General features: G+C 42.0%; 9 protein-coding genes and 1 long non-coding RNA gene across 12 annotated transcripts; 5 read left to right on the top strand and 5 right to left on the bottom strand.

The window, feature by feature from the left end:
• Window positions 1-6,166: 6,166 nt before the first annotated feature.
• On the top strand, window positions 6,167-9,646 carry LOC145440459 (uncharacterized). Its single transcript, XM_080318070.1, has 4 exons — window positions 6,167-7,598; window positions 8,012-8,213; window positions 9,016-9,140; window positions 9,198-9,646. Exons 1-4 carry the CDS (start codon window positions 7,362-7,364, stop codon window positions 9,417-9,419), a joined length of 786 nt encoding a protein of 261 aa, XP_080174196.1. The 5' UTR covers window positions 6,167-7,361; the 3' UTR covers window positions 9,420-9,646.
• A 2,530-nt stretch (window positions 9,647-12,176) lies between these two features.
• On the top strand, window positions 12,177-21,872 carry LOC145440452 (actin-histidine N-methyltransferase-like). Its single transcript, XM_080318060.1, has 12 exons — window positions 12,177-12,427; window positions 12,487-12,582; window positions 13,158-13,300; window positions 14,385-14,457; window positions 14,513-14,623; window positions 15,241-15,321; window positions 15,970-16,162; window positions 16,389-16,485; window positions 16,551-16,725; window positions 17,599-17,757; window positions 17,824-17,981; window positions 21,238-21,872. Exons 1-12 carry the CDS (start codon window positions 12,325-12,327, stop codon window positions 21,592-21,594), a joined length of 1,746 nt encoding a protein of 581 aa, XP_080174186.1. The 5' UTR covers window positions 12,177-12,324; the 3' UTR covers window positions 21,595-21,872.
• A 1,887-nt stretch (window positions 21,873-23,759) lies between these two features.
• On the bottom strand, window positions 23,760-56,791 carry LOC145440466 (peptidyl-prolyl cis-trans isomerase FKBP2-like). Its single transcript, XM_080318077.1, has 6 exons — window positions 56,779-56,791; window positions 26,074-26,235; window positions 25,175-25,287; window positions 24,479-24,525; window positions 24,385-24,420; window positions 23,760-23,927 (listed from the first exon to the last, which is right to left on the bottom strand). The coding sequence occupies exons 2-6, from the start codon at window positions 26,218-26,220 to the stop codon at window positions 23,866-23,868; spliced, it is 405 nt and encodes a 134-aa protein (XP_080174203.1). The 5' UTR covers window positions 26,221-26,235; window positions 56,779-56,791; the 3' UTR covers window positions 23,760-23,865.
• On the bottom strand, window positions 26,236-31,544 carry LOC145440465 (uncharacterized). Its single transcript, XM_080318076.1, has one exon. It carries the CDS (start codon window positions 31,437-31,439, stop codon window positions 27,705-27,707), a length of 3,735 nt encoding a protein of 1,244 aa, XP_080174202.1. The 5' UTR covers window positions 31,440-31,544; the 3' UTR covers window positions 26,236-27,704.
• LOC145440467 (uncharacterized) lies at window positions 53,915-55,284 on the bottom strand. Its single transcript, XM_080318079.1, has 4 exons — window positions 55,164-55,284; window positions 54,844-55,071; window positions 54,091-54,157; window positions 53,915-54,022 (listed from the first exon to the last, which is right to left on the bottom strand). Exons 1-3 carry the CDS (start codon window positions 55,225-55,227, stop codon window positions 54,099-54,101), a joined length of 351 nt encoding a protein of 116 aa, XP_080174205.1. The 5' UTR covers window positions 55,228-55,284; the 3' UTR covers window positions 53,915-54,022; window positions 54,091-54,098.
• On the top strand, window positions 55,283-61,479 carry LOC145440468 (uncharacterized). 2 transcript variants are annotated; one of them, XR_013915546.1, is made up of 4 exons: window positions 55,283-55,297; window positions 60,274-60,546; window positions 61,237-61,303; window positions 61,372-61,479. XR_013915546.1 is itself a non-coding variant. In XM_080318080.1 (4 exons), exons 1-3 carry the CDS (start codon window positions 60,163-60,165, stop codon window positions 61,293-61,295), a joined length of 351 nt encoding a protein of 116 aa, XP_080174206.1. In that variant the 5' UTR covers window positions 60,102-60,162; the 3' UTR covers window positions 61,296-61,303; window positions 61,372-61,479. The 2 variants fall into 2 exon arrangements, 1 of the variants encoding a protein (XP_080174206.1); XM_080318080.1 differs by lacking the exon at window positions 55,283-55,297 and adding an exon at window positions 60,102-60,226 and having other exon boundaries at window positions 60,319-60,546.
• Window positions 61,480-68,573: 7,094 nt separating this feature from the next.
• On the bottom strand, window positions 68,574-69,934 carry LOC145440754 (uncharacterized). Its single transcript, XM_080318494.1, has 4 exons — window positions 69,814-69,934; window positions 69,492-69,719; window positions 68,750-68,816; window positions 68,574-68,681 (listed from the first exon to the last, which is right to left on the bottom strand). Exons 1-3 carry the CDS (start codon window positions 69,875-69,877, stop codon window positions 68,758-68,760), a joined length of 351 nt encoding a protein of 116 aa, XP_080174620.1. The 5' UTR covers window positions 69,878-69,934; the 3' UTR covers window positions 68,574-68,681; window positions 68,750-68,757.
• Window positions 69,935-74,522: 4,588 nt separating this feature from the next.
• Window positions 74,523-75,900, top strand: LOC145440752 (uncharacterized). The gene is made up of 4 exons (XM_080318492.1): window positions 74,523-74,647; window positions 74,740-74,967; window positions 75,658-75,724; window positions 75,793-75,900. Exons 1-3 carry the CDS (start codon window positions 74,584-74,586, stop codon window positions 75,714-75,716), a joined length of 351 nt encoding a protein of 116 aa, XP_080174618.1. The 5' UTR covers window positions 74,523-74,583; the 3' UTR covers window positions 75,717-75,724; window positions 75,793-75,900.
• Window positions 75,901-84,688: 8,788 nt separating this feature from the next.
• Window positions 84,689-86,105, bottom strand: LOC145440753 (uncharacterized). Its single transcript, XM_080318493.1, has 4 exons — window positions 85,944-86,105; window positions 85,622-85,849; window positions 84,865-84,931; window positions 84,689-84,796 (listed from the first exon to the last, which is right to left on the bottom strand). The coding sequence occupies exons 1-3, from the start codon at window positions 86,005-86,007 to the stop codon at window positions 84,873-84,875; spliced, it is 351 nt and encodes a 116-aa protein (XP_080174619.1). The 5' UTR covers window positions 86,008-86,105; the 3' UTR covers window positions 84,689-84,796; window positions 84,865-84,872.
• Window positions 86,106-106,577: 20,472 nt separating this feature from the next.
• On the top strand, window positions 106,578-112,767 carry LOC145440529 (uncharacterized). 2 transcript variants are annotated; one of them, XR_013915552.1, is made up of 4 exons: window positions 106,578-110,055; window positions 110,276-110,369; window positions 111,127-111,208; window positions 112,165-112,767. It is a non-coding gene; the product is annotated as an uncharacterized LOC145440529 (long non-coding RNA). The 2 variants fall into 2 exon arrangements; XR_013915551.1 differs by lacking the exon at window positions 111,127-111,208 and having other exon boundaries at window positions 106,622-110,055.
• Window positions 112,768-113,132: the final 365 nt, after the last annotated feature.

Consider the following 113,132-nt stretch of genomic DNA (forward strand, 5'->3'; position numbering starts at 1 on the left):
ACTTATCAGAAGTATACGCGAATCCTGGATTGGAATTACAATGCTCAACTTTAAAATGTTTTGATATCAGATCAGTCTCTATTATCAGTCTGTTGGATTCAAAATATTCATAGTAGCTGAAAATTATAACCTGATGGCATCATACATTTGTCCGCCCATATGGTGTCTATATCTTATAGTTAATATATATATCAAGTACAACAACAATTCTATTCAAATAGTTATAAATGTGATGATTCTTTTCGTGCCAGGCCTAAATTGATGCAAACGTAAATCACACTTTGACGATGTGTGTTTACTGTCAGTCTGCTGGATCGGCTCACTTTCAATAGGAAAATTCATTCCCGCCAAATAAGGCCTACTTTGGAAAGACATAGAATACCCCTATAAATGCTGCGGCCCGCGGCGTCGTCAAAACTGGAAAAATGGCCCGCAAGCACATTTGAGTTTGAGACCTCTGATGTAGCATCACTAATAGTAGACCCGTTCCTAATATCAGTATGTAGCCTAACCGCTTTGTACAATTGTACGACTGTACGAGTGTACGTTCAATGTACAATGTACATCGCAGAAGTAGCCGTACAAGCGTCAATTTACTTTATTCGCGGTGATAACGATGGATTATTGCTGCGTGCTTTCACTAAGGATAGAATAATAGCACAATAGAATATTAATGTAATATTGCCTAGCGTAGAATGTAATAGTAGCCTACTTATCCAATAACAACATAACATAATATTACCTAGCATAGGATGAGATAATGTAATAACACTATAAATATCGAATCGCGTAGGCAACACCGGGGCCTATACAATATCGTAGGCCCGCGGCAACACTTACTCTTGTTGACTTGACCATCAAAAAGACCAGAAATTTTCTACAATATAGAATACGGTGAAATTAGGTAATAGTCGGTAATTCTCCTATCACGGATGAGATGTATGGTTTTGATTTAGGGCGGAGATCATAAAGTTGGATTGATTAAAGAGTTGATTAGCTCATTCATCAGGATTTAACAACCCATGATGATGGAACCTGGTTCATCGCTGCACATAAAGTTGATTTTTTATTCTCATGATTTAGCAAACCTATAGTAACTGCACAGTGCACACGGCGTAAAATTCATACGCAAAGACGTTTCATATAATAATCATAGGCAATGGCTTCCCTCAACAATCGGACAATCAACGAAATAGGCACGCTATAAGGTTCTGGTTTAAATCATTCTGCCCTTGATTAAAATCGATTTCAATCAATTAAATAATTCAAATCATGATGTTTTAGTCATTTTACTCATAATAATAACAACAACACGAATAATGGAAAATGGGATAAATTACGACATGTCAATCAAGGTGATGAAGGATGACGCTTGAACTTTAATAATGTGGGGCCGTGAATCATCATCCAGATAGCTGAAAACGTTCTACCTATGTGGTATAATGATAGCTGACAACGTTTAACCTATGTGATAATGATGGGTCACCAGAATTATTACTGATCTGTTCTAGTAGTGAGGAAACATGTTGTGTCAAATTGGGACCATCCATAATAGTTGCATCTTCATCATGATCGATGGAGTGGTTTCTGCCAGCACACTGGATCAGAGCTGAGGGAATCCGGATCGTGCTTCGTTTGCGGTATCCCACTAGTGCCTTAAAAATAGCAGCAGCATGTCGCAGACAACAACTAGTATCCACAGCAAAACGCTAACATAGTGATTGACTATCGCTCTTTGCTCTTTTCCCGACTGTCTGTCAAATAGTTGAACTATACCGGTGCCGGTGACGAGATGCTATCTCCGGTTTACATAAAATGCACATGATTGTCCGATAATAAACCACAGTCACGCATCTCGTCCGAAAATTTGAAAAACCAAAATAATCAATAAAATCAAAATAATAAAATGAAAATGAAAATCAACGAAAAAAAAACTGATTTAAACCAGAACTCTAGGCACGCACCATTGCAGATCTAAATAGATCGACTTTTGACAAAATAAAAATGACAAAAGAAAACAGGAAACAGCAGAACATCAAGAGATTCAGTTTTGCGTTCGTGTTATGCGCCTCCAGAGTAATGCCTCCAGAGTAGGCGGCCGTGGGCGTCTCAAGCTATACAGCCCGCGTTGTGCTATATCCGTCTCCATTGTAGAGCGCATTGCAGGGCAATATAGCTTATCGATATATTCTATAATCGTTGCGTCGCTCTACCGTACTAATTGGACACGACTTTCATTTCGCGATGATGATAATTCTACTTGCTACAATAGCCGCACTGTCTTTTATCAGCAGTCGGCCGTTTCATTCAATAACATGACAACTGCCAGCTAATAACGCGTTTTCGCACTATGCTGCAGCAGATAACGTCCACACACCATCTTATTTGATTGACAACTCGGAACTCCTCGGGTAATCATCGCTCGCAACCTTATCCGACTTTATGGGTCCTGATTAGCAGTTTTTAATCAGACGTGGCGCATCCTGTCGGATTAGCTAACTAACCATATGATCTCCGCCCAAAATGCGCCACGATTAGCGGTATTTAAGCACGCGATTAGCATTCTCCTGGATCAGCTCAGTTTATGATCTCCGCCCTAAAAGTACCAAATCTACGATTTATAACTACTAGCTTGACTAATTGCCCGATTTGCTCGGTAAAGCAGACGACTATAGTCTTTGGGAATCGGTTACTATGCCGCGGACAATAAATTAAGATTACAATCACTTGTATAAACATCCTATGTATAGTTGGCTACTATTTGCATATGACGAAGTTTGCGATGGTGGGTGCTGAAATTTAAGACTTGAGGAGACTAACGAGGGTACATAGTGTATGAAAATCATGGTTGCGGTTCACGATATCGGATGAGTTGAAACTTATTTATTAAGGGACCGACTGATTGAAAATAGCACACTGGTACATCGGGCATTAACACTCATAAAACCAGTAGGCCAAAGCGGATATTGGATTGTTGGACTACTTCGTCGTAGTCTGGCCTAGTTATCCAGTACTGGTAATTGTAACATCTGATTTCTACACCAATTTACGCAGACATGGGGTTAATGGCAAGGATCTCAAACCGTTTTGTTAATTTCATGAGCTCGAATGGTGAAATTTCAATCCGATCTGGTTCCTAAATACAATTAGGGTTTCCATTGCAACACTATAGCCAGCTGTAACTGCCAGCGAAATGAAATCGCCGCAACTGCACCACGATCAGAACTGAATGGTACTTTATATTGCTAACACATATTTACCAGGCATAAACGCAAATGAACCTGAACAGCGATACCCAAAAAATAGTCCACATGCTCACTTTATGTCAAGGTAGTTTACATACACATAGCGAGCCATATGGTCGTATCATTTTACCGACAGTGAACAAATAGACATGAGTATGCCTGCTAACACCTCTTTTTAAATATTATTGATATGTGATGTCACTAATCAGTATCGCTCGTCGGAGCACCCATATGGTCTGACACTGTGAAGTCAGTGTCGCAGTGAGTTAGTGTCGTTAGGCAATGATTCGGAGCGGTATCGACATAGTTGTTATTGTATGAATGCAATTGTAGTGTGACGAGATAGCGCAGTGGTATAATCCGCGGCTGCGACACCAATAGGTTGCGGGTTCGAGTCCGAGCGAGGTCGATTCGGTTCCAAACCTAGGTTTGGGAGGTTTGTCTAGGCTCCTCCTCACTATCTCATCCGCGTAAGCGGTGTCTTACAAAAAGCCTAGAAGGGGGACGTGCTATAAGTCGGCAGTTGCGGAATGAAAATGATGAATATCGGCTTAGTGTAAATGACCATAGTGGTCGACAAACACCATAAATACCACAAAACAAACAAACGCAAAAATAATGACAGTCGGGTAGTAATATGAATTCAAGGTCATCACTTTCGACGCAGCCCATAATCAATGTCTCGTTGTCAGATGAGATTGCTGTTATTGCGTAGTTGTTTGGTAATCATAATTAGACATATGTAGCTGTTTCACACTTGGCCGTTAATCGTTTTGGTTATTTATGAGCTACCGGATTTATGCACACCCCACTTTCGTGACAGCCTTTCATAATACACCTCTAATGCGGATCGGATGGCTATGAGAGACATGGATAAGCAATTAAACATCCAACACATTAAAAGGAATAATGAAGTCGGCCTTTGCCGGACTCGGAACCGCATCATATGGATGTTGAAAGGTGAAACATACCAGTAAGCTATTGGCACAGCAGTCAGTTGAAATGTGTGATTATGATGTTCATATCATCCATGTAGCATTGTAGCTACACTGATCTATTATGAAAATTGATGATGCATTGGACATACACGTCAAAATTATGGACTAGACTATGGAAAAATATCCTGTTCCGTTGAGAGTCTCGTCTGATGTATACATTAGGCCTACCACATTTTCAGAACGCAAGCAGAAGGCAATTTATCCCGCAAGTAAAACGAAAATAGAATTGCGACAGCGCCAGCACGTATCACCGATCTGCATCCAGGTAGGGTGCATGGATAGGAACGTCGATACTCATGTTTCTGGGTTCGTGGGAGCGAAGTTGACCATAACTTTTCCAGCCCTAAATATCTACAGTGTCATGCTCGATAACTCTTGAAGATCCTGATCAATTAAACCCCAACACAATCCAAGTAATCACAATTATGCTCGCCCAATACAATGTGTCATGCAAGGTCCGATATGTGAAATATATACGCCCGTGCCGGACTAATATAGGGTCCATATTTGATAAATGAAAAAATAATCGATTACGTCGCGGACTTTTGTGACTAACACAAAATGTAACAACACTCTAACTGTCCAACTAAGAATATTTGAATATCCCTACACAAACAAAACAAAAAATGAAATCCCGAATGCGCGCTGCCGTATAACAAAAGAACATTCTTTAGCAGACTTTTGACGATAACTTTTTACGCACCAAGCGTCATTGAGTATCAACGTGCTACTTATGTGGACAAATGTTATATATAACAATTGATATAAATTTCATCAAAATTTTGTCAAAATTGTAGCGTTAGGTCAAAAAATGTCAAAATTGTTGACAAACTAAAAAAAAATTTGCAAACTGCATTTCGTTTTTATTGTAGATTTTACATTGTCGGTGAACTTATCATTTAACATTTTGCAGCTTATAGTCTACTTTATAGGCCTACCGTTATATACGGCCCATTGTCTAACCATTGCGAATCATAAACATTCAAATGAAACAAATAGGCTGATATGGTGTTATGCTCAACGTACCGCAATATCGCAACCGAAGCAAGACTGCGTGGGCATTGCATGGTTCTTATATCAAGAAGCGCATGATGAAAAATTGTGATGTAGACACCATTTTCAGAATGAAGCAACACGGTGTGTCATCAGCAGTTTACGCCAACAACTGCTGCTGTTGAACGTTCTTTCTCCATTCTTGGCAAGCTACTTAGTACGGACAGGCACTTTCTACGCGAAAATGTAGGAAAGTATTTTTCGTTGTTGTCCTACAACAACAAATTTTCATTATTTCTACTACTGGAATTCTTCATAGGGCCAGAACTCGTTTAAATAAAGTTTTTTCATGTAAAAATTTGTCCGTTTTTGAGTCAAAGAAGTTTTTATCATGCCAAGCAACTTCGTAAGGAGAGACAGTTCCAACCAGAAATGAAGATAAGTAGTATAATTCTAACAAAATGTGGGGAAACACCTAATTTTCATGCGTTAGGTCAAAATCTCGTCAAAATTAAGTTTTTTGAGGTAAAAAATGTCAACATTATGATTTATTTAGGTCAAAATCTTCCGTGTTTAGGTCAAAACAAATCGCCCCAATAATACGGTAATTAAAAATATGGCAGATCGTAAAAATGCCATATATAGTGTACAGCTTATTTTCGGAAAATATAAGGCATTACTACAATTGCTTTTATACTTCAACATGTATATCCTTAAGACAAAAGAACTGAAACTATAATTAGAACTCAACGTATAATACTAGGAATTGAAATAAAAATACAAATGGTACTTCTAAATAGCGGAAGATATATTTCATGTCTTTTGTCCAGAAAGATTCAACGGCGGTCTGCTAAAACAGGTCTAACGTATAAAAAAAAATGTCAAATTTCACTTTTACAGATTAGGACACGTCATGGGCTGCTAGGTATAATAGGTGATTGCTGGAGTGCGAAACGGTATTTTCAAACGCTATGGGGGGCCATACTTACTGTGATAAAATACTTGATATAGGCGACAATGCGGTGTGAACGGAACCACGCAACCCAGTATCTAAATTATATCCAGCGATACTTTCGTTAAAAGATATTTGTCACTCCATATCTACGAAAATTCTGGGTATTACATGACTTTTATGAAAATTAAATGTTGGTACTACGTGAAAACAGCCCTGAAATTCCTTATGCGATCTTTCTTATTGGGGTATTAAGCTACTTCTACTTGACAAACTGAAAATAGCGAAAAGTGAGTAAGTAGTTCACAAAATATTACGAAGTAGAAGTAGGAGTAGCGAAGAAAAAAGATCTACTCGAGTAAGTACTAGAAGTAGAGGGAAACTTCTAGAGTACTTCGAAAAAGTAGAAGTACTTCGTTACTGACCACCTCTGGTGATATGTTCTTGGCGGGTTGGCCCTCCTATTATTTTCAAAGTGCACATCGCTACTTATAGTGGTCAGCAAAACCGGTGCAAGTCATGTCGTGTTCCACACAGTTAGGGGAGGCCTTTCCAGAATTATCGGCAGGTCGCATCACGTATTTGCGGACGCAGCGAATATGGCACTTGCGGTATATCTCAAATGTGTCTCACCTCAAATTTCATTTCAGTGGCATTTCGTGTCACGACAAAATATAATGAGTGGTTATTATGACTACAAACCTGGCCCCCGAGAACGATCATTGCGCAGAGCAATCTGTTTAGTTAAAATGTACGGCACGTCTTGTCTTGCTTTGAAATGAATGACATGACTCCTGCGTATTATGAACGAGAAATATGATAATTGCCACTTAAAATATAGCTGACAAGAATGTATAGATATTCTGGTTCAATTGAACAATTTTAGGAATTAATGCAGGTTTAGCGACTTTTTCAGCGTTTTTTGTTTCAAGATTTAGCAACATGTAGCGATTTTCAATACCAGTTTTAGCGATTTTGGACGATCCGGAGTTGGCAACACTGCTCATAAGAAATCTATTTCAGTCGCACGCATCAAGTCCACATATTCATCGCAAGATAGTAATCTACTGGGAAGATGCTACAGAGTCTTTCTGCGTCCTTTCGCTACATTTTCATACACTCAAGCACATGTAACATCCATACTTATACCGCGCAGATTCAGATAACGCAAACATGACTAAAATAGCAATTGTTCTGGGTGGCACCGGCACTGTCGGGTCAGCGACCGCGACGGCTTTCTTGAAGGAATCCAGCGTCTCCAAGGTAGTCGTGACGTCACGTTCTCAAGAGAAATTGGACGAACTCGCGAAAGAATTGAAGAGCGGCTTGGGCGACGATGTTGCGATCAGGGTAATTGGAATTGTTGGGAATCCGCATTGTGAAAATGGCGCAAAAGACATGCAGGCAAAAGTATGTTCGACTAATTCAGAGATTCTAGAAATCCCAGTAATCTAATTCTAATCTAATTTTTGATGTTTATGTTATGCTATAATTATAATTATAATGTAATTTGTAAAATGTTCCTACGTTCTTATCTTATTCTAATGTAATTTCTGGTTCGCCTGAAAATGCTACAGGAAAATTGTATAGTGCGATACGAGGCAAGTTTGATGAACAGACATTTGCAATTTGATATGAACTAACTTCATTAAATTTCCAGGTTTTCGAGGAATTTAGATTATATGATTGTAATCTAATTTGGGAAAAAAAAACTGTAGCTACTGTACCATAGGTAAAATTTTTGGATCAGTCCCGTCGTCTAGACCTCTGGATCCTTGTAAACTATACAAGCAACCAATAATACAACCTTATTGTTGCTTTAGGTAATTGCGGCTGTGGGGGATAAAATAGACTTTGCTGTTTCCGCCATGGGATTCGGTTGGTTTAGTCACGATCCATTGGCAACAACCAGCGCAGCAAAGATCGATGAAGCATTGAAGATGCAGCTGTACCCTGCTTTTGAATGTTGGAAAGTAATAATGCCCCTTGTCAGAAATGCTAGTGGATCATACGTGTTTGTCACTGGTAAGGCGATTGATGCAGAGATTATTTAAACTGGGCATGCACTCTTTACTAAATACAAGATTTATCAGCGTATGATATGTTATCGTATGGTAGGTTTGCAGCGGAGCAGTTGTTCCCCAGCTATATGGGTCTTCTGCACTCAGACTGGACGGGTACAGAAATATCGTAGAAAAATTCAACCAGCAATACTTAAAATAAAAAATAAAATTAAAGAAAATGCTCTCTTCGTTCTCACATCGGCCATACTTGCTTTTCTGGTAAGGGGACTGCGTCAACTGCCCGCCATATAGTCGTCACGTGGCGTCAAAATAATAGAAATTCTTTGGGACAGCAGGATCCTTCCAAATTAATTATTTCTTTCCAGTTTTGGGTTAAAAAGTTTAGGACCTACTGGGGCAAGCTACATTTGTCAAGAGCCTATCGTGCGAATTTAATTGCATGTTGCTACGTAGACGATATATTTCAATTAGTGACAAAATATTAACACCTTCATTTGTGTGCCTTGGAGTCGACTTCTCTCAAAATACACCAACCTATAGTTTGTGCCAAAAGAAGGAGTTCGTGTACCATATAAAAAAGTGCATTTAGCTGAAGCGATCTCTTCGCTTCGATTATTCGAAATTTTATGTCACTTTGACGTCGTATTTGGTTATACGATTGTTGATATACAATGTTCTTTCCAATTCTATAGCTGAGGATATTATCCCTGAAGAGTGTCAGTCGAAAATATTCGGGTTTATTTTAATATGAATATACTCTTCAATACCCTCAAAAAAGCTCTTCTAACGAAATATCATCGCAGGTGGTGGACCAGACATGTTTCTGGGGCCAGGAACAGGTGGTTTAACGATTGCTGGTTCAACCTCTACGGCATTCGCTAAAGTAGCCATGAAAGAAACGGCAGGTGACGGATTTACATGTACTGAGGTAATTGATTGATTTCGCAAATTTTCACCAGAAATCAGATTTAATATCCGCGTACAGGTCTCGTTTCAAGCACGTATCTGTCGTGATCCCAGTGTCAAGCCTCCCGGCCCGATTACCTGGTTGGTGTCCACGGATGCGGGAAGTGCATTAGTAAGTGTAGCGCTGAAAAGAAAAGCCCACGTCCAGACCATAGTTATCAGTACTATAGAAGAGATGAATGAAGTAATTGCGAATGGGATAACTATACCACTTGTTCCGGCGATTATTCACTATCTATAGAAGATGAACACTCATGGGAACTAAGGATATCTGCAGTGAATAACGATTCCAATCATATCGACATTCAACCATGTGGTTCTACCACTGACAATATTTTATGAATATTACATTATCCTTCATATTGACAATAATTGACTGGATACGTGACTATTTAGTATGACCCGTTTGCAGATACCTGTTTTAATTTCATCTTTAATTTTAATACATATTTACAGAATTTTTGAAAACGGCGTCATTGTTGATTAGAAACATCAATTTACCATCACGGGAAATGTCCACATGATTGTAGCATCACTATAATATTGGAACCGATCCTAAAATAGATAGAAAACGAGGAGAGCGCGACCGATATTGGATTTTTTGGCCGATACGATACAACCGATATCTATAACACCTTCACCGGTAACACCGATATCTTCAGCCCATATTCAAATTTGGTGGAATCTACCTCAATAGGCGCATTTTCAAAACTTCGGAGTATTTATTTCAACAGCTTTACACTCATGTTCAATTGTTCATACTTGAAATAAGGGGAAGCGAGTGGCGCAATGATCTAAACGACACCGTCACGACACCAATGGTTCTTGGTTCGAGTCTCGGCTCCACCATGTTTCTATGTGTCGGAGGTTATCTGGGCTCCTCGTCGCCGATCCCGCTGTACTAACAGTGTGTTGAAAAGCCCAGCAACAGAGTAAGCCACGCTCTCATGATGTCGGCAGCAGAGACCCGAAGACGGATGCATGCAAGTGAAAGAGGAATATGCGTGAATGCGCGTGAATGAAAGTCGTCCAATCAGATACTGAACCGCCAGTCAATGAAACCGTTCTGTACAAATATCTGTGTCGTGACGCACAAGGCCTAAACGGCGATAAGCGTCACTGTTAATACCTGTGTGTAATAATAATAATATTAATAATGCTAGCAATGGACACCTGACACCTGGACAACTTGAAAGTATAGCCTATATATGAAATAAAGCAATTTTCCCAGTCTAGCGGTCAAGGATTATAGTTTTCTAAGTTCCTGTCATCATGTTGTGACGTCACGAAAATTGCCGATATTTTGTCACCTCCAATGGCCCATTCCGATAATTCTTTCAAAGAGTAATATCGACTCAATGTTATCGACGAACCGATAAATAATCAGTCGGGCTATACTAACGAAACGACGGTAAATATTGTGAAAATTGTGGTCGCGGCATCGCGAATACCGGGTGTGCTGGAACTTTATTAATGGTCCCATAAATGCCACAATAAAAAATAGTTGAAACAATAAACAGTACAGTTATTCGGCAGCTGGAGTGTCAGCCACAGTAGGCTCCGGTTCGAAGTGTCAAGCGTTTTGTATAGGGATCCGACGAAAAATACGTCGAAGACAATAAAAGAGTGAGAAAAGCGTAAAAAGAAACATTGTCGAAATCGAAAATCAAGATTGAAATAGAACGCTCTTACATCGGACATTAACACTCATAAAACCAGCAAGCCCAAAGCGGATGTCAGATTGATAGGCTATACTAGCACGTCATCGGTCTTTCGACATCCTCTTGTCTGTTCATTGCATCGCATTGTATACCTTATGTATCTCGAACGGATGAAAATAATAGAACCGCTGAGATTTGTTTCCCGATTCATATATCATCTGCACGCCGTTTCAAACGGCGGGCATACTGAATGAAAAAGAAATAACATAAAATGGACAAACAATGAAAGTGAAGTAGCCTAGCCTGTTTCGGTTGACGAAATCAATATGACACCTTGTGAACCGCATTTCAAGGAGCAGATCAGCAGACATATGTACAGTTGTACACAGTTCAGCATGTCGCTCTGTAAAGCAAATTCTAAAATTTGGAGCTGCGAATCCATACCGATGACAGACTAGTAGGTTATTGATTAAGTAGATATGGCTTGTATTTCGATTTGAATGTGAACTGGACAGTGGACATGCTCGACGACTGTCCGATAGCTGTCTTCGTCGACCCCTTTTGGACCGCCACGGACCCTCGCGGACCCTCGAAGTTTTAGTTCAACTATAGTGCAATCGTCATCTGTCTTGTGCAAATGATATCTGTAGGCTAGTGAAACAGCAACAAAATGACTTTTCTTGAAAATAACATCACACTATTTATCAGGGATATGTAGAACTGTCTAGTTCTAAATATCCCTGCTATTTATGTAGAAATTGGGTTGACTTTTATTATTTGAAAGTGAACTTCGCAACTGCATTTCTTGAAATACGTGTTCATGTCTTGAAATTCCACGCCATCGACTTGATAGAAAATCCATTTCCACAGAGATAGGTGTTGGCTAATGTAATAATAACGCGTAACGTTGCGACGACACATTTGGGTATGATCGCAACAAATATGGCACTAAAATTGGCAAACATATTACGTCAAGCCTGGTCATTTCTATTGAGCAGCTCATCTTGAAGTTATTGCGGAAAATGGTTATGAATATCACAGAAAGAAACAGATCTTTGTAAACATTTCGAAGTCACCGTGATTACTAATCCAACTTTTTATTCTTTCCACAACCCCCAAGTTCGGGAGTTTTACTATAGTAAGGAAGCGAAACCACCTCGTGATGATCCCAATTAAAAATAAATACGATTTAGGTTATCCGCTATTTTGTAAATTTAGAGGCTTCGCGGACCCCCGGTTGAGAACCACTGCCCTAATTTAATCATTTAGTGCAAAATCCGGATCTTGCATCCTTCTACTAGATGACGCTGTGGCGTGATCGATACGTAAGGGGAATCACCGGATAGCTCTCTCCAGCTTATTTTCAGCGTGCAGCTGTCTTGGTTGTTTTACCATTATTTATTTCTAAATATTGTTTAGTACAGAAGGTGAGGTGGTCACGTCTTGCTCATCTAATGAAGAGCATAGAAAATAAATAAATTCACAATGGGTAGAAAAAGCAGGTCAAAGCAGTCCACGAAACCTTTGAATATTCCCGCATACTCGAATAAGAAAGAGGTTGACCGGCTTGTGCAAAAACTCATCCACGGTAAGGTACAAATTCATTATGTAATGCGTATGTTGAACATGTTTTACAATACTCAACAGTTTGCATGGTCCCCACTTCCAGGAAAGATGAATGGGACACTTATCTCCAAGTGGACTTTTTGGTGCAAAGAATTCGGCAATGTCAGACCACTCCAAGTAGGTTGATCCATAATTCCATATCTTTATTGCACGCATATTTCGGGCGAGGTACCTCTCTCATTTATACATCTACATTGTGCAATTTTACATAACCTTATTAACCTATGTTCCAGTGTTTTCTCTAAGAACTGTAGATTATTTATTGCTAGGTGTATAAGGTCAGTGTTGGCGTATTGCCTCTTGTTTCTAAGAATTTAGAAACCACCACTTTTTTAGATGCACCACTAGAACCATAACTAGAACTGCTCACTTTTAAAAATCTGAAACTAGAACTACTTGCTTTTAAAAATCCTAAACTAGAACTACTTGATAAACCAGTATAGTTACTAAACCCATTAACCGTCAACATGAATATAGATCGATAGTTTTCTCAAGTTTGCTCACATGACCAAGTTGCTAATTTTCAATCCAAGATGTTTACAGACTAGTTACTTGAACTTTGGAGTAGGAGCAGTAAATTTTTCACTAAATGCTGTTACTGTATTTTTCTTGCTATTGGGTCATCCTACATTGTCTTGTGTTGAATTCATCCACCAATTGGCAATTTGAAATTTGTTTGATCTTTGCTACAGCTACCAGCCACAAGGAGAGGGTAGACAATGTGGGTAAGTTCAAGGAATGGATGCAAGAAAACGGTGTGTGTTTGGAAAAGTTGCAATTGGAAGATTACGGAGTTGAATTGGGGATCGGTTTGAAGGCTGTCACAGATATCAAAGTAATTTGTATGTAATTATCACAAAGTGTTTGGGTATGAGTGTGACAATGTACAATTCTGATTCAACCTGAACAGTACAAAACTATCACTGTTAGTCCCCCGCATACAGTTGGCTATATCTAATAAGATGCCGAATGCACTTTGAAATACCATCTATCTACTGCAGTGATGGTCAACCCGTGACCCGAGAGAAGGCTTTGAGTAGCCCGTGATGTAATTATCAAAATGAGGTATAATATAAAAAAAATCAATTACCCAGGTAATTTATTGTGAACTTGCAAGACCAACCGAAAATTTGGTTAGCCTGACTGCGAACTTTGGGATGTTGATGATTAAAATATCAGTTTCGACGCATTGGCGTAGCCGGGGGCCAACCACATTTTCGTAGATCTTCATAATGACCACACAGTGTAATATTTCGTTGCAGATTTATTTGACTTGACATTTTTCTCAGCCCTTCGCGCGATTTATTGTCACTAGGTTTCTCGCTTTTAGTATCACTTCCCCTCCTGAAAATTAAAAATACGCCTTATTTACGGAATTGAGTCCGACTATATCAGCAATGATGAGAGAACTTGTCGTCGAACATGCGACTTCGCGTCTGCACTCGCAGAAGGATCGTCGGCGACGAAACCTTTGCACAAAATGATGGACGCGTGTTCACTGAAATCTTCGATATTGATATGTCCAAGCGCCGATTAATCACGTCCTGGCCAAAAGAGCCTAGCGGTATCCAGAGGCAACCTACAATATGTGCAACTAATTGACCGAATTCATTCATTAACTTCAATGTAAAAAGTTTCATATGCACATGTTCAGGTAATCAAAACATGTACACAGAGTTTACGTGGCATAATTATTATCGATTTTGATGCATAGTAATATAACTCTTACTTCTAACATTACCAAATCCAGTTCGCTGCTATCGGAAGTCTAAAATCGGACATCAACGTTTAAGTGGCCAATCTCGTGTGGCCCTTTGACGGAAAAGGTTGGCCACCCCTGATCTACTGTATGTTACTGTTGTGAGAACAAACCGCTATTTGTTGCGAGATATTACTGTAATCTATATACTTTCCCACAGAGAGCCGACACCCTCATCGAGATTCCGTACAGGATGATGATGACGGCGGAAAAATCGAAGAAGACCTACCTCGGTAAAAAGGTAGCGAATCGACGCGTGGAAGTGTATAATCGGTCCTCCTATTCCAGCGGATTTTATCGAATCGAAAAGGTTACTGCAGGAGATGCCGAATATATCGCTCGCTCTGTTCTTGCATTGTGAGAAATTCAACCCGGATTCGTTCTACAAGCCTTATATCGGTATGCGGTGGTGTTTTGTGGTCGATAGGCTGGATGTGTGGATTTTCGTTGGTAGTTTAACGATGTACCAGGCCAATAGTTTGTTTTCTATGAATATGTGTCACTATAAGGCAGACTTGGACAGCTAGATAATTCTAGTTGTTTACATCAAGGGAAACACCGGTTATTTAATCCCAATCTAGCTTGTTAGATGTTTATTTGCTCTAATTTTAATTTATCTTCTGGTTTTCTTCAAAATGCCACAGGAAAACTGTACAGTGCAAAACGAACCGAGTTTGCTGTGGAGACATTCATCATTCTCATACTTGTAAGAACGGACTCTAATTCAAGATGATTTGAACTTTATATATTTTCCAAGATTTTGAAAATTCAGTAATTCCGGACTTATTTGGAGAAATTGTGTAGATATAATTCTAATCTGATCTGGGATAGCATAAGTCTTGGTCAAAATAGGCATCACTGTACCTCATTTGCAATACGTCTATCAGCAATTACTCAATGTTATAATGACTAATTGAGTAAATAACGCAAATAGAGAGTAGGCCTACTCTTCGGTGGTGGCAAATGCGTAAAATGATTCGGTTAGAATCCTAGCACGCGGTCTATTGATTTTCTAGATGCCCTGCCTGGCGAATACAACACGGCCTTGTATTTCACACCGACAGAGATGGAGCTGCTGAAGGGAACGCAAGCCTTCTGTAAGTAATCGTAGATATTTATAGTTACATCTGCTCCGGACACACAGTGTAAAATGTGGTGCTCCTGTCACGATATGATGGAATGAACATTGATCGAATAAGACGATGCCAAAACGACGGAGCATGGTCTGACGACCTGGCAGCCTCCTCGATCCTGGCTATTTGAGTAGTTCTGTTTCTAGCTGCGAATTTTGAAACGGGCGTAGCTCTAGTTCTAGTTTTGGATATTAAAAAGTGTGTAGTTCTAATTCCCAGTTGCGGATTTTCGAGTGAGTAATTCTAGTTACGCATTTACCAAAAATTAAGTTGCCGTGAAACTAGAAAACGCATGTCGTGTTCTGTTGTGCGATGTTCTTGCAGCCATTGCTAGTTCATAATCATCTCGCTAACGGCGCAGTAGTCATGGGCTGGGTTGTGCGGGGCGAAACCCCTCTCCTTTCAGCCTAGCCGATTCTGATTGAATAAAAAGTAACAAGCTCCTTCGAAATAGAATCTACTTGGCTGTGATTTGGCTAGTCGATAATTTTATTTTAGTTGCAAATTTTGAATAGTACTAGCTGTAGTTGTAGTTGGAGCATTTTGAAAATCCAGTAGTTTGAGTGATGAGTCTACCGCGACGCAATACGATTTTAAGGCATTCTCCTTCAGTTCACGCGATCACGCAATGCAAGAGCATCGCCCGGCAGTACGGGATATTCTATAACATGATGCACGGAGACAAGATGACAGCTGACGTTAAGAAAATACCCGAGTCTGCTCGCAATCACTTTACCTTCGACGCTTATCGATGGGCCGTGTCTACGGTTTCGACTCGGCTTAACAAAGTGGCCATCAAAGCAAAGTAAGTGCAATGTTTTGATGTTGGAGATACGCGTCCCTTCTGTTTCAAGCGATTTACAGCAGTGGCGCGGATCTTTCCTGTAGGGTGGGAAAACGTTGTTCCATCGCCTCACCAATCCCATACATGGCAAAGTCACTGTTTTCGATTCGTTTTAAAATTTATCTAGTTGGCTCTTCTTTTGTCCAACTCTTTTCATCTTCAAAGTCATCAAACCTTTCTCTTCCAGGGAGGACCCGTGTTCCTGCTGCCACCATGACGAAATGAGCAACTCGACCTTCGCTCTGATACCGTTGTGGGACATGATGAATCACAGCGCCGGCGAGGTGAGCTTCACAATCTCGTGTTTTAAAACCGAAATGAAACGTTACCATTGATTTTTTTATGTTAGCTGGGCACGAATTGCGATCCGGAAACCGAGACGTGCGTCTGCTATTCGATGAAGGACTTTCAGGCTGGCGAGCAAGTCACGATATTTTACGGCGCCAGGGACAACACGGCGTTTCTCATTTACAACGGCTTCGTGGCGGAGAACAACAGATACGACAAAGTCGAAATTCAGCTTGGTTAGTTTTTTTTTGCCTTTTCCGATTTTTAGAATTTCCTTTCAGGTGAAATCTATTTGGTGGTACGATTGTCGAGATGCGATGTTACAATAGTTGCTGTACAGAACCTCATAATAAATTCGAATTCATATTTATTCCCGAAGCTTGTCGAGCCGACGCTCATCAGAGGCTACCGTCAGCTGTAATGCGAGCATTCATACAACAAACATAGTTTTTTGAACGCTCGCGTTATATCTCGCAGCAGGGTTGTAATGGCTCGACTTGGTCATTTTTTCAAATGCGTAAAATGGCTCGACTAGAGTCAATTTGTGTATTGACTCGAGTTGCACTGGAGTCATTGTGCACGACTTGAACCAAGTCGTAGAACTCGAGACTAGGACGACCAAGACAGACTCTCATTGTAACTTTGAAGTATAGTAAGGTCAACACATTATTAATATTCTGTCTATCAGTATCATGAATTCGAGTCATTCTATATCACCCACGCAGACTTGAAAAAAGTGGGTTGAACCGGATTGAACTCAAAACTGAACACTGAACACAACACAATGACTTGGACTCGGACTCGAGTCACGATAATATGACTCGGACTCGGCCCTGTACTCACTGACTTGGAATCTACCCTTTACTCGGTGACTTGGACTCGGACTTGACTCGGTGGTGTATTGAAAATGGCTCGACTTGACTCGAGTCAATACTATAAAAGTGAGATTCACTGGTGACTCGGTTACAACCCCGGCTCACAGTGACTCCTGATGAGTGTCAGCTCAAAGCATCGGGAATAAATATGAATATATTATTCAATTGTGTACCGAAGTTCTGTACCTCCAAGTTCCTCTTGTTATGCTTAGTGATAAGGTCCTTGAAACCTAGGCGTGAGCACCAATGACAAGCTATACGCGAAGAAAGTCCAACTGTTGGAGAAGCTTAAAATTAAGCCGAGCGGATCGTTTCAAATTTACGTGATCGCCGAGAACTTGCCGATTACTCCGGAACTGCAAGCGTTCCTGAGGGTTTTCCATATGAACGAAGGTAAATTGAGGCTACACGTCGAACGATACTAGTCGCTGCAGCCTTTCATTTTCTTGGTGCGTGCAGAGGACCTCGATGCGTGGAACGGCAGAGAGTACTTTGGCCGCGATAGCCTGCGCGAGATCTTCCTGCCCGTCAATAGCAACTTGGAGACGGAAAAGAAGATTTGGAAATTTTTGGAGAATCGCGTTAACTTGCTGCTGACGGCATTCAAAAGCGATGAAGTAAGTGTTGGGAATGTCGCAACGTGGGTGATTGGGTGGCTCTCATTAAGATTTGTACAAACTGCTGAATTTTCCGAATGTGCAATTATGACTGGAATTACCGTACTCACTTTTCGCGGGGTGTCGAGTTGGTAATGGGAGAGGTGTCGACCCCGACGATCCACTCTCTGGCTACGCCATCGTTAGTTGTGAAGACTGAGTTGGCAATGGCTGTCATATCACACCGGCGTCATGACCAATGTTCCCTCTAAGCTGCGCACGTGCGCAAATGCGCAGTGCTGAAACGGTCTCTGCGCACAGAAAATCTAGGCTGCGCACAAAAAATCCGAAGTGATGACTTTTTTTTAATCGTTGCGCACTCTTGTCCAAGGCACCGCGCAGGCGCTCTGACTCGAGAAAAATGAGAGGGAACATTGCCAGGGGTAAATACTGCTATCGCTGAAGTCTGAAACCGAGGTAGGCCTACAAGTGCGGATCGAAAAGGCAAATATTGCGCTCCGCGAAGCAATGAGAATTTGCAATCGTGTGCGACTCATGAAAGAGATTTTTCTTTTACTATGGTATCGTACGCGTGAGCGATACTGATATCATATCAATAGCGCAATCCTTTGTGGGAATAGCAAAATAACGTGGTTTAACAAAATTATAAATAACAATGGGCTAGCTAGAAGTTAACTGCGAGAAACTAACGAATAGTCTTCTCCGCGTGTCATGAATATTGTGTAAGATTTACTGTACAATTACATGCCGCGAATTTTCGAAGTCATCACTTCCATCAGGCGAATCTGATCACGTATGGTGATATAGGATAATATGCAGAATGGCCTGTGCAAGTACAAGCACCAATATTGTTGAAAAAATCCATCCCTTTGCAAACGTTGATCGGGAAATGTAGCAACTATATGCACTGTAGGGTGTTGCATTAGATCAGCTTCTCAGCACCACAAATTTGTGATTTCATTCTATTCGTTTGAACGGATATCTTCTGTCGGTAAGGTCACACGCTGATCTTGTTCTTGCTTCAATCAGACTTGATTATTCGTATCAGTATATCTGACTGTATGTCTTGATAGTAATGAGTGCATTGCCGGTATTAAGACGTCACATCAGTGTTTTAACGCGATAGGCCTACATCGATCGCATGTATTGATTTCAAGTGCGTTCTCGTGCGTGTATATGTCTGTCTTCTAGTAATCCATATTATGTTACCATATCGTCGAAGTGGAATCAAAGTGACTAATGTCCAGATTTCAATATCTTTTGGCATAGCAGATAGGAGGTCACGAAATAGCGTGATGTAAGGAAGTCATTATACCAACGGGTACGCCCGAAGATGTTTGATTATATTTAGGGGTCCTACCTTTTCCAACACATCTCACTCGATCAGCTTTACCTGTTAATGTGATTACGTGAGCAGAGACAGGATTAAAATTGATAGCAATATATGCAATTCCCGATGATATTGACCGATTTAATCATGAATTATGGACAATTTTCGCGCCTCGCACGTTTTGGCGAAACGCCCACTAAACAAAGACCAGACATAGATGATTAGTAGCGGTGAAAAGCGTGTAGCCTGAGGGGGGTCTGGGGGGCGAAGCCCCCCAGAAGTTCGGTTTATCACCCTATGGGGGGCCTGGTTGCGCACTGTTGTCCAAGGGCCTGCGCAGTGAGTTGGCGTATTTGCGCAGACTCGTGAAGAATTAGAGGGAACATTGGTCATGACTCATACCTAGTTGTACTACAACTAAATTTTGTAAAATGCGCAACTAAAACTACTCGCTTCTCAACATCCGCAACTAGAAATAGAACTGGAACTACTCGCTTTTTAAAGCCCAGAACTAGAACGAGTCAAAAAAAAGTAGTAGTGGTTTGTACAAGACTATTAAGTACATTCGGGTACTCGTAAAATTTCCATGCCGAGCCATAATTTCCATGTATGTATCAGTTGGCTACTTTGTTTTTGCCCGTAACAATGAACGTGCAACGTATTATATATTATTAATCACAATGATCCAGGAAGATGCAGTTGTTTAATTCTGCTTGTTCATAGCCAAGAAAAATAATTTTACTCCTGGCAAATTCCCTATAAACGAGCCAACTTGTTGCTGCAGTAGTGCAAGTATTTAAAAGCCACTTGACTACTACTAGGGTTGTAATGAATCGAGTCTTGCCTAGACTCTAGTCACTTTATATATTGATTCGATAGACTCTGTTCCTGTAATAGATTTAATAACGTTTCTTGGATGTAGGGTCTTCTACCTGTTTGAATAAACATGTTGAAAATGCAAAAAATATGTATATTACGAATGTGAGCCGTTCGATATCACCCAAAAGTTCTAAAGTGAGTTGAACTAGAGACCGAACAGCGAACGCTATTATTTGGACTCGGACTGGACTCAAAACCATAAAAGTGAAATTGACTTGTGACTCGGGAGTCGGAACCGAGTGACCTGATTATAACCCTGAGACGGGAGTGTCGTGAAAAAGAAGCACTTTGCACTGACGAACTCTAGGCAGCAGTATCTGCAAACGCTTGTCATAACTTCATTTGAATGATTGTGGCAATGTGGGGAGAACGTCACAACGTTTGACCCTAGATTTATTGGATCGCGCTCGGAGAAAAGTTCACCCTCGACTGATCCCTTGAAGCTTGATTCTGAACCGCCGAAAGGCTGAGTTCTGCCATTGGCCAACATTTGATGGATAATTCTGTTATTCAGCTTCTTGGAGGTACAGAACTTCAATATACAATTGAATAGTAAATTTATATTGAAATGAACCCAAATATTTTCGGCTGACACTCGTCAGGGGTAATCGTCAGCAACTAGTAGAGAATTCAAAAGAACAGCGATTGTTACGATTGTTGATATACGATGTTCTTTTGAATTCTCTACTACTTGCTGACGATTACCCCTGACGAGTGTCAGCCGAAAACATTCGGGTTCATTTCAATATGAATATACTATACAATTCTTTTGGTACGAAACCTTACCGAGACGACGGATCTCGCGTCACCTTGGAGTCGATTTTCATCAAAATACGCCAACTTGAAAAATTTCATGCCGGTGACGTCATATTTGCTGATACGATTGTCGATATACAATTTTCTTTCCAATTGTCTACTTATCCGAATGTGACGATTACCCCTGACGAGTATTACCAAAAACATTCGGGTTCGTTTCGATATGATCTCAATAGTATATTGACGTTGTGTGCCTCCAAGAAGCTCGTCGTGATTTGTGAAATATTTCAGGAGCTGGAAAAAATGCTGTCCGATGCCGACAGCTCGCCCCGAGCGAAACTAGCGATCAAACTACAGATCGAGTCGAAAAAGATCTTGTCTTCCTGCCGCGATTTCTGCGTCGACTCTTACACCCGGGCGGAAGAGTACGTATGGCAGATCGCCCAGCAAATGGTGGGCGAAGCCGCGTCTGAGAGTCCGGCTCCGGACGTCGAAGGCGGGGAAGCTCTGCCGGTGCTGTCCGAGTCCGAAACTCTGCAGACTTTGTCCGAGTTATCTGTCGCCGATCATGGAAGACACGAGCACGCCGGAAATGGTTGTTGCGGAGAGAATAAAACACTTGCTGCCCCCAATGCAGTTGAATCTTGAAGTCTATGACATTTTGCTCTCTGGCACTTATGAAATCTCCACGATATCCTAAGTGCCGGCGAAGAGTGCGGAGTTTTTCTTGTAAACGCAATATTCCTATGCATGTGCAGTCTGATCCCCGGACATGAGTCGAAGCATGATTACGTCAACAGCTTTATTTTGCCTTTTCAGTTTGGCCGCGATACTCGGGGCTGTTCGTGTTCGTTTCAGAAAACGCATCATTCGTTCTTCATAGTCGGTAAATACACGCTGAGCACGAGTCGTGGTGTCATACGTTGCTACGTCTCTGATTCTGAATAACGGCTTGATTTGACTATGGGTTGGTTGTAGTTTGTGAGTTTGCAGCAGTTATGAATAGCAGTGAGCAGCGTAGGATACTGTGATTCCAATGATTGCTGACACGATGGCAGTAGTCGACTGGGTTCTTCATGCCAACATTCGATTAGTTATGAAACAACGCTGGGTGTGTTGTATTGAATGTACGGTACACCTTGAAAGATCCTATCGGTATCAGTTCATTAATAATTTCATCATTTGAAAACACCAGAAGACTGATACCGTGAACAGATTCTCGAAACGACTGATCCTATGGTACGAGAACGCGCGTGCGTTGCACTGACGCGCTTTTGATTCCGAGGTGGAGTGGTTGAAATTTGTGGGTCAGTGACCGCAATGGAACTGATACATGTATGCTCGATTCTTTATACCAATTGACATTCAATTGCGTTGAAAGCAGCGCCGGGCATGTTCTATTCGCGGCACCGCGATGGAGCCAAGAAGCGCGCGCGTGTCCTGCAGTAAATCAGATACCGATTTGGTACGAAGGGTTTTGATGGCACCTTGTTAGATACTTCCTTGAGCGTATTGGACCCACGGGAAGTATGATTCGCTATTTCATCACACAACTTTCTGACACGGTGGCCTCTGGCTGAGTGTAAATGGAAATTAGGCGCTTTCAGCGACGACAGGAGAGCTTGAGATAACCAAGTGAGAGTATCTCGGAATCAAAAGCGCACAAGTAGTGGAACAGTATCCCGCAGGCCATCCGACAGTCGACGATCATGTCCAGTTTTGTCCACATTCATGTCAAAATACAAGCAATCTCTACTAAGTGATTGCTGGACCACGACCTGACCTATAGACCCCGCCTTCCGTGACACGCCACCCCATTTTTTATCGCTTGCTTTTTTCTATACGATCTTCTTTTACTTTTCATTCAGGGTACAGGACACTGTGTACGTACATAGGGCACTTCAAAAATGACTTTTACTCAAATCCAACTGGCTACTTGATAAAATTGTTAGGTTCCCTAATTTAAGCCTACACACCAAATTTGGTTCAATTCCAACCATTAGTCGCATTGCTACAGGAGAAGAAAGTTTCTATTTATTATATAAAAATAATTAACAAAAAATTTGAAAATTCTCTATTCACCTACCCATGAAAGCGTTAGTTTGTCTATAGAAACGATGTTCACCAAATTTGGTTGAATTCCAACCAGTACAGGCGGAGTTATTGCTGTCGAAAAATTTGGATTTGAATAAAATAGTATTTACGGTCACCGGCGATAACTCCGCTTTACGGTCACCGTAATTACTATTTTATTCATAATCCAAATTTTTCGACGGCGAAAACTCGATCCGATTCCACTGGTTGGAATTGAACCAAATTTGGTGAACATCGTTTCTATAGACAAACTAACGCTTTCGTGGGGTGAACAGAAAATTTCCAATTTTTTTTTTAGTTATTCATTTTTAAATAATAAAGTCTTCAGAGACGATGCAAAACAAATTTGACTCAATTCCAACGAGTAGAAGCGGAGTTATTCGTTGATAATCTCGGATTATCTACGAAAAACTTCAATAACTCCGCTTCTACTCGTTGGAATTGAGTCAAATTTGTTTTGCATCGTCTCTGAAGACAGCTCAACAATTTGATGGGGCGGACGGAAAAATTTGGAATTTTTTTTTTCAATTTTCCATTATAAATTAAAAATTTTAATTGGATCTGCGGAGCCTTATACTTGATAGAATTGAACCAAATTTGGTGCGCAGAGTTTTTTAGGGTAACCTGACAATTTAATGCCTGAAGGGCTGGAATCCAGAAGAAAAAGTTATTTTTGAACAGCCCTACCGACCCGTACATCCTGAATCAAAATAACAATGTTTATCAGCTTCAGTTTTATTGCATCGGTTTGAACATTCATTGGCCATATTCCACTTATAGTTGGCCTCTCTCGAGACAATTGCAATTCGCCGGCAAACGACCGCATCAAAGCTCGTCTTTATCTTTGATCTTCAACAACTCTACATCGAAGATGAGGGTGGCGCCACCTAAAATCCAACGGCATAGTGATTAGGGTTGGGCAAAATCGAGTTCCTGCGTTATTCGATACTGAATCACGTATTTCGAGTCGAGTATCACTCATTATGACGTCACTGCAGAATGTACTATGTCAAAGTTCAAACATGTACATTTTATGCCACCACACAAAACATGCCTGTCCTGTTATCCGTCGACCGTACTAACATTAAAGACGCTTTAGTATTTTCCGACCATACCAATTTCATTGCACTTCTTGACAACGTTGCGAAATGATCATGACTTCGGAAATGTGTTATTTCCAGCAACGTTCGTAGCTTTGTACTATGTCTCGTATGCTACGACACGGCCAATCAAGGTTTCAAGGCTTCCTCAGCAGAAAATAGTATCAAGATGTCAGTGTAATACTATGGCATAGTCTTACATGGTCTTGCTACATGAAAACTAAGAAACAAGCATTGCACCAACCTGGTATCTTAGGCGGAGATCCACGATCACCGTATCCTGTCAATTCACAATGTTTGATGAAGATATTATTACAAAAACAAACAACGATACCAACCCATGTCGCTGGGAATCTTCAACTTTCTTCGCTCACCTTCGCACATTCTAATGGTAACAAAATATAGATAAGGTTTGGCTATATAAATAACGCAACTATGAGCCCACCAGTTGGAAAAACTCAATACTTTCCCGGAGCTGTTTGGACAGACTTGCATTACATGGCAATGTTAACAAGACGTGGCGTCAATATATGAAATCGTACGTTAAATTTCAGTGGTATGAGCAATATGAAAGTATGTTAGACAAAAATGAGACGTTAAGTCTCAGTCGGCATACTTATAGAAACTACTGGAACTAGAACTAATCACTTTACAAAAGCTGCAACTACAACTACTCGAAAAACTGTAATTTAGTTGACAGTCAACTAACTAAATTGGTAGTTAGTACAAGTCGCACCTCTGTTAATTATTACCCAACTGACATCAGACTAGCTCAACAATCATTTGCTATGCTCCGGCATGAGCTCAACTTGAAAGGCTGATTCTGGAAGCCTGAAGACTAGAAGAAATACATCAATATTCCCATTCTCCAACTCGCTACTACTGTGGCGTGACATCACAAAAATCACCGATATTTTTTGCCCTCAATGGCTGATACTGATATTTCTTTAAAAGTGTGATATTGACTCGACATTATTGGTGAACCGATGATCGGTCGGGCTATAATTATTACAGATCCCTTCCTGCTTACTCACCCGAGAAGACCTTTGTCCCATCCCTTGATGACCATTCCCTTGCCTAGAGTGAAGGTGAAAGGAGTATCACGGTCCCGTGAGCTGTCAAACTTGGACCCGTCCTCCAGTGTGCCCTGACAGGTAATGAAAATAACAATCGAGAGTATACTTTTGAAACCTAAACATGTACTATCAAAAAAGGACTCTTCTTACTAGCGATTATTCTGCAACAGTATCACAATATGTCATGTTGTAGTTCTGCTTAAGAGGATAAAATTTCTAGTGAAGTGTGACTGGCTATATTTTATTTGTGGTCACATATAATGTTCACATTGCTCATGATGTTAAAATGAGCGATACTCCGTTTTTCCCAGTGCTAGCAGGTCAACAATTCCCAACAATGAATTACGGTAAGTAAAAATCGTTGGTGACAGTATTCATGAATCATGATATATTCATGAATCATGATAACAGTTTTCCCCAGAAAACATTCTCGGATAAAATATTCCCCCGCCATACACTTTCAAGATATTGCAAGGAGTGTTATCGCAGTGTAACGCGGTTCGCAATGGTACAGCACTGACACTGAGGCATGGTTGGACAACTAGGAAATTTTCAGCTTTTCCAAATAAGATTAGAATTATAGCTACACACCTTTTTCAAAATCAAAGTAGATTTAGATAGTTCTTTTCCAATAACATTAGAATTACTGAATTCGCGAAAACTAGGAACTTTAATAAGTTTCGTTCTTATCAAATCAGAGTTCATCTCATAAGCACCGGGCTTGGCTTTCTTCGCTCTATTCAGTTCTGTAGCCTTTTCAGGAAATTTCGTTCTTAGTAGAAAACTAGAATGATGTAGCTGTCTAAGTCAGCAGTAAGGCATAGTCCTAACATAAGTAGCTCCCACTTAATACTCACGGTATAATGCATATCGAGCACATCTCCGCTTCGGCTTTTACGTTCGCATTCCACCCGCTTCAACACTCCGATTTGCAGTTTATCCACTTTCGCATGCGCCGTCACACAGAAAACTGCGACGCACGCAACTAAAGGTAACAATCTCATGACTCTATAATCTCACTAGATCAACAAATAGAAATGGATTTACTCGATACGTAGAAATCAAATCACAGGCGACAGAATCGGTTAGGCAAAATGCGCCGTTAACAGTATGAACAAATTCTAATTGACAAGCCGTGCGGGGAATCAGAATGCTGCAAATTGACAACAGCATTGTTGGAACTTACTGCAATGAAAAAATAGGGCATAAATCCAGGTAAAAGATTGGATGATTCGCATTGTATATTCCAAACAAAATTTATTTATTGGAGACTTGAGACTAATGTGAGCACGGCACATTGTGTAATTTCTTACAGCAATTATTAATCTTTCCAAGTGACTAGTACACAGGATATTATATTGCGTTCATCACAAAATAACACGGTCACAAACAGTAATCAGGTAGGCTATTCAATTTCATATACGCTATGTCCATCTATGGCTCATTCAAAGGATATTCTGATCAGTTTGACCGATATTTGCCAGGGTAAATACAGATTGGAGAAAATACATTGCACTTGATGATAATCATAAAGTAAAATAATGAAGATACAAAAATTTGACTACAGCAGAGTCAGATATAATTGGTAACAAATATCACTGGCGCTACATTGCGCAGGAAGTCCAACGCCGTCATCTCCATGTTACCGCCGTGAATTCTATCATATATCGATGTGATTGAAAATATAATCTATGGCAGAGTAATCATTGTTGGATTCAAATGTGTTAGGAATATAGAATGGGTCAAAATACACATACACCGTGAAATGATTCATATGCAGCCTAGAATGGTCGAAATTTGTTATCAATAGTATAGGCGTTAGGGTTGTTCAAAAATAACTTTTTTCTTCAAATTTTACTGGGTACTTGATAAAATTGTTAAGCTTGTTACAAAAATGTTACACGCCAAATCTGGGTCAATTTCAAACTGTAGTATCTCAGGTATCAGAGTAAGAAAAATCTTTTCATTAAAACTTAATTTTTTTCCAAATTTCGCTGGTTATGCCGTGAAATTGTTGAGTTGTTTGATTAAACGGTTCGTTGCAAATTTGGCTCAATCCCAATCGGCAGAAGTGAAGCTTTTGGAGTAGCAAAATTTGGATGTGACGCAACAGTATTTACGATGAGTGGTTCTAAAATTAATGAGTAAAGAATTTCCCGAAATCCAAAATTTTTCACTCCAATATCTTTGCTTCTACGGGTTGGAATGGAGCCAGATTTGTTACGAATTGTATTTTGATGCAACTTAACAATTTCATAGAGTAGCCAGTATAATTTGAAAAAAAATATTTTCTTAATAAATTTGAAATTCTGTAACTCTAATAGCTACGCTTCTTAAGGATGGAATTGAGCCAAATCTCGTGCAAAGCGTTTTTCAGCAAACCTACCAATTAACCAAGTTATTTTTTAACAACCCGAATATTGCATAATGCATATTGCATAAGCATAACCATGCGGGTGTCTGTCTTTTTGTAGTCGATTTGGCAAGTTCACAGCATACTCAGTGGATCGTCCATTACTGCGGAAGGCTCCGATTTAGGTTCTTTAGCTGTGGTCGACTTCTTGCCAGATTTCGAAGGCGCCTTCTTTTTCTTCGACGAACTTGTGGCGAAGATGTCGTCCATGCCGTCGTCATCGTCAAAAATCGAAGCCCCCGCTTTTGGCTTTTTGTCGGCTTTCTTCGATTTCTTTTTACTCGGAGCTGCGCTCGCGAAAATATCATCGCCGAAAATATCGTCGTCAGCCTGCGGCTTAGTTTTCAATGGCTTTTTGGAATCCTTTGTCAAAGGCGCCTCGCCGAATATGTCAAGATCATCTGGAGACTTTGTAATCGACTTTGAGTTCGATTTTAAAGTGCTGCCTCCCCCCAAAATATCATCATCATCATCTTCCAGGAAATTGCTTTTGCTCGAAGACCGTTCCTTGTCGGTAGCCGGCACTGAAGTAACGTCATCTCCAAATAAATCATCGTCTGAAACAACGTTCGCAGCTGCTTTCTTTCTGTCATTTTTCTTCGGCACACTACCGATGGAGAGATCTCCGAAAATGTCATCATCCTCATCGATTGCGACTTTTGCCACTGTTTCAGTCTTTGTTTTTTTCTTCGAATCAAACCCAGACAGGAAATCATCATCGTCACCGAAAATATCATCGTCAAACAACTTTGGCGCTTTTGATTTGCTTTCATTCTTCGGTGTTTTAGCAAAAAGAGATGACCCAGAGAAGAGTTCGTCATCCAGATCTTCAGAATCGAGCAGACTTTTAGGCTTTTTGGTGAGTGACCCATCATCAAACAAATTGTCCACAAAGTCAGTATCTTTATTATTTGCAGACACCGGATCAGCTGGTTTTGACACATCCCCAGAATCAAACTTTGACGAGCCGTCTGCATCGGGAGTCTCATTCACGGGTGACGTTTCACCCACGGGACTTGGTTTAGAAGCAGGTCGGCCCTTCGAATGTCTCGTGGGCGGCCTCCGATTCCTCTGTCCCCTAGCCCTGGTCTTGTTGACGCTCTCCAGCGTGTTAACAGTGGGCGGTTTGTCGAAAGATATCTCAGTTTTCGTGACGGGTTTCGGCTTTGGCGCCGCGCCCGGTAACAGAGACGCGGGGTTTATCGATAATGCGTTACGGATATTACTGACAGACGAGCTCTGCGGAGATTTAACCCGAGGCTTGAACGGCTTCGCAGTCGTGTTCAGAGGCAGTTTCTGCAACGATTTGGGAGAATTTACAGACGCGACTTCCGGTGTTCTATCCGATTCTTCTTTCTTTTTTTTTTCCTCCGAAACATCACCTGATTTTTTGTCGCCCGAAGACTTCTGCGGCAGTTTAGGCAACAATTTCCGAGTATTCACAGGCGCCACATCTGATTTTTTATCAGATTCCTCTTCATTCGCTGTTTTGTCCTCGGAAATATCGCTTAGTTTCTTGTCGGCCGATTTTTCCACGTCCGAAAAATCACTGTTGGAAGACTTGGTGCTCGCGTCAGAAACGCCACGCCGTTTAAGTATAGCGGCGGACAGTTCTCCACCGGGGAAACCGCCCGCAAACATAGACACAGCCCCTGCCGGTTTTTTCCTAGCGGGAGGTGGGGTGTCCTGCTTTTCCTCTTGGTCTTCATCTGACGAGTCAAATAAATCATTGGATTTTTTCGCCTCTACCGATTTCGCAGACGTTGTCTTATCTTCATGATCAGATTCGTCAAAAAGAGCATCTGGTTTTGTGGTTACTTTTGCAGGAACACTTGCATCTTTCTTTGCGGATGTACCTGTACTTGAAAACAGATCATCTCCGCTGTCACTATCGAGAAAGCTCTTTGTTTTGGCGCTCGATTTCGGGGTCGACTTTACATCCGCGAAAAAATCATCGTCAGAGTCACTGTCGAAAAGGTCTTTCGCTTTTTTACCAGTGTCGGGTTGTTTTGATTTTGCGACTGGAGGCTTTCTTGAAAACATTCCCTCATCTGACGATTCAGAGTCGAATATCGCTGGTTTCTTGGTCGAGCTTTTCTTTGGAGAATCTGTCTGTAGAGACTGTTTGGGGGTTGTTTTCTTCGCTGGCTTGCTGGGAGCGTCACCAAACAGCATACCATTATCATCATCACTAGAATCCCCGAATAAATCAGATACGGGTTTTCGTTCGGGCGTTTTTTTCTTGCCGGGAGGCAACTTGTCCTTTCCGAACTTCGATTTCTCTGCAGGTTTTTTAGAAAATTGATCATCCTCGTCGCTGTCAGCACTGAATAAACCAGAGACGGGTTTGCGTTCGGACGTTTTTTTCTTCGCAGGCGGCGACTTGTCTTTCTTGGCCTCTAATTTCGGAGCCGGTTTCTCGGAAAATAGATCATCCTCGTCGCTGTCTGCAAATAGGTCGCCAGTCTTCTTAAACGGGGACTTTTCGGACACTTGAGAGTCGCTGTCAGAAGAGGTGCTGTCCTTTCTCGTCTTTTTGAGAAGTTCCTTGTTAAGAGCACCGCCGAATAACGCGATTCCACCCATCGGTTTTGAAGACTTTTCCTCCTTGACTGGATGTTCGGTGGGTACGTTATCTTCCTCTTCGGAGGACAGTTTTTGACTCTCGTCGTCTCGACTGTCTACAGAATTTTGGGGAGAATCCTCATCGCTGACATCGGCGCCATCGAATAATCCCCCTTTTTTGGATTTCTTGTCAAACAGGTTAGGCGCGTTGCCAAACAATCCTCCTGAATCTTCAAAAAGATCATTATCATCATCAGAATCGAAAAGATCTTCGTTTTTTGGCACGATTTTAGCCTTTTCCGCACGTTTCGATAGACTCTTTGATTTAGGTTTAGACGCGGCTTTATGCACAGGAAATTTTTCCTTTTCGTCCGAATCACTTTCGACAAATAAGTCCGCATCATCGCTAACTGAAGACGATGAAAACTTGGTCGCTGCCGGTTCATGATCTTCATCTTCCGAGAAATCAGAGTCGGAAACATCGGACACGTCAGATTCAGATTCGGAAATAGAATCTTTGCGATACGACAATTTTTCAACGTCATCATCTGATTCACTGATACTGCCTTGATCATCTTGCGCCATTTCATCGTCACTGGGCAAATCCCGAATTCCAACATCATCCGACTCCAGAAAACCTCTACTTCCGATCAAATGTGGAAGCGGTCTTGCAACGTAAGGATCTTTCGGTTCGTATATTACTTGCTCAGGGACGCCGTTACCCTGTTCTTCATCGGAATCGAGGTCCGAGTCTATATCCGAGTTGGCTGCGTCTGGATCTAGTATATCAAACGAGTCTTCCAACACTTTAAGGCCAATTTGAATAGCCGTTTTTAATTTTGGAAATGGATCTATATCACCTTCGGTACTTTCGTTTTCGTTTTTAACACCATCTGCACTGGCATCAGCTGAGATATCCTCGTCGTAGACGCGATTCTCGATAAACTGGGAATCGCTCAGGGTCATGAATTTTCCTGTTACATTCCGGACTTTCACGTCGGCCATGTTAGTGTCGTGCATCAGGTCGTTGATCTGTTTGGTGGACTCCTGCGCCTTACGCATGAAGTCGATCGAAAACGCTTCGAGGTATTTCAGAAGGCCGGCGTCGGCGGCTAAATTCCATTTGGGCGCGTGCTCCCGAATTTCGCTCAATTCCCAGGGCCGCGTCCATGGTTTTTCATGTGCGGATGTAGATGTTTTCACGCTGGAATCACCAGCAGTTGTCACTTCTCCGTCCTGCTGCATGTCGAAGCTCACCTCAATGCATACGCAAAATCAAGTTACAACATAGAGGGTAAAGAGTACAACAACGATATGAAACAACACTGAAGTGGTCCTGGCGGAATTCTAGTGGAATCTTCGCTTTAACGTGAAACACCACGAATGATCATGTAAATCACTATTTCTGGGATTAACCCCGAGCGTATCGTGTAATCAGGAAATATCGACTACGGTTGAATTTTTTCTTTATTCGGGTCTAATTTGGAAAAAAATCAGGATTTCGAGGCATAATTTAATGCAAAATCGTCATTAGCTCATTGCTATCTGAAATAAATCGAGGAATAATAGTCGACATGATTCGTAACATATTCTTCGCTATAGCGAAATTATTGAATGCAACCAGAAGCGTCGACTATAATATATCGTACTTTCAACGTTGTATTTGAGAGTCGAGCGGACTTGCTAATAATACAACCAATATACCACGGCAAAGTAATTAAATAGTTCTACAATATAAAAGCAATTTCAGAGTATAGCGGGTCTTAGTTTATTCAAAATAAGAGCGCAAAGTTGGTCTATAACGACGCATTTCAGGCATACGAATATACCAATTGACACGAAAATACGATACTTTCAGCGTTATATTTGAGAGTCGAGCGGACTTGTTAATGTTACGACTAATATACCACGGCAAAGTGCTTAAATAGTTCTACAATATAAAAGTAATTTCAGAGTATAGCGGGTCTTAGTTTATTCAAAATAAGAGCGCAAAATAGGTCCGTAACGTCGCATTTGAGGCATACGAATATACCAATTGACACGAAAATATGATACTTTCAGCGTTATATTTGGGAGTCGAGCGGACTTGCTAATATTACAACTCATATACCCAGAGGTGGTCAGTAACGAAGTACTTCTACTTTTTGGAAGTACTCAAGTAGTTTTCCTCTACTTCTGGTACTTACTCAGGTAGATCTGATTTTCTCTACTTCTACTTCTACTTCGTAATATCTTGTGATATACTTACCTACTTTTCGCTATATTTAGTTTGTCAAGTAGAAGTAGTTTAATCCCCCAATACGAAAGATAGTTTGATGAATTTCGGGGCTGTTTTCACGGAGTACCAACATTTATTATCAATAAAATTCAAGTGAAGCCCACATATTTTGTTGCGCTTCGCGCCCTATAGTTATGGAGTGACAAAGATGTTTTCAAGAAAGTATCAGTCAATATAATTTAGGTACCGGATTGCTTGGTTCCGCTCACATCATATTGTCGCTCATATCAAATATTTCATCACTGTAAATATGGCCAGCCATAACGTTTGAAACTACCGCTTCGCAATCTAGGAATTACGTATTATCATATCGTAATCTAGCAGCCCCTGAAAGTGTCCTGCTAATCTGGAAAATCCGGCTTTATTTATAACGATACCCCTGTTTTAGCAGATCAACTTTGAAGCTTCATCGACAAAAGACATGTCATATATTTTCCGCTTTTTAGCAGTGGTATCTGTATTTCACTTTCAATTCCGAGTATCATACTTTGAGTTCTATAATTACTTTCACTTCTTTTGTCTGCAGAACATAAATGTTGAAGCATAAAAGCAAGTGTAGTAATGCCTCTATTATCCGAAAATAAAGCTACAGTAAATATAAATTTTACGATCCACAATATCTGTTATTAACGAATACCTACAAATCGCGCAAAGTGTTGAAGCCGTATCCGATACAACTTCTCCGCATTGCTCGTCGTCTAAACTTGGGGCCTTATAATATGGGGGAGGGCGCCATGCCACGATGTTCTCTTAAACGGGGTCTTCTAGTATACAACGGGTTGGTATAGCATTTTCATATCAGAAGAGCGTTCTGAATTCAAGAGCGTTCTGCAAATGTATTTCAGACAACGAACACATCATTGGAAAAGGCCTTCAAAGTGCATATGCCTCAATTCCAATGTTGGTCAAGTTTCACGCTGAATTCAAGAGCGTTCCGAGCCTGCATTTCGGACAATGAGCACCACTCTCTATTATTAGAGTAGTTTTTAAATTCGAATGTAAACTTTGCGTATTATTCCGCTTTTGCCCAGTGCATGCTGCGTGTTTATTGATGACTCGTGTTTCAAGTGTTTATGTTTGTCGACTATCCCTTTGATTTGATATGTATGTAGTTTCCCGCTGATAGCATCATTTTCTTCGCTTGCTGTGTATACACGATCGGTGGTCATCCACCAGCAGTATTTCCCTAATTATACGCACTCCTGTATAATTTTGAGATTTTTCCATAATTGGCCTCGAATCTGATAAAATCTTACCCCTTTTGGCCAAATTCTTTCCGACTACTCACTATGCAGCTCATATTCGCTGAATAAAATCGGTGTAACAGTGAGCGCGATTGCAAAGTATTAAGGCTGCTGCACACTGGCTTTGCGACACGACTAAAACAGGTAATTCCCCGATCGTGTCGCGCTCACGGTCGCGGTAGTTGCGTTCTGCTGCACACTGGGACACCGAGTTGTACACTCGTAACGTAGGCCTATCTGTTCTGTACCAGCTTAATGATTTCGTAACAGTATAGGTTCTTGGTTATTACTTTTGAAGAACACATCAAGATACTTCCTACACATATGTGTTTTCTATGTGTACTGACAGCATTTTGCTGATGCTCCGAATTTTGATAAGGAATACACCATAATGCCACTAAGATCTCAAATTTGACAACTCAGTTTATTATTTCAAGTCAAGACGCAGATGCCCAATATACAGTACCCAAGATACAAAGAATATAAACAAGAAGGTGTCTAATCGTGGATACGCCCCAACATACTCCATCAATCAGATATCTTTATAATACATGGGCCTACTCTTCTTGGCCTACCGGTACTTTCGTAATGTCAAGTATGTCAGTGGTATTGGCGGGATGGCGGTCATGTTCTCTGTTATTCATCTTGTATTGTGAACATATCGTAATTTAATTATCAAATATATCTTCATTTCGTTCATCCATCTTCAAGTTATCAACTTGAGGTTGAATCATTCTTTTTCTGGGCTTGTTGGATATCATACAGCGCCCTGAGTCAATCCCAAGATAAATTACGCATCTGGTACACGAGTATCTTAAATTAGGAAGTTGAACGATTAGAAAAGATTGCAACAGCACCGTCGAAATAAGAGTGCGTGTTTATTTTCTACGGCGGCTGAGCCCGCAACTCGCGACAAAGTTGGATTTTTTCAACTTTGTCGGCGAGTTGCGTAGCCCGCTCGCCGACGCTTTGTTGCGTAATCTGGCGACGCGGTGTGCATGGTTTTGTCACAGACAGGCGCGATTCTCTCGTTTTGTCGTGTCGCGAGAGCCAGTGTGCAGCAGCCTTAAGTCGCATTTTGTATGTTAGCGTGAGATTGCACATCTAGCACAGTATCAGTCGCATGAGTTGAATCTATTGAAACTTTTATTGGATCAGTGATTTGTGTTTTTTTCAAGTTGTATAATTATGCCGTAATTGTGTAAATACTTTCGAAAAAACATGTAGAATGTATCTCCTGTTCTCGAGAAATTTCTGTGACCGTCATAAAGTTACATTTTCAAGTTGGAAATCGCCAGTGTGACGTCATGTCCAGAATAAAGTCGCGTGCAACCCTTGCCCCACCCCTCGATATTGTCACGAGCCACTGTATGGTTTATAATTTTTAGATCATAATTTACGACGATCAAGAAGTCGTGGAAGGTATAGTATTGCAGGTAGTCCGATTTTACTTGTCAGTTGTCAGATAGCGCAGCAATCCGAAAGGTGTAATTATAGAAATTAAACATGGAACGGCAACGACCGATTTTGCAGCTTCGATCCGCTTCGCCGAGGCTGGAGTGGAGAATTGTTTTGCTTCAGCGACTGTAGGATTTCTGGCAACCCAAAAGCTATCTTTCCGAGCGCAGAAATTACTGAATCTGGTCTTGATCGAAAGCTACTGTTGCACCGATTCCGAAAATATAAATTAAAATATTGATCAGGCACTGATCCACCTAGAATCTGTCCTCCAAGTCTGAAATATCGGCATTGTTCAGAACAATCGGGTAGCCGCAACACATTGGCCACAACAATGACCCGTTGCGACTCTCCGATTGTTCGAACAATGCCGATATTTCAGACTTGGAGGACGGATTCTAGGTGGATCAGTGCCTGATCATTATTTTAATTTATATTTTCGGAATCGGTGCAACAGTAGCTTTCGATCAAGACCAGATTCAATAATTTCTGCGCTCGGGAAGATAGCTTTTGGGTTGCCAGAACTCCTACAGTCGCTTAAGCAAAACAATTCTCCACTCCAGCCTCGGCGAAGCGGAACGAAGCTGCAAAATCGATCGTTGCCGTTACATGTTTAATTTCTATAGTGTAATTGTATGTGTTAAATATGGGAAGACTATATATAATGGTCGCTCAGGCAAATACAGTGGCAAGCCGCCGTCGCCTTATTTACACCGTGCAGCCAAGCTCACAGCACACAGAGAGTCACTAAATATTCAAAAATGAAAAACTGGATATTTCGAGCAACCTTTTGTAACAAACCAACTAATATGTTTGAGATTGTCAAGGTGCATGTTCGTTTAGTGTTGATTTTATTATGCTGCCATCGTCATGCATAGAGTGGCCCGCAGTTGAAATGCAATAAATTTCAACCAAAGATGTTATAATGAAGTGAAAATTGTAATATATCAAACCCTCCCAGTAGAGGTTTCGTTGTTTTGACATATTTCAGGTGACTCTAATTCAGGGGTCGCCAACTCAAAATAGGTCGCGGGCCACTTTTCCAAATTCCTGGAGGCCGCGGGCCGCATGACATCAATTTCGATATAAAAGTAGGCAACGCAGTTCAACAACCACGTCTGATAACTCTACGTTATTACAACGCTGTGCTTTCTAACATAGGCGACGGTTATAGTCACCACAAAAGAACTAATATTTTATTGAACAAACACATATACAAGAAAAAGTATCATGATCATCAATGTCATTATATTTTGGACTATGAGCTGTACACGATACCTGACAATGACAACACTCTTTAGCCGCTAAAACAGGGGTGGCCAACATTTTTGTAATTCACGGCCGCATTTCGGGTACTCATGTAGCCTGCGGCCGCATACCGGTGGTTAGTCGTGATAAACTAGCTTGGGCCAAATACCCACGTTATCATGTCCATGTCCATTGCCGGTACACTCCGAACTAATCTATATGTACATATCGGCTTACTATGCGCACCAAATCGTTAGTAGTTATGTTGTAAAGAGCCACAGAGAACCAATCCGTATTCGCGCGAAGCGCGAAAAATTTTCCATGTTCATGAGGGAATTTCGTCAATAAATATTAGTATAGTTTCACATATTACTATACAATATTTATCCTTTCTCGGCCAATGTGATCAGATTCCCAGATACAGCTGATGCAGGGGGTATCTGCGAAAACTTAGGGTTGTTATTACAAGTGTCGACAGCCGCATAATTTTCCTTCCACTGCTGCAGATTGGCCCCCCATGGATTGAAGAATCAATATTGGGGTTAGCTATACACGGTAGGCCTACTTGCTAGACAACTATCTCCTCGTAAAGCATGGTCTTTTGGAGCGCCCGAAGTCGTTTTGCAGGCGTCTCGGTCTTGGCAGTGGTGGGCCATTGCACGTCAAGGCAATATGCCCATTCGTACCAGCAAATTCTTCATCCATGGAATGATATTACCATGCCGAAACCGTATCAACTAGTGAGTAATAGTGATAGTGGGCACATAGAATGGCTCACTTTGAAAAACAACAACATTATGTTTCAACTGAAATCAATTTTAGCGTTTCAACATGATTTACTAAGCGTTTTTCTGAATTTTTTTCAAATCAGGTCGCGGGCCGCAAAATAGGACCTCGCGGGCCACATGCGGCCCGCGGGCCGCGTGTTGGAGACCCCTGCTGTAATTAAATGAGTATTATGCCCTATAATACTAATATATATTCAACATGAAGCAGAAGAAGCCAAAGTTTGACATAAAAGCTGTAGCATTTTCTTTGGCGATTTCACTTGATGCTATTCCTTCTCCACAATCCCCTCTAAAGCGTGCAGTCGTCGCACAAGCATGGAAAATACGTCGTACAGTCGCATCTCCTAGAAATATAACGACGGTTTACGATTTGTGGAATACTAGCTCTGACTTCAGGGCCATGGTATTGAAATATTTCCAGGAGCACCATCAGCTAAATACTGACGTACATGAATCTCGAGAGGAGTCTCTCCAAGTACATACAGCGGAGAGTGGTCTAGAACAGTGATTCCCAACCGCGGCCCCCAGCTAGCCTTCTTGCGGCCCCCCAAGAAATATTGAGAAATCGATTTATGAAAAAATTATTGGGTACTCTTCGACCAAGATAAAATACGCAAGATTTATAGAAGTGGGCATATCGGCGTTGGCCAATACCGCGCCACGACGCGCGAAGACATATAAAGTTTTAGGCCATGTAACATGCGACTCCAAGAAGTGTGCCAGAACAATCGGCAGCGAGAAAACCTTAACCGAAAAGGACTGCCCTTACGCTGACCGAAAACTTCGTTATGTATATTCAAAATACATATAGGTTTAATTGACCATAGGCGCCTAAATGACTGGCGCCGAATGTTCCTGTCTTGGCAATCTGAACGTCACGAGACAAATAGGCTACCATCCCGCAGGGAAGAATTATATGCCAGTGAAGAACTACCAATTTGAAATCATGTGCATCTTTTAGTTTAGTATGTTTGGGCGATTCTATAATTCTTGATATAGCAGACTGGAGGTCACGAAATAACAAATAACATCATGTAACGAAGTCGTACCAACGGGTCCACCCGTCCGAATATGCTTAATTATTATTTACGGGCCCTACACTTTCCAAGACACCTCAGTCAGCTGTACCGGTAAATCTGACTACGTGAGCAGAGAGGACAAGTAATTGATAGCAATATATATGCAATTCCCGATCTTATTGACCTATTTTATTTTGAATTATCGAAAATTTTCGTGCTCCACGCTGGCTCACTAAACGGGGATCCTGATTTCGTGGCAGAAGCGAACAACGGCACGGGGGTCGGTTTATCACCCTATGGGTGCTCAATACCTAAGTGTTTTTTTTGGGGGGGGGGGCGACGAAGTGCTGTTTCGTTCTTGCCAACGGGTATACGCCCGAAGATGTTTAATTATTATTGAGTGGTCCTACTTTATCAAACACAACTCACTCGGCTCAACCGGTCAATCTGATTACGTGAGCAGAGAGAGGATAAAAACTGATACCAATATATATGCAATTCCCGATTATATTGACCGATTCAATCATGAATTATATAAATTTTTCGCGCTTCGCGCGATTAGTCGAGAGAAGCTGCCTAAAACGGACACCCGATTTAGATGATAAATAAGGGTAAACAGCCATCTAGCCTGAGGGGGTCTGGGGGCTTCGAAGTTCTGTTCATCACCCTATGGGGGGCCCAAGAGAAACGTTTTTTTCGGGGGGGGGGGGGGCGACGAAGTGCTGTAACGGCACTGGTGCAACAAGTGACTCACGATTGAATACGCCGAGATGCGTACTGCTTATCCGGCAAAAAGCAGCATAATTGGTAGTCCTATAGCTCGCGACTCAAGCGTCCGAATAATTTGATATGTCGGTGTTCATCGAAAGCAAGTGTCGCACTGATTCCAAAAATACGAATCGGCAATAAAACTACACCGAAATAGCCAGCAAAGGTTGATTGTTCTGAACAACGGGAGCGCGGCAACACAATGGCCAATGGCGTCAAGCGAATGATCGGAAAAATGTCAATTTTCATATTTTGATGACAATTTTGGGTTCCTTACATTGCCTTGGTATTCGTGCGGCCCCGGCCGTACTCTGAAATTCTAAATTTGGCCCTGCCACCGAAAAAGGTTGGGAACCACTGGTCTAGAACTTTCGGAAGCGACACGAAATACCCGCGTCGAGGAGAACTCCACGATTGACCAATCAAATCTTGAGCACTGTAAAGACACAGAAGCCGTATATTGTTACTGCAAACGACCGTATCGAGGTGAATTCATGGTACAGTGTGAAGATTGCAAATTTTGGTTTCATCCTACATGCGCCTTTCGACCCGACAGTAAAGAATCGAAATTTGATCATAATCAATGGCGTACTGTATCCTTGCACTGTAGGGTCGACCATAACACAAGCACACAGCGCCCGTTTTATACTCACGCACCTCAGATTGACAATCGTTATGTCGATAAAGAACCAACGCCGCCCACGCCTCTCCTCAATGAGTTCACGGGACAAGATGGAATGGTAAATGCTTGGGAAGCATGTGATCATACCAAATCGCTTCCACAGTCCCAGATTACGTCGATTTCTAAACCTGCCGGGCACAGCGAAATTAATGAATCATGGGTGAGTGATTCCGCAATCGAATCTATTGGAGGAATGACAGCGAAGATCTCGGACAAGATCAAAGAACCTGATGAGGTGAACTTACGACAGTTAACTTCAATTACTGCAGAAGAATGGAAAAGAGCCATTCAAAATCGAGGCCAACATCATTTTGCCAACAAATCTCCGTACGCAGCGACACTTATACGGGCGCTTCGGCAAGTATATGATTCATGTGTGCCGATGATAAAAAGTAATTATTTACGTGCTCAAGACAAAGTGACAGAGATTACGACGGAATGTGATCGATATTACGAAGGCAATGTTGTACTGTACTGCGGTCATAAAACATGTTGCGAATGTACAGTCACTATCCATGCTCAATTGTACAGTATGGTAAATTCGGCGCAAATCGACTTTCATATAACCGGAAACAGGCATCATCGACATGAATGTACTAAATCAAGAAGAGTCAAAGGCGAACAGCGGCTTCATCTGAAAGAGGAGCTTGATTACAAAACCCCGACTCAAGTGCATCGACATTTATTTGATACATTGTCTGAAAATGAACGATTTTTGGTTCACATACATTCGCACCTTCGACTGACGTTCTGAAAGACATCAAAAGAGATGGTTGTCCAGTGGTAAAATATTCCAAAAACTGGCTATTCTGCATGGAGAAATTGGTGAAAATATTCACGAATGAGAAGAAAACTAATTTTCTGCGTGCGTGGTCCGCGAATCCCCCAACCGTAACTACGTACAATGACGGGCAGATCAATATCTATAAAGAGCTGTGCCGCGTGGATTTCCTTTTCATCGATGGCTCAGGGGGTGTTTTGCGCAGCAGTAAAGGCTTGGGAAATTTTCAAATCTATGTGCTTTTTGTGCGAAATCCAAGAAAGTGTCGACCGGGAATGCCGGTAGCAAGCTTTCTCACAAGCAAGCATGACGCAATCACAATTGGAAACTTTCTGCGAGACTTCATACGCGATTCTTAGGGCAGAGAGCGATCCACGAAACCTCAAATCATTGTAATAGACGGTAGTAAAGCGGTATGGAATGCAGTTTTGGATGCATTTACCAGAGAAAATAGACTTCAGTATTATTACCGATGCTATCGCATTGTAACTGGCAATGCTACGCAAAATGACATGGAAAAGACATTCGTAATAAATTGCTACAGTCACAGCATGAAAGCTGCATCCATCCTGTGTCGGAAGCATTACAAAAAGGGATTTGTTGCCACTGCAATGTATTGGATCGGTCTGTTACTGTCGCAAGATATGCTATCAAAAATGGACGAGATAATGCGCCACATTTGTATTGTGTTGCTTTCTCCAAAATGTACGCCAGTTGTTAATACCAGCTTTGCGTCTCTGTTATCGCTGCAGAGCGAACAGGAGAATCCAACTGATGCTGCTGTAAATGATCTCAATGAGCCAAGCCACGACGAGGATTATTTTTCTGGAATAATTCCCGTCGATAAAAAGCAAGAGTTGCAGTCTCCATTTTATACTCGATATCGCAATCTTGAGAAAGAGTGGATGTCAGCAACAGCAACTCGTTCCAACCTGGAAAGTCAATGTGACGACAACGTCTATTACTCTCCGTCATTTTACACCAAGTTCGTCGAAGTAATCGCTAGTCGACTCGGCGTAACCTCGCGCCTTCTTCTGGGAGACTTATCAAGGCACAGTCGTCCTGAAATTCCTTCAAACCATTACATGAAATTTGCAAATTGGTGGAAACAATTGAAGAAATATCCTGGATGCTCAATCTGCGACGGTACAAGAACGCAAGGTGCAATTGAGCAATTTTTCCGACAGTTGAAGCGAAACTATCTAAACAACAAGCGTGCATCAAATGTACCAAAGTTCGTATGGGACTACGAAGATGCAACGAGAGTAACTGGTAAATCGTTTGCTGATGATTTAGTGAAAGTCAAGTACGGCTCGCGGCCCGTACCGAAACGGAAACTCCAAATATATCATCAAGAAGAACATCCGGTACATAAAAAGCCAAAATTTCTTGAGTCGAAATTCAAGAGACGAAGCCAAAGAAAGGGATATTACGGAACTCCCACGGCCGCCGAAAAAATCAGGGATCGTAACTCAAAATCATTGACACCGGAGGGAAAATTCGCAGAAACGTACGTTGTGGAAGTCGATACAAGAACACGCCTTGTCGACTGTCGGTACGAAATTGACAGACACAGCGATCAATTCGAAATTCGAAGTCGTTGTGACGTATGCTGATATAATGTCTGTTTGCCCCAACCCATCAGAGAAAATGATTCAAAATATTAATAAAATCATGGCAAATGACACTAAACCAGGATGGCTAACAGAAGGTATTGTTAATGCTTTTGTAATCCAGTGTGCGCTCAACGGAAATTCTCAGTTAAATGAAAGCCATTTTGGGTATCTGACAACGGACATGACTCATTTCATACTTTCTGGAAATAAGCCTCGAGCAGTTCCAGACACTATTCTTGATGACAATCGGCACTTACGCATGGTCATACTATTACCAATCCTTATTCGTCGGGATTTCAATCATTTTGCTCTTCTCTGTTTTCAAGAAAAGAATAAAATAATCACATTTTTCGATTCCTCTGGTGCCCGTGATACGGAGGAGCAACACGAGATTTTATCGTCATTTACCCAATACCTTTCTGGTATTTCTAGGATAGATGTGAACAGCGTGAAGAAGGAATTTTGCGGCGACTTCCTTCAAACCGACTCTTCGTCGTGCGGTGTTTGTACATGTATGGCGGCGTGGAGCATATGTTTGCAAGACAAGCACCGTACACATTTGCAAAATGACTTCCGTCATAAAATCATTTGGGACCTACGTCAAGATTATCTGACATCATCGCACATTGTGCGAAATGCGGAAGTTGAATGTGGCATTATATCCCAGATACCTGGACTCGAAAATCTTGGAAATACCTGCTGGTTCAATGCTGTTATGCAAACATACTCTCATGTCATACGGCAGGGATTGGGGCCACTGGATGAGAGTAGGCAAATTCTTGGGGAATTCGCGAATATACTTATCCCCTTGACAACCTTGAAGGCGGTTGAACGTGACGTATTGCTGAATGCTGTTAAAATTGCATGTGAGAGAACTAAATTGGAGTACGGTGAGCAGCACGATTGTTCTGAGTTCTATCCAATATCTTCGCTGCCACAAGTATTGGGAGATCTTTGTTGGAAGAACGAATTGAGATACGAGAGGATCATCCACTGCGACGAATGCCAAACGAATGGAACAACACTCCATCAAGAAAAAATCTTCAACGTGAATTGCGGAGTTGCATCGGTAGCAGAAGCATTTCAGATTTCACAAATCATATGTGAAAAATGTGGTTTCGCGATCAATACTAATGTCAAGTTCACTGAAGTTCCGAATCTAGTGACAGTGCGCCTCAATCGTGTGGACTCTATAGGTAGAAAGTTGGAAAATACCGTCTTGGCCAACCGAAACCTCCACATTCAGGGACCTGATCAAGGTTGGATCGGATATTCGCTCAGGGCTGTGGTTGCACACATCGGATCGGACGGAGACTGACACAATATCGCATATTTAGTCGAGAAGAAATGCTCGGTACGGCTATGCAACGACAAAATTGTGGAATTTGTGGATTCGAAAGAAGCTTTCAATGCTATGTCAAGGAATGGATACCTCTTTATTTATCTCAAAACAATAAAGCGAAGATTACCTCTGCAAAACTCCCGCAATCGTGAATATTTCATGAAAAGTCTGCCATTAAAAATGATGGATATCAATGAAGAAGCTAAAGCAATCGGTGACACAATATTTCAGGACATTGTAAATGTTTGTCATCTTACATTACACGAGTCGCAAAAGGACGTCCGTAGTCAGCGACATGCCCTTTTTCTCCGAAGCAAACACACTGAATTGCAGAAAATGATCGTACCTGTTGGACAAAATGACCTTGAAGAAATCGAAGTCATATTCCAATATATCAAAAACAAGACCTGCATCTTACAAGCGAAATGGATCAGATATTTGAACACAGGATCAGGATACGTCGCATACAACACATTTTCGCGAATAATTTTCAACAAGGCTGTGGTGCGTGAGGACAGTGAGCTCATGAAGAAATTAGAACCAACACACAGCAGCGACAAGTATTTCAAGTTGGTTGTGTTGCAAGAAGTTACTTTGATGTTTCTGTCCATTACTCAGAAGAGGACATACGAAGAAGTTTTGGAAAATCTGAAGGTGCCATATGAATGGCGAAAAAAATGAATTATAACTTACGTTTCTGCAGCTTTCGTCTCGTATTTTGAGTATACTTTTTTGTTGAATAACTATCCAATTCCATTTCATTGGTAGTTTTGTTAGTTTACTTTTGTTCTGAAATCGCGCAAGACTTTTAAATAGCATGTCGCATGAACGCGTAGGCCAGAAATAAGTATTTACCGGCAAATATTAGTTTCGTACTTTAAATACGCAATGACTCATTAGACCATACCTGGACATTTTAAGGTCCGCGAAAAGTTGATTGGAAAATGTGAATGCGTGGACTAACACTATATAGTCTATACATTACATTACGTAGCCTACGTACATCGCATGCATATACTCCAGATTCAAAATAAAGCCAATATAAAAAGGTATGCCGTAACAAATAAAATCGCAACTCACTCTTTCTATATAGTATAGTTCAAACCATGTTTTTTTTTTAATTTCCATTGTTACATTCAGAATTACACGCCGCGTGCTTTTATGTTTTGCGTCGTGCGAGAATTTCATGAAAACAGAAGCGGAGGCTGAAGACCGACATTTTGCAGAGATTTGTGCCACTAAATATTGTACTCAAGTCAGAGGTATAAACGCATCCTTTTAGTTTGTGGTGAGCAAGTTGCCGTGGTTAAGGCATATAAGTTGAGTCGGCATTATGCGAAAAACTGCTAGTGAAATACAGACACTCGGGTGAGGCTTAGAGAGAGCGCGAATTTCGGATGACTTATTTTACCAAACTGCACACACCTCGGAATGCAGCGACCAAGACCAAGAATAATGACAATGAATATATAGTATTTTTTGTAAATTAACCCTCACTTTTTATGACCTAATATTCAACGTTTGACTCAACAAAGTATTTTCTGCATCACATTTGACCCCTCGTGAAAAATAATTTCACATCCCAGTTCTGACTGGAAGTACTTTTGTGCTAAAGAACTATCCAATACCGATTCCTTGGTGGTTTCATTGTGATATTTGAAGACGTGTGTAGCCGTTCGGTCGTAGTCTTCGCTATCTAACTGAATGCGGCTATATTACTTCAGGTTCGACTGGACCCAGAGACACATTGCAGATTCGACGGATATATTACAACGAAGGCAGGCACAATAAACACATCAATACTTCCAATCCAATCCAAGACTTAACACAGCAACAACTCCATACATAGACCAATTCCAATCCCAATCCAACTACATACACAAAGACTAACTCAAATCACTTCCTCTTTTCAATACCGCATGTTACCCTACGCATGACTGGTCTTACAACCAGATAGTCCGGAGTCATTATGGCTCCGGAGCCGAGCGGTTACACGTGCCAGACTTCTAAGTAAAATATTGAAAGTAAGCTACTAGTGATACTATTCCTATGGACGCGTAGGCCTGAAATAATATGTATTTAGACCAAAAATATTGACGAGCTTTTTGTAGGCAGAGACGAGACGACAGATTTCGCATACTCGGAAAGGGTCGTTTACTCTTTCAATTATCAAGATACACCAGTCAACGCTGTGTATCATCTAAAAATAGTACATTGAACGCTCTCGTATTCGACATTTCATGCTGTTGACGTCTTACTTTGACGATACGATACGATACGATGTGATACGATTGGTGATATACGATGCTCTAGTGAATTCTCTACTAGTTGATGACGATTACCCCTGACGAGTTTCGGCCGAAAATATTCGGGTACATTTCAATATGACTATTATGCTAATCAATTGTACATTGATGTACTTTACCTCCAAGGAGCTGTACAATCGAATAATATATTCATATTGAAATATATACCCGAATATTTCAGCTGACACTGGTCAGGGGTAATCATCAACAACTTTTCCAGATTAGATTAGAATTAGATTACTGGCATTTCGCTCTAATTTAATGAAATTAGACGACTATAATTATCTAGTTGTCCAAGTCTGGTTCACACTTTCATTTGTCATATTTGGTGATGCGTGTGTTGGTATACAATGTCCTTTCCAATCCTCTGCTAGTTGTTAACGATTACCCAATACCGTTTGTGTGATAATTTTATGATTTATTAAAATAGCGAATAACGAGGAAATAACGCTGCATCAAATCTGTCTTCAAATTCAGTTTTACAATAAATTAGTCGTGATTAGTCAAAAATTCCGCCCGAGAAGTCGACATTTCCGACCACTTGATACGCAAGGGGTTAATATTGACTATTCGTTCGCCATAATGTTTCACGTGATCATTCGCCGTGTTTCACCTCAGTGCAAGCATTCCGCCGAAATTCCGCCAGGACCACTTCAGTTCTCAAGTCAACAGTGCACTTGAATGTTCATGGAGCACACGAATAATTTGAAGGACATCATAATATTTTCTAACATAAAAAATTCGGTTGCCAGTAAACTCGGCCCAAAGTAAATTCGGCCCAGGCAAATTCGGCCATTACATCAGTAAATTCGGCCCACCGAGAACATTGTATTAAAATGTATTACCAACCGTTAACATGAATTAATTACATAATTATACTATTATTAAGTGATTTGGATGTCAGGGTGTGCGTAGATCGCGTAATCACGGGAGATAGCGCGGATATTCACTGGGACCGGATTTACCGACGGCCGAATTCACCGGTCAATTCACTCTTTACTCGGTCAATTCTGCCCTCGGAGAATTTTTTATAAAAATGTATTACCAACTATTAATGTGAATTAATTTCATAATTATATTATTATCAAGTGATTTGGAGAACAGGGTATGCGTATAAATATATATATATATATATATATATATGCCGATGTTTACGGGGCCGAATTTACCGACAGCCGAATTCAATCGGTATATTCGGCCCTCGGAGAACATTGTGTGAACTAAGAATGTGTATTATATTACATAATTATAATATTATCAAGTGATTTGGAGGTTAGGGGTTAGGTTTAGGGTTAGGATTAGCGTTAGGGTTAGGATTAGGGTTAGGTTAGGGTTAGGATTAGGGTTAGGTTAGGTTAGGATTAGGTTAGGATAAGGGTTAGGTTAGGATTAGGGTTAGGGTTAGGTTAGGTTAGGATTAGGGTTAGGTTAGGATTAGGGTTAGGATTAGGGTTAGGTTAGGATTAGGATTAGGGTTAGGGTTAGGTTAGGTTAGATTAGGGTTAGGTTAGGGTTAGGTTAGGTTAGGATTAGGGTTAGGATTAGGGTTAGGATTAGGGTTAGGATTAGGGTTAGGGTTAGGTTAGGATTAGGGTTAGGTTTGGATTAGGGTTAGGGTTCAGGTTAGATAATGTTATTGTAACTGTTGTTGTTACTCTGGCCCTGGCCGAATTTACCGAGGGCCGAATTCACCGACGGCCGAAGTGACCGAGGGCCGAATTCGACGGGCCGAATTTACCTTGGGCCGAGTCTACTGGCAACCAAAAAATTCACCAACATTTTTAAAATTCTTGCCAGATTATGTGATAGTGTTTTATCAAGTTACTAGTTACCCGATTACTCCGAGTTAAATATCCGGCTCCATCAGTGGACGCAAGGTTCTCGACAGCGTGACAGACTTACAAGAGAGAGAGAGAGAGATATGATATTCTTTCTCGCCTGCACCATCGAGATGCTTTGGCGACGGAGTTGCGATACGGCCCCATGAGGTCATCTAGTCTGCGCACCCGTTTTTTTTTCTCCTCCATGCTATCCGTGATTGCTGAGCGCCTAGCAGGATAGCTGCGGATACCATTTTTCGAGTCTTTGGTATGACCCGGCCGGGGATCGAACCCACGACCTACCGCTCGAGAAGCCGGACGCATAACCATTACACTATCTCAAGAAATGAGGCTCGTAATAACTCAGGCATGTGGTCGAATTGAACTCGGTGGAATATTGCGTCATGCCATACGCATAGTCAGTGGCTCTCAACCGGGGGTCCGTGAAGCATTTTCAGGGGGTCCGCGAAGCCTCCAAGTTTGCAACATGATTGATCACTTAATTTTCTAAGCTAAGAATATCATGAGGCAGCTTGGCCTCGTAACTGCTAAACCTTCAGGACTTACATAAGCAGAATGGTCGTCTGAAATGAAATATCCCACACCGGTGGTTCTTAACCGGGGGTCCACGAGACCTCTAAATTTGCAAAATCACTGATTAACAAATTGTAACTTTCTTTAAAATTAGGGAAATGACGAGGCAATTCGCTTCAAAACTGCTAAAGCTTCAGGACTCACATCAATAGAATTGCCGTTTGAGATGAATCATTAGACCATGCAGACTAACTTTAATTGCCAATAGCATAGGCCTACTTATACAAACATCTTGCAGTTTAGAGATGTTTTGTTCAGGTTTGTTGAAAATTATGTTTTCCTACAAAAGGGGTTAAACCCACGTCATGGAATCCATTTTCTCCAGTGATATACATATGTGGCAGCCCTGATCTATAATAGGCCTACTGTCTTATATCAGAAACGGTCAGGGGGCGATATGGGGGGCGCTGGGCTCAGGGGGCGGTATGGGGGGCGCTGGAGAAAAATGGCTTCGCAGTAGATGATGTGGTGATAGGACATATCCTTAATGAGTATTCAGAGCAAATTAACACCGAAAACTTCGTTACATATAGCCTTCAAAATACATATAGGTTTAATTGTCCATGGGCGCCTAAATGACTGACACCGAATGTTCCTGTCTTGGCAATCTGAACCCCAGAAGACGAATTCCATCTGACAGGGAAAAATTATATGTCAGAGAAGAAATACCAATCTGAAATCGTGTGCGTCTTTTAGTTTAGTACGATTGAGCGACAGGGATATTCCTGTTGGGCGATATCGTCGTTGAGCGATTCTACATTTTTTGATATTGCAGACAGGGGGTCACGAAATAACATCATGCAACGTAGTCATACCAACGGGTTCGCCCGCCCGAATATGTTTAATTATCAGTTACGGGCCCTGCAGTTTCCAAGAAACCTCATAATGTTCGCTTTAAGTTTTGATGGGTCTGCGCACACTCAACAACTCACTGCGATGACCCCTGGACAACAGTGCGTATCGACTAAAAAAAGGTAATAACTTCGGATTTGTTGTGCGCAACGTAGATTTTCTGTGCGCAGAGACCGTGTCAGCACTGCGCAAGTGCGCAGCTTAGAGGGAACATTGCCCCTCACTCAGCTCTACCGGTAAATGTGTTTACGTGAGCAGAGAGAGGATAAAAATTAATCTCAATTTTCATGCAATTCCCGATGATATTGACCAATTCAATCATTAATTAGTGAAATTTTTCGCGCTTCGCGCGACTTGGCGAAAATAGCTGCCTCAGTAAATGGACACCCAATGTAGATACCTAACAGGCTTTCAGCAAATAGAGGACAGCCTAATGGGGGTCTGGAAGTGAAGTCACCCGGGAAGCTTGGTTTATCACCCGATGGGGGCCCAGAACCAACGTTTTTGGCTTGGGGGGGGGGGGGCTGACGAAGTGCTGTTACTGCCCTGGTAACGAATAATTGTACCTGCGGGCACGCCCGAATATGTTTAATTATTAATTACGTGCCCTTTATCTTCCTATACAACAGCTCACTCAGTTTATCGCGACTTATATATGTAATTACCACCTATTCATTCATGCATTATAGAAAATTTTGGTACCTAGGGCGACCAGGCCACACAAACTTTGCTGACCATCGAAATCACGATAGGGGGTTCGTGGGGGCGAAGCCCTCAGAAGTTCGGTTTATCACGCTATGGGTGCGCAAGGCAATCGTTTTTAGGGGGTTGACGAAGTGCTGTTACGGCCCTCCCTCTTACTCATTGTCTTTATTACATTCCTTACATTATGAAGTTGGGGGGGGGGGCGCTGGAGCACGATAATTTTTGAAAGGGGGCGCTGGAGGAAACAAGGTTAAGAACCACTGTGCTAGACAGAAACGACTAGTCTGCAGGACGTGATAACTTCATAGAAATCTGTTTCACAATTTTGGTGCCAAATAATATGTTTCGATCACACACAAAGGTGCATGTCGTCAGAAGACTCGGGTGGTAATGTTACATGCGCCGGACCTATACCATTTTGGAAATGGATTTTCGGCAATCGTTCATATCACATCGAAATCCGTGAATTTTCAAGACACGACCACATAATTTAAGAAATGCATCTGCAGAATACACTTTGGAATAATGAAATTCCGGCCAACTTCTACATATCGTATGATATTATTGTCAGGAACGGTCATTTTGTCGCTGTTTATCACATGCCTATAGTTAATATTTGCACATGACAGATGTCAGTGGCACGATAATTGAGCTAAATTTGAACGAAAACTTGAGGGGGTCCGCGTGGTCCGTGACGGTTCAAAAGGGGTCCGCGAAGACAAAAAGGTTGAGAACCACTGGCAGTGGTTCTCAACCGGGGGTCCGCGAAGCATTTTCAGGGGGTCCGCGAGGCCTCTAAATTTTCAAAATAGTTGATAACCTGAATTTGTATTTGCAAACCGGGAAAATTGCGAGGCACTTTCAATTCATTACTAGTAAACCACCAGAACTCACATCAAAACAATGGCCGTCTGAGTTGAAATATCCTGCTGTTCAGAATCATTTTAATGGTCAAATTACCAATAGATTTATGACAGTATTCCCTTTAATTTTTGACTAGTACGCGCACACTCACCAACTCACTGCGCAAACCCTTGGACAACAGTGCGTACCGACTAAAAAAAGGTCATCACCTCGGATTTTTTTTTTGGCGCAACTTAGATTTTCTGTGCGCAGAGACCGTGTCAGCACTGCGCATTTGCGCACGCGCGCAGCTTGAAGGGAGCATTGGTTACTGATACATATATTTTGCTATTTCGCGATATTTTGTTGGGAGTTGTGAAAAAAATACAAAGTTTTATTAATAAGGTCAATCACGGTGACTTCGAAATGTTTACAAAAATCTATTTTCTTCTGTGATATACATAGCCATTTTACATGATAACTTCAGTTGGTATCAGTATCACTTTATTATTATTTGCATCATTTCAAAACACCACAAAACTGCGATACAATGAAAAGATAGGAAGGTTTCGAAACGAATTGGAGTAGTCTTTGAAATCAGACACTCAAGATGAGCTGCTTGATAAAAATGACCAGACTCGACGTTATATGTCCATTAAAAATTGTTTATCAATTTTGGTGCCATATTTTTTGCGATCATGCCCACATGTGCCGTGTATTACAATCACCATCACCTATCTTTGTGGAAATGGATTTTCGGCACTCGTTCATATCAGGTCGACGGCGCAGATTTTCGAGACACGACCACGTATTTCAAGAAATGCAGTTGCAAAATAAAAATATTAAAAGTCAATCCAATTCCTACATAAATAGTATGATGTTATTTTTAAAAAAGTCATTTTGTTGCTGGGTATCACTATAGCCTACTGATATCATTGACACAAGACAGAGGACGATTGCACGATAATCGAGCTAAATTTGAACTAAAACTTTTGGGGGTCCGCGGTTTCCGTGACGGTCCAAAAGGGGTCCGCGAAGACAAAAAGGTTGAGAACCACTGGCCCTAGTGTCTAGTAGGCCTACAACTTATCCGCATCGCCAATCGTCTTGTTAACAACGGGCCTCGCAATACGAGGGAGGAAGTCATACCGTGACATTGTCTGAAAGGGTACACCCGGGTGAAAAAGGTATAGAACCATTGATCTACAGCAGGGGTTTTCAACTTTCTTTCGGCCGTGACCCTTATCTTCCGGGTTTAAAATGTTATGGGGTCTACCTATTAGAGTCATAGTCCTGCTCAATGCGAGATAACCGCCGGCGCCGATATGCCTATTTTTCTAAAATACGAACCTTTTTCTTACAATCTATATAAAAATCCAAACCTCATGTGACATGAAATCGCGCGAAGCGAAGGCGAATGAAGCGGACCAAAGTTCAATGAATCTACTCGAAAAAACGACTTACAAAATTATTTTGGCCACCTGCGAGCTCCGTATAAATTCGGGTGGGGGTGTCGTGTCGTTACCGACCTGGTAGCCCGTATAACTGTCGCGTACATTATGTCCCTCCGCTATTCCAATTCCTCAATTTTCTGGGAAAGGAGGACGATGGACATATTGGTAACCCTAACCACTAAGGTATCGCGCCACTCTTGATACTTGGAAATTAGGGCCAGAAACTGTAAAGACGGAGGAAAATTACGATATTATGAATACAAGCCATTCTATATCACTCGGGCAGAGTTGAAAAAGTGGGTTGAAACGGATTGAACTCAAACTGAACAGTGAACACAATGACATGGACTCTGACTCTAGTCACATCACTATGACTCGAACTCGACCCTCTACTCATTGACTCGGACTCGGGCTTGACTCGATGGTGAATTGGAAATGACTCGACTTAACACGAGTCAAAATTATAAGAGAGATTAACTTGTGACTTGTGAATCGGTACCTTGTGACTCAGCCTGATATGTTGAAATTAAATTTTGATACCATCTTAGTCAACATAATCAGATTTACCGGTAAAACTGCTGGAGGTGGTGCCATTGAAAATATGGGCTCATGTGCGGCGGTCGAGACTATTGATGAGGTTTTTTCGCGTTTCCTGCGGTTTGTATTTACTTTATTGAAGCATTTAGTTATTTCGTTACCTAAGCTAGAGATTGTCGCTCCTCAAAAATATTTGAAATGCCCACGCACCCACCAGACCAAATTAAAGAAAAAGCTCATATTCCTTACGTCGCACACTTTTTCCAATTCACAACTTTCACGGTGACAGCAGTAGTTCCCTCTACGGATCGCATTCGTCAAATCTGCCCCGGTCGGCCGAACCTATATCAGCCAACATGCTGCGGTCATTTTCGACGAACGTTTTTGCCAACACCGATCATTGAGACAGTACACTACGCGGGGTCGCATGTTGCCCAAACTTCACACGTCTTAGTGAGTCGTTGCATTCAATAGAATGGTACTAACTGTTGGTGTCTTATAGTCCCGCAACCGCATGCTATACATCCCTGGACTTAAGCGCCCTACCACCTCAAGTGATCCTATAAAAATATACCAGTCTCTCCTAATTGAGAAAACAGGTTTAATCATTTCTGTAAATTATGCGTATTTTTAATTATTATTATTTTTGGATATCCATATAAATAAGTCTAGTGACATTAGATCGTGCGAAGTGTGAGATAAATTTAAAAGCTGAATGGATACTACTCCAAAGTAGTTATGACTCCTTCCTATCTTGCATCGTAGTCTTGCGATGTTTTGAAATGATAAAATTGTTAGTAAACTAAGACTGTTCCTGTCAAAAAATACTATTACTTTACTTTCATTACCGAAATATTTTGAACCCCTTCGAGCTGGGACGAAATAAGTAACCGAGTGTTCATTATTCAGAACAGTGTGGTTTATGGTGGCGAACCGATTTTCGATTTGAAAACGTCCCGCGACCCACCTACAAATTTGGTAACCTGATTTCGTTATTAAAAAAATGTCACCACCCCCATTCACGTCCGATTGTCGGATGCTAATTGATTAAAAAAGATCAGCACCTTCTTGACTCCAGGAAAAGGCTAAACGAAGCCATCGATGTCTAGATTCACGCATATTTTTCTGTATCAACGCTGCCTGACCTTGCTCTCTGTGGAGTTGTAATATCGCGCCACGAGAAGCCCATACTAGATGCCTTACTCGTTTTCGTTTGAATTCGTTTTCGTAGATGCTCGATTGCTCATGGGAAAGCTGATAATTTAATCTAGTCTGACTTGAACTCAAATTAGTTCCCTATTATTGAGAGTCATTCCAGCGCGCATTCTAAACCTCAACTTTTCTCATGAATTCCAAGTATGGCAGCAGTGAAGCGATTTCTAAAATATTTCGACCAGGTATGATTTATTGTTTTCGGCGACTTTTTCTCATGATGCGGATTTGAAACTAAGAGAAAAAGCAAAATTTTCCAATTCGTCTGGTCTTGTCGAGCTCTGTAATGCGAAGAGACACAGAACCCTTATTAGAACTCAGCTTCACCGAGAAACGTTCGTTTTCTTACCTTGAAGACTAGCATCTCGAACTGTATCGCAGTCTGTTGCTCTGTTGGAGGCTCGACCTTGTGGATTCTGTCAGGTAGAAATCGCCATGAGTTAAAACGGTTGAGCATTTTGACACAAAAGAGACGACGAATCCAATTATTTTCCGAAAATAATGCTATACGTTGCCAATGTCATAGCGACCGTTGTGGGTACGAAATTGAGCATCAAGGGGTACGAAGATCCTTGGGCCACAGAGCTACTTCTCATACAGATATCCCTGTACAGTTTTATGTTATGCTATAGAAATCTTTGCTTTAGAAAAAATAAACAAATATGTGTTGGTATTCAGTAAGAATCCTCCTTGTCTGATTATAACACGTTTACGCTGTTGTCAGTCAGGTGCTTGGCCAGCCAAAAAAAGAAAATGTGGCGTCGAATTATTAGAGTCAAGTTGCCTGCATGCACAAAGGCGTAAAATACCAGTTTAACGTTCAATTGAGCTATAAAAGCCATTTGATTTAGCAAGATATATATATCTAAAAAAGTGAATCAGATTTTAGGGGTACACAAGATGCTCTGGCGACAAAGGAGTACGAGCAGCAAACACGGTTGGGAACCCCTAATGTATATAGGTAGCATTCGATGTTGCACGAGTCAAAAGCTGAAAAGCGATGTGTGCTGCAGTGAAAGTTATTGTGTCGCGCGAATATCGCGTTACGGCCAAGGAAGTAAGTTTCCGACCCTAGATAATAGGGAATGGAATATGCACTTACTGGAGCAGTTCTTTCTATAGCTGTAAACCTTCTTTGGCTTTGCTGGCGTAACGCAAGGGGTTCTGCGAATATAGATCTGTTTGCTCACTGGCGCGATGTAGACACAGTCGTTCCTTTGGGCGGAAGCGCAGCTCACGACTGTTCTTGGAGGAGAACAGCGCGTAGCAGGAGCAGCTCGAGCAACGGCACAAGCTGACACCGCAGCTGGGGCGAAGGAGAATGTTCGAGCTGAAGAAAGCACGAACAAAATGATCGTACATACAAAATTACTGACTTAGGCTACTTTGCTTATATCGATTTCTGAATAACATGCATCATACCCGGTAGGTAACAGTAGTAGGCCGAAGCCATACCGAGCATAGCGAGCATCAAGATGAAACGCATATTTCTTCGTTGCTTAATATCCTGAAGGATGAATGTTCAACTGTAATGATCGACAGTGAAGTGATGAGATGTTACCAACCCAGTGCTTTTATGCATGGGCATAGTCGAGCAAGATAGAATCTCTCTGGTCGGAGTGTGTGTAGCTGCCACTTGAATGACTATGAAAGAGAGAACGGTCTCTGCATTGAAGCGTAGTAAGAATCAACACTCCAATATGTAATTGAAAGATGAAAAAAGTCGACACAAAACCCACAACGGTAATGTGCAACGCTTACTGACCATTTATTTAGAGACTAAACACGAATGACGCACGAGAGGTTAGATAGTGAGAGCTGAAATCATTCGACATCTCGGAAGCGCATCTACTGGGAGATTCCGGTGTTTGTGTACTATATTCCGGCTCTGTATCAACATCGGAATCTTTTCACGATATAATTTCAGCGTTCAAGTGATTCAGCGTGTGCTCAAAGTACTGGAGTAGATATGGAGGATGAGATGTTGACGGAAATAGCTGCAACGAAGTGCAATGGCTTCCCGTCATTCACATCACCGATTCCCTGGAAATTATGTCTGGGATGACAAAAGTATAGGTTGTTTGTTAGATATGCAAAGATTAGCTTGCATCATTCACAGAACACGACGAAAACCGTTGTCATTACATCCCTTTTTGTGTCAACATCGCGAATTCATTGGTATGATGGCAACCCACGCATTGTATTTTATACTATATGAACTTAGCGAAGTGCCGTGAAACTTTTATGCCAAATTACTTTCTCTCCAAATGTTCCGAGTTCAGCGTGCAGTTGAGTCTTTGGCGTCAGTTTCCATGCGCTACAACTAGAGCTGCATTTGAAACAAGGCCCTCGTTTTAAACATGTCTTTTAATGTTCTTTTTTCAACTTTTGAAATACCTCCTGTTTCAAATACAACCCTAGTCGCAAAATCTCTCTCTGTGTGATCATCATCTTCCAATCTTCCCATTCATCTAATTTTTTTTCAGGATTCTATGATTCTTCAAAATCAAGTCTTCAATCAGTTGCTCCGTAGCCTCCATTTGTCTTCCTCTTATAGCCGTCAATCATCCTTGTTGCTTTGTGTGTCCTTTCATTTCCTTATATCCTGCCGACAACGCCATACAATGTAAGCAAAGGTGGTCACGGTCTGTAACGACTTACTTCTACTTTTTCGAAGTACTCATCGCGCGAAGCGAAGGCGAATGAAGCGGACCAAAGTTGAATGAATCTACTCCAAAAAATGATTTACAAAGTAATTTTGGCCACCGGCTAGCTCCTTATAAATTCGGGTGGGGTTGTTGACCTTGTTGTGCCGTTACGGACCTGGTAGCACGTATAACTGTCGCGTACATTATGGCCGTCCGCTAATCCACGCACACTGCAAAACACAGTTATCTGGTCCGCGCATTTGCGATTTCAGTTTGCGATGTCAGAACATTAAATCCAATGATTCATGTGCCTTTTACATTTTGTGCAGTGATTTCCAAAGGAAGTTGATAGATATAATGAATTGCAATTATGGTTATTTATATGTTACAATAATACAACCTGACGAAGCACCTTAAATCTACATCAAATTCACTTCTGTCCGTGTTTAATGCACATCTCTTTGGACGACACACGACATAAATATGACCCTGCTGGAATACTTTCATCAACCTTTCAGTTAGGCTACTATATAATCATAATTATTTTATTTGCCGTAAGCCGTGGGTTGTTATAATAGGCGTAGCCGGGTGAGAAAAAATGTCGTTTCCCCTTCGCATTGTCGACTTTTCGACTACATTGTGACCCCACGCGTGTCACTATTTCTCGTCAGAGTCGGTTGAAAAGCTTGGCGTATTAGGCTATGTACAATTCAATGTTATGAATATATGTTTTGAGAGTATAACATAACAGATATTACTGAATTCTCCCTAAATCTCCCATTTTCCCAATATATAGATCTGTGGCGCACCTCGAAATGCTTCTTGTGACCCACTGGTGGAAAACCCCTGATCTGATCAGCTCTTCGCACCGTATGCATATGTCAACTTTCAGGCTCCGACGCTTCACGAAGCGTCCATATGAATAATGTTCAAAAGTACTGACTTATAGTTGAGTTGATTCAAAGACAGCAAATTGTATTTCTACTTGAAGTAGTTTTGGGCTGCTCCGAAAAGCACTGCTTTTACGTTTACTTGTGTATAATTATGTGTCGCCACTTCTACTTGAGAAGCTTTCTTTACTATTTTGACGATTTCTGCTTATCATTTTATTGATACAAATATAAGAGAAGGTCCATGCGTGGAGGGTCACTTAAAATTAATGACCACCATCGATTACTCGACGCAATCCAACACAAATTAGTAATTGCAATCAAGTAATCAAAATGTCGCGATCACGATACACATCAGTTTTCAAGGATATTTGACGCATGAGATCCTCGGCATTGCGCGAACTTCATTATTTAGAACAATGCGTTGGGGTTCGAATGAGATGTCTACATATCAAAGACTTCGTAATGGGGTTTCGCAAAATGATGTAATGACAATGAACTGTCAATGATGCTAGCTCCTCTTTGCATATCTCGCAAACAACCTGCTGCTATTATTCAAACATAATTTACAGAGAATCAGGGATGGGAATGACGGGAAGTGATCGCATTTCGTTAAAACTATTTCAGTCAACAATAAGTCATCCTCCATATCTACTCTAGTACTTTGAGCGTACGCTCAATCACTTAAGCGCTGAAATTATCCCACGCAAAGATTCCGGTGTTGATTCAGCACCGGAATATGCAACGCAAACACCGGTATCTCGCAAGTGATGCGCTTCCGAGATATCGGCTGATTTCAGCTCTCATTCCAGCCTCGCGTTAGTGTGGAGCGGATCGACAAATTCTCGGGTCCGGCTCCGATCCGGTTTGCCAATTCTCGGGTCCGGCTCCGATCCGGCTCCGGCTGTATCAAGAAAAAGTACTGATTCGGCTCCGGCCAAAAATGAAAAAGTCCTGCCGGAAATCCGGCTCAATACGGTACGGTGGTTTCGTGAATTTAAAAATATGGCTCGTTTCTTTTCGAACTGGCTTGGCGGTTACTTGCGTGTTGTTGGTTGGCAGTTATTTAGTTTATAATTGAACGGTATATTCATATTGAAATGAACCCGAATAATTTCGGCTGACACTCGTCAGGGGTAATTGTCAGCAACTAGTAGAGAATTAGAAAGAACATTGTATATCAACAATCGTATCACAAAATATGACGTCACCAGCATGAAATTTCGTGAATGAGAGAGCGTTCAATCTCGAAATTTCATGCTGGTGACGTCATATTTTGTGATACGATTGCTTGAAGAGCTTCTTGGAGGTACAGAACTTCAATATACAATTAAATAGTATATTCATATTGAAATGAACCCGAATATTTTCGGCTGACACTCGTCAGGGGTAATCGTCAGCAACTAGTGGAGAATTGGAAAGAACATTGTATATCAACAATCCTATCACCAGATATCATTCGATTGTTGATATACAATGTTCTTTCCAATTCTCTACTAGTTGCTGACGATTACCCCTGACGAGTGTCAGCCGAAAATATTCGGGTTCATTTCAATATGAATATACTATTTAATTGTATATTGAAGTTCTGTACCCCCAAGAAGCTCTTCAAATAGTTATTTAGTTACAAACGTCATGCTTATCCATAAAGATTCTCGCCTTATCAAAAAAGTGCTGATCCGACTCCGATCCGGTCCGGCCAAAATTGAAAAAAATCCGGCCGGATATCAAATCTGGCTCCGGTCCATGCACCGCACTACCTCTCGTGTGTCATTAGTAGGGCGGTTTTTTTTGACATGTCATTATTTGTCAAAATTTTGTCAAAATTGTAGAGTTAGGTCAAAATTTGTCAAAATTTTTCATAAAGTCAAAATTTTTTGACGTCTGTATTTCGTTTGTATCGTAGATTTTGTACTGCCGGTGAACTTATTATTTGATATTTTACAGTTTGTAGCCTATTTTATAGGCCTACCGTTGTAAACAGCTAATTGTCTGCTCATTGTGAATCATAAATGGTCAAATAAAATAAATAGGTAGACATGGTGTTATGGTCAACGTACCGCAATATCCTAACTAAAGACTTCTTGGGCATTGCATCATTCTTATGTTAAGAAGCGCTTGATGAAAAATTGTGATGTTGACAACATTGTCAGAATGAAGCAACACGGTGTCGGACTGTTGAACGTCCTTGGCAAGTTTCTTAGTAAGGACATGCATTTTCTACCAGAGAATGTAGGAAAGTAGCCTATCTCTTGTTGCACTACAAAAAATCCTAATTATTTCTTCGTAATACATATTGCAACCACTGGAATTCTTCATAGGGCCAGATTCCGTTAAAATATTGGGTTTTTTATGTAAAAAGTTGGCTGTTTCTGAGCCAAAAACATTTTTTCCGGCCAAACTACTTCGTTAGGACAGCCAGTTCAAACCAGAAATGAAAATAAGTGGTACAATTTTGTGAGAAATGTGGGAAAATACCTAATTTGCATACGTTAGGTCAAAATTTGGTCAAAATTTTGTTTTTTAGGTCAAAATTTTCCTTTTTTTAGGTAAAAAAGAAACGCCCTAGTCATTAGTAATCAGTGTCTAAGGAAACTGTGAGTACGTGTTTCGCATTGCCATTGTGGGCTTTGTGTAGACTTTTTATCTTTCCATTACATATTGGAGTGTTGATTATTACGGCAGTTCAATGACGAGACCGTTCTCTCTCTCTCTTTCATAGTCATTCAAGTGGCAGTTACACACACTCCTCCGACCAGAGAGATTCTATCTTGCTCGACTATGCCCATGCATAAAAGCACAGGGTTGGTAACATCTCAACACTTCACTGTCGATCATTACAGTTGAACATTCATCCTTCAGGATATCAAGCAACGAAGAAATATGCGTTTCATCTTGATGCTCGCTATGCTCGGTATGGCTTCGGCCTACTACTGTTACCTACCGGGTATGATGCATGTTATTCAGAAATCGATATAAGTAAAGTAGCCTAAGTCAGTAATTTTGTATGTACGATCATTTTGCTTGTGCTTTCTTCAGCTCGAACATTTTCCTTCGCCCCAGCTGCGGTGTCAGCTTGTGCCGTTGCTCGAGCTGCTCCTGCTACGCGCTGTTCTCCTCCAAGAACAGTCGTGAGCTGCGCTTCCGCCCAAAGGAACGACTGTGTCTACATCGCGCCAGTGAGCAAACAGATCTATATCCGGAGATCCCCTTGCGTTACGCCAGCAAAGCCAAAGAAGGTTTACAGCTATAGAAAGAACTGCTCCAGTAAGTGCATATTCCATTCCCTATCATCTAGGGTCGGAAACTTACCTCCTTGGCCGTAACGCGATATTCGCGCGACACAATAACTTTCACTGCAACACACATCGCTTTTCAGCTTTTGAGTCGTGCAACACCGAATGCTACCTATATCAGGTGTTCCCAACCGTGTTTGCTGCTCGTGCACCTTTGTGGCTTCAGATCATTATGCGTACCTAAAAAAATGTGATGAAATATTTTAGATATATATTGCTAAAGTAAATGGCTTTAAAGCTCAATTGAACTGTTATTTTAGGCCATTGTCCATGTACTCTAATAAATTGATGTTAGCTTGGAAAATGTGAAAAATAAAATTCAAAAGCCTTTCTTTTTATCGGCTGGCTACGCACTTGGCTAACAACAAGTGTAAGCGTGTTATAATCATACAAGGAGGATTCTTACTAAATAGCAACACTTATATGTTGATCCTTTTTCGAAGCAAAGATTGTAATGGCATAATATGTAACTGTGCTGGAATATCTGTCTGAAAAGCTGCTCTGTGGCCCAAGGATCTTCGTACCCCTTGATGCTCAATCTCGTACCCTCTACGGTCGTTATGACATTGGCAACGTAGCGTTCGGAAAATAATTGGATTCGTCGTTTCTTTTGTGTCAAAATGCTCAACCCTTTTAACTCATGGCGATTTCTACCTGACAGAATCCACAAGGTCGAGCCTCCAACAGAGCAACAGACTGCGATACAGTTCGAGATGCTAGACTTCAAGGTAAGAAAACGAGCGTTTCTTGATGAAGCCAAGTTCTAATGTGAGTTCTGCGTTTCTTCGCATTACAGAGCTCGACAAGACCAGATGAATCGGAAAATTTTGTTCATTCTCCTGATTGCAAATCCGCATCATGAGAAAAAATCGTCGAAAACAATAAATCATACCTGGTCAAAATATCTCATGAGTGCATTTGCTGCAGCCATACCTGGAATTCATGAAAAAGTTGAAGTTCAGAATGCGTCCAGGACAGGGATATCTAGACTGTGACGGGATTGATAACTAGTCAATTGACCGCGTACTCAGTTGACGGTATAAGGGCATTGCTTACAACAGCAGTTGAGGCGGAAGAGTGTCGTTGCGCTAGATCTAGTCTAGATATCGCTGGTCCAGGAATATGGACACTCAGTACTATTATACAGTCTACACGGAACTAATTTGAGTTAAAGTCACACTCGATTCCATCCTGTAGGCATACGACTCATCTTCTTACACGTAAGTCAATACGAAAACGAATTCAAATGATTAAGGCGTAGCATACACTTTCTACGGCACGATAGTATTAAATCGCAGAGCCAGGCCGCGCTGTCAGAGGAAAGTATGTTGGAATCCAGTCACTCGTGGATTTTTAAGCTTGGCCTCGTTTAGCTTTTCTATGGAACTCGCCAAGTATATGTCTTAGGTCCACTGTTATGTTCCTGATCTTGTTAGAACAAAAACTCAATACGACGAGGTTGCAATATGAAATCAGCATAATATCATAAGAACAACTTAAGACGGGTGACACGATCCATAGTGCAGGTAAACGAAAGGCAATAGACAACAGAACACAGGGTGTAAATACGAAGCACGACACACGAAGAAATAATGATTGTCGGTAATTACTAATTCTAGTGACAAATAAGAGACAAACGATACCAACGTAAAATGTACGAACATAACAGCTTTTATATGGCACTCGCCAATTTTATGTATCAGTTCCACTGCGGTCGTTGCCTCGAGTATTTCAATGACTTCTTTAAGTCGGAATCAAAAGCGCACAAGTACAACACACGCGCGTCCACGTCGTCCAAATATATTTTATGATCGACCGAAAAGATCATCGCTTTATTAAATATGCCGGACCTGATTTGTGGAACAGCATCCGGCCGGCCATTCGACAGTCGACGAGCATGTCCACATTCAAGTCAAAATACAAGCAATTAGTAGTAAATAAATACTAGTCCATCCTCAAGATTACTGGACCACACGACTGACCTATCGATCTCGCTTTCCATGACATGCCTCCCCATTTCTTTTCGCTTTATTTTTTCTATACTATTTTCTCTATTTTTCATTCAGTGTGCATGCCTCCTCTTTACATCGCCTAGAGCAGTGGTTCTTAACCTTGCCTCCAGCGCCCCCCAAGGGGCGTTGGCGATTTTGAAGGGAGAGGAAACGCTCAGGGGGCGATATGGGGGGCGCTGGGCTCAGGGGGGGCGGTAAGGGGGGCGCTGGAGAAAAATATCTTCGCAGTAGATGATGTCAGTGTTGGGATCAAGTCACTACCATCGAGTCACGAGTCATTTCGAGTCATTGCACATTTTGACTCGAGTCAAGTCAAGTCAATAGATTTTCAAAGGTGACTCGAGTCAAGTCAAGTCACTCGATCTTTGGAGGTGACTCGAGTCAAGTCGAGTCAAGTCAAGTCAAGTCACGAGTCAAGTTGTCTTTTCGAAGTATGAGGCATGATTACGTCGTTGCAATTTGCAAGATGTCTGCAATACAGATTGAGTGGTCATTGATTCCGAACCGATGAACGAATATAGAGTTAAATACGCGCGCAAGAAGACGCTGCATCGCTCACATATACGTAAAACTATTAAACTACGTAAGTAATTGCATAACCTCAGTTTATAGTTACCAGCCAAAATAGAGAAGAGACAAACGAATTGATAAGATGCAATACATTACCCATTTACGAATAGATATGATACAATTCGAGTATGCGTTGAGGACAATATATAAACTATATTCGAATTCAATTCAAATAAAACAAGAGGTTTGGTACAGGTAAAAGAACAGAGAACAGAAATAGACATTTTGCTATTTTATTACTACTAGAGTGAACGACAACGTAAGCTGTAAGCTTCGATCACTTCGTTTGCGGTCAATTTATTTATGAGAGAACAATCGCGGCTCGGTGAAACGCTCGATCATTGAATGATTGATCGCTTTCAAGGGTTACACCAGCGTTTCGCGAACAATCCGAACATATGCAAGATACAGTGATTTTTATCGACACCGATTACTTGATGACTTGAAATTGACCCGTGAATTTTGCTTCGAGTCACGAGTCAATCCACATTTCTGATACGTCGAGTCAAGTCAAGTGAAGTCATTTTAGCAAAGTGACTCGACTCAAGTCAAGTCTTACGAAATAGTGACTCGAGTCTGACTCGAGTCAAGTCATGAATCGAGTCATCCCAACACTGGATGATGTGGTGGTAGGACATATCCCTAATGAGTATTCAGAGTAAATTAACACCGAAAACTTCGTTATATATAGCCTACAAAATACATTTAGGTTTAATTGTCCATGGGCGCCTAAATGAGTGGCACCGAATGTTCCTGTCTTGGCAATCTGAACCCCAGAAGACGAATTCCATCTGGCAGGGGAAAATTATATGCAAGTGAAGAAATACCACTCTGAAATCGTGTGCGTCTTTTAGTTTAGTACGATTGGGCGACAGGGTTATCTAAAACTAGATATTCCTGTTGGGCGATATCCCTGTTGAGCGATTCTATATTTTTTGATATAGCAGACAGGAGGTCACGAAATAACATCATGCAACGAAGTCATACCAGCGGGTTCGCCCGCCCGAATATGTTTAATTATCAGTTACGGGCCCTACAGCCCTACAAGACACCTCACAATGTTCGCTCTAAGTTTTGATGAGTCTGCGCACAGTCTGCGCTGACCCTTGGACAACAGTGCGTAATAGCTAAAATAAGGTCATAACTTCGGATTTGTTGTGCGCAACGTAGATTTTCTGTGCGCAGAGACCGTGCACTACGCACGTGCGTAGCTTAGAGGGAACATTGCACCTCACTCAGCTCTACTGGTAAATCTGGTAACGTGAGCAGAGAGGACAAGAAATTGACAGCAATATATATGCAATTCCCGATCTTACTGACCGATTATATTATGAATTATCGAAAGTTTTCGCGCTTCGCACTGGCTCGCTAAACAGTACAGCTGATTCCTGACAAAAGCGAACGACGTGATGGGAGGCGGTCGGTTTATCACCCTATGGGATCCCAAGACCCAAGTTTTTTTCGGGGGGCCTGACGAAGTGCCGTTTCGTTCCTGCCAACGGGTATACGCCCGAAGATGAATAATTATTATTGAGGGGTCCTACCTTTTCAATCACACATCACTCAGCTTTACCGGTAAATCTGTTTACCCGAGCAGAGATAGGATGAAAATTGATCTCAACATACATGCAATTCCCGATTATATTGACCAATTCAATTATTAATTAGTGAAATTTTTCTCGCTTCGCGCGTCTAGGCGAGAATAGCTGCCTCGGTAAACGGACACCCAATGTAGATGACTATAGTTTCAGCAAAGAACGAATAGCCGAAAGGGGGTATGGGGGCGAAGCCCCCCGGAAGTTTGGTTTATCACCCGATGGGGGCCCAAGACCAACGCTTTTTTGGGGGGGGCTGACGAAGTGCTGTTACGGCCCTGGTAACGAATTAATTGTACCTAAGGGCACGCCCAAATATGTTTAATTATTAATTACGTGCCCTTTATTTTCCCATAAAACAGCTCACTCAGCGCTTCTGGTAAATCTGATTACGTGGGCTGAGAGGATAAAAAGTTTATAGCGACTTATATATGTAGGCTAATTACCACCTATTCATTCATGCATTATAGAAAATTTTGGTACCTATGGCGACCAGGCAACACAAACTTTGCTGACCATCGAAATCACGCTACGGGGTTCTTGGGGGCAAAGCCTTCAGAAGTTTGGCTTATCACGCTATGGGTGCGCTAGGCAATCGTTCTTAGGGGGGGTTGACGAAGTGCTGTTACGGCCCTCCCTCTTACTCATTGTCTTTATTACATTCCTTACAATATGAGGTTGGGAGCGCTGGAGCACGATAATTTTTGAAAGGGGGCGCTGGAGGAAAAAAGGTTAAGAACCACTGGCCTAGAGTCTAGGCCCTAGGGAGGGATATATAGAACTATATATCCCTGGGCCAAGGTGGGTGTCTGATTCCATATCGACTACTATAAGTCGCATCGACTACTCCAAGTCGCATCGACGCCTTCCTGCCGTTTCATTGTTTCGCATTTTGTGGTGTATTGAACTGATAAGAATTGCTAATAAATCAATGATTATGATGATGATAAGGAGCTGATCTTTTCGGTTTCCGACGACCGACATTAAGTATAAGCTGGGTGAAGGTAGTGACATTGATGGAGCCTGCGAGATTACCAAATTCATAGGTAGGTCGTGCAAAAAGCTGTATTTGTGGGTTATTCATACCATGCAGGAGATATATGTTTTTTCAACAGCATCAGGATGAGGATTCGACCGCATCATGTGATACAAATGATAAATTTGCTCTAGATAAGGGGTTTTCAACCAGTGGTTCACGGGAGAATTTTGAGGTGGCCACAGAAGTAGCATATATGATCGGTCGTGAGCGGCTAATTTTTGCATGGGGCTCTTATGGGCGGGGTCGCACGCGGCTGGGAAACCGGGGGTGGCATGGTGACCCTTATGTCTTATGGCGGGGGTGGCACGCGGCTATTGCGTCTTATGGCTGCGGTGGCATGGTTACCTTTTCGGGTATAGGCTGCGGCGGCACGCGGCTTCGAAAACCCGTGTTCGCACGACCACCCTTTTTGACCCCCTCTCGGTCGCATGCGGCTATTGTGTCTTGTGGTCGCACGGTAACCCTTTTTATAACTCTGTTTGGTGATATCGAATGTTTCGCATTTATAATATACCAATTTTCCTCACTTTTAGCAGTTTCTGGTCGCATATTCAAGTACCAGTACCCACAGACGGAATCCCAATAGTGTGTTGGCTTCGGAATTACGATGAAATGCCGGTCTTGGCCGTCAGAGTCTCGAGTCAATGACTTGGTTCGAGTCATACGCAATGACTCGAGTCCAAGTCGAGTCAATATACAGATTGACTCGAGTCGAGTCATTTCCGTATTTTGAAAAAACGACTCGAGTCAAGTTGAGTCATCAGAAAATCGTGACTCGAGTCGGACTCGAGTCGAGTCAGGACTCGAGTCATTACAACCCTGGTTCTGCCGCTCGAACATCCGCATTACTCATACCGTAATTTATGCCGATTTTCAGTTGACGCAGTCAATTGGTCTGGCTGCATAAACGAGGATGAATTGCCAAAATGGAGGACATTTAGGCGTCCTCGGAGGACATTTTCAATTTTCTGAGAAAGGAGGACGATGGACATATTGGTAAACCTAACCAGTAAGGTATCCCGCCACTCTTGATACTTGGAAAATAGGGCCAGAAACTGTGATGACGGAGGAAAATTGCGATATTATGAATACGAGCGATTCTATATCACTCGAGCAGAGTTGAAAAAGTGGGTTGAAATGGATTGAACTGAAACTGAACAGTGAACACAATGACTTGGACTCGGACTTGAGTCACATCACTATGACTCAAACTCGACCCTCTACTCATTGACTCGGACTCGGACTTGACTCGATTGTGAATTGGAAATGACTCGACTTAACACGAGTCAAAATTATAAAAGTGAGATTGAATTGTGACTCGGTACCTTGTGACTCGGCCTGATATGATGAAATTAAATTTTGATACTCTCTCAGTCAACATGATCAGATTTACCGGTAAAACTGCTGGAGGTGGTGCCATTGAAAATATGGGCTCGTAATTATATAACTGAATATGGGTTCGGTTCATGGGCGGCGGTCGAGACTATTGGTGAGGTTTTTGCGGGTTTCCTGCGGTTTGTATTTACTTTATTAAAGCATTTAGTTATTTCGTTACCTAAGCTAGAGATTGTCGCTCCTCAAAAATATTTGAAATGCCCACGCACCCACCAGACCAAATTAAAGAAAAAGCTTATATTCCTTACGTCGCACACATTTTCCAATTCACAACTTTCACGGTGACGGTATTTCCCTCTACGGATCGCATTCGTCTAATCTGCCCTGGTCGGCCGAACCTATATCAGCCAACATGCTGTGGTCATTTTCGACGAAAGATTTTGCCAACACCGATCATTGAGACAGTAACCTATACCACGCGCGGTCGCATGTTACCCAAACTTCACACGTCTTAGTGAGTCGTTGCATTCAATAGAATGGTTCTAACTGTCGGTGTCTTATAGTCCCGCAACCGCTCGCTATACATCCCTGGCTAAAGCGCCCTACCACCTCAAGTGATCCTATAAGAATATACCAGACTCTCCTAATTGAGAAAACAGGTTTATTCATTTCTGTAAATTATGCGTATTTTTAATTATTATTCTTTTTGGATATCCATATAAATAAGTCTAGTGACATTAGATCGTGCGAAGTGTGAGATAAATTTAAAAGCTTAATGGATACCACTCCAAAGTAGTTATGACTCCTTCCTATCTTGCATCGTACTCTTGTGATGTTTTGAAATGATAAAATCGCTAGTAAACTGAGACAGTTCCTGTCAAAAAATACTATTACTTTACTTTCATTACCGAAATATTTTGAGCCCCTTCGAGCTGGGACGAAATAAGTAACCGTGTGTTCATTATTCAGAACAGTGGTTTATGGTGGCGAACCGATTTTCGATTTGAAAACGTCCCGCGACCTACCTATAAATTTGGTAGGCTTGTAAGCTTCGTTATTTAAAAAAAATGTCACCACCTGCGCACGCCCCCATTCACATCCGATTGTCGGATGCTAATTGATTAAAAAGGTCAGCACCTTCTCGACTCCAGGGAAAAGCTAAACGAAGCCATCGATGTCTAGATTCACGCATACTTTTCTGTATCAACGCGGCTTGACCTTGTGGAGTTGTAATATCGCGCCACGAGAAGCTCATACTATGCCTTATTCGTTTCAATTTGTTTTCGTAGATGCTCAATTGCTCATGTGAAAGCTGATAATTTAAGCTAGTCTGACTTGAACTCCAATTAGTTCCCTATATATATTGAGAGTCCTTCCAGCGCGCATTCTGAACCTCAACTTTTCTCATGAATTCCCAAGTATGGCAGCAGTGAAGCGATTTCTAAAATATTTTGACCAGGTATGATTTATTGTTTTCGGCGACTTTTTTTCATAATGCGGTTTTGAAACTAAGAGAAAAAGCAAACTTTTCCAATTCGTCCGGTCTTGTCCAGCTCTGTAATGCGAAGAGACACAGAACCCACATTAGAACTTAGCTTCACCGAGAAACGTTTGTTTTCTTACCTTGAAGTCTAGCATCTCGAACTGTATTGCAATCTGTTGCTCTGTTGGAGGCTCGACCTTGTGGATTCTGTCAGGTAGAAATCGCCAGGAGTTAAAAGGGTTGAGCATTTTCACACAAAAGAGACGACGAATCCAATTAATTTCCGAAAGTAATGCTATACGTTGCCAATGTCATAGCGACCGTTGTGGGTACGAAATTGAGCATCAAGGGGTACGAAGATCCTTGGGCCACAGAGCTACTTCTCATGCAGATATCCCAGTACAGTTTTATGTTATGCTATAGAAATCTTTGCTTTAGAAAAAATAAACAAATATGTGTTGGTATTTAGTAAGAATCCTCCTTGTCTGATTATAAGACGTTTACGCTTGTTGTCAGTCAGGTGCTTAGCCAGCCTGACGTCGAATTATTAGAGTCAAGTTGCCTACATGCACAAAGGCATAAAATACCAGTTTAACGTCCAATTGAGCTATAAAAGTCGTTTGATTTAGCAACATATATATATATCTAAAAAAGTTAATCAGATTTTAGGGGTACACAAAATGCTCTGGCGACAAAGGATTACGAGCAGCAAACACGGTTGGGAACCCCTAATGTATATAGGTAGCATTCGATGTTGCACGACCCAAAAGCTGAAAAGCGATGTGTGTTGAAGTGAAAATTATTGTGTCGCGTGAATATCGCGTTACGGCCAAGGAAGTAAGTTTCTGACCCTAGATGATATGGAATGGAATATGCACTTACTGGAGCAGTTCTTTCTATAGCTGTAAACCTTCTTTGGCTGTGCTGGCGTAACGCAAGGGGCTCTCCGGATATAGATCTGTTTGCTCACTGGCGCGATGTAGACACAGTCGTTCCTTTGGGCGGAAGCGCAGCTCACGACTGTTCTTGGAGGAGAACAGCGCGTAGCAGGAGCAGCTCGAGCAACGGCACAAGCTGACACCGCAGCTGGGGCGAAGGAGAATGTTCGAGCTGAAGAAAGCACAAACAAAATGATCGTGCATACAAAATTACTGACTTAGGCTATACTTTGCTTATATCGATTTCTGAATAACATGCATCATACCCGGTAGGTAACAGTAGTAGGCCGAAGCCATACCGAGCATAGCGAGCATCAAGATGAAACGCATATTTCTTCGTTGCTTGATATCCTGAAGGATGAATGTTCAACTGTAATGATCGACAGTGAAGTGTTGAGATGTTACCAACCCTGTGCTTTTATGCATGGGCATTGAGCATAGTCGAGCAATAGAATCTCTCTGGTCGGAGTGTGTGTAGCTGCCACTTGAACGACTATGAAAGAAAGAGAGAGGGGTCTCTCCATTAAAGCTTAGTAAGATAATCAGCACTCCAATATGTAGCCTAATTGAAAGATGAAAAAATTCGACACAAAACCAACAACGGTAATGTGCAACGCTTACTGACAGTTTCTTTAGAGACTTAACACGAATGACGCACGAGAGGTTAGAATGAGAGCTGAAATCATTCGACATCTCGGAAGCGCATCACTTGCGAGATTCCGGTGTTTGTGTTGTATATTCCGGCGCTGTATCAACATCGGAATCTTTGCACGGTATAATTTCAGCGTTTAATTGATTCAGCGTCTGCTCAAAGTACTGGAGTAGATATGTAGGATGACATGTTGACGGAAATAGCTGCAACGAAGTGCAATGGCTTCCCGTCATTCATATCACCGATTCCCTGGAAATTATGTCTGGGATGACAAAAGTATAGGTTGTTTGTAAGATATGCAAAGATTAGCTTGCATCATTCACAGAACACGACGAAAACCGTTGTCATTACATCTCTTTTTGTGTCAACATCGCGAATTCATTGGTATGATGGCAACCCACGCATTGTATTTTATACTATATGAACTTAGCGAAGTGCCGTGAAACTTTTATGCCAAATTACTTTCTCTCCAAATGTTCCGAGTTCAGCGTGCAGTTGAGTCTTTGGCGTCAGTTTCCATGCGCTACAACTAGAGTTGCATTTGAAACAAGGCCCTCGTTTGAAACATGTCTTTTACTGTTCTTTTTTCAACTTTTGAAATACCTCCTGTTTCAAATACAACCCTAGTCGCAAAATCTCTCTCTGTGTGATCATCATCTTCCCATTCATCTAATTTATTTTTCAGGATTCTATGATTCTTCAAAATCAAGTCTTCAATCAGTTGCTCCGTAGCCTCCATTCGTCTTCCTCTTGTAGCCGTCAATCATCCTTGTTGCTTTGTGTGTCCTTTCATTTCCTTATATCCTGCCGGCGTTGGTCACGGTCAGTAACGACTTACTTCTACTTTTTCGAAGTACTCATCGCGCGAAGCGAAGGCGAATGAAGCGGACCAAAGTTGAATGAATCTACTCGAAAAAATGATTTACAAAATAATTTTGGCCACCGGCGAGCTCCTTATAAACTCGGGTGGGGTTGTTGTGCCGTTACGGACCTGGTAGCACGTACAACTGTCGCGTACAGTATGGCCGTCCGCTATTCCACGCACACTGCAAAACACAGTTATCTGGTCCCCGCATTTACGATTTCAGTTTGCGATTTCAGTTTGCGATGTCAGAACATTAAATCCAATGATTCATGTGCCTTTTACATTTTGTGCAATGATTTCCAAAGGAAGTTGATAGATATAATGAATTGCAATTATGGTTATTTATATGTTACAATAATACGACCTGACGAAGCACCTTAAATCTACATCAAATTCACTTCAGTCCGTGTTTAATGCATATCCCTTTGGACGACACACGACATAAATATGACCCCGCTGGAATACTTTCATCAACCTTTCAGTTAGGCTACTATATAATCGTAATTATTTTATTTGCCGTAAGCCGTGGGTTGTTATAATAGGCGTAGCCGGGTTAGAAAAAATGTCGTTTCCCCTTCCCATTGTCGACTTTTCGACTACATTGTGACCCCACGCGTGTCACTATTTCTCGTCAGAGTCGGTTGAAAAGCTTGGCGTATAAGACTATGTACAATTCGATGTTATGAATATATGTTTTGAGAGTATAACATAACAAATATTACTGAATTCTCCCTAAATCTCCCATTTTCCCAATATATAGATCTGTGGCGCACCTCGAAATGCTTCTTGTGACCCACTGGTGGAAAACCCCTGATCTGATCAGCTCTTCGCACCGTATGCATACGTCAACTTTCAGGCTCCGACGCTTCACGAGGCGTCCATATGAATAATGTTCAAAAGTACTGACTTAGTTGAGTTGATTCAAAGACAGCAAATTGTATTTCTACTTGAAGTAGTTTTGGGCTGCTCCGAAAAGCACTACGTTTACGTTTACTTGTGTATAATTATGTGTCGCTACTTCTACTTGAGTAGCCTTCTTTACTATTTTGACGATTTCTGCTTATCATTTTATTGATACAAGTATAAGAGAAGGTCGATACGTGGAGGGTCACTTAAAATTATTGACCACCATCGATCACTCGACGCAATCCAACACAAATTAGTGATTGCAATCAAGTAATCAAAATGTCCGATCACGATACACATCAGTTGTCAAGGATATTTGACGCATGAGATCCTCGGCATTGCGCTAACTTAACTATTTAGTACAATGCGTTGTGCTTCCAATGAGATGTCAACATATCAAAGACTTCGCAATGGTGATTCACAAAATGATGTCATGACAATGAACTGTCAATGATGCTAGCTCCTCTTTGCATATCTCGCAAACAACCTGCTGCTATTATTCAAACATAATTTACAGGGAATCAGGGATGGGAATGACGGGAAGTGATCGCATTTCGTTAAAACTATTTCAGTCAACAATAAGTCATCCTCCATATCTACTCTAGTACTTTGAGCGTACGCTCGATCACTTAAGCGCTGAAATTATCCCACGCAAAGATTCCGGCGTTGATTCAGCACCGAAATATGCAACGCAAACACCGGTATCTCGCAAGTGATGCGCCTCCGAGATATCGGCTGATTTCAGCTCTCATTCCAGCCTCGCGTTAGTGCGGAGCCGATCGACAAATTCTCGGGTCCGGCTCCGATCCGGCTCTGGCTGTATCAAGAAAAAGTACTGAATCAGCTCCGGCCAAAAATGAAAAAGTCCTGCCGGAAACCCGGCTCAACACGGTACGGTGGTTTCGTGAATTTAAAAATATGGCTCGTTTCTTTTCGAACTGGCTTGGCGGTTACTTGCGTGTTGTTGGTTGGCAGTTATTTAGTTTACAATTGAACGATATATTCATATTGAAATGAACCCGAATAATTTCGGCTGACACTCGTCAAGGTTAATTGTCAGCAACTAGTAGAGAATTAGAAAGAACATTGTATATCAACAATCGTATCACAAAATATGACGTCACCAGCATGAAATTTCGTGAATGAGAGAACGTTCAATCATGAAATTTCATGCCGGTGACGTCATATTTTGTGATACGATTGTTGATATACAATGTTCTTTCCAATTCTCTACTAGTTGCTGACGATTACCCCTGACGAGTGTCAGCCGAAAATATTCGGGTTCATTTCAATATGAATATATTATTCAACTGTATATTGAAGTTCTGTACTTCCAAGAAGCTCTTCAAATAGTTATTTAGTTACAAACGTCATGCTTATCCATAAAGATTCTCGCCTTATCAAATAAGTGCTGATCCGGCTCCGATCCGGTCCGGCCAAAATTGAAAAAAATCCGGCCGGATATCAAATCTGACTCCGGTCCATGCACCGCACTACCTCTCGTGTGTCATTAGTAGGGCGGTTTTTTTTGACATGTCATTATTTGTCAAAATTTTGTCAAAATTGTAGCGTTAGGTCAAAATTTGTCAACATTTTTCATAAAGTCAAAATTTTTTTGACGTCTGTATTTCGTTTGTATCGTAGATTTTGTACTGCCGGTGAACTTAATATTTGATATTTTACAGTTTGTAGCCTATTTTATAGGCCTACCGTTGTAAACAGCTAATTGTCTGCTCATTGTGAATCATAAATGGTCAAATAAAACAAATAGGTAGACATGGTGTTATGGTCAACGTACCGCAATATCCTAACTAAAGACTTCTTGGGCACTGCATCATTCTTATGTTAAGAAGCGCTTGATGAAAAATTGTGATGTTGACAACATTGTCAGAATGAAGCAACACGGTGTCGGACTGTTGAACGTCCTTTGCAAGTTTCTTAGTAAGGACATGCATTTTCTACCAAAGAATGTAGGAAAATAGCCTATCTCTTGTTACACTACAAAAAATCCTAATTATTTCTTCATAATACATATTGCAACCACTGGAATTCTTCATAGGGCCAGATTCCGTTAAAATATTGTTTTTTTTCATGTAAAAATGTGGCTGTTTCTGAGCCAAAAACATTTTTTCCGGCCAAACTACTTCGTTAGGAGAGCCAGTTCAAACCAGAAATGAAGATAAGTGGTACAATTTTGGGAGAAATGTGGGAAAACACCTAATTTGCATACGTTAGGTCAAAATTTTGATTTTTTAGGTCAAAATTTTCCTTTTTTTAGGTAAAAAAAGAAACGCCCTAGTCATTAGTAATCAGTGTCTAAGGAAACTGTGAGTACGTGCTTCGCATTGCCATTGTGGGCTTTGTGTAGACTTTTTATCTTTCCATTACATATTGGAGTGTTGATTATTACGGCGTTTCAATGACGAGACCGTTCTCTCTCTCTCTTTCATAGTCATTCAAGTGGCAGCTACACACACTCCTCCGACCAGAGAGATTCTATCTTGCTCGACTATGCCCATGCATAAAAGCACAGGGTTGGTAACATCTCAACACTTCACTGTCGATCATTACAGTTGAACATTCATCCTTCAGGATATCAAGCAACGAAGAAATATGCGTTTCATCTTGATGCTCGCTATGCTCGGTATGGCTTCGGCCTACTACTGTTACCTACCGGGTATGATGCATGTTATTCAGAAATCGATATAAGTAAAGTAGCCTAAGTCAGTAATTTTGTATGTACGATCATTTTGCTTGTGCTTTCTTCAGCTCGAACATTCTCCTTCGCCCCAGCTGCGGTGTCAGCTTGTGCCGTTGCTCGAGCTGCTCCTGCTACGCGCTGTTCTCCTCCAAGAACAGTCGTGAGCTGCGCTTCCGCCCAAAGGAACGACTGTGTCTACATCGCGCCAGTGAGCAAACAGATCTATATCCGGAGATCCCCTTGCGTTACGCCAGCACAGCCAAAGAAGGTTTACAGCTATAGAAAGAACTGCTCCAGTAAGTGCATATTCCATTCCCTATCATCTAGGGTCGGAAACTTACTTCCTTGGCCGTAACGCGATATTCGCGCGACACAATAACTTTCACTGCAACACACATCGCTTTTCAGCTTTTGAGTCGTGCAACACCGAATGCTACCTATATCAGGTGTTCCCAACCGTGTTTGCTGCTCGTGCACCTTTGTGGCTTCAGATCATTATGCGTACCTAAAAAAATGTGATGAAATATTTTAGATATATATTGCTAAAGTAAATGGCTTTAAAGCTCAATTGAACTGTTATTTTAGGCCATTGTCCATGTACTCTAATAAATTGATGTTAGCTTGAAAAATGTGAAAAATAAAATTCAAAAGCCTTTCTTTTTTTCGGCTGGCTACGCACTTGGCTGACAACAAGTGTAAGCGTGTTATAATCATACAAGGAGGATTCTTACTAAATAGCAACACTTATGCGTTGATCCTTTTTCGAAGCAAAGATTGTAATTGCATAATATGTAACTGCGCTGGAATATCTGTCTGAAAAGCTGCTCTGTGGCCCAAGGATCTTCGTATCCCTTGATGCTCAATCTCGTACCCTTTACGGTCGTTATGGCATTGGCAACGTAGCGTTCGGAAAATAATTGGATTCATCGTTTCTTTTGTGTCAAAATGCTGAACCCTTTTAACTCATGGCGATTTCTACCTGACAGAATCCACAAGGTCGAGCCTCCAACAGAGCAACAGACTGCGATACAGTTCGAGATGCTAGACTTCAAGGTAAGAAAACGAACGTTTCTTGATGAAGCCAAGTTCTAATGTGAGTTCTGCCTTTCTTCGCATTACAGAGCTCGACAAGACCAGATGAATCGGAAAATTTTGTTCATTCTCCTGATTGCAAATCCGCATCATGAGAAAAAATCGTCTAAAACAATAAATCATACCTGGTCAAAATATCTCATGAGTGCATTTGCTGCAGCCATACCTGGAATTCATGAAAAAGTTGAAGTTCAGAATGCGTTCAGGACAGGGATATCTAGACTGTGACGGGATTGATAACTAGTCACGTGACCGCGTACTCAGTTGACGGTATAAGGGCATTGCATACAACAGCATTTGAGGCGGAAGAGTGTCGTTGCGCTAGATCAGTGGTTCTTAACCTTTTTTCCTCCAGCGCCCCCTTTCAAAAATTTTCGTGCTCCAGCGCGCCCCAACCTCATATTGTAATGAATGTAATAAAGACTATGACTAAGAGGGAGGGCCGTAGCAGTACTTCGTCTACCCCCTAAAAACGATTGACTTGCGCACCCAAAGCGTGATAAACCAAACTTTTGAGGGCTTCGCCCCCGAGAACGCCGTAGCGTGATTTCGATGGTAGGCAAAGTTTGTGTGGCCTGGTCGCCCTAAGGTACCAAAATTTTCTATAATGCATGAATGAATAGGTGGTAATTACATATATGAGTCGTTATAAACTTTTTATCCTCTCAGCCCACGTAATCAGATTTACCAGTAGCGCTGAGTGAGCTGTTGTATGGGTAAATAAAGGGCACGTAAATAATAATTAAACGTATTCGGGCGTGCTCGTAGGTACAATTAATTCGTTACCAGAGCCGTAACAGCACTTCGTCACACATCCCCCCCCCCCACAAAAAAAAACGTTGGGCTTCGGCCAGACTCCGGGGGGCTTCGCCGCCAGACCCTCCTTTGGCTATCCGCTATTTGCTGATACCAGTCATCTACATTGGGTGTCCGTGAAATTTTTCAATAATTAATGATTGAATTGGTCAATATGATCGGGAATTGCATGTATACTGATATCAATTTTTATCCTCTCTCTGCTCACGTAAACAGATTTACTGGTAGAGCTGCGTGATGTGTGATTGAAAAGGTAGGACACCTCAATAATAATTATACATCTTCGGGCGTATACCCGTTGGCAGGAACGAAACGGCACTTCGTCAGGCCCCCCGGAAAAACTTGGGTCTTGGGCTCCCATAGCCACGAAATCAGCTGTACTGTTTAGCGACCCAGTGCGAAGCGCGAAAACTTTCGATAATTCATGATAAAATCGGTCAGTCAGATCGGGAATTGCATATATATTGCAATCAATTTCTTGTCCTCTCTGCTCACGTTACCAGATTTACCGTTAAAGCTGAGTGAGGTGCAATGGTCCCTCTAATCTGCGCACGTGCGCAGTGCTGCACGGTCTCTGCGCACAGAAAATCTACGTTGCGCACAACAAATCCGAAGTTATGACCTAGCTTTTTTTAATCGTTACGTACTGTTGTCCAAGGGTCTGCGCGGTGAGTTGTTCAGTGTGCGCAGACACGTCAAAACGTAGAGCGAACATTGTCAGGTGTCTTGGAAACTGTAGGGCCCGTAACTAATAATTAAACATATTCGGGCGGGCGAACCCGTTGGTATGACTTCGTTGCATGATGTTATTTCGTGACCTCCTGTCAGCTATATCAAAAAATATAGAATCGCCCAACAGGGATATCGTCCAACAGGAATATATCTAGCTTTAGATATCCCTGTCGCCCAATCGTACTAAACTAAAAAAAGCACACGATTTCAAATTGGGATCTCTTCACTGGCATGTAATTTTTCCCTGCCAGATGGAATTCGTCTTCTGGGGTTCAGATTGCCAAGACAGGAACTTTCGGTGCCAGTCATTTAGGCGCCAATCGACAATTAATCCTATATGTCGAAGTTTTCGGTGTTAATTTGCTCTGAATACTCATTAGGGAGATGTCCTACCACCACATCATCTACTGCGAAGCCATTTTTCTCCTGCGCTCCTCATACCGCCCCCCTGAGCCCAGCGCCCCCCCATATCGCCCCCTGAGCGTTTCCGCCCCCTTCAAAATCGACAGCGCCCCCTGGGGGGCGCTGGAGGCAAGGTTAAGAACCACTGCGCTAGATCTAGTCTAGATATCGCTGGTCCAGGAATATGGACACTCAGTACTATTATACAGTCTACACGGAACTAATTTGAGTTAAAGTCACACTCGATTCCATCCTGTAGGCATACGACTCATCTTCTTACGCGTAAGTCAATACGAAAACGAATTCAAATGATTAAGGCGTAGCATACACTTTTCACGGCACGATAGTATTAAATCGCAGAGCCAGGCCGCGCTGTCAGAGGAAAGTATGTTGGAATCCAGTCACTCGTGGATTTTTAAGCTTGGCCTCGTTTAGCTTTTCTATGGAACTCGCCAAGTATATGTCTTAGGTCCACTGTTATGTTCCTGATCTCGTTAGAACAAAAACTCAATACGACGAGGTTGCAATATGAAATCAGCATAATATCATAAGAACAACTTAAGACGGGTGACACGATCCATAGTGCAGGTAAACGAAAGGCAATAGACAACAGAACACAGGGTGTAAATACGAAGCACGATACGCGAAGAAATAATGATTGTCGGTAATTACTAATTCTAGTGACAAATAAGAGACAAACGATACCAACGTAAAATGCACGAACATAACAGCTTTTATATGGAACTCGCCAATTTTATGTATCAGTTCCACTGCGTCGTTGCCTCGAGTATTTCAATGACTTCTTTAAGTCGGAATCAAAAGTGCACAAGTACAACACACACGCGTCCACGTCGTCCAAATATATTTTATGATCGACCGAAAAGATCATCGCTTTATCAAATATGCCGGACCTGATTTGTGGAATAGCATCCGGCCGGCCATTCGACAGTCGACGAGCATGTCCACATTCAAGTCAAAATACAAGCAATTAGTAGTAAATAAATACTAGTCCATCCTCAAGATTACCGGACCACACGACTGACCTATCGATCTCGCTTTCCATGACATGCCTCCCCATTTCTTTTCGCTTTATTTTTTCTATACTATTTTCTCTATTTTTCATTCAGTGTGCATGCCTCCTCTTTACATCGCCTAATGCAGTGGTTCTTAACCTTGCCTCCAGCGCCCCCTAAGGGGCGCTGGCGATTTTGAAGGGGGCGGAAACGCTCAGGGGGCGATATGGGGGGCGCTGGGCTCAAGGGGGCGGTATGGGGGGCGCTGGAGAAAAATATCTTCGCAGTAGATGATGTCAGTGTTGGGATCAAGTCACTACCTTCGAGTCACGAGTCATTTCGAGTCATCGCACATTTTGACTCGAGTCAAGTCGAGTCAATCGATTTTCAAAGGTGACTCGAGTCAAATCAAGTCACTCGATCTTTGGAGGTGACTCGAGTCAAGTCGAGTCAAGTCAAGTCAAGTCACGAGTCAAGTTGTCTTTTCGAAGTATGAGGCATGATTACGTCGTTGCAATTTGCAAGCTGTCTGCAATACAGATTGAGTGGTCATTGATTCCGAACCGATGAGCGAATATAGAGTTAAATACGCGCGCAAGAAGACGCTGCATCGCTCACATATACGTAAAACTATTAAAATACGTAAGTAATTGCATAGCCTCAGTTTATAGTTACCAGCCAAAATAGAGAATAGACAAACGAATTGATAAGATGCAATACATTACCCATTTACAAATAGATATGATACAATTCGAGTATACGTTGAGGACAATATAAACTATATTCGAATTCAATTCAAATAAAACAAGAGGTTTGGTACAGGTACAAGAACAGAGAACAGAAATAGACATTTTGCTATTTTATTACTACTAGAGTGACCGACAACGTAAGCTGTAAGCTTCGATCAATTGCGGTCAATTGATTTATGAGAGAACAATCGCGGCTCGGTGAAACGCTCGATCATTGAATGATTGATCGCTTTCAAGGGTTACACCAGCGTTTCGCGAAAAAATCCGAACATATGCAAGATACAGTGATTTTTATCGACAACGATTACTTGATGACTTGAAATTGACCCGTGAATTTTGCTCCGAGTCACGAGTCAATCCACATTTCTGATACGTCGAGTCAAGTCAAGTGAAGTCATTTTAGCAAAGTGACTCGAGTCAAGTCAAGTCTTACGAAATAGTGACTCGAGTCTGACTCGAGTCAAGTCATGAATCGAGTCATCCCAACACTGGATGATGTGGTGGTAGGACATATGCCTAATGAGTATTCAGAGTAAATTAACACCGAAAACTTCGTTATATATAGCCTACAAAAGACATATAGGTTTAATTGTCCATGAGCGCCTAAATGACTGGCACTGAATGTTCCTGTCTTGGAAATCTGAACCCCAGAAGACGAATTCCATCTGGCAGGGAAAATTATATGCAAGTGAAGAAATACCACTCTGAAATCGTGTGCGTCTTTTAGTTTAGTACGATTGGGCGACAGGGATATCTAAAACTAGATATTCCTGTTGGGCGATATCCCTGTTGGGCGATTCTATATTTTTTGATATAGCAGACAGGAGGTCACGAAATAACATCATGCAACGAAGTCATACCAGCGGGTTCGCCCGCCCGAATATGTTTAATTATCAGTTACGGGCCCTACAGCCCTAAAAGACACCTCACAATGTTCGCTCTTAGTTTTGATGTGTCTGCGCACAGTCTGCGCTGACCCTTGGACAACAGTGCGTAATAGCTAAAATAAGGTCATAACTTCGGATTTGTTGTGCGCAACGTAGATTTTCTGTGCGCAGAGACCGTGCACTACGCACGTGCGCAGCTTAGAGGGAACATTGCACCTCACTCAGCTCTACTGGTAAATCTGGTAACGTGAGAAGAGAGGACAAGAAATTGATAGCAATATATATGCAATTCCCGATCTTACTGACCGATTATATTATGAATTATCGAAAGTTTTCGCGCTTCGCACTGGCTCGCTAAACAGTACAGCTGATTCCTGACAAAAGCGAACGACGTGATGGGAGGCGGTCGGTTTATCACCCTATGGGATCTCAAGACCCAAGTTTTTTTCGGGGGGCCTGACGAAGTGCCGTTTCGTTCCTGCCAACGGGTATACGCCCGAAGATGTATAATTATTATTGAGGGGTCCTACCTTTTCAATCACACATCACTCAGCTTTACCGGTAAATCTGTTTACGCGAGCAGAAAGAGGATGAAAATTGATCTCAACATACATGCAATTCCCGATTATATTGACCAATTCAATTATTAATTAGTGAAATTTTTCTCGCTTCGCGCGTCTAGGCGAGAATAGCTGCCTCGGTAAATGGACACCCAATGTAGATGACTATAGTTTCAGCAAATAGCGAATAGCCGAAAGGGGGTATGGGGACGAAGCCCCCCGGAAGTTTGGTTTATCACCCGATGGTGGGCCCAAGACCAACGCTTTTTTTGGGCCCTACTAACGAATTAATTGTACCTAAGGGCACGCCCAAATATGTTTAATTATTAATTACGTGCCCTTTATTTTCCCATAAAACAGCTCACTCAGCGCTACTGGTAAATCTGATTACGTGGGCTGAGAGGATAAAAAGTTTATAGCGACTTATATATGTAATTACCACCTATTCATTCATGCATTATAGAAAATTTTGGTACCTATGGCGACCAGGCCACACAAACTTTGCTGACCATCGAAATCACGCTACGGGGTTCTTGGGGGTAAAGCCTTCAGAAGTTTGGCTTATTACGCTATGGGTGCGCTAGGCAATCGTTCTTAGGGGGGGGGTTGACGAAGTGCTGTTACGGCCCTCCCTCTTACTCATTGTCTTTATTACATTCCTTACAATATGAGGTTGGGAGCGCTGGAGCACGATAATTTTTGAAAGGGGGCGCTGGAGGAAAAAAGGTTAAGAACCACTGGCCTAGACTCTAGGCCCTAGGGAGGGATATATAGAACTATATATCCCTGGGCCAAGGTGGGTGTCTGATTCCATATCGACTACTCCAAGTCGCATCGACGCCTTCCTGTCGTTTCATTGTATCGCATTTTTGTGGTGTATTGAACTGATAAGAATTGCTAATAAACCAATGATTATGATGATGATAAGGAGCTGATCTTTTCGGTTTCCGACGACCGACATTAAGTATAAGCTGGGTGAAGGTAGTGACATTGATGGAGCCTGCGAGATTACCAAATTCATAGGTAGGTCGTGCAAAAAGCTGTATTTGTGGGTTATTCATACCATGCAGGAGATATATGTTTTTTCAACAGCATCAGGATGAGGATTCGACCGCATCATGTGATACAAATGATAAATTTGCTCTAGATAAGGGGTTTTCAACCAGTGGTTCACGGGAGAATTTTGAGGTGGCCACAGAAGTAGTATATATGATCGGTCGTGAGCGGCTAATTTTTGCATGGGGCTCTTATGGGCGCGGCTGGGAAACCGGGGGTGGCATGGTTACCCTTATGTCTTATGGCGGGGGTGACACGCGGCTATTGCGTCTTATGGCTGCGGTGGCATGGTTACCTTTTCGGGTATAGGCTGCGGCGGCACGCGGCATCGAAAACCCGTGTTCGCACGACCACCCTTTTTGACCCCCTCTCGGTCGCATGCGGCTATTGTGTCTTGTGGTCGCACGGTAACCCTTTTTATAACTCTGTTTGGTGATATCGAATGTTTCGCATTTATAATATACCAATTTTCCTCACTTTTTGCAGTTTCTGGTCGCATATTCAAGTAAGAGTACCCACAGACGGAATCCCAATAGTGTGTTGGCTTCGGAATTACAATGAAATGTCGGTCTTGGCCGTCAGAGTCTCGAGTCAATGACTTGGTTCGAGTCCAAGTCGAGTCAATACACAGATTGACTCGAGTCGAGTCATTTCCGTATTTTGAAAAAACGACTCGAGTCAAGTCGAGTCATCAGAAAATCGTGACTCGAGTCGGACTCGAGTCGAGTCATGACTCGAGTCATTACAACCCTGGTTCTGCCGCTCGAACATCCGCATTACTTATACCGTAATTTATGCCGATTCTCAGTTGACGCAGTCAATTAGCCTGGCTGCATAAACGAGGATGTATTGCCAAAAAGAAGGACATTTAGGCGTCCTCGGAGGACATTTTCAATTTTCTGAGAAAGGAGGACGATGGACATATTGGTAAACCTAACCAGTAAGGTATCCCGCCACACTTGATACTTGGAAAATAGGGCCAGAAACTGTGATGACGGAGGAAAATTGCGATATTATGAATACGAGCCATTCTATATCACTCGAGCAGAGTTGAAAAAGTGGGTTGAAATGGATTGAACTGAAACTGAACAGTGAACACAATGACTTGGACTCGGACTTGAGTCACATCACTATGACTCGAACTAGACCCTCTACTCATTGACTCGGACTCGGACTTGACTCGATTGTGAATTGGAAATGACTCGACTTAACACTAGTCAAAATTATAAAAGTGAGATTGACTTGTGACTCGGTACCTTGTGACTCGGCCTGATATGATGAAATTAAATTTTGATACTCTCTCAGTCAACATGATCAGATTTACCGGTAAAACTGCTGGAGTTGGTGCCATTGAAAATATGGGCTCGTAATTATATAACTGAATATGGGTTCGGTTCATGTGCGGAGGTCGAGACTATTGATGAGGTTTTTGCGGGTTTCCTGCGGTTTGTATTTACTTTAATAAAGCATTTAGTTATTTCGTTACCTAAGCTAGAGATTGTCGCTCCTCAAAAATATTTGAAATGCCCACGCACCCACCAGACCAGATTAAAGAAAAAGCTCATATTCCTTACGTCGCACACATTTTCCAATTCACAACTTTCACGGTGACGGTATTTCCCTCTACGGATCGCATTCGTCTAATCTGCCCTGGTCGGCCGAACCTACATCAGCCAACATGCTGTGGTCATTTTCGACGAAAGATTTTGCCAACACCGATCATTGAGACAGTAACCTACACTACGCGCGGTCGCATGTTACCCAAACTTCACACGTCTTAGTGAGTCGTTGCATTCAATAGAATGGTTCTAACTGTCGGTGTCTTATAGACCCGCAACCGCACGCTATACATCCCTGGACTAAAGCGCCCCACCACCTCAAGTGATCCTATAAGAATATACCAGACTCTCCTAATTGAGAAAACAGGTTTAATCATTTCTGTAAATTATGCGTATTTTTAATTATTATTATTTTTGGATATCCATATAAATAAGTCTAGTGACATTAGATCGTGCGAAGTGTGAGATAAATTTAAAAGCTTAATGGATACTACTCCAAAGTAGTTAGGACTCCTTCCTATCTTGCATCGTACTCTTGTGATGTTTTGAAATGATAAAATTGCTAGTAAACTGAGACTGTTCCTGTCAAAAAATACTATTACTTTACTTTCATTACCGAAATATTTTGAGCCCCTTCGAGCTGGGACGAAATAAGTAACCGTGTGTTCATTATTCAGAACAGTGGTTTATGGTGGCGAACCGATTTTCGATTTGAAAACGTCCCGCGACCCACCTATAAATTTGGTAGGCTTGTAAGCTTCATTATTTAAAAAAAATGTCACCACCTGCGCCCGCCCCTATTCACGTCCGATTGTCGGATGCTAATTGATTAAAAAGGTCAGCACCTTCTCGACTCCAGGGAAAAGCTAAACGAAGCCATCGATGTCTAGATCCACGCATACTTTTCTGTATCAACGCGGCTTGACCTTGTGGAGTTGTAATATCGCGCCACGATAAACCCATACTATGCCTTATTCGTTTGAATTTGTTTTCGTAGATGCTCAATTGCTCATGTGGAAGCTGCTAATTTAATCTAGTCTGACTTGAACTCAAATTAGTTCCCTATTATTGAGAGTCATTCCAGCGCGCATTCTAAACCTCAACTTTTCTCATGAATTCCAAGTATGGCAGCAGTGAAGCGATTTCTAAAATATTTCGACCAGGTATGATTTATTGTTTTCGGCGACTTTTTCTCATGATGCGGATTTGAAACTAAGAGAAAAAGCAAAATTTTCCAATTCGTCTGGTCTTGTCGAGCCCTGTAATGCGAAGAGACACAGAACCCTCATTAGAACTCAGCTTCACCGAGAAACGTTCGTTTTCTTACCTTGAAGACTAGCATCTCGAACTGTATCGCAGTCTGTTGCTCTGTTGGAGGCTCGACCTTGTGGATTCTGTCAGGTAGAAATCGCCAGGAGTTAAAAGGGTTGAGCATTTTCACACAAAAGAGACGACGAATCCAATTAATTTCCGAAAGTAATGCTATACGTTGCCAATGTCATAGCGACCGTTGTGGGTACGAAATTGAACATCAAGGGGTACGAAGATCCTTGGGCCACAGAGCTACTTCTCATGCAGATAGCCCAGTACAGTTTTATGTTATGCTATAGAAATCTTTGCTTTGGAAAAAATAAACAAATATGTGTTGGTATTTAGTAAGAATCCTCCTTGTCTGATTATAAGACGTTTACGCTTGTTGTCAGTCAGGTGCTTAGCCAGCCAAAAATAAGGAAATGTGGCGTCGAATTATTAGAGTCAAGTTGCCTACATGCACAAAGGCATAAAATACCAGTTTAACGTTCAATTGAGCTATAAAAGTCATTTGATTTAGCAATATATATATATATCTAGAAAAGTGAATCAAATTTTAGGGGTACACAAAATGCTCTGGCGACAAAGGAGTACAAGCAGCAAACACGGTTGGGAACCCCTAATGTATATAAGTAGCATTCGATGTTGCACGACTCAAAAGCTGAAAAGCGATGTGTGTTGAAGGGAAAATTATTGTGTTGCGTGAATATCGCGTTACGGCCAAGGAAGTAAGTTTCTGACCCTAGATGATATGGAATGGAATATGCACTTACTGGAGCAGTTCTTTCTATAGCTGTAAACCTTCTTTGGCTGTGCTGGCGTAACGCAAGGGGCTCTCCGGATATAGATCTGTTTGCTCACTGGCGCGATGTAGACACAGTCGTTCCTTTGGGCGGAAGCGCAGCTCACGACTGTTCTTGGAGGAGAACAGCGCGTAGCAGGAGCAGCTCGAGCAACGGCACAAGCTGACACCGCAGCTGGGGCGAAGGAGAATGTTCGAGCTGAAGAAAGCACAAACAAAATGATCGTGCATACAAAATTACTGACTTGGGCTATACTTTGCTTATATCGATTTCTGAATAACATGCATCATACCCGGTAGGTAACAGTAGTAGGCCGAAGCCATACCGAGCATAGCGAGCATCAAGATGAAACGCATATTTCTTCGTTGCTTGATATCCTGAAGGATGAATGTTCAACTGTAATGATCGACAGTGAAGTGTTGAGATGTTACCAACCCTGTGCTTTTATGCATGGGCATTGAGCATAGTCGAGCAATAGAATCTCTCTGGTTGGAGTGTGTGTAGCTGCCACTTGAACGACTATGAAAGAAAGAGAGAGGGGTCTCTCAATTAAAGCTTAGTAAGATAATCAGCACTCCAATATGTAGCCTAATTGAAAGATGAAAAAATTCGACACAAAACCAACAACGGTAATGTGCAACGCTTACTGACAGTTTCTTTAGAGACTAAACACGAATGACGCACGAGAGGTTAGAATGAGAGCTGGAATCATTCGACATCTCGGAAGCGCATCACTTGCGAGATTCCGGTGTTTGTGTTGTATATTCCGGCGCTGTATCAACATCGGAATCTTTGCACGGTATAATTTCAGCGTTTAAGTGATTCAGCGTGTGCTCAAAGTACTGGAGTAGATATGGAGGATGACATGTTGACGGAAATAGCTGCAACGAAGTGCAATGGCTTCCCGTCATTCATATCACCGATTCCCTGGAAATTATGTCTGGGATGACAAAAGTATAGGTTGTTTGTAAGATATGCAAATATTAGCTTGCATCATTCACAGAACACGACGAAAACCGTTGTCATTACATCTCTTTTTGTGTCAACATCGCGAATTCATTGGTATGATGGCAACCCACGCATTGTATTTTATACTATATGAACTTAGCGAAGTGCCGTGAAACTTTTATGCCAAATTACTTTCTCTCCAAATGTTCCGAGTTCAGCGTGCAGTTGAGTCTTTGGCGTCAGTTTCCATGCGCTACAACTAGAGTTGCATTTGAAACAAGGCCCTCGTTTGAAACATGTCTTTTACTGTTCTTTTTTCAACTTTTTTCAACTTTTGAAATACCACCTGTTTCAAATACAACCCTAGTCGCAAAATCTCTCTCTGTGTGATCATCATCTTCCAATCTTCCCATTCATCTAATTTTTTTTTCAGGATTCTATGATTCTTCAAAATCAAGTCTTCAGTCAGTTGCTCCGTAGCCTCCATTCGTCTTCCTCTTGTAGCCGTCAATCATCCTTTTTGCTTTGTGTGTCCTTCATTTCCTTATATCCTGCCGGCGTTGGTCACGGTCAGTAACGACTTACTTCTACTTTTTCGAAGTACTCATCGCGCGAAGCGAAGGCGAATGAAGCGGACCAAAGTTGAATGAATCTACTCGAAAAAATGATTTACAAAATAATTTTGGCCACCGGCGAGCTCCTTATAAACTCGGGTGGGGTTGTTGTGCCGTTACGGACCTGGTACCACGTACAACTGTCGCGTACATTATTGCCGTCCGCTATTCCACGCACACTGCAAAACACAGTTATCTGGTCCCCGCATTCACGATTTCAGTTTGCGATGTCAGAACATTAAATCCAATGATTCATGTGCCTTTTTCATTTTGTGCAATGATTTCCAAAGGAAGTTGATAGATATAATGAATTGCAATTAGGGTTATTTATATGTTACAATAATACGACCTGACGAAGCACCTTAAATTCACATCATATTCACTTCAGTCCGTGTTTAATGCACATCCCTTTGGACGACACACGACGTAAATATGACCCCGCTGGAATACTTTCATCAACCTTTCAGCTACTATATAATCGTAATTATTTTATTTGCCGTAAGCCGCGGGTTGTTATAATAGGCGTAGCCGGGTTAGAAAAAAATGTCGTTTCCCCTTCCCATTGTCGACTTTTCGACTACGTTGTGACCCCACGCGTGTCACTATTTCTCGTCAGAGTCGGTTGAAAAGCTTGGCGTATAAGGCTATGTACAATTCAATGTTATGAATATATGTTTTCAGAGTATAACATAACAAATATTACTGAATTCTTCCTAAATCTCCCATTTTCCCAATATATAGATCTGTGGCGCACCTCGAAATGCTTCTTGTGACCCACTGGTGGAAAACCCCTTATCTGATCAGCTCTTCGCTGACTTAGTTGAGTTGATTCAAAGACAGCAAATTGTATTTCTACTTGAAGTAGTTTTGGGCTGCTCCGAAAAGCACTACTTTTACGTTTACTTGTGTATAATTATGTGTCGCTACTTCTACTTGAGTAGCCTTCTTTACTATTTAGACGATTTCTGCTTATCATTTGGATCACATGCACTATACGCCGTCATTTCCCGTACATAGGGAACACGAGTAAAACAATGAATCCCCATGTGCATTAATGATCCCCCATGTACAGCCTTTTCTTCAGATGCCTTTTTCTTTTTACACTCTCTCGAATGTCATTGAAAAAGTGCTGAGTCAGCGTAATTCTAGTTACGAGGTTTGAGTTTTTTTCCGTCTACTCCTATTATAGAGAAATTCGCACATCTCCATAATGTACACTTTTCTTGCCTTATAATTTCAGCAGGTATGGGTTCTTTGTATTCCCTCGATTCTCCAATAAAAAAGTGCTGACTCAGCGTATTTCTAGTTACGAGGTTTGAGTTTTTCCCGTCTACGCCCATTGCGTAAAATACTTCACTAGATACCTATTACAAACAATGCTTCTTCGGGATTATTATAGTGCGCCTGATACATATCACAAAATCACTCAACGATTTACCAATATTACAGCATCACACTTCACTACTTCCCTATACATAATAGGTATATCCTGTATTTACAACTAATTTTAAGAACCTAATCTCTAACCTTTAAACTCTGTCATTCTCCGTTGTGTTTCGTATTACTCTTATCGCCATCCATTGCTCTGCTCCGTTTCGTCTCCTCGTGTTCCTCATGCGACTTAAGGTACTACGTCGACGACACTTTATATAACTTACCCATGTTACAATCAACGGAGCAATCAACCCTATTACCGCCACTACTTCAGTCACGTGTTCTAGGGTAGGTATCAGTTTCGCACCTTCCATAATCATCCTATCGATCAAGGACAATCCTCTTACCTTATATTCACCTTCCATCATCACCAGTTCGTGCAGCCATTGAGTATAGTTGTAGTCAACGAATTCTGTGGCTATCTTCTCCACGGTGGTTCTTGATAGTCGGGGACATTCAGGTACGGATGTTCCCACCCCTGGGTTTTTCTGCCCAGACAGTGGCAATGCGTCAACCGTTGTTGACGTCAAGGTAATGGTCATCAGCTCGACACTACTCGTGAATACGTCGTCCTTGTCGTCTCCTGATGAATACAAAATGGACGTTTCGGTACCTACCTTATTGCCGTCATCCATAGTTCGGTAGTACGTTCCGATGCCGCTCTCGCCGTCATCCGTGAAGTTCTGCAGAGCGTCCGTAGTGGTAACCGGATGCACTCACGTTTCTGTAGGCGTTTCCACCATGATTTTCGTCATTCCGTCGGTTTGGTTTCGCGCGCGACGAGTTTGCAACTGTTGCTTCCCATGAGTCGCATCAGTTGGTTTGACATTTTCATTTTATCCTCCTTTTTTTAACCATCGATTTCAATCGTTTAAAGGTTTTCGTCAGTATGAGTTTTACAAAGCATGTCCACAGGTTTAACAACAGTAAGCGGTGTAGTTCCTTCCACTTGTCTTTCTTCAAATCTAAGAGGGAGAGTACTTCTCTTCCTCGGGCTTCTTTCAATGCCTTCGCCTGGCCCTCCCCCTTCAAATTACAAGGTCCAGATACAAATGGTTTGGTCGAAGGGTCCTTAAGTTCGATGCCGCATCTGTATGCCATGGCTTGTGGGGAGCCGAGGTGGCCCAGCAGGTCCTCAAGTTCGGACGCAAACGGCGCGTAGACGGCTTTCCAGACTTCATCAGAAATAATGGTATTTTCTGGAGTCGTCAGGTCAGGAGGTTTGTACGGTAGTTTGGCCAACGCTACATATTGTACACAAATATCTTCAAGTTCCGTCATGACGCTTGAGTTAGTGTCTTTATGCAAAACATACGCAGTAACTGATCCACCCATGGGCTGGTGTGAGCCTCGTGATGATCGGGGTTCTGGTGTTGGTGGAGAGAGGGCGAGGTCCTTCGATGTAGGCCTCTGATCTCGGCGCCTGCCCGTGCCTATCGTCATGCCGACGGACTCCTTTTCCGCCGGGGACCCTATTTCTGAGGAGACGTGCATCTTAAAATCCCCAGACTCTTTGTCGGACATGACTGGGCGTGTATCTGGTTGACCGGCAATAGCTGCTTTGTTTGAACCTTCTGAGAAAATACTCATAACTGTGGCTGTCGTCATGCATCTATGGGCCGAGTTACTACAGTTATTCGGACAAGTGCATCCACGAGAGCATTTAGGACCAGTTTTCTCGTGCAGGTCCTTATTTACGCCAGCGGGCATTCCACGCTCGACGTCAGCTGTAGCTGTCGCCATGCATCTATGGGCCGAAGTTCTGCAGTTCTTCGGACAAGTGCATCCGCGAGAGCTTTTGGGACCAGTTTTCTCGTGCAGGTCCTTATTTACGCCAGCGGGCATTCCACGCTCGACGTCAGCTGTAGTGGTCGCCATGCATCTATGGGCCGGATTTTTACATTTATCCGAACAAGTGCATCCGCGAGAGTTTTTGGGACCAGTTTTCTCGTGCAGGTCCTTATCTACGCCAGCGGGCATTCCGCGCTCGACGTCTTCATTAACGGTGTCAGCAGGCATTCCTGTCTCGACACCAACAGTTTTCCATAGGTTCTGGGTGACGTTAGTTGTGATTTTCAACTCGTCGTTCGCACCAGTGGCGATTTCCATCTTGGTACTCGCGCCAGCGGTAATTTTCCGCTTCACGCTATATTGGTTTGCAGCATCCATCAACCCATCGTCGGTTGCAGTGTAGCTAATACCGCTTCCGACTTCGGTTCCCTTCCCTTGATCGCACGGGTTCTCATCATGTAGTGTTACTAAAGACAACTCTCCATTTGCGTTAGACGGGGTTTTCAATTCCGTAGCTATGCTTGGTAATTGTTGGACTTGATCAATCCATTTCAAGCCAATTACATTGAGAGGGACTCCTTCCCCGGTCGCAAATGGAACCGGTAGTTCGTCAAAATCAATTACAACCAAAGAGTCAACGTGGGAGGAGCCCCCTATACCACGTAACTTCATATCCAAGGGTTGCCGTTCCTCCCAGCTCTTTGGATACATGGTTTTTACGATATTTTTCATAATTAGATTAGGTAGGCTTCCCGTGTCGGCCAAAAATGTCGTACCGGTTGTTGAATCAGTCAAGTACAAAAGCCGACCGCCGAATAACTCCGTGAAGTCTGGCTGTAGAGGGTTATCCGGTGTATTAAGGGGTAGAGAAGCATTATGAACAATCTTTGCGGGTTGGGGTAATAAATTTTCTGGGAGCTGATTTACCGGATCAATCAGCACCCCCAGTCGTTTTTTGAGAGTCTCAACCCTTGTTCAAGTTCCTCATCCGTCCAGTGTGAGGCGTCATAGTGACGTGGCGGGCGTCGAAATAGCGGTTCCGTCCAGGCCACTAGGCTATTGCTTTGATTTGGCTGTGCAGATGGTCCCTGAGGACCCCATTGATCCTTATCATGCCAGGTTCTATCTCTATTTTTTGGCCTAGTGTCATAATAGGCTTCGCACAAGGCAGTTCTCTGTGTCAGAGAGGGAGAGCCTTGGGTGGCAAGGTATCGGTCGAGGTCCGGGACCGTCAGTATGTTATTCCTCGCAAGGAAAGGCCCCCAATCACGTTCGGCGGACTCCTTAACGCGAGTAGGTATTGGTTGTACTCGCTTGCGAACTACCCATCCCAATGTATCATTCTTGGCAAGAACCTCCTCATTTAGCCGAAGTATGAATTTTGCCACGCAATTTCGGGATTGGTGTCCCGGGGCCTTACAGCAAAAACATACGGATAAGGACTGCCCCTGAGGAGGGTCCAGATATAAGCCTAGAGGGGCGAAGATGTTTGGGTTCCCAAGAAAATTATATCTCTCCCCTTGGCTCTCCGCGATGTGGAGGGCTTCCTGACTGCTTGATGGTGTGATTTCCTGGCCACCCCCGCCGATCCCAGAGTCCTGCGTCTTCGTCAGTAGAGGTGTCCGGTTCCAAGTACTTGGTCCCTGACTAGGTTGAGAAGATCTGGAGTTTCGCGTTGGTGTAACGTTGAGTCCATTCGATGCGTTGCGCACGTTTTGTGGTCGAGCAGGTTTAGCCCTGGGAGTCGGACCATTTCTGCCGAACCAATCGCCACTCATAACGTTGGTAAAAAAACGGTTGGTCTTGGCGCCGCGATGAGGGTTACGTCGTGGCTGTGAAGCTTGCCCGACACCGACGAGCTGCCGTGGCCACATTTCCCCAGACCGTCCGGGTGGTGTCCCTCCGATCATGTGTAGAGGTGGTTTAGGTGAGGATGGTTGCACCATCAGAGGTGGTGTTATAGTCGGTGGGGGAGGGGTGTTCAGTCGTCCATCTTCACTCCCGTGAGTAGGGTAACTGTGCATCATGGGTCCTGCAGGCTGAACATAATATATATGTACCGGCGGTAGGGAAGGCTTCGTTTCACGTATTTGACCAGTTCCCTGATTCTTGGAGCGCGTCTCCTGTTCGTCCAGAAATTCAGAGTTCCACACAAGCTGTAGTTCCTCCGCAACTTCCCGCCAAGTCTTTTTTTCTTCCCAGCCTCGTAGCATTAGTCTGAGTGCCTCTGGTAATCGTTGTCGTAGATTTCGGAAAAGTCGCAGTCCATCCTGGTTATCCTTAATGTCACTTTCCATGTTTATTTCTAATTGTTTCAAGGCGCTATTTAGCAGCGGTAGGGGTTCGTCCTCCCAGCGGTAATTTCTACGGAAATCCCCAATGATCTTTTCATCATTTACCAGGCCCTGGGGGTTAGATAAAGAAAGGGATCTCATCACCGAAGCCCACTCTGTTTCCCCCGAAGTTGTGTTGAAGAAATTCCCCAGTTGGGTTGCCTGCTTGTGGCGGCCAGCATCCCTTAACTTCTTCTGCATGGCGTTTGCCAAAATAACATCAGCATCCGTGTTTCCTGGGCCGTGACGTATTCGTCTCATCGAATTTGCCATCCATTTCAGAAGTGGCATGTCTCCAGGATCCATCATAAGCTGAAGCATCTCTTTTTCCGATTGGGGTTTAACGGGTATGGTGATCATCGGGGCTGTGACACTAGCTTGTTGTCGTGGCCGTTGTTGCCCAGACCTTACACCATTATCTTTTGGAGTGGAAGTAAAACGAGGCATATTAGGGTGCCCGGAGCAGTTAGATTGGCCCCCATCAGAATATTCGTCAGTAAAATCATCATGGCTGTAGCTGTGTTGGAGTGACGTTTGGTAATTTCTTATCTCTTTAGCCAGACGTCGCATTCGAGAATCGAAGTCGTCACTCTCTGAATTGTCCTCCCCTTTTCGCTGGTCCTCCTGTTCCAGAAATGTCACACGTCTAGATTCGCCATCCGCACTTCTTGCTCTCCTCCGAGAGTCTACCACTGCCCTACGACGGTTCTGGCGGTTTTGCCGTGCCCGATAGCCTCTATACTTGTCCAGAGGGCCCTTTTCAGGATCTGATTCGGCACGGGATTCGTCTCCCTCAACCCTGACAGGGTTCGGTATTTCGCCGGAACCCCCTTTTTTCTGCTTGGCACGCGCACCGCCGTCCACATGGAAACACGGTGTCGTTCCCTTACGGGAGCCTAACAACGCAGTCGGTCCTGAATTAGGTATCGTAGGGTATACAGCCTTTACCGTATGGCAATCTAAGCCTTTCGTGACTGTCATTGTAGGTATTTGCGTTACGTCTTGTAATGAATGTTGAGCAGGAGGGTCGTACGCTGGAGGATCGTAAGCTGGTGAGTTTGGTAGTACAGTCAAAACAGGAGTTGGATTTCTTTCCCTTACAGCTTGCGCATGTGACTTTCCGAGGTCGAACTCTGAAGCAAGAATTTCATTTAGTACCTCGGTAGAGACTTTCCCGCTAACCTTCGAAGTGGCATCGCATACTGCTTTGAGGTCGGCTTGAGCTCGCCTGACTTCTTTCTTGGCCTTTCCCAGCCCCTTCATTGTCTCGGGCAGAGTTGATTTGACTTCTTTCAGTACCTTTGTTTGATCAGCCACGTCTTTTGCCAGCTGTCTTTCATGTTGTCTGACGTCTTCATGGCGTTTTTGCGTTGCTTTCAGCAGCTTGATACCCTGCTCGAGCTCGTCAGCCGCCTCTGACAGCTTCTTTTTCTTCTTCCTAAAAAATTTTAGCATTCTTCGCATAATTTATGTAAATTTTGATTGTCTGTGTATTAGTTCCGTGCCTTTTACTGGCCAGGGTAAGTACCGTTCTGAGGTAAATTACTCACGGACGTGGTTGTGTTGTCCCCGATCACTCGTCCTTGCGTCGTGGGTACGGAATGTCTTCCGAAGATAACCGGGTCTGTTCTGTTGGTGATTACCTCAGAAAATCCGTTATGTGGAACATGTAGTAGTTCGGTCGTTGTAGTGACGTCGTCAGAGAGACCTTCAGGAGTCTTCGTAGGATAGAATACCGGCGCGAGGTGTGCGTAGATCGATGCCAATATTATAAGCAGAGATATAACAGAAATGACTACCGTCACAAGGAGCACAAATCTCACGAGGGTCGTCCTTGAGTACATCAAAAGGTCTATGTTTTTACACCGGAAGTATCCCAGTGGTGCCTCCATTTGTGTCTTTATAGTGCAGCTCCATAACGATTGGTATGCGAGTCGTCTACACTTGGTTCGGATCACTTCGCGGCGAAGAATTGACCTTTTATACCACTGTACTGTCCAGACGACGTCCTTGGACGTTGATTGAAGTAGCAGCAGTTGCAGTAGTGGTATCTTTCAGCATCAGACAATGACCCTTAGGTCCAGAGTTCTAAACTAGCCTTATATAACGTGTAATTATCTTAATACAACCAAATACTCCAATCATTATCATGCAGACAGAATGAGGTATCTAAGCAAATCTCGGTTAATATTGGCATATAGATTATCCATCAATTATAACACAAGATAAAGCTTAAACCTATTCATATTCATGCACGATTAAATGTATTTTAAATACTCCAAGGTTTGTTTTCGCATATAAACTATGCGACGGCCTTTCCTGCCGAAGTGGTATCTTTCAGGGTTTGTTAACACATAATTAATGTGACGGCCTTTCCTGCCGAAAAATAGCTCATAGGTTTGTTTACACATATAATGCATGTGACGGCCTGTCCTGCCGTAAAGCAGCTCCAAGGTTAGTTTACACATATAATGCATGTGACGGCCTGTCCTGCCGTAAAGTTCATTTATGACATATCGCTACATTGTACACCATTCAATCACAATAGTCATGCACGAACTAATGTTTTCTGTTATATCTCTGGGTTCCTTTAGTATCGGTGTGTATAAGCTTTTTATTCATTCGTATGTACCGTGTCTCACAGACAATGGATCTGATTTACCACGAATCTCTAACTCTACACATGCTCCAATAAGGTAGAGGTTCCTAGCTTAGTCTAAGGGTGCGTAGCTAGTTATAACGCATAACCCCGGGAGGTTCTAACATTAAGGACGTCGCATCGTCGACCCAATTAAAATGATCATATGCCGATTAAAATGCACGTGCGATACTACCCTTAACAAGGTGCTGCTTACTTGAGCACTGTTAGACACCCATGGCCCCTTTCACGGGTTTCTGGAGAAATCCCTAACCATTTCTAATCCTAAACTTCTATCCCGCTAGGGTGAAGGGTCCCGACACTAATATAGGGCGTGGTCGGTGTATAACGCCTAATTAAAGCCTACAGGCGTAGTACTCGCTATTATGTTACTGTAGTAACAACCAATTATTCACACAATAAATGTTCACTAACCCATACACATATCTACGACATAAAATGTTAGCGCCATTTTAAAGCAACCTGATGGTATTGATCAAAGATACAGTAAAGGCAGTGCTTGAACAAAATGGCGTCACAATACAATAATACATCAAAGTAACCCTTATATGAAAATACCAATGTCCTGTCATGACTCGTGCGTCTCGTCATCATGCCGCAGATTGATTCATGTCGTTGTTCGTCAAACGCATCTTCTCCGATCTCCATCATGGTATGTCTAGGACATATTTGGCAACCGTACGTTTGGGTACTTTCGTCTCGTGCATCCATTTCGAACCCGATTTCTTCAACTCCCTTGATAATGAAACGATTCTTCTGCGTATCTTTCCTTGATTTTGCAGTCGTCTTGGTCGTCTCCTTTCTTCGTTATCTTTAACGTGAGCTTTGGCGGGCATTGTTCGGCACATTCCAACCTTTGGTTCACTGGTCCTTGCTGAGCAGTGATTTTTAGCGCCGGATTTCTTCTTATCTCTTCTATTTCACTTCATTAAGCCCTAGATTCTATCGGGGGGAGCAGTTTTTCGGGACTGTCGAATAGAAATTTTATAGTTGGTACCACCAAGTCGTTTTTTAATGCCAATAGAATGTCCAGTTCATCTCGATATTCTCATGCCATTTCATCACTCCACCCAGTCTTATTATGGTCTTATTGAGAGCAAGTCATTAAATTCTCGGCACGTTTTTCAGACGCTCTTCTTGTTATACAAGTTTCAGATACACTCGATGCGCACAGAGAGGACATCAAAACACACACATATCAGAATATCGCGTCATTTGCTATCGTAACGTTGCCACAATACAATAATTCGCATGCACGTACTGATCGTGGTGCCATAAGTGCACTCGTTAGACACACCCATTTCGTGAAACGAATGTGCAAACAAGGCGGGTCTTATTCTAATGTCATACTCAATCATCGACACATCAGTTTCGAAAAACGAATGTGTGGACAAGTTCAACCATGGGTTACTTTTCTAAGGTTTTTATATTAGCAGTACTGGCTTGAGGTATTCCTAATGTTATAGGCCTATTATTTCCGGTTATAATGTTCATTTTTATTCAACTTATGTAGTTCCATAGCAATTCACGACGTAGCTACGTTGTAAATCGCTATGGTAGTGCCCTAAACGTTTTGTAAAATCTGTCCGTCTTACCCAGGATCTAAAATCAAGGTACGGAGCTGTATCCATTGTGGATATGGTCCTTAACATTTTGGAAAATCTGTCCGTCTTATCCAAGATCTAGAATCAAGGTACGGATGTATCAATTTTAGTAAGCCTTAACGTTTTGGAATATTTGTCGGTCTTCTCCAGGGTCTAGCACCGAGGTACCGATGACTATTGATTACAATAGTAGCCTTAAACTTTTGGAATATATTTCGGTCTTCTCCAGGGTCTACCACCGAGGTACCGATGACTATTGATTACAATAGTAGCCTTAAACTTTTGGAATATATTTCGGTCTTCTCCAGGGTCTACCACCGAGGTACCGATGACTATTGATTACAATAGTAGCCTTAAACTTTTGGAATATATTTCGGTCTTCTCCAGGGTCTACCACCGAGGTACCGATGTATATCCATTGTGGATATGGTCCTTTTTGTTGCCATCTTGTTCGACGCAACGCTTCTAATATCTTTTCACCTTTTGGTTTGTCAAGCATTCTCATTAGGGTCCGAGCCCAAGTCCAATCCAACTACTTCCTCATGGTACACACGACACATGACGCGTGTCCATTTAAACTACTTCCTCGTGTTACATACAACATGAGTTGAGTTTTTGCAGTAGCACTCTGGCTGTCAACCGCCTGCATGTAACATGTGCGGTGACAGTTCTCGGCAGCTCACATTTGAGCGCAACACCGGCTGAATAAATAAACAGCCACTGATAGCACCCAAAATGAAGCAACCTAGTAAAAGCCTAGAAACCTATTGCCCCCCACAAAGGCATTTTTTTCATTGTTTTATAATATTTTTTTGTGAAAATGATTTTATACTCCGTATAACTTTTATCTTTGATTTTCGCTTTCGTAATTTTTTATATATTATGTACATGTTTTAGAATCTATTGATTTTATAATTTTGTTCGCATTGGGTTTTCATTTTTTGGATTTTTTTCTTAGTGGGTATTATACTATGATGCAATGCGCGTATATACACAATTTAATATATCTCTTCACCCCAGCCTTCCCCCCTTTTTTGACAGGGATTGTCAACAGTCACATTCCTTTCAGCACACTTACAACGTGTCAACTGGGAGGCGAGGTCTTCCCATAGTTCACCAAAGTGTTATACTGGATAGGAAGTGCCGAGAGACGTGCTCATCATTTATTTACATTACGCCATCACGTGAGCACCTGATAGGCTTAATTTTCCCCATTAATATAAACCGTCAGACACTCAAAAAGAAAACACCTCTTACCATTTGGTAAGTGCCAAGCGGTGCCATTGGTATCCATCGAGTGAGAGGGGTGCCGAGAGGTAGGGATGGGAGAATGTCTTCTACATAGATTTACATATGCGAGTTAGATATATTCAATAAAAGTAAATTTCATATCCTTATGAAATTCTTGATGTATTGTGCGTCCGTCACGATCGCGAATTCAAAAAATTTATAATATATAAGCAGCAATTTAAAACACTTTGATGTCTCATAGTTATATCACTAATATCTCGCGGAGCCGACTGTAGCGAGGACTAAGAAAAAGGAAAAAATATAAGTAAATTAGAAACTCAAATATAATTAGTAGATTAGCAAAAACATTTCATAATGAAAGTAGGGTGATTTTTCACGGGGCAGGGGGTCTGGGAATGTTATCCGCTTTTTGTTACTATCTTCTCCTTCTTATGACGATTATTCGGGTTGACGAGCGATCGCAATTGGACCACACTAGTCTCGTAAATGATTGTGGCGTTAAAACAAATCATTCACTACAATGAGCGAACCTAATTGCATTTCTACCATCCGAATTAATATAAACATTTTGTGTAACAGACAATAAATGTAAAACAGACTTTCACTGAAGACAAAACATGTTCTGTACTTATTCGAAAATTTATTTTGGTATATAAGGTGGAAATTGAGCAGCTTGCATTCGAGTAATTGAACTATCCGTAGTCCCCGAGATGTTATTTCAGGGTCACACTTAGCGATTCAATCACAATACAATGTCCTTTACTTTCTGGAACTTAACATAAATTTTGTGTATCGGTATAATAAATCCGTGTATATAATAAATGAAATACAAGAATACAGCTTCTACTTCCGAGCTATTCTCCAGTTACACTGCATTCTGACTCATATTCTTTTTCCGTTAAGTTTAGCTAGACAGGGATGCCGAATTATTACGTTTGTCCTAATTCTCTATCAGCTATAGCCTTATTAATTTAGTTGTCCCGGCTTGTCTGGCAGTCTAAACACTACCAGTCCGTTGAGTGAATTAGCCTCTTATAGAATCAAGGCAGACTAGCAGCAGACTATATCACTTTATCACTATGTAGACAAGGTAATTAAACTAATTTGTGATACAATAAGCGCGCGATCATTCAATGATGGACTGTTCCTCACAGGGTACACAATTCAGAAAGTACACAAGGTGCCGCGGTCCAGCCAATCATCGACCCACATCATCGAAATCCGGTCAAGCCAAACTAAACCACGAGAAAAAGGGTGACTTAAATTAAACCGAGTCAACCCTGACTCAAGTCATAATATCTGACTATTTATCACACAGCACTTAATCTGTACACAAGGTTAATTCACTCAGGACACTATCCATGGCCCAGTGCAACTAATCTGGACCAACACTGATCACATTATGATTTCCAGACCTAAAAGTGTCCCACGTTATTTTAATTTTCAAATTCCAAACCTCAGGTGAGTTCTGGTCTTATTTTTAAACTTCAAGCATTCCTGCTTCAAGCGATCCAAACCTTGATACCGATTGCAGATATCATCTCAATTCATATGGCGTTCCTATTTGTATACAGTCACATTCACTATCACATATACAATCGTGCGGGCCAATGTACAAAATGTTTTGAGGTACCATCGCATCAATATCAACACTTGCTCCTTCTACAGGTGCAGGGCGTAAAGTCAATTCTCTTATCTTGGCAGTCCGTTCGTGATCTACCATTGAATGACCTATTATACCAAGATCGTGTTGACATGACCATTCTTCGACCCTTTCATGCGTGTTGCAGCTATGGAGTGTTTTGTAACAATTCTTCGAAACTTTTATATCCGTCGCCTTAATAACCACTCCCCGAATTAGTTCGTAAATCATTATGCGCCTGCCTGCATCATATGAATCAATGCTCCTTAGTTCCAAAATATCATCCAATATATGGCACATTATATCCAATGTTCTCTGGGATATTTCATCGTACAATGACACCCTTGTCAAGAGCCCATCGTCGCGTCTTTTACACCAATCATTTCGGTCTGAAATCATATCCCACACGTGGTTTTTAAGGTCCATTCTCTCGTCCCACGTTTCATAGGTTCCTAAATCCCAACTGTCCATGGAGTAATAAATACTCCGTAGATTGTCCCAGTTCGTGGATTCATGCTTAGGTATTAAATCCACCGTTCCAAGTTCCTTCATTTTAGCACCACTATTCTTCAATTATAGAATCCTTACAAGAATTTTAGCCAGGTAATATAGAGTTCCATTTTACTATACGGGTAAAAATTACCCTCCCCAATTACGCAATAGTTCCTTTTAACACCCAACCTCGGCACGAATTCAATTCATTTGTACATTAATTTCACAGACCAAATCACAGCAAAAGAGTTTTATCTGCACTTCCAGCTACTCAGCAGCCAACACAAATTTTCTCCGGCTACTGTAGCGTACCGCTCCCTGATTACCATGATTACCGCAATTAGCCTCGCTGATCACTGATTATGTTGGGTATTTCTTGATGTTACGAATACCCATATGTGGGCAGTCGCTTTTAGTCACCGTCCGAGCCAGTCGTCTTTTAGTATCCGTCGGACGAGCATCGTCATGTTTTAGTTGCTTTATTAAGAGAGCAATGCTGACTTGTCTACTTTGACTTATCGAGCCGCGGACCAAGAAGAACGCGCGCCCACGACAGAGCACGCTATATTTTGGTGACCCCGACGTGATTTTGCTAGCCTTCCTAGCCGACGTGATTTCGCTGGCCATCCTAGCTGACGTGATTCGCCAGCCGACTCCAACCCAACGTGCACTCGCCGACTCGAATCCCTTGCTCACTCTCTGCTGTATTTGAAATGTCTTCTCGACGACGACGACGACGACGACAACAATCGATAGACGATATTGCGAACTCAGCGAATTTCAATGGTACCCCGAGGATGCCGCCACCGGTGGTTAGTTTCTGGTCCCATTCGCCAGAGTCGTGGTTTGTTTCGATGGAAGCCAGATTTGTCAGTTATGGTGTTACCGACTCCGCGGCGAAGTATTTTCACGTTCTGAGGTGTTTAGACGGCAACCAGCTCGAATCGATTCGATTGAAGTTACCTGGCCCAGAAGACGACGACTGCTACGAAGTATTGCGAGATCTTCTGATGCGTGAGTACGCTGTTCCCTTGCGAGACCGTGTTAAGGAACCTTATAGTGATCGCTGTAGAGATTTAAAACCCTCTGAACTTCTAAAGAAATTGCGAAATGCAATGGGGGCTCTATCAAACACACCAAGTTCTGACTGTTATTTGAAAGAAACGTTCCTTCACCATTTGCCAGATCATATTGCTGGGATATTGTCGTCACATGTAGACGATACCGTGGAACAGCTTGCCCTGCGAGCTGATAGTATATACACTCGTGCGTCTCCACCTGTGATGTCCAATCATTACAGTTATCCTCGGACTAATCAATTAGATGAATTACAACGAACTATTCAATCGATAGCTCGTGAGGTCAGAGAATTGAAAGCGATACCTCCGGCACGACAAGTAACTGTATCTGACGGACAACGATCACGTGATTTCAATCGTAGTTCCGTTCCTCGCCATGAACCCTTTAGATACGATCGACCAGCTTTTCGAACTCTGTCAAACCGTTCAGAGACACGTGGTGAGGTAACTCGATTTGCTCATCTGCGTGGTACGAATCAGTTGTGCTTTTATCATGATAAATTCGGTGATCGAGCTCGAAATTGCCGCCCACCCTGTTCCTATCTCTTCAAATCGCCCTTTTTTAGACGGAGGCTTCGTGAGGGATCGCAACAATTTTCAACAGTGAATGCCAACTTCGAATGTCAAAACCCTTTATTGCATGTGCGAGATTCGATTTCAGGGCAGATTTTCCTCGTCGATACAGGAGCATCCGTTTCTGTTTTACCGACTTCGAGTAACGTTTTAAAAAGTAAACCAGGACCAAATCTGTACGCTACAAATGGATCGAAAATTGCGACGTTTGGAACGAGATATTTACGGATCGAGCTCTCCGATAGACACAAGTATGGATTTCGATTCTATATTGCCGATACACACATTGCCATATTGGGGGCTGATTTTATTGAGCGATTTTCCCTCGTCGTTGATTTGAGGAGCAATTGTCTGATTGATACTGTTTCAGGAGGTTTCATTCCTGGCTGGAAGTGTAATCCAGTAGTTCGCGGTTTGAACTTTATAGCGCATGATCACAATAGGCCATATGTAGATCTTTTGTCGAGCTTCAATGACATTACCATTCCACGGAATGCAGCAGTACGAGCTAATCACGGTACTGTACATCGTATTATTACGAACGGATGTCCCACTCGTTCTCGCTGTCGCCCATTGCCGCCCCATTTGAAACAAAAGGTGAAGAATCGATTGCAAGAGATGTTGAAGTCTGGTGTAATCATTCGCTCAAAATCGCCTTTCGCCTCTCCCATCACTGTCGTACCGAAGGGGTTAGACGATATTAGAATCTGTGTCGACTATAGGAAATTAAACAATCAGACGGTCAAGGATCGCTGGCCTGTCCCATTTCTACGTGATTTTACCAATGAACTGTCGAACTGTAATGTTTTTAGCAAAGTTGACTTAGCGAAGGCGTACCATCAAATCCCTCTTCATCCGGACGATCAAGAGAAGGCTGCTTTTATTTGTCCCGAAGGGCTATTCCAACCAACGACGATGATGTTCGGCTTGACCAACGCTTGTAGTACTTTTAGCCGTTTTATATCCGAAGTAACCGAAGGACTGGAGAATATTTTCGTGTTTTTAGACGACATTTTAATTGCGACTCGGACTGAAGAAGAGCACATGGCAACATTGTCGAAATTGTTTTCAAGGTTTCGTAAGTTCGGACTGGTCATAAATGTTGATAAGTGCAGTTTTGGTAAGGAAGAAATCGAATTTTTAGGTCACCTTGTTAATGCAAAAGGAATTAGTCCCTTGCCGTCTAAGGTTGAAGTAATCTCTAACTATCCTCGTCCCGAAAATGTAAAACAACTACGTTCATTCCTTGGACTAGTCTGCTATTACCACCGTTTTGTCAAAAAGTGTGCCGAGATTTTGAAGCCACTGTATGACGTGGCCAATGCAGCATCGAATAAGCGTGATCTTGTAAAATGGACAGATAGTGCTAACACAGCTTTCGAACGCATCAAGACCGAACTGTCCGATAATGTCATATTGTTCCACCCGATTCATGATGCCGAACTGTCACTCGTGGTAGACGCTAGTCAAATCGGAATTGGAGCTGTTTTGCAACAGAAATGTGATGATTCGTGGTCCCCCTTAGCATTCTACTCGAAAACCTTGAATCCGTCACAGCGCAAGTACTCCGCATTTGATCGCGAGCTTTTAGCGGCTTATTCAGCAATAGAGCATTTTCATGTCCAGCTAAAGGGTAGGAAATTTCAACTGATTACCGATAATGACGGCCTTGTAAAATCGTTAAGGAATCCAACCGATAGACTTCTGGATCGTCAAGCAAGACAGTTGGAATTCATCACGGAATATACCGACGACGTCAGACACATCAAAGGGAATCTGAACACAGCTGCGGATACTCTCTCCAGACTCGAGGTGAACGCAATTTTTCCGAACACTGTTCCCATCACAGCGGAAGCATTACTAGAAGCCCAGAAAGACGATGATGAGCTCAAAGAACTCCTCGCTAACACCAATAACCACTCGTTGCATCTCGCGGAAGTACATTTCGTAGAGTTGAACGATCCTATCATTTTCGACAAGTCGTTACCTGGTAGAGAACGTCCCTACGTTCCTGCGCCACTTCGAGAGACTGTAATGCACAGTGTGCATGATATTTCACACCCCGGTATACGCGCGACCACTAAATTGATAGCTGAACGTTATGTATGGCCTGGTATGAAACGTCATGTGAACGATTTCGTCCGTCATTGTCAGCAGTGTCAACGATCGAAGATTCATAGGCATACTCGAACTGCAATTAATAATCTTCCCGTCCCTTCCGAACGCTTTCACACGGTTAACGTGGACATTTTATCACTCCCGAATAGTTGCGGTTACTCGTATATTTTGATGTGCGTTGATCGCTATACTCGCTGGCCTGTATGTGTTCCAATGATGGACATTCGTGCCCAAACTGTTATTGATGCGTTTAGTTTTGGCTGGGTGTCGAATTTCGGCTCACCCCGTAAAGTCATAACCGACCGAGGAAGTCAGTTTACCTCGCTGGAATGGACTCAGTATATGCAATTCTTGGGTATTTTCCACATCACAACCTTGGCGTATAAGCCGGAGCAAAATTCTCTTGTCGAACGCTATAACAGAACTTTGAAAGCTTCCCTCCGCGCATTAGAAAGTCCTCATAATTGGTATCATCACTTAGGCTTAATTGTTTTAGGGCTGCGATGTTCTGTCAAGGAAGATCTCGGTTATTCACCAGCAGAGCTTGTGTATGGCACTTCCCTTCGACTACCCGGTCAATTAGTCAATCCTTCTTCCAGTGGTAATAACGCTAATGATTTCAACTACGTTGGTGAATTGAAACGCTTTTTCTCGGCCGTGGGTGAGATGCCGACTAAGTTTCATTCGAATCAAAAATCTTATGTCCCAAACGATTTGAATAATTGCACGCACGTTTTCTTGCGGATAGATGGTCATCGTAGATCACTCGATCCGGTTTATTCTGGACCGCATCAAGTTTTAAAACGCACTCATAAATGTTTCACAATTCAAACGAATAAAGGTCCGTATAACGCCTCAACCGACAGGCTTATACCTGGCAGACTTCCCATCGAGCGTCTCGACGAATTGACGCCACCGCAAGTTGACACTCCGCGAACAAATACTGTGTCGGCCAGCGGCCGTAATATTCGTACTCCACATCACTTGAATGACTTTGTGTTGTCACCAGTATTTAAAATGGATATTTAGTGTGTTACTCATTCACTTTTCCGCCATCACTTGTATTATTTCGCTGCAGGCTTCTTTTCTTCATCTCCGATATGTTCTATAAATCGTTTCTTGAGCCTTTCACATTGTCAAGTGATCATTATCGCTTAACGAATAATTGTGTCGTTTATAGCTTCACCACCACGCCCATCCCACTTTAATTAGTCGTTATAACATTTAGAATTGAACTCTTATTCGAATCGCAATCTGTAATCATTGCCGTGTCATGCTGGTAGCGTCGTTCATTCGTATATAGTTGAATCGTTGACTGGTGTAGTGTCCATTATACCCTAAAGCTTTTACCAACCCGGGGGGCCCTTGTAGCGTACCGCTCCCTGATTACCATAATTACCGCAATTAGCCTCGCTGATCACTGATTATGTTGGGTATTTCTTGATGTTACGAATACCCATATGTGGGCAGTCGCTTTTAGTCACCGTCCGAGCCAGTCGTCTTTTAGTATCCGTCGGACGAGCATCGTCATGTTTTAGTTGCTTTATTAAGAGAGCAATGCTGACTTGTCTACTTTGACTTATCGAGCCGCGGACCAAGAAGAACGCGCGCCCACGACAGAGCACGCTATACTACCATGCACCAACTGACGCAAGAAAGGATTCAGAAAACGCACGAATTTGAATTCGGTCAAAGATCATGGTATAAGCATGGCTCTCCGAGTGTGAGTCCACCTGCATACGGTTACCCGGTTGTCGGTTGTGTCCTCAGTCGAGCGGATGTTAATAGGAAATTGCTAAGTAGCCCATCTGCCCGAATTATCGGCTATTATGAACAGTAGTAAAGGCATAACCGCGAGTTTTCTATGCTTATTGAGCACGCATATTTGGCGGTGTGTATACTGCTTAACTGCTCAGGAACATGAAGGGATCTCGTATTTCATTACAGAAAGTAACGACTTCTGCTAGTAAGGTATGTTTCTGTGATGCCTTTGATGTTACTGATACATCGAGCCTCCAGCCTATACGGGGCTTACCAACTTATCTTCATTCAACTGCATCGTTATAATGTGTAATATTGATTTGCATGGATGAGAAATGAACTAATTATATTTTTATTCTTTCTCGCCCCTCTTCCTACGCAGAGATAGTCACAGTTCGATTTAGGAGTCGGAGCCGGAGCAGGATTTTGATGAATTTTACTGTGGCCGGATCGGAGCCGGATTCTGAAACTGCCATATGAACCGGATTTTAAACAGGATTCGAAATTCATAACAAATATTGGGTGACAAAGGTTCAAGATATCATATATTCTCTGAAAAAAAAACTGCTTCGATAACATTTCCCTAGCTCAGTGGTTCTTAACCCTCCTGACCTCGCGGCACACTTTGAAAATTAAAAATAGTTCACGGCACACTACCACAGTGGTTCCGATCTCTTTTGGCTTACGGCACAGGCAAACTACCGGAATGCGTATAGCAGCAACCACAATCTTACAGAGGTGGTCACTGACGAAGCACTGCTACCCCTTCGGAGCATACAAGTAGGCTTTTCTCTGCTTAAGTTTCTTTTATCTCTGCGGACATGCCACAAAACGTCTATCATTTTGACATGGGAATCGTTTTCAATTATTTCCCAAAAAATTTTTTTTTTACAATTTTATTGCAGGCCGAAGAAGAGCTTTCTTCGTTTCCGTGTGAGGTTTTGAATTATCAGCTATTACCTCTGTTACCACATAACTGGCCTGCTGAGATCTCGTTTAAACTTCAGGTTCAGCTTAATTTCATAAGATTGACTTGACAATAAAGTCTGCCTACCACCGCATTGTCGATGTAAACCAATTAACCGTAGCATCGAAGAGTCCAACCACGATCGCCACTAACAAATACAGAGGCGTAGAGGTGTATTATACAATATACACGGATGCCAAACGCATTTCCACGCAGATCGCGTAATAGCACCCGTGAGGATAGTATAGCCTACCTCAATAATGTTACTGGCAGCCACCCGCAGTTCAATTGTAGTTCCAGCAAATCGGGATAATAAACCTCAGCGGCGGGGAAATTTGTAACTGATACAATTTGATCAACTTTACTTCTCAATTCTCGAATTTGTCGCCTAACAATCGCAATGTGAATGGCTATGTTAGCAATTCTAATTTTTAAATGTGAACATCACTTTCAAATGAGTTCATTTCTCGATGGCGAGAATGCCTTCCTAGATGTTGAAGATTTATGTGGGCTCCTTCTTGTCCTCCGATCTGCAAAAGCAGTGTGTTACAAAAAGTGGGCCGTGCTATAGGTTGGCATCTCAGGAATCAAAATATGTAATATCGGCATGGTGCAAAATGATCATCGCTGACGAAGACATGGCAAGAATACGACTACAAATAGAAACATAAAAAGGTCACCAACCCGCGTCATGTCCCTGTTCTGCCTACGGTTCTGATGGGAGACAAGTAAAAGGTGAACACTTCGACCACACCTCAATATCACGGTACAATTACCGGAGCTAGGTTATCACCGTCCTAAATGCTACTATGTGGGCAAACTAGCATATCACACCCGTCATTGACGGTGGAGGCCCCAGCAGTTTGATTCATGGCAGGGCAGTAGCAAGTTACAAAGCGTTGCAGATTTATTAGATTCTCCGCCCCTATACGTTGTTGTGCTCAGAGCGTCTTTACTGCAATAAAAACCCAGAGAAAGACCCAATCCATTACCTAATGGGGATGCCAAATTGAAATACTAGATTGAGATACCGTAACTACGGTCGCCTCGTCATCCTTATATCTGTTTACTGCATCGGTTGGTGCATCGCGTGTCTCGATCGATTAAATTCAATAGAAAACCAACAATGGACCCACTCAAAATTGGGATTTTTGTTATACCTCGACATAATTTACCACATTTGCTCGCGGCACACCTGAGCAGCCCAATTGGCACACTAGTGTGCCGCGGCACACCAGTTGAGAACCACTGCCCCAGCTAATTGCGTCCATTGCTACAGATCAAGCCTTGGCTGGTTCCGACAATAAATTACAACGTTGAAACCGCTGATACCGGTCACGTCGTTGAAATGCGTATACAACACACGGTAAGTAAAATTTCTACAGTGGTGAGATTACTGTTGCATGAGATGAGGACGAACGCAGGTTCCAACAAGCGAGCTGCAGGAGGGTTTGTTCTTGAATTCAGTTGTTCATCAGATATTGGTTCTTATCCTTCCTGTTCATCAACCATTAGGGTACTTGATATCAGTTGTCAGGATGACAGAAAAGCAAGGTGTTGTTGTAGAGGTAACTGGTGGTTCTGATTTCTGATGACATTCGAAATGATTGTGTGGTGTGGTAATGTATGAATATATGTTGGCATGGTCAATTGGCCATGTTTATTATTTCGGAAACAGTCTAGAACTGAATTACCACTCTCTGCTTTGCTTGGTTGTGCACATCATCATGCTGACAATATTTCCTATTCATCTCTGCTCTATCTAGTGATCATTCTGATTGATTCATCCATTTTGTACTGTTATGTGGCTATGCCACTTCTTATGAAAATTTACTTCCATTCTTCAGCAGTACTAGTGGTCCTGGCCAAGTCACAATGTACAATATCTGGTTTTGTTGTTGGCATCATAGTATGCCTGGGTTACTATGTCTAGCCTACCCTCTCCGCAAAGCAATTTCTGTTCTCACAGTCTTTCTAGCTCATTTCCCCGACCTAGTTTCTACCACTTGCACTTATATTCAAGATATATACCGTACCTAAAATTATTGATTTGAAATGTAATGAAAATATACCCTTGTAAGGCATTACTTGATATTGATACTAATTTGTTAATTATAATGTTCATATCTGTTTTGCAGGCTATATTTAATGTGAAATAGCACCAGAGCAATAGCAGGATGTTCTCGGATCGGGACAGATAAGGATTCCCAAAATCTGGAACCTGCCCATCATCCCCATCACTACTCGTTGCTCCCCCTGCGCTCGACTTGACGCCAGACTGCATGACGCATTTGAACCTGAAACAACGCGCGGCGCAACACTATCAGTACAAAATCTGCAGCCACACCACTGCTCCAGCGAACAGCGAAGTCTCAATGAATTGAAACCGGGGAACAGAACATTCATTTAACAGAAAATAATTATCTTATTGATAAAATATTGTGCAGATGTCTTAATTATCTCATGTTAATGCTGTCAAGACAATGCAAAACTGTTTTAGTAATGGGATCCACCAACCTTTGATATGGGTACTGTAAACAGACCAGAGACAATAACACAACTCCTGCACCAAGTCCCGGCTAATGTCGAAGAATACTTCATGTATACCACACATCAGTCATATTTTAATGACTACAAGCCAATAATTCACAAGCTTAGTTGTGGTGGTGTGGACCACATTCTAACGCCCATGTTACTTTAGCCTGTTGAAAACCATCACATGACAGTAACTGCAATAAATGTCGGGTTACCTCTATCAATTATTAATGCTGGGAAATACTGCATGTGATGGATATGGTTTTCTGATTCACTGTGATACACTTTCAGTTGTCATGATGTGAGTAGTGGTACTGTCTCCTCAGCATAATCACTTACTTATACAGATGAGAAATTTCTACAATTCGAAGTTCAAGAATGGACCTAAACCTCTTAAGCTGTAAAAAATCCAATGAATCTGCACAATTTGACAAGCACCGGAATGCACACGGCTGATTTACAGTGTACACACCTGTGACTATCTGCTTCCAGCAAGTCCTTTTTATCTCTATAGAAGAGAAGTTATTCAAATGCTGGTGAAGGAATGTCGAAAAGAAACAAGATAAGAATATGTGCATGTCTGGAGACAAAGCTTACTAGGAGGTTTGTATGACATTAAATCATTACCTACACTAGAATCAGTAGATGCCTTGTTGACTAGCGTTACATTTTTTTGTAATGCCTAGTCATTGTTGCTGTTAAACCCTCATTTGTAAGTCATCTGAATCGAGATGTGATTGTTAGAGTTGGATGCCTTGAACTGCTGCAACCTCCTTCATCTTGAATCTTCATCCTAACTATAATGATTTTGATTTTCTTGCAGGAAAATGCAGCTAATTAGATTGATACATGACTGCCGGAACTGCAGAAGGTCTCACCGAAGGAATATCAAGTCAAGTCAAAGCACGATCTGTCACGTGAGTTGTAAGACTTGCTGCTTGTTTATTCTGGAACAGTTCAAGCATACATAGAATATACCGGCTGTTATTTTACCTCTGTCCCACAAGTTACTTATGGCTTTGAACCCACCATGACCGCAGACCTGCGCAAAGTACTGGATTTTCAAAATGAGAAACTAGAAGTAGAACTACTCACTCTTCAAAAATCCATAACCAGAATTATGATATGGTAGTCAAAATAGTTGTCGTTGCCACTGCAGTAGAAATAACACAATGAATTTTCAGTTGATTACATGTAGTACTAGCGACTTCCCAGTCATGTCAAAATCCAGAAGTGGACTTGGACAATGAACGGCCAAGTCGCAAGAGATTAGTGGTTTATATATTTTATTTTGTTAACGGGTTGTATATTTTGAGCGCTGAATTTGAATTTTTGAAATCGCAAGATTTGTATTGGGGATTGACGCAAATTGACTACTGGCACAAAACAGGTTATATCATTCAAAAGCATACCTTGTTACCAACGTTACTGTGACAAATGCGCCACTCCACCCACGTAGTTTTCGAGACAATGTCTACATCAAGTGACGCAAATCTTTTTCATGGTACCTCAAATTCCCTACTGTGCAAATCGAGCAGGCTTGCCCAAAACTGCAGGGCATAAGTAGAAGTATTCCAGCAACATAACGCCCAAACTAAATAGAGCAAGTAGAAAGCAGTGCAAAAAACTCAAAGAAGTTAAAGTAATTGTTACTGCTTTGTTATCTGCGAATAGACACATGAAGGCACAAGAACGAATATGGCCTCTGGAATTTGCAAGTAAAAGAGAAATTACTCAATCGACACAAACTTGATTAGTAAACATTCTTTGATTGTATATTCAATTCTTCCTGCAAATGAGCCCTCACTTTCTCATTACTAAAATATCAGCATCTTGTTTAGCAGCCCGTATAAAGTATGTCATACTGATTAAATTTGTAGACATCATTCAAAAATTATACAACCTGCTGATATTCAGTCAGCATTTGGCAGACTGTGTCTGACTTTTTTAGGATAGTAGTGCCCGTAAGATTCTGATTACTCTGATATATTCCTCCACATATCTGCTTATCATTTACAAACAACTAACTCACCACCAGAGCAAAACCCGGCAAACTATTTACCAATAAAGATATCAATGTTATGCAAAATGCCGCCAAGGCTCTTATGGTCAAAATAAGTCATGTGCGCTCAGCTCGTACTCAGATACTGGCAAAATAGTTCCTCCAACATTCTGTTAAAGTCCTAGGCACACATTCTCGAATTAGTAGCTACAAAGCGAAGTTTAACTCATCTCATGATAACACGACGTAGGGAGCGGATTAATCGCGGTTAACTGATGTGGAAGTAAGAACTCAGCTGTATAGCTGAGAACCGAGGACTGGACTAGGCATGCTAATTTAGCATTAGACTTTACGCAAAAACATAGTTAGGGCATACAGTTACTCGATAGTCCGCAGTTTACTGTTGGCTCTAACATCAGTTGTGGTTACATGCGGGGAATCACAGTCTTCTTTTGTTTTTTTGTATTAATTCAGTGCGTGTGCAAGCATACTTCCTTATCCATCACCAACCAGTCTTCCCTGTGAATATGTGCAAAATATTGGCCTAGTAGGAAGCAGATTTCCTTGATCATGAGGTCGTGACATGCACACAGCAAACCGTGGACTCTAATCATTAAAATCAGTACTCGATTCAGATTCGAGCATTTGAATCATTTTGCCCAGCTCCACTGATAGTCATCTATGTCTGACTTACCAACTGTGACTTTTAGATCTCAGAAACGATAAGGACATGCTTTGAAGAATGCTGCCCATTTAAGAAGAATGAGGGGGACCAATGAGCCTGGACGTTACACCCAGTAGTCTCACAGAAGACATCACATCGCGTATCTATATCCAAGCGCCACCCTAATATAAGGTCAACAGTGGACATCCCGGCACCATCTGCATAGGCACCGGTGAAACTGCCTGCACCGAACCCAGCGGGACATCACCGCCACCCTTGATAATTTAATTTGTACTTGGGAAACCCGCAAATAAGTGAACCTGCCGACATCAGCAATAGCAGTCTTTCACAACCTTTACTTGTCAGTATCGTAGGGCTACCACACGTCCTCTCTAAAAGGGATTTGTCCCTTTTTTTTATGTCCTAGTACTAGCAGGACGTCCAAATGTAATTGTCCCACTTTTGAAAACCCTGGGTAAATGTATGCCAAAATTCAATTGCTCTAAAGGAACCCAGCGCTCAAGTAACGATCAGGTGGCATTCTTTAAGCAATTGTAAAGCGGTTGCCACTTTCGAAATTGCTGTTTTTTCGCTTATGAATGATACGATGCCTGCTTATTTCTCAAGAATATATATATTCAATGGCTGACATTATTGTTACACTTAACCAGTCAGCGTGAGAATGATAACCATGTCTCAAAACTCACTCAAACATTACAAAATCTTAAATGTTGAAGAAGGTCGCTTTCTCAATACCTCGTGAAGCAGAAGTGGCATAACATCAGAGCGAGCTAGAGTGAGTAGTGCAAGTAGGTAAGCCTGAGTACTAACAAAAAAATCCACGGTACTTAATTAAACACCCCTGGTCAGTGGTCAATACAAAAGTGTGTCATATATTGGAGCTATAGCCGCCATAGTATTTTATTACTTGGCTACACCTTGGTTCTGTAGTTCTATGACTTTTTATCACATTGTATGAGCAGGTGTATCTAGTAGTATTTCACTAGCCAAGTA

This window comes from Botryllus schlosseri, chromosome 6 (genome assembly GCF_051294905.1).
Source record: "Botryllus schlosseri isolate E-star chromosome 6, Bs_hap1, whole genome shotgun sequence".
In the NCBI taxonomy this organism is placed as follows: domain Eukaryota; kingdom Metazoa; phylum Chordata; class Ascidiacea; order Stolidobranchia; family Styelidae; genus Botryllus; species Botryllus schlosseri.

Excerpts from the sequence above, each read along its gene's own strand:
- LOC145440753 (XM_080318493.1), bottom strand. The coding sequence starts at position 86,007 with ATGCGTTTCATCTTGATGCTCGCTATGCTCGGTATGGCTTCGGCCTAC. Across the intron at positions 85,850-85,943 it reads CTACTACTGTTACCTACCGG|CTCGAACATTCTCCTTCGCC; the intron begins GTATGATGCATG and ends TGCTTTCTTCAG. Across the intron at positions 84,932-85,621 it reads CTATAGAAAGAACTGCTCCA|AATCCACAAGGTCGAGCCTC; the intron begins GTAAGTGCATAT and ends TCTACCTGACAG.
- LOC145440459 (XM_080318070.1), top strand. The coding sequence starts at position 7,362 with ATGACTAAAATAGCAATTGTTCTGGGTGGCACCGGCACTGTCGGGTCA. Across the intron at positions 8,214-9,015 it reads ATCATACGTGTTTGTCACTG|GTGGTGGACCAGACATGTTT; the intron begins GTAAGGCGATTG and ends ATATCATCGCAG. Across the intron at positions 9,141-9,197 it reads ACGGATTTACATGTACTGAG|GTCTCGTTTCAAGCACGTAT; the intron begins GTAATTGATTGA and ends ATCCGCGTACAG.
- LOC145440754 (XM_080318494.1), bottom strand. The coding sequence starts at position 69,877 with ATGCGTTTCATCTTGATGCTCGCTATGCTCGGTATGGCTTCGGCCTAC. Across the intron at positions 69,720-69,813 it reads CTACTACTGTTACCTACCGG|CTCGAACATTCTCCTTCGCC; the intron begins GTATGATGCATG and ends TGCTTTCTTCAG. Across the intron at positions 68,817-69,491 it reads CTATAGAAAGAACTGCTCCA|AATCCACAAGGTCGAGCCTC; the intron begins GTAAGTGCATAT and ends TCTACCTGACAG.
- LOC145440468 (XM_080318080.1), top strand. The coding sequence starts at position 60,163 with ATGCGTTTCATCTTGATGCTCGCTATGCTCGGTATGGCTTCGGCCTAC. Across the intron at positions 60,227-60,318 it reads CTACTACTGTTACCTACCGG|CTCGAACATTTTCCTTCGCC; the intron begins GTATGATGCATG and ends TGCTTTCTTCAG. Across the intron at positions 60,547-61,236 it reads CTATAGAAAGAACTGCTCCA|AATCCACAAGGTCGAGCCTC; the intron begins GTAAGTGCATAT and ends TCTACCTGACAG.
- LOC145440452 (XM_080318060.1), top strand. The coding sequence starts at position 12,325 with ATGGGTAGAAAAAGCAGGTCAAAGCAGTCCACGAAACCTTTGAATATT. Across the intron at positions 14,624-15,240 it reads GTTCTACAAGCCTTATATCG|ATGCCCTGCCTGGCGAATAC; the intron begins GTATGCGGTGGT and ends TTGATTTTCTAG. Across the intron at positions 16,163-16,388 it reads AAAGTGGCCATCAAAGCAAA|GGAGGACCCGTGTTCCTGCT; the intron begins GTAAGTGCAATG and ends TTTCTCTTCCAG.
- LOC145440466 (XM_080318077.1), bottom strand. The coding sequence starts at position 26,220 with ATGAGATTGTTACCTTTAGTTGCGTGCGTCGCAGTTTTCTGTGTGACG. Across the intron at positions 25,288-26,073 it reads TGCTCGATATGCATTATACC|GGCACACTGGAGGACGGGTC; the intron begins GTGAGTATTAAG and ends ATTACCTGTCAG. Across the intron at positions 24,526-25,174 it reads TGGGACAAAGGTCTTCTCGG|AATGTGCGAAGGTGAGCGAA; the intron begins GTGAGTAAGCAG and ends TGTTACCATTAG.
- LOC145440467 (XM_080318079.1), bottom strand. The coding sequence starts at position 55,227 with ATGCGTTTCATCTTGATGCTCGCTATGCTCGGTATGGCTTCGGCCTAC. Across the intron at positions 55,072-55,163 it reads CTACTACTGTTACCTACCGG|CTCGAACATTCTCCTTCGCC; the intron begins GTATGATGCATG and ends TGCTTTCTTCAG. Across the intron at positions 54,158-54,843 it reads CTATAGAAAGAACTGCTCCA|AATCCACAAGGTCGAGCCTC; the intron begins GTAAGTGCATAT and ends TCTACCTGACAG.
- LOC145440752 (XM_080318492.1), top strand. The coding sequence starts at position 74,584 with ATGCGTTTCATCTTGATGCTCGCTATGCTCGGTATGGCTTCGGCCTAC. Across the intron at positions 74,648-74,739 it reads CTACTACTGTTACCTACCGG|CTCGAACATTCTCCTTCGCC; the intron begins GTATGATGCATG and ends TGCTTTCTTCAG. Across the intron at positions 74,968-75,657 it reads CTATAGAAAGAACTGCTCCA|AATCCACAAGGTCGAGCCTC; the intron begins GTAAGTGCATAT and ends TCTACCTGACAG.
- LOC145440465 (XM_080318076.1), bottom strand. The coding sequence starts at position 31,439 with ATGCAGCAGGACGGAGAAGTGACAACTGCTGGTGATTCCAGCGTGAAA.